The sequence below is a fragment of the Anopheles marshallii genome, chromosome 3 (genome assembly GCF_943734725.1).
Source record: "Anopheles marshallii chromosome 3, idAnoMarsDA_429_01, whole genome shotgun sequence".
Taxonomy (NCBI): Eukaryota; Metazoa; Arthropoda; class Insecta; order Diptera; family Culicidae; genus Anopheles; species Anopheles marshallii.
Window position 1 is genome coordinate 13802238 of NC_071327.1, and position 133647 is coordinate 13935884.

The window sequence follows — 133647 nt, forward strand, 5'->3', positions numbered from 1 at the left end:
TTACTAATTTTGTTAAATGAATTGTCTATAAAGCAATCAAAAAATTAACAATGCTTTTTTATCTTAAAAAAAGTAATGCAATCGTCTATAAATAAACAAGAACGGTAGTGTTTTAATAACACGCCTTAACTGATAGCACTCACCTTACATCACCCTTCACCTGACAGCAAAACCGACAGCATTCCGACCCAGCACCGTCCGCATCTGACGTTTAAAGTTTCGGTTTCTTCTATTACCCTACCCATCCCGAAACTTCCCGTCCTATCCGCCCGGGGGAGGGAAAAATTCTTTCACAACCATCCAAAAACTCCCTTTTTCCCGCTAATAATACCCTTACCGGGACCGGGATTTGTTTCGAGCATTTGGTGAAGGACCCCCTCCACATCACGTCGCTAAATTCGTTCTCGAGCTCGTCTCGTAACGCCCGCTAGCTGTGTGCGAACGGTTAAGATCGCTCCCCCCTTTCCCGTTTCCCGTATTTTCGCATTTTTCCTCGGAAGTGTAAACGAGCCGCATGGATGCCGGCGTCTTAAACAAGCATTAAATCTCTCGGACCCGAGTCCGCTTCCGCCAGGGCTATAATCAACGCTCGAACGCCACCAGTTCGTGACTGGTGAACGGCAGCACAAGTTGGTAAACGAAAGTGTAACACGTGCTACCCGCGACGGACGCACCGCTGCTTCACTGTGGGTCTTCTTCGGGAGGGGGGAGGGGTTCGGTTTCCTTGGCGGTTTAACATACTGAAGTGATATTTAAATCTCATCCCCAGCGAACATCGATCCACATCGCACCAGATTATTACATCCACTTGCCTACATCCACTTGCCGGATGTCCCTGAGCGGGTTTCTTCGTACCGTGCTTGAGTTGGGGGGAAAAAATTCCTAAAATCCTGCTACCCTTGGGCGCTACGTTACTCAGCCCCGGCCAGCATCGCTGTTCCCTGAAAATCCTCGCATCGTGTGCTATATTACGTTTGAATTCCAACGAATTTCAAGCCTACCCCCGGCGGCGGCTAATTGTATTGCACGCCACGCAAACAGAAGGATGAACGCATTCCCCAGAACGCACAGACACATCGTTTAGACGGCCAATTGCCTGAAGCATCCCGACTAAGCCTGCCCTGGCTGGTTGCGTGCCGTGTGGTCGTACATTCTTCTGCTTTATTAGGTTAGTGTGTATGGAACCTGCACAAAAACGGATACGATTGAATCGCACCAGCAACCCATACCAACAGTCGAACTGCAGTAGCTCCTTTCACTTTTATCCAGATCACAATCATAATCAGCGATCTGCTAGAATTAGCGATAATGATCTTTCTTTCACAAACTCGCCAACTATCGCCACCGCTAATCAAGCCACCGACTCGAACACACCGGGCATGTCGGTAAATGGATACCCCAATCATAACCCAATCGACCGAAAAAGCATGGCGCGAAATTTGTCTAATACTTTAATACCATCTAATTCCCTTCCCGATGCTGATTCCAACCGCGGGCAGTACATTGTACGACGCACACACCCGTACAAAGTGTGTGCGTGTTCGGAGACTTGTGCGCGCACCCAGGCAACGAACGGAAGGTGAAAATAAATCGTGAAATCGATACCTGTAATAATAAATTATAAATAATCATTCAATTTAATGATATTATTTATGAATACGGTATTGCTTCGCGTTACACGGCCCCGCGCGCTTTCCTTCATCGGGCACCAAGACACATTGCTTGTCTAGGAATGACGGAGCCGGTTTATCCCCGGGTTGGCCGAGGGCCGATTTGGTACGAACACACAAATTGCTTTTATTATTTGCTACCAATTTCCTCTTCAGCACCCGATGCTGTGTACTGGATGGTAAGTGATACGGCCACAGTTGGGGAAGATAAAAAAGGGGCAACGCAGAAGCTGATTTTTTATCTTTATCGATATATTTTTTTTCCCCCATTCGTTGTTCAAGCTTAAAGCTAATCTTTAGGGTAATCGAACACGGCATGTGTGCCACTTGATACTGCAATAGAATAGGCTCATAAATTGTGCGCGTTTGCTTCTGAAACGGAGTTGATACATTGTCTTTTAAAACGGGGAAGATATTTCTGCCATGTACTACATATCTTACCGCTTAAAATATCGTCCCGTTAAAGCCCATGCTCCGTTCTACTTCTAACCTCCAGAGACTAATTGGTTTCCTAGCGTTTATTTTCCTCAAAGCTGAAATGGTGGGTTACGATTTAAATTAGACTTTATCGATGATCGATCGATCATCGCTCAGCGGGGACAAGATGCTCGATCGTTGCGGTCAGTAAATTTCCAACCCCTCCCCACCAACACGAAAGCGTGCCACAACGACGCACGTGCTCGTGAAGAATTGTCCCCAACTTTTGAACTGCGGGAGGAAACACAGCAAACGCACCGGACATTATTTCACTCAAGCGCATCGAGATTGACAACCGACTAATTATGGGCATTAAACGATCTTGTCCCCACTGACAATCCAAACCTCACATCGGTGATTTATAAGAGATGCGTTCACTCGATTCGACCGCTCGTGAGATGGGACGGAAGGTGGACACTTTCATCACATGGCAACCGCGCGTGCACTATACGTTTAATCGCAAAACGTTCAAATGTGTTTTACAACCTTCATGCGCTTTCGTGTGGGGTGTCCTTTTTTTATCTCCTTTGACCGGCTGCGTTACGCAAATGCATCCACCGTGGGTACGCATCAACGATTTCAATCAAAATGCAGAGCACCAAAGGGTGCCGCCAAATGGAAACGATCGGACGTTAAAGAGTTGAAGAGCACAGCACACGCAAAAAAATCGGCCACAACATGCTTAACTTCGCATCAGCCAACCAACCAACGCAGCGTGGAAAGTACACGAATAAGCGCATTCGGGTGCATATTACTGCAATGCCACCGCCACTTAGGGACCTTCTTAAACACACTGCCATACGGTTGGACCACCACTATCGAACACCGACATTACCCACCTGCACCAACTAGCATCACTGGGGAAGTTTTCAGCAGCAATGGGAATAAAAGCTCCACAGTCATCTATCGCCAACGATGAAACTCCCGTGATTTCTGCACACTGCTCCGCGCAGGAAGATGCGCTTAATTCTTAACATACTCTCCACTCTTGGTGGTTGCCGTGGTTTTTTTTTTCCACTGCAATTTGCGAAAGTCTCCCACGAGCGTTCGCTGCTGCGAAGAACCGTCCGATCGGGTCGGATCGAATTCTTCGTTAAAACCTTCAAAGAGATCCGCTTCCGATAAAATCAATATTCAACCCATTCTCGGCGAATTAACAATGGCCGTACGGTCCGCGCTGGAAAGCCGGATGCTTCCGTTCCGCAAGGATTTTCCGCCCCCTCTTTTCTCCTGCTCACCCCCCCCTCGCAAAAAACCCTCCCCAACACCCGCGGGTACAATAATGCTCCACCCGCCGGCGCAACGGTTGGGCGGCATGGGTTTAAAAGCTTTTTTACGCTTCACATCCCCACCCGAAGATGCGTTTGATTGTGGGGCGGCCGGTCTTGCCACTTGCTTTTGCTTTGTCCCCGCTTTTTTTTTGTATCAGCCACAGCCACAAGTGCATCGCGCTAAAGGGGTGCATTGTTTGACAGTGGATGAGAGTGGATCGCGCTCCAAGCACCACCCAAAACCCAAACCCAGCGGGACCCAACCGTTCCCGATTCGCCCACTGGGAAGATTTTTCATTTTTTCAAACCGTTCTCGTATTATTTTCCAGAAATGTAGTCTTTAACACGGCTTTATTGCGTACTTATGTATAATTGTGGCGGTGTGTTTGTGTATTTTCGTTGTGTTATCCTTACTCGCTTTGTTTCTTACTGCCATTTAGGCTCCGATGCACGGTAGCATACCAGAAGTTGTTCGAGATTATTAACCTATCGTCGCAAAAACATTTGCTTATCGCACGCTCCCATTACCCCTGCCAGCGAGCCGCACAGGATTAAAGAGCAAACATTGCCGATTGCCGACCATTCGAGGTTGCCTTTTGGTAGGCTCAATGCTCTTTTAAGTACCGATACCATGTTTTACCCTACCCAATCGCTTTCCCGCTCGCTGTCCCGTATCGAATCCAGAACGAAAATCCCGACCAGTGAAGCGTATCATTTAGCTACATGTGATCGTATGGATTTGGTTGGCTTGTACAGCGGGGAAGAGCGTTAATATCGGTTTCGGTTGCAAAATTCATAACGAACGCCCTCGCAACTTGTGGCCCGGTCAAGACGTGCGCACGCGCACCGAACTAAACGAGCCTCATAACCACAACAGAACACACCGTCTGCCCCCTCTTGTTGGAGCTACCGCCCAACTTCGCCGTGGTGGTGCCTTTCAACATCCGCCCGCAGCGTGGGAATGTTTATTTATTTGCATTTATTTTATTTATGGTTCAATTTATTTGCCTCTCCGGTCCGGTTTGTTTGGTTGCGCTGGCTAATCCAAGATCCAAGGTGCACCTTCCTTACTCACTGCGCACTCCGCTTCCTTCGCTCCAACACACGGGGAAATGCATTTGATCGAAGCGTTTGCTACTGCGCTACCAAATCGCTGCAATCGCAGTGATCGCACCGAATGGTAATCGATCGAACCTTCCCGTATTAGTACAATCTGTGCGTTGTACGAGAAAAAGATACAAAAAGAAAACCCTCCAACGCTGGGATGTGATTTTTACGGGACATAACATTTTAACATTAAGCGCACGAAATTCGCGCAACACTGATTTCTAGTGCGCTTGCGATCTAATTTTCCCCATCTGTGTTCCCCCTTTCGTCCGATTAGCGCAACACACGCACGGACAGCACGAACCAATTCGGGATATTAATCGACGGCGACGGAAAAACGGGGTATGCAGCATTTGTTAGTATTAAGTTGCTAATTACCCAAACGCCTGGCGGCAGAATCGATTAACTGGATGCCGATGTCGGGGAAAACATGGCAAGCAACTAAACGATTATGATGTTTTGCTGAAGTTGGCAGGGTGGAGTTTGCGAGCGGAAGGGCAACTAGCGGCGGCTAAATGTTATTTCATCGCGGCCTTTTTTCCCCCCTCGCTACGATAGGCATCTGCGGCTGGTCGATTTAACAATCCAACGAAGTCAATTGATATTCACTCATTTACAAATACTGCTCGCGAGATTAGATTGCGAGATAGGTTGGAAAGGTATTCTGCACCCGGGAACTCGACTCGTCTGCCCCGGGAGTGAATTTATTCGCTAGATAATGGAATAATCATACTCAAACGCTACCGTGCCGCATCGTCATCTTCCATCCACATATCCTTGCCTGGCCTGGAAACCTCCACCCTAAACGCGTGATCCATCCAATCCGTCAGGGGTACGATCGAGTGATGAGCATCACTTCCTACAGCACACGACACGCTGCCACAAAAAAAATACCCCGTTAGGAACCAATCGCCTTCCTGATTTATCGCAACAAAACGAAGAAATGGAAAGACAACCACAACAACAACAAAAAACAGAATACTTCGATTGCGGACAGTCGGAGTTGCCCTTTTTTCCGCATCATTAACCGATGTTAAATACGCTCCATTTGTTCATTGATGATTTAGGTTCCGTTTCTCGGAGGGTTTTTTTTTCGTTCTTAACTTATAACCTGCCCTGTTTCGTTGGGAGTAACTTTTTGGTTTCGCGCATCAATCGCATTACGGTGTTTGCTAGTGCCCTGTGCATGCAATGCAAGAAGCTGTTTCCACCGTGACCGATCGATTAACCTGTAACACACCGGTTCGAACCGTTTGTTTTTCTTCCGTTCGTTGCTTATCACTGTTGAAGTCTTTCGTTTTTGCTTCAACCTAGAATCTTTCTGCTACGTGACAGAGTAGTGCAAACGCATACCTCCGCAATAATATTATTTTTCCATCATTTCCTATAAGCATTCTGCTTCTTGACAGGGTAATATAAACAAGTGTCTTCACAACGTACTAAGGAATTACTCCTTTACTTAATTACTTAATTTACTACCAAGAGGAATTACTAAAAAAAAATCTGACAATGGTCGTCATACTCTTGGAGTAAAATACTTTTATCATAAAAATGAACATGCAAGCATGAATTTCAAAAAGCCTCGAATTTAGCGAAAACTTTATCCTGACGAATATCCTGCCTTTTCTAAGATGTCGATATACCGTATTCTCGCGTGTAAAACAATCCCCCGTGTACAACGAACGATTAAATTATTAAATGTTTTTGAAAAGTTTTTTCATTTCTAATTTAATCCATTATTAAAAATTTATCATAACAATTAATAATTAACTCTAAAATTTACTAAAATTGTTCCATTTCCTCTCCAGTGTTTTCAAGCATATTAATTATGATGCAATCGTCAATGTTGTCATCTTCGTCATAACCAACTGTATCATTTTTTTTTTTTCATCATTTTTGACGAAGAGCCACAACGAATGTGCCAAAGAGTTACATGAGGCTCGCTACCTATTCACTGTACTAGGATATCCCCACTATTTACTGGGTTTGAATTTAATTATACTAAAGATCGTAACAACTGCTCTTTACTACCAAGAAGTCAACCCCATTAAAAGAAGATTGTTAATATTTACTGACTTTTTTCGGCTAAATGATTGATATATTTTGTTTGAATATTTTATTTCATAAATATATAATTAGTTTTATTCATTTTAAATGGAAATAAACTTCTAGAGCAACAAAATTACCCAATAACTAAGGTAACAAGAATGGTTATTCCGCCTTGATGCCGTAGTTCTTCTTCCACTAACTGTACTGTAAGTTTCTTACCTTATCGAAATCTTTCCTCCGGTGGTTGAATCTGCTTAATCTTAATTTTACACAATGCTCAACCGCTTTCAACCAACATGAAAATGAGAAACAAATAAAATAAGTTGCTATTTTGCAAAACACATGCAGGGTAACAAGCTTCCCAAGAACATAAAAACTTTATTTCCAATCTTTGCCTCATGCCATATTAGGAAATCATCAGTGAGACTCGCAGTTACATCCTTCAAAATAATAAAAAGACACACAAACACTCCCAACACATGCAGCATCATGTGTCATAAAACGTTCTAAAGCAATTCCTGCCAACACGTTACTGCGGAAGCTTCAAACGCGAGCCCAAAATTTTGTCTGCCGCCAACAATTCTGTCCAGCGCAATCAAACATTACCAGCGCTACCTGTAAAAAGGAACGGGGGCCGCATCAGCGCGCCACAAAAATGAGTTCAAACGCACCAAAACGCATCATTAGATGGTAACAGCAACGGCAGCAAAACGACAAAATATCATCAAACTGCATTTTCAAACATTTATGGCAAACCCTTTCAGACACCATTAAACGAAGCTTAAAGGAAACTTTAAAAAAAAACGAACGTCCCACAAACACACTCGCGTTATTGCGTACTGCGTTGGGACGGTCCAACATTTTTAACCGCTTTTTTGTCGCCCCAAATTAGCGTCCTTTGCGGTGTTTTGGCACACGGCTGCATCCCATCTTCCCTTGTACACGTTGATAAGGGCAACTCTCTAGCCGTCATCGCCGGGGTGGAATGGTCCCCGAAAAGCCCCCAAAGCGCACAAAGATGTGTTGCAATCCGCATTGAATGGCGCATGAGCTAAAGAAAACCCATCGTGCATGTCCCGCCAAGTAATAAAGTAAACGTTACGTCCGTCGCAATCATCCCAAAATGTGTGGTTGCACCCTCGTACGCCGCGAGACTATGTAAATTATGTGTCTAATTTTTATTTTTATCGCTTGCTGTACCAACCAAAGGGTGGATGCGCGGTTCTTCCCTTACCACTCGATCAGTTTACGAGCAGTTCAACTCTGTCTGGATTGTACTATCCCGATCGTACCGCCGCATGTGTCCCGGTTGATTAAATTGTTTCGAAAGACTTGTTGCGAACAAAAAAAGCAAGCGACGAACCCGAACCCGGTAATGCAGTGAGCGGATCGCACACTACTAGCGCCGCAAGATTTATTGTGATATTTGTCAATTTACAATCAACCACTAAATTTTACTATCATTTTCGCCTTCACAACTTCAGCGCGGTGCCTTCAGGTGCACACACTGAATGACGTCCGCTGCAGGGTGGAAGACTTAATCCAAATCTCTAGCCTGCAACCACCTGCCATCCCTCGCCAAATGATCGGCGAAGCCACGAATAGACGAATTGAAGTCGCCCCGTCCTTGTCCTCAAACGATGGTGAAATTACGGATATGTGCGAGATTTATGTTGCCCCATGCAGGCACACAAACACACACACACACACAAGGGCCCCAATAGGGGTTGCTTTCATCCACCGGCATTGTAGCGCAGCGGACAAACAACCGCCGAGTGTCCGCGCGCTTCGTTTTTCCACCCCGAAAGTGCAAAGGCAAACCGCCAATCTTGGGGGACCGCTTAGAGCACTCGCAGGCAAATCGGCGGCGTCATCCGCGGCATACCGAGGCGGCATCGAGTGTAAAAGTATTATTATACAACACACTTCCAAGATTTATTGCCCCATTTCTGGACATTATTTACCTCGGCACAGCCACCACAGCCGGCGGTTCGGTGCATTCAAGTCAAACGCTAACCGTTCCCGGTCCCGGCATTCGCCAATTCTGTGATTTTCATACGCCTTCTTCAGCCTTCTACCATCCCGCTCCTGCCCCATGGCACTCCATTTTCCAATGCTCCACTTGAGTGATCATCCGAAAATCGTTGCCTCCCGTCCCGCTGGTTGGTTTCGCAAACTCCGCCACAATCCCTTTCGAATGCATGCAATGTTTTCCGGGCCGAGTTTTCCCGTCGATTCAAACCGGCGCACCACGATCCCTTTCGCCACTCATCGGCACCCGCGTCGGCACGGACGCGCGCACGTTTGTTTATTGAATTTATGATGATCAATATATTTGAGGTTATGTTATTATTACCCTTGTGTGGGACCCTCTTTTCGTATGTGTGCGCGCGAGCGCCGGACAAGGATGCACTATCAGGTGCGATCACCATCATGCGGATGCCGGAATCGTACGAACGAATAGATTCAAATGCGGCGAAGGAAGCGAACGTTACGGGTTCGACATTTTGCGAAAGTTGCCCGCATGCATGCGACCAGAACCGCAACTGCACACGAGCAGCGTTACATGCCCTGGCGCGATGTAAACGCTTATCGAATCTATAAATTTTCATAAATTTCCCCGCACGACCGTAATGTCTTCATTAGAATCTATTTATCTACAATTTACTTAAATTGTCGCGATTTGCCTCGTCCGGCCAAGCAACAATTCGCAACCAGGATACCGCCATTTACCAAAATGGCAATGTGTGTAATAGCCGGGATGGTTGTAAATGTCCGTACGCTATCAGTAGGGTACAGCTTTACGACAACAAGCCGACAACGAGCTCTTAGCGGGCGAGAATAACACACCCTTCTTCCGCCGGTAATGTCCTCGAACCGTCGGTCGATCGATGCTTTTTGGAAAAGAGAGATATCAACGACCCGTTGAACGAACGGTAGAATCGTTCAGAGGTCAAACAAGATCATAGTGGGAAGGTGCAAGAGCAGCGAACGGGGGATAGGCATGAATGGGGGAGGGGGTTGTTGTAAAAGGGTAGGACTAAAGAGCCAATTTGTACCGCGGCTTATGTACGACACGATCGTGACCTAAAGGTGAACCTGGAGTCAAGTATGTCGATGATGTATCGAGATGCGATTTATGCGACTGTTCACACACGTACCGTGCTGTGGCTGTGGGCAATGGGAAACGTAATTATTGAGTGAAGATGAATAAATTATTTAAATGGTTACACACACACACACACATTAAAAAGATCGGAAAATGAATCAGTTTAGATGGAAACGCACGCGGTGGAGGTAATGAGAATGTGTTGACATTTTATATGACAGCCCAATTGTGCAATTTGTTAGCTCACAGCCGTGTAATTGGAAATGAAAAATCAATAACTGGAAAGTTAATCCTCATGCAGGGTGGACTCTAAATATGAACCATTTGAAAGGTACAGGGTGTTTGGGATAAATTTGATATTTTTCCTTTGATTTGCGTTTACCTTTCGGGATTAGTGGTATCAACGTTGCCGCCTTTCCCAGGGAAACTAGAACATCGGTTCTGCTAATATTAAATAGTTATTGAAACTATTGGTGGTTATTTGGAGTAAAATTTTGTTCATATTTCTATAATTCACTCTACATTGTTTTGTCTTTTTTTACAAAGCATGAAGTTTAGTAAGTGCAAATAATATTTCCATTTTCCTTGCGGAATTGTCCAATATACTATGTACACCTTGTAATTTTGTTAATTAATAAAGTGACGTTTTCAAACTACACATTTAGAGAACCACACATTTAAATTACCTCCTTTTTAAATCAATTAAACTATCAATAAATATTATTAAATTTTTCGATCTATGGTGCAATGGAATAAACAAAATATTAAAGCAAAAATTAACAACAACAAAATCAACCAAGCTTCTTCCGAATAAATATTCATTCTTAGCGAGACTACCACCGAATTCTTCACATATCATTCTCAGGCTCCACTAGTCTGGTGCCTCCCTACCCAGCTGATCAACAGTTTATAAATCAATTTCTCACGCCATTGCGAGTTTGTGAAATATTTTCCAACACCGTAGGAGAAATGTTCGAATTAATGAAACCCATCAGTCAGCACCGCAAGCACTCCGCTGCACCGCCCGAAACACCCGCAACGAACACGGCAAATCCTTTCCTTTGCACGGTGATCGAATATCGTTTTTCGTTTCTTATAAATACTCCCCTTGTGTCTGGGTATCCAGCGTTTCGTAATTCCCAACTCTGCCACAGTATTTTCCAATCCATTCTTCCGATGCCGTTGCAAGAAGCCGGTTTGGTCGAGCCAATTACATGACAGCCGAACGATTGAATGCTCAGAAACTACCGAAATGCCTACCGTCCGGCGAATGTTCTTCGTTCGCCGGCGCGTTCGATTCGATTCTCCTTTCGTCCTCCAAAGTCCCTCAGCGATTAAGAACGGACCGAAAACCATCCCAAACTATAGAAAGGGAGCACCGAGAACCGTTGAGCGCCAGCATCGTGGTGCCGCGCAAAATTGAAACACCCCTCAGCACGGGACAGAATGAACTCATTTACATTCGAAACCGTTTAGCTCGAAACGAAAGTCGCTACTGTGTGTTCGATAATTTATCAGTTTCAAATTTAAATGGTATTCTCTGTCTTTATTCTCGGCTCTTTATTCTGCTCGATAGTTTGCCCCCTTGAAACGTTGTTTTGATACCATGCGCACAAGTTACTTAATATCTCCTGTCAATATTGTTCGAATCGAGGATCGTTTTTACTGTTTTATGTGCTCAGTTTACGATGTAACTTACAGTTCATTATTGTATAGAAAATGCAATTCAAAAATTTATAATTCAATCTTATTAAACTCGTCCTCGTGTATTTTGTAATTCTTGTGATCTCCTGTGATTGAAGTCTCGTGAGTCCTCTCCTTCCCGATCTCCACGTGCACAGCAGCACCGAACGCTCATGTTTACTCATATTTATCCAAATCCATCCAAAACTTGAGCTCAATCTGTCTGCGTGCACAACAAACCCGAAATACCGATCGAACTAGCCCGATTATCGGCAACGGTGGCATATTCAAAGCATTCAAATCACCACCGACAGCCCGTTAGCTACTTAATGTTTCGTGTGACTTGGCGCTTTTTTTCCTTGCTCCAGCGCCGGGTCTGTAGTGTCCAGGGGCGAGTGCATACATTTCTCTAATCAAAACCCCCTCGGTACTAATTTGCATTCAATCAAATGGGATTTCTTCGACTCCCTGTATGCGCCAAGAAAGGCTTTTCGGTACCATGTTGAAACCGAGCGCCCGCCAACGGCCCCGACCTAAGCCCTTTCGGTTTCGATCGGTGCGCCGATTAGGGAGCACCACCGAACGCGTTGCGCTAGGCTAGAACCCACCCCATCCCCCCGTCGTCGTTCGCCTTTTGATATATTTCGATAAAATATGCTCACCACCACTATCGAGCCGATCGATCAATTCGATCGACGGCCGAAAAATGCCGAACAAGTTTTCAGGTGCCGTTTTCGGGGTGCCGGCCACCATTTACGAACCCCGTAACGTCTGACAGCCGATCATGATCGGTGGCTAATCGCCGTGAGGAGGCTGAGCCGAACGAAGAAAAAAAACGGAATAAATTGTAACAAAAATGAACACCCGAACTGTTCGAAAGAGTCCACTCGTTTGCTTGCCCGGGGTTTGATTTATGCAGATCAATCACGATCCTCCCCCTCTTCCACCCAGTTTCCTCCTATCGCCCGTACCTAGCAGACGTTGAGTGCGACACGATGCAAGAAGCAAGTCTGTCGTCTACCACCGCCTGCCTAATAGCATGCGTAACTTGGAAGCTTTGTGGTTGATTTTAGGTTGTCCCCACTTTTTTTTCCCTTGCATCGCTCTTCTACTCCACATTCCAAAACGTCCCGAACTAGAAACGATCCTAAGACGGTCACAGACACGGGAGCCCTGTTCCGTTCCCGCCAGTATGGCCGGGAGGCGATATTTCAGCACCGCACCTAATAAATATTTAAATTTGCTTCAATCAATCGCAAAACGCCTTCAAGGTCTTTGATTGATTTTCTAATTTCACGATAACCGCTACCGAAAGCTGACGGCAGGGTAATGCCAGGCATGGAACTGCAGCGTTCTCGTAGCTCGAGACTAAATAACAGCTCCGTCTGTCGAGCTTTTATAAAGCCGGGGAGAATATTAAATGAAAACCGTTCGACGCACAGTCGTAATTATTGCTGGCCGTTTAATGTCGGTTCTTTGTGTTGCAGATATGGGTTCCAGTTGATTTTTTTTCATTTACAGGGTATCATTCAATATTGGTACGATGCAAGTTTTCGAAACCATAACCCTTAGTTATTTGGTGGAGTTTCGTGTAGAGTCTTGCTGATTAAACGAACTATGTTCCAATTTATGATAATTGTATAGTTTTGTACTACAAAACTTGATCTCATCCTGCAGTCTTTAGTAGCAGGCACTGAAACGTTCAAAACTGATCTTAAGTAGTGACTCTATGATCATCTTTAGTCTGTGGTGAGATTAGGATTTTTAACTTTAGATTTTAACATTTACTTACTTATCAGGAGCTACATTTACTTAAATACGAATGAGGACGACTAAAAGGACTTTACGGAATGGGTAGTCCGGTGTCATTCTCTTCGCATGACCAGCCCTCTGGAGCGAGTTCAATTCGTTGTACGTCAGTGATGTCACCGTACTTTTCGGTCGAATTTCTTCTGTTTCAGAGGAGTATGTGGTAAAACTTCGAAGGTGCGATCACCTATCTGAACCGCACGCCTGAGTAAGTTAGGATTTGTTAGCTGGGGTGTTGATGATTGTTCCTTCAATTAGGATTTTCCCTCGTTAATTTCCAACCCAAAGTTTCCGCGGCCGGTTCTGGTGACTATTGTTTCTGGTGACTGTTGGTTATAACTATTGTTGATTTTAATTAATCTTTTGAAAAGAGTCATTCATATGAATTTTAAGTGACGAGTTATCCAAATCAAAAATCGACTATGGAAGAATCTATGAATTCTCAGATACTCATGAATCCTCATTTTCAAAATTTTTTTTTTTCAAAGAATCCTCAAAGATTCATGAATTTCTCTGGAAACATGATTTTAGGATTATTTTTATTCTTTCAGCATTCGATTGCGAAAATCGTTCGAGTTTACCAAGCTATAGATATATAATTGGACCTATGAAACACAGTCTAAGGCGTTCCTGCGCACCACACAGATTTTTGGTTTTGTTTTGAACAGCTTTGCCGAATAATATGTCCCTTCTTTCAGCGTTGGAATACAGTTTCAGATTCATTGATTCAATTCAAAGATTCTTTCAGATTCATTCAACACTAAAACAGCAACTTAACCGGTAGTCAGGAAAATACCTAACTCTGCCGAAAACAAACAACAAGCCCTTCAATGTACACATTTCATTCATCTACACCGGTCAAACTCATTCAAAAATAAGCCATTTCTGCCGCCGAGCACGTTTTCGGTGCGTTTTAAATTATATTACAATTATAATTAAAATACCTCCTACCTTCCTTCAGCGGCGTAACGAACAGTTGACGATGATTTCCGACCTCACGAGTACTTCGAGCGTCAGTCCGTCCGTAAGTAGCTGTCGGGGATTTTGTTTTTGTTCCAGTAAAGAAAGTACTCAAAGACCCAACCAGTACGGCCAGTTTCATCAATGAATTTCATATCGTCCCAGAAGCCCACCGCATCCAGCGGTATGAGCGGAACAGGGGAGCTCATTTTTTTTCCGCCCTGACCTCTGCGCGGCCGCTGCTCAATCATTGGTTATTATCGTGACTCGGGCAACCTCATTCACGGGGCCCGCGGATTCGGTGCCGTGACCGTACTGACACGCAGCGCTCGTTCTGGTGGAAAATGCGCCGAAACCGAAACAGGACGCACGTTCGGTAGCACGTTTGTAAAATTGGCTCAATGAAATGAGCTTACCCACGAACAATCGACGATATGATCGGTAAGAATACGGTTTTCGCTTCACCACAACCGGCAAATCGATCCGCGCAGGACGAGCCAAACCTTCTGCTGACAAGGAACGCCAACCAACGCAAGAAAACACGGCACGGAAGAAGCAACCAGAAGGCAAGGATTCTTCACTCCACACGCCCCGAATTGAGTGCAGCACGCAAACGAACACGCATTCCAACCCCGAGCAGACAGATTTCCGCAGCAAAAGGCCCCTGAGAGAAACGGGCAGGCAGGAAAGCATAATTTCACGTAAAAACGCAAACCGCAATAAAAAGAGCTGTCCGCCAAGAACTGTGCAATTACTCGAGCGAGCTGCTGCTGCCCCAAGCAGCCCTTCTGCTAACCTCCTCCTCCGCGCCCTCCCCAAAAACCAGAAGGGTTGAAACGGGCGTCAGGATAACGTTTCGTACGGATTCATTTTTAGCCGGTTTGTTGAGCCGTAGGGTGCTTCCGAATTGCTGCCCTTTTGGGGGGTTTTTTGTTTTTTGTTTTCCACCGTCCCGGCTTCTTGTTTTGTTTTTAATTTGAAGTCCTATTTTTTTTTTGGTTGGTCGAAGCCCAACAGCGATATGCCTTTGCCAAGTCCACCGATACGCGGGTAACGATTTCCGGCTGCCTGACTTTAGGCCTGACGGTTTCTTTTTGGGAAATAAAATCCATAATTGTACGCGCGCACACACACAACGATAAAAAAAAACACACAGAGCCAAAATAAGAAAATAAATATGACCACACCTTCTGGTAGCCACCAGTGGCACCGGTTTAAGACGCTGGCAAGAGGAAGAAGGGTTACAAAAAGGTAATCCGGCTAAATTAAAACACGAAAGCCTCCCGGATTCGTGAAAAAGGGAGGTAACGCCAGCTAACGAGAAAATCACAACTGCGAAAGATGCACACGCTGGACCGCGGCGCAATGGTTTCGCAAACGGCGTTTATGAATAATTTAAACGTTTCCCGTGGTCATTCAAATTCCGTGAAAATTGGACCCCAAACGAATTCGGACCGTAGCCCGGGGGTGGGGGGGGGCTCGCTCATAAATTCTGCCCGTCCGGCACCAGGTCCTTTTTTGGGGGCCGAAGCGTTCCCTGCGCGAATGTCCTTGAAGCTCTTTTCGGTTGTTTCGAATGGTATGGAGTTAATTCCCTGGCTACTCCGCCCATACTTCCGGTTGCGTCGTACAGAAGTCGTTAAAAATGGTCCAAAATAATTAGTTTTCGAACTGCATCTGGAACAACTTACCAACAGTGCAGATATGCATTGATGGGCTGCTGCAGAATGGTTTTGTAAAATTTAACTTCCAATAATTGTAGGACATAAAATATTAAAATAGGGACACTAATAAAATATTCATTATTGCCCCCCAAAAAAATTAAAGTTCAACTGTTTTTCTCCAATTTACTCAGTTAAGGTACTAAATGGTGCCAGGTGTGGTGGTCCACTTTCTCTACGGTCTCTCAAGACGAGAGACGCGCCACTGTTAGACACACCAACTACAAGCCGCACCGGTTCGACCATATCCTTTCATGCCGCGCAAAACCGTTCGAAGCTTCCATTCATGTTACGTCTTCTGACCGGTCAGCAACGAGTTGGCATCCGTACACGCCTGGAACGCCTTGGGTGCAATTTTGCCTTTAAAACAAACTAATAATACAGTAAACGGCCAAATGACGTTTGTAAATATGACTCTCGCTCTCGCTCTTTCTCGCTCTCTTTCTCGTTCTCTCTCTCGCGTTGAAATCTGCAAACCCGAACCTAATGCCTTCTGGCACTCAGCTCAGTTTCACGTTGGCTTCTACAGCACACTGCACCAAGCTGACTTCAACGCTGCAAATGGCTAGGTAAATGCGTGCGGAAAAGCGCAACTACCACCCGGTGAAGACACCGTCCGTTAGCTACGACCATAAACACTTGCTACCCGATTTGTGGATCGAGCTGCTTTAATCACGAACAGGAAATGAGACGCTGCACCGTTCAGCTTTACGACCGAAGATCACTGCCCTCGGGATAAGGTTTCTGCCTTCCACTGCATCAACCCATCCCTCGCTTTACTCATCTTCAGCACACAAACACAGCCGTAAACAAGTGCGAGAACTTTAATTTGCATGTGGAACGAAACGGAGCAGCTGAAAACTTGCCAACTAAACTGTAACCGAAAGCACCGTCAGCAAACCGAACCACGCACGGCAACTGGACGTACCGCACTTGGCAACGCAACTCCGCTAGCGCCATGTATCCGTGGATATGCGGTCGTAATTAAAAAAAATACATAAACAGGCGCTCGCTTAAAAATTGAATCATAAAACCCACCGCCCCTAGCGGCCAAAATAGTTATCCCATTTCCGGTCGAAGATTCCCGTACGCGCGAAACCGTACATCCAATCGTTCGCTTGCTACAAAATTGCAACACCCCAGCCGGTCCCCCAACAATCCCCCGATCCACACTGGCTTAACGTGGGCTAGCAGTAGACAGGGAGGGCGATGTGTAATTCCACCCCAGCCGCATGACGCATAACACATCACGCAAAGCAACAACGCAACACGCGACACTTTGCGTTAAGGCTGATAATCGATCTGATAGCGTGATAAAATATATCTGCAATTCTCGTTTGAATTAATCTTCCCACCCCATGTCCGTTCGATTTGTGGCATAAATGGTGCTCCACTTTTTTTGGTTTTTGATTCACGCACGCACGTTTCACCCCATTTTGGGGTTGTGTGACATTAAGGATTAATAATTATCGGTGATCATGTTCCTATTGGAGCAGGTTTTGCCTCCACTCGCTGTTTATTCGTTTCGGTTCTGTTTCAGCGCACTGCCTTTCGGGGATGATTAGTTTTGACAATCTGGCGGTTCGTTGCTTACCGTGGCGTTGAAGTCTTTCTATTTCGTTGTTTATTATTGCTGTGTTTTACAGTCGATTGGCGCTTAACGTTGTCTCTGGCACATGAACTTTGTCTCGATGTTACCAACTTTAGGCAGTTTACATCAATTGTTGTCGTTATGGCATTAATTTTTAACAATGTGCAACAGTTTTTGTCTCTATTACATGAACATTTTACGTTATTTTGACATTTTTTGACAGGGATCAATTTTTGGTTGTTTAATTTTGTTCAATCGTATTAATTTTAAATCCAACAATTAATATTTTAGACCTAACAAGAAAATTAAATTTTATGACTTAGAGACCAAAATTTATATACTTTTTCTAACATTGATGGCTTCGAGATAAAATTAAACGGTATCAATCTTATCTGTTTTTTTTTTCTTCTTCTAGCAACAAAAAAGTAATTATACTTTCAGACAAAAATAAAAAGAACTCACATCTCGTGCTATCTGAACATGATCATACAATCGAGAACTGAACGAACGATCTTATTCTCTCGAGCTCGCCACCACTTTACGTCCATTTGAAGCATGTCGATACAATTTGTCATCTAAACTGTCATATATTTATTATTTACCTTTGCCCATTTTTCCTCCACCTTGCTTTGCAACGGTGCGTGACTTTTTTTCCCTGCAGTGGTATAGTTCACCCCTTTCAGCAAACCTATAACTAAACTCCGCTGGCTGGAGTGTATCTCTCCAGCAGCAGCAGTAAATGCCCTCGGGGATTTTGTTTTTATGTCGACTCTCTTTACCATCTCGGCTTTTCCTGCCCTTTTTTTTTTTTGCTTTTCTCTGCCCGCTTCTCCTTCTACCCATCGCGATGAACTTTAAACGCTTCCAGCGAAGTTACGGGATAACTCCCAGCCCAGTTTACCACGCACAACAGGATGCGAACGGCAACGACTTACCCGTGTCCCGAGGACATTTGCGGGACGAAATAAAATAATTAAACGTATGTTCGGTCCCGGCTACTGCACTGTTGTTTCCGATGCAATTGCGACGACATGTTGCTGCGGTCATGATATATGTCGCCTCGTTCGCATACGTAGCGAACCAAACCGCAGTTGCGCTGGTGCTTTAATGTATCGATCCTGGTAGAACCATGGGAAAATGTTTCCACCGTAAAACGCATCGACGATCGTTAACTCTTTGTAGCATTAAAAAAAAGACACACAACTTCACCGCACACACACACACGCGCAGAACCAGACACTCGGAACAGAATTGATCCCGATCGCATAATTACAGCTCTATACAAATGGTTTTTACTCCCTTCGTACGCCTGCTCGCCGCCTCGCTGGAGGAGGCCATTTGAGGCGCGATAATGCCGATCGACAGATCGTTTCATTTCGTTAGTACTGTAAGCAAACTCCCGAACCGCATTAGAAACAATATCGGAACGTTCGAAAACAAAGCATTAATCAGAGAGAGAGAAAGAGAGAGAAACACCCCAGATAGTTCCCGATATTAAATCTCTAATAAATCCCAGGCGTCATCCTTCTTCGGGTGGGCTGCATGCACCGCCTGCGCGAAGGATCCAGTTAAGTCATAACCATTTTCATCAAGTCACCATTCCCATTAGGCAGGGCTCGTTTTTGGCGTTCTGAGGTTTGCGTTAGGGTGCCGTCCAAACTAGAAAGTCATTGTGCGGTCGACACCAGTGACAGCGACGGTAGGTAGCGCAAAGTCATCCGTTTCGGCCCGATCGACCACCCTCCCCCCATCGGGGTGAAGCTGCCCATAAAAAAAGCCAATCTCCCCGACTCACCCCCATCCTCCATCGGACGAATCTAAACAAAACGCAACCCCTCCAGCCTTTAGACGTTCGATGTCTGATGGCGGCGCTATCACTCCCATATATCTCCTCCGGCACGAATCAGCTCCGGTACACCGGTCGCAACATTATTCGATGCGGTCTAAATCCTCTTAGTTGTTTTGTTTTTTTTGGAAGCCAAAGGTGGCTTACTTCACTCTGCTCTGCAACATGCCAACATGGACGTATCGTGGGCATCGGATCGGTCACTCCAAAATTGGAATGCCCAGACGCTGGACTGCCGCCCCTCGGGCAGTGTTGGTATGCTTTTTACGGCTGCCGAAATTGCTTAGCGTTGCCACTGCCGTCGACATGGCGAAAAACAAATGATCAAATGATGACCGAGCCGGGTACGTATGGACGGATTACAGATCGTTCCGCTTCGCCTTAGGGTTAAGCGATTATGAGTATACGTGTATACGTTGGGTGTAAGTTTTACGCGATCACGAGTTGAGAGTTGCTGCTTAAAGATGCCTATTTCAGTTCTATTTCAATGTTTATTACTTCGAGTTCAAGCATCCAAAGACTACCTTGCTTGAAGATGTTTATTGCTTTATATTCAAGCTTTCAAACAATTTTAGTTAAAAGCGACAATCAACCAATGTAACAAAACCATCGTATGAAGCATTATCTGGAACTATTTAAATATCTACTGTTGTTCCGTTTGCTTCTCAACAACTCCAACCATTATTATCATGCATAATCATCGAATTATCTACAGACATGAACTCCACACATGCCATTCAAACAAAACCATAACGAAAAGATTGACAAGATACAGCAACATCGTTTCTCTCCAATAGTTCATTCAATAATTTCTTTTCAAACCACACCATCAGACCCATTTCCCTAGATCCATACAGCTCGGCCATACATCAATCTCAACACCTCGGGCGAGCAAATAATTATGTTTCTTCCCCCTATTCCAACGCGACCAACTCAACGTACAAACCCCCTGGTGGTAGGACGCTTCATAAATCACTGTTTTAACTATCAAATCCGGCTGATCTTTTCCTTCGCTCGTTCAAACCGTGGCCGAGTACAGACCAAACTCACCTCACAAAAAAAAAGGCTCCCAACCACATCTCGGACCTGCTCTGCACGGGATGGCACCCACCGAAAAGACACGCACGCACAGCCGAATGCCATGCACGGGGTGTAACTAAATCGTCCCTAATTACGATAATTTCATTTCCGGTCGCAACATCACGACAGTGCGGGACCAACACGAGGGAAAGAAAAGAAGTACCAACCGCATAGGACGCACGACGTTTGGGGTCAAGTTGTACGCACACGTACACAAAAATAATAAACAACATGATTACCCTGAGGATGAAAAAAATAACTATCAACCCAACACATTACGCACGAACACGCGGAGTGAAATCTACAACTCGAACGAAAACACACACCGATCATGCGGCTCATGTTTAGCACTTCTAATAAATGGTTCAACACAGTGTCATACTGGTCCGGTTTGAAATTCATAGCACAGCAAAGGAACTCGGGACAGGAAGCTCACTAGTAAATGTATTGACATGATTAGGATGATGATGATGGTGATTGTTGGCTTAACATCCCATTACTACGTTGTGGTATGTTGCCATAGTGTCACGATTGACAGAGTTGAAATTAGATCGCCTTAACCTCTACAGTTCTTTGAAGTGAACGAAGGAGCTCAGTTCGTCAAATACGGTTGTTGCAGATCTCGATGAGTCCCCATTTTGAACTATCTATTCAGACAGGTTGATCGAATTGTGTTTTCAATGTAAAAGTAATTTAGTGAACGGTAAAGCTGATACGATGTAAAGATGAACGCACAATGAACTGCCCGTAAGGCTAGTTGAACTAACTTTGACGCATGTAGAACGGATTGTAACGCAGATTGAACGGAATGTAACATAGTTGGAACGAACTAGTGAACTACTTGGAACAACACTACGAAATGGAACTACGAAAGAACTATATGAACGAGAAAAATTAAGTTAGGCGAATGGAGATTTTTTTATGAAATACAAATGAACGTTCAGTTTAGTGCTGTAAAATGAACGCACCCGTTCGCTCAAGTTCTTTAAATACTAATGATTTTCCCAACACTAGCCAAGATCATTCTAACAGGAAATTCTCGTTAGACCAGTACGTCCTTTAACGAAAGATTGCGTGTTACGTCCTGTTTTTAGTGATATCAAATTTTCCATTTGTTTCCCAATAATAAGAAGTTGAAATCGTTATTAAGTTAAGCATCTGTTAACCGACCCTCAAGCAGGAAGAAATAACGATCGCTTGCATAGCACAAAGATGCATTTTTTCTCAACCTCATCAATGATTCGTTAAACGGTTAACCATCTTTTTCTTGTCTTGTTTTGCCCCCATGCCATATAAGCCTTCGTACAGTTTTAATAACCCAAACCCGTCGCCCAACGCTATTGCTGCTCTCCACTGAAACTCCAACACGATCATCCACGATTTAAATGATGAGGGTAATCGAAAATCTTGTTAAAGACATCAATTTCTATAATGAAATTTTATTTTGATTGTTTTGATTCGATTTTTATGGCTGCCGCTTCCAAAATTTGTTGTTCCATCTGGACTTCCACTGAATGATGTGGCGGGGGGAAATCTTTGGGTCTCGTTCTAGGTTCGTCGCTTAAATCTTTAGTTCGGTTTTTGTGTTCTTTTTTTTGTTTTTTCTCGCTTAACATGCCCGCACCAACCCGAACAGTAACGGATCAACGGTCCATTCATTCGTTTTGTGTCGGGAGCTTTTTCCCATATCTAAGCCACAAGTCATGAATGGAACACGTAAGCAAGACCTGGGGGGAGGGTTGGCATGAAACTACACACGAAACAACGCGCCTCCAGTAGAAACAACTTTGATGATCGCGTTTTTTTTCTGTTGCTGTTGTTGTTGAGTGTGTATGTTTCGTTGTCATTCGCTAGCCTCACGACACGAACCGGAGGGATCTTCTCCACTCGAGCGGCTCTAGCCGCGCGCCCGACAGCAGCTACGGTATGCTGGAATTATAATGATGTTATAATTTATGGTCATCGCTTTTTGTCTTCGGCCCGTTCGGAGCTTAAATTCTGCTGCAAAAATAGAGAGCTTGCTGAGCAGCTCGAAACCATGTCGCATGATGATGAATGATAGAGCTAGCGTTCCCGTCACCAGGACGCCTCGCAGACTAGTTGTACCAGCGCTGCTCTGCTGGGTGAATGCTATCTTTGTACGGTCTGCGCTCTATTCTCTTATCGTTCCTCACGTACACATCCTTCGCTGCACACACACCATACTGGAGCGATTTGACACGAACTGTGTTCGATGGGCGCGAGTCGTGAGTCGCCACCGGTAAACTGGTAGTATCAAGCAAACCCAAACGCTGAACGCGACTGAAAGCGACAGAAAATAATGGCTTTGACTATTAAATTTTTGCCATTTAAAAAACGCTCCCGAGAGTTGGGTCCGCACGCCCTGCAGAAGATTCTCGCGGAGGTGTACGCAATAAGCTGAGGCGCTGAAGCTGCTGCGAAGCAAACCGGGACGCAAAACCGAACCTGATTAATGTTTTGTTTATGCTCCCTGGTTTTAGTTGTGTCTCTCCCCACGTCCACGGAAGTGTGTGCTGCGTGCTGAAATGCCCATTTTGTTGTCCTACAATGGCGGTGCCACCTTTAATTTTTTTGTTTTCGCCCATCGTCAGTGCCCGCAGGGCAAATTGATGGAACAGTCCAACAACCGACCGAACCGCAGCAGCAGGGCAACAACAACAGCATACAAAACACCCGGGTGCGTGCGCTGACCAAACCAATGGCCCATTTTAGACAAGAGACTTTGGTTAATTATTAGATATTGAAGGGGAGATAGCGTAGTGTGCCCCCTTTGATCCCGGGCGAGTGCAAAAACTGATTCGAAAATTAATTACAACCCCGTCCCGGCACTGAGGCTCACCTATTACCCAACCCCACCGGGTTGACGTAGGTTGTTCTTGGTTTGACCCGAGATAGTAGTACACGCCTCCCGTAAGTTCTGAACTCGGTGTTGTGGCTTCTGGTGTCTCGCGGCTTAAATCAAACTATCAACACATCGGGCACGCAGGTCGCTAACGCTAACGGCCACCGAAATCAGGGGGAACAGATTGAAGTTGAACAAACCAATCGCCCTCTTTAATCCATCCCCGGCTCTTGATCATTAATAATCTGTTATGAGCTATCACTAAACCGGACCACTGATGCACTTCGATGCTGAAATCCGTTCGTTAATGATCCTCTTGCATGTGTTGGAAAATTGACTCACAAATAACTTTGGCTAAATATAATCGATTTGGGGCACAAGATACACTGTCGAGAAAAGGACACGAAGCGTACAGGTACACTGCTATAAGCACCCGCTATTTATAACCTGTTGCTGAGGATCTTCCCGAATGTCCGAACAACCCACCAACACGAACCAAAGCCATACATTACCTTTAGGTGACGATTTCTCCTCGTAACGTCTTCTTCTTAAATTATGTTTCTCATAAGTTACACAAGTACCGTCTTGTGTCTTGCCTTTAAAAACTCAAATTGTCCAACTCTCTGAACCCCGATGACCCTGAGATCCCATCGTCTTACTTAAATAAATGTGCTCCCTTGTTAGTTCTCTCTCTTCTAAAGTTCTACAGTTTACTACGTCACTCTTCCCGTTATTATCTCCTACTTATCCTCCCATCAACATGGCGTCATCCCCAAACACGCAACTTCCTCCAACCTTAAGTGTCTAATGTGTATTTGCCTTTGCGAATATGGTTTTTCCACAGTTACCCACTTGACCTTCTGGTGGCCAAATCGTAAGCGCTTGATATCGGAGGTCAGCTACTGACTTGGTTCGCCGATATATCTCCTTTGCCGATCGTATAGAATTAATGTGTTGTTCTGTATCTCCGCTTTCTCTGTAGGCTCCTTAGAGGATCCTCAAGGAAGTGTTCTCAGCTCGCTCTCTCGCAGCACTGTTTCCTTAATATCTCCTCCGTTTGCTGTCCAATGGCCTTGTATTATGTTCTGATAATTCTTGTGGGATTTGGTTTGGGAAATCTGATAAGGTTTTGTACAACTACACCCTTCATGATATTCTCATAAGTCGGGTAACTTCCGTTGAAGATTCGGAGCTGTTGGATGAAACACTCTCTATAAACGCATATGTTAACAATGCAATATTTAAGCTTAACAAATCCTTGGATCTGATTGTTAGACTTGCCTCTAAATTGTGGTCGATGCCTCCAGGCTCACCTACGGAACTGTTCCTAACTAACTTCCTACTGTGCTTCTCACCTCCCATAGACACAAGACACACATGCGGCAGACCAAAACATCTTGACAAAAACAAATTAAACCTCGTATAGTCGAGAATAAATATGAATTCCGCCTCGTTAAATATTTACAATTTTTCTTAACCCACTTTAAAATAAATTAATAGAACTATGGCATTTTTTGGATAAATTTATCAGCAGCACATTGTTGCTGTATTTAATTGGATGCTTGGAAATCAACAAACTCGACGTCATGTAATAAATCCCAATAACCAATTGCAACCACAAATTCCACACTCACGAAAAGCCCTTACATGTTCTCTCCCATCAACATGCACATCACCTTCTATCCAGCAACTACAGTCCTCTTAATTGGTGCGCCACAATAAAACCAACAACCCTCTATTTGTCTAATACGGTTTGATTAGATGCAACGTTTAATTCCGCCCGCCAGCCGAACCACTAATCTCCCCCCCCCTCAGGACCAGATCCGTGATCTCATCCCATCTCGCAATCGAATCCGGATGCGGCGGCAGATGTTCTGATCAATCTCGGACAACGCCGCGAGTGCGTGACTGCATAGCGTATCGAAACTCGCGCTGAACGATTTGCCCAGCAGCAACGCGATAAAGCAATGCGTAACACAGTATCGCAGTAACCGGTCGTTTCGTGGGCTCGATAGGGGATGAGCTGCTAATTACAAGCCGTGATCTACACGCAATTGTGCCCCGTCCGTCGCAGCGAACCGTACGTGCCGCTTTGATCCGAAACCGGGAGCCCAACCGAAACCGAAGCCAATGAGACACATTGCGCTGCCTATTGTTTGCGTTTGCGCTTCAGTTTATCGATGCCCACGTGTATGCGAACTCCCTCCCAAATCGCGTGTGCACGATGCGTGTACAGGATGCGCCGCCCTGCACGGGATGCACTTGCATACTTACAATTGGACGATATCAGTTGTGATTCGATCGTTTGTATCAAGAATCAAGCGCTGGCGCTGAAAACCATAATTCAATTGTTTTTTTGTTTACAACCCACCGATAAACGCTATCGGGCGCCGAGTTTACATGCTTAAATCCACGCTTATCGTGCGCCGTGATTTGACCGATTTGAACTACAACCTGCCATTTTATCAAATCAACCACCACAGGTTCTTGGTCAACCAATGCCTCCCGGGTCGGACACTCTGCCATTGCTGCGGACAACATCTTTAAATAGAAAGACATCGTTAACAAAAAAACAGCAATTCAATAAATGCAAAACCATTAAATGTCCATTTTGGTGCGCTGGTGTGTAACGGCGACATCAGTAGCAGCTTGTTAAGTGTGTGTCACCCACCGGTTGGGTGACGAAAAAAAAACACACACAGCGCGAACCGTACCGTTCCGGTCGGTACCCGTTAAGTACCGTGCCTTGTTACCCGGTGTCGCGGTGTCGGCACCGGTGAAAAAATGGAGATCAATCGAGCATTTCCAATCGTTTCGATCGTTTCGGCGCGTCCGCAAATCCCAAACAAACGCACTGCAGTTTGAACGCGGCACGTCGTCGTACGCATCGGGTTCGTCGCTTCGGCCACCACGATTACCATCGGGCCGGGTGCTCCAAACACCCAAACATGGGTAGGGAAACCGACCCCGACCGTACGCAGCTGCGGGGAACTGCCGGTGTGGTGTGAATGCAAAAAAAAAAACGTGTCGCCTTGTGCGAGAGGTGTAAATTGTCGCACTTTATTCTTTTCGGAACCATTCACAGACGGCCAAAGGTGGTTCGGTTGTTCAGTCCGATTGTCCGCAAGCTTTCCCCCAACGCACCTGTATATGGTACCTCAATGGCAGTGCCGTGATCGAAACCGGGTCGATTATGTGAATTTTCGTTTCGTTTCTTGTTTTGTTGATGGCGAAATGGTTTCACGCATGAGGAACTTTTTTTTTTTTGTTCTCACCTGCACTTACCAGCTGATTATGGATTCAGAGCATTTCGCTGGAAAAACAGAGCGCACAGTGCACGGTACAAGCACTTATTTCCGCGTACCGTACAAGTGCCTCGCGAAAGTGGTGAAAATATCCAATCAAAATTATATCTCCACTACCTGCATCGGGACCGTTTTAAGGTTTTTTTTTATTTTCATCATTGATTCGCTCCAAGGATGATGTTTGTACATGAGCTACTAATTACTCTTTCACTTATCAACTCACTTTATTGCCATTAAAAAGCAACCGAAATGATAATTGCCCTATAATGCAGCACAATTAGCTGTATTAAATGTCATCCCCGTTGCCCCTTCACGAACGAAAGAAAAAAAGAAACCAAACGGAAACATATCTTTAACCCCACAGCCAAACAGAAACGCCACCAACCCCCCCACAAAGCCACCAACCCTCCCCCGGGACCGTGCCTGACGCAGCGCGTGACGAAACAATAACAGCGTTACCACCTCCAAAAAACAATTGGCCGGTGCCGATGCAAAACCCAATCCAACCCGCAGCGAGCAAACGCAAACGACAAAAATAAACGACACCAACCAATCGGAACCCACGGCCAGCACCAACTATTTAACGACCGTTGCACAAATCATAGCGATCGGCCGTGATCACGCTAACGACGGCGCCGATTGGAGCGTTCGCCTGCGACGCGACACACGCAAAACAAGGGCTCAATTCACTCGTTATGCTCGCAGCGGATAAACAAAAGTGCCCTTCGATGTCGAGCGGTATGGTACGCAATCGATTGTGTGGGTTTTTTTTGTTTGGGCACCCGCAAGAAAAAGCGCTCCTCTCAACACACAGCTGAACAGCGATGCGTTCGAGCAGTTTCGAAGGTTCGTCGCTTAAGTCTTTTGTTTTGTTGCTTCGCTTCGCAGTGCTTCATGTGGCTAAGGGGATTTTTTTGTTGTTTTGTTTTGCGTTTGTTGTTTGTCTCCGTGTCCAAACCAACCCGTCCGATCTCGAACCTGTCCGCTTCGCATCTTGCGCCCATTTATTTGCTTCTTTTCCATCCCCAAAAGCTTGGCCACGATTCGAGGCGGAGCAGAGACGACGAACCTTCTCCCGCCGGTCCAGGTTTCGGCACGTAAAAGCTCCGATCGGTTTTGCGCTGCACACAGGTAAAGCGAGTTCGTTTCTGGTTCGGATGGGGCCGCTGGAAAAGCCACACGCACACAGGCGCACGTGTGAGCTTTCGCGGGCTTGGTGATCGCCGTGGTTCATTGCTACCGTGCTCAGGTGATCGGTTTCCGATGCTGCGCTACCGATCTGCTACGTCGCGTATGTGGGGTGGTTTGGGGAGAGAAAACAAGGGGAAGACGAAGGGGAGGGGGGGACTTTATTTTTCCTCCCATGCTCTACGGTGAAGATCGGAAGGTCACGGCTGGAACGCGAGCATCTCGCGTGCCCAGTATCGATGCGAACGCTGAAACAAGTGGGTCCCCGCGGACAGGTATTGACTAGCATAGAGCGATCGGAAATCGGTGTGTTTGGCGATGTGTTTTTGGGTACGTTCCGAGCCGGACGATATTTAGCGTGTGAAGTTTTCGTTACATTTTCGTGTGAAAAAAAAATGTGACCAGTGTAAATGTCAATATGATTTGCCGATGTGTCAAAAAAAAGTGTTGTTCTTATCGCGATCGTTCGTCGTCTGCAATGAACGTCTAAATACTAAACTGAAGAATGTGAATTTGTGAGTGTTATCCTTTGGATGATTGTGTGCGTGTTTAAAGAAATTAATAGTTTTTGGTAATTAAAACCAAACCAAACGCGTTTTGTTTTTTCTGGCACAGCCCTACATAAACATATAGCACACAAGGAGGAGCAAAACGAAAAAAACATACACAAGGGTGAAATATAAAACGACACGAAAAAAAAAAGCAAGCAACTTCACCGGACAGGCCGGATCGAGCTACATAAAAACAAAACAAAAAACACTCAACGCGCGTATCAACGTGCCACAGCTGCCACTGTTTTGTAGTTCGTACGTCAAGGATCGTGATTGATAACCGGTTAATTAAGCGCGGGATACCGTAGCGAAGGGCAGGTGCGGGAGCGGCGAGGTGTCCCCCTCCTGGACGCGTAGTGTTCGTGTCACCCGGTGGACACGATGGAGACGTGTGTTTTGATACCGCAGGAATTTGCCCTCGCCGTGACAGGTGTCGGCGCTCGTCACTCGCCGGAACAGACGGCCACCGTTTGGTCCAGCGTGCCGATTCCCCAGGGACGCCTGTGCTACCCATTCCAGGGCACGGTACGGATCGACAAGCTGGCCATCTATACCGCCCTGTCCGAGGATGATGTAAGTAGCAGCTGGTCCTTCACAGTGTGCTCACTGAATGTACTGCACTGTCTACCGTAAATGCAGCGCTCCCGAACGCCAGATTTACTCCATGTTTTTTTTTCGCCCCCCATTCGCTCTATTTTGTGACGCGTTGCTGCACACTATTTTAGCTCGAAATGGTGATGTTTTCTGCTTGCTGCCTTAAGACTTCTTCTGCGCGTAGGGGAGTAGGGGTGGGCCCGCGTTTTGATTCGCTGACCAGCGTGTGAGCAGCGATTGTGCGCAGCCGGGCGTAAAAGAAAAGAAACCCTACACATGACGGTGGGGTGACCACCCTCCCATGACGGTGGGAAAAAAAACTTCTTAAAGACGCTTCCTCCCTCCCCCCTACACTCGGGTGCCAGCAGGCAAGTTCATTTTCAAGAACAATCGCACACCAAAACAGGGATCGGGTCGAGTTTTGTTCGCGACAATTAGAACTGTTGCCGGTTGCTTCTGTACGAAGAAACTTCTTTTCAACCCCTCAGCAGCGTCTTGTGCTGAGTTGCAGCTAGAATTATAATTATGATCGAATTAAAATGCAAGAATTATGAGGGTGGTCTAGGTGGTGGTTGAGTTGATTCGTGTTTTAGTTTTGTGGTCAAACTCACACAGATAAAAAAATGCTCCCCAACGCTACGCAAGTGTTTTCAACCCCTATTTTCATTCCACCACCACCATGGTCAAGGCGGAACTGGCTGCTTTGGATAAATATTCCCACACTTCCTTCTGGAGAATGTTACGTTGCGTTCTGAATGAATCACTTGTGGAGTTTGTTTTGTTAAAGAAAAACAAACGAAAGACGCCTATTGATGGGCTTTTTTGTTGTTGTTTAAAAGCGACAAGCAACTATTAACATTGGCAACAAACAGGAACTTCATTTACTTTACTATTGGGAGAGCATAATCGCTGCCTGCGTTTACTTCACCGTAACGCAATTTGATCGAATGATCACTTTGTAAGTGTGATCTAATTTGAGGAGAAAGAAAAAAATGGCGTTTCTCCTATCCCCTGCCCGATAGCGCACATAACGATCGGCTGCGCTCTATTAGGGCCCGTCCATCTCACTTTAATTAGACCGATAATGTCCCATTTCATCCCTCGGCCTTCCTTATTGAGAGTCCAGCCAGCCTCCCCAGGCCGGCCAAAACCAGTTCCACAATTAATCAACGTAACGATCAGCAGTTCATTTACACTTTTTCTCCACCCGGGTGCAAGTTGCAAGCGCGGAGAAAGGAGCGAACGAAACTAAAAAAAAAAAAGACAACCCAACAGTGTACTCACAAATCAATTAAAATGCAACGTTCCATATGCAACTTGTCGTCGCGCACCCCGCGGCCTGCTGCTGCACTCGATGCACTTTCAATTTCAACCCGAACCCATATGCTTCCCCCCACCCCTCTCTCCCTCTGTAACCCAACAACCACCGGACTAGTTTTCCACACAAACAAACGAAAGCAATTAAATCATCTGAAGACGCAACGGCAAACAACTCACGCAAGTGAGTGCCAGATCACGTCCACCGCTGGTAGAAACAACCTGTCCACCAGATGCTGCCAATGACCCGGTTGTAATGACGGCAAAACCACCCCTTTGGATGCTACAGTTTTTCCCGCTTTGGAAGTAAAAAAAAAAACCGATCCATTTCTCTTTCTGTTACGGTTGTGCGCGTACCGCTTTATGAGAAACCGGCGTACCGCGAGGAGAATGAATGATGCTGTGCAATTGAATAATAGAGCAAAAATTCCACACGATCCCCACAGAAATAGAAATGACTGCATCAATTAGCCGGCGAACAAAACCGTGCGGCCGCGGTAGACAAGTTCATGGGCTCGTGCTGGTCTCGGGCTAGGGTGGCAAGCCCTCTTTATCGCAAAACCCCATCGCAAACCGGGTGCCAATAACCTCTGTGTGAATCGGTAGCACGATCCACAACTTGCACAATTTCCATAATCAAAGCACAGCATGATAAGCGGCCGATGAACCAGCGCTTGTTAGTGGCGTTGGTTGCTGTTATTTCGGGTGCATTACTTTCACTGATGCATCGAATTGCACATGCACCGAAGGGAGGCTGTCGAAGGGATGACGATTTTGCATAATTTATTTGCGAAGCAGCGATGGGGTGAACTACCCCGGGCAGGGGTTGTAAAACACACCCGAGCGTCACATAATGAAGCGTAATTAAGTCAGATTGCGTCGTCGAGTGTCAGTGAATGACCTAAGCCGGTGGCAACAGTGGCATTAGCGAAACGACGGGAAATTGTCTCACAAACTTGAACTTGAAACCCATCGGTCCGACTTTGTGACACGAGGCGCACCATAAAACGGAACGATGCGAAGCGGCGTTGAACGGCATGAAATGGGAGACGGGCCAGTTCGAGATAGATGGCGCCGATAATGACGATTTGGGACAGAAGTGCAGTGGAAGAGCGAGCGAAAACGAAAACAAAAAGGTTCCGCCCGGTGATCGATCGGAAAAAGAGGCCAAACGAATCCCAACCCAACCGTAACAAAAGCGAAGGTAGGCTCAGGACGCCTGGACGTAAAAAAGGATCGTTAAGAACGGTGTTTTGCAGGTGCAGGTGCAGCATCGGATTTGATAGCGCTCCTATTTCCTGCGAACGATCGCTAATTGATGACCTTTCGATGCGCTTTGGAAACGCTTCGGGTCGTTGCATCAACTCGAAGTCGATCGATGCCCGAGTTTGAGTTTTGGGATGGAAGGCGTGTGAAAGATTTCGGCTGCAGGGACAAGAATGTGAGTGCCGCATTTATGGCTTACCGGTTTGGGTCGTAAATTCGTCGGCAGCCAAGAAAGAAATGATCGCTTCGATGGATTGACTCGGCACTCGGGCGAGCGAAGTAAGCGGAAAGCCTTGCAATTTGATCGCGCGTTTGGTCGTACGAATTCCCACAGTCGAGTTCGGGTCGGTGGACAGGGTCGCTTTTCGCTGTGACAACCTAATCAATGACAACTCGACACCTGGACAACGTGCTCGATATGCCTACACCTTGCTCTTGAGACACCGCGGCACGGCGTTGAAGGCGTACGGGCGAACAATCCACTTCCCAGTGCGTCGTTCTACTAAAACCCTGAGCCCGAGTGTCGCCAACTCCGACCAAGAAGGAGTTCCGAGTTGTACTTCGAGCTGCTTGGTCGAATATGCATGCATTAAAGTACGTGTTGGGACGCGTGGACACCTCTCCATAAAGGGGCTCGAGCGAACTGCAGACAGTCGCAATGATAATAAATATCTTCTCCGCTTTGGCGAGCTGAAGTCGCCTTGAAAAGTATCGCCAGTGGTTGTGATGTGATCGTGGGATAGAGCTTAGGACTCGATCGCCCAAGACGAAGTACGCATCAAGCCGCCTGTCCAGACCGCAATGTGTGAATGTATTAATCAAACCACACCATAATGGCGTATGGCTATTTAGAAAGTCCTACCGAGCGACCGAAAACAAAGACCACCGAGCCTTGGTTGATTGATTTTTAATTATTTCGCCCAGATCGGGCCGTTTGGACTTTCTTTGCCTCACAGCTACTGGTCGGAGGTTGATAGACGGTTTGGAAGACACCTGATGCTGCTTCATCGATCATCGGAGAAACTGGCATCGCATGACATCGATCGACTCTGGATCGGGCGAAAGTCTTAACCTCACTTTCTGGATTATGTTTCCGTAATCGAATCCTTTTCCTTTCCCGCTGGATCGATGGAATGAAGGAATATCCCTCATGGATGTCTTGCATCATGGTCACTGTTATTGATACTGGTCGTTTGTTCTTGTGGGTCGTGGTCAGGTGCCGTACCGATACCCTTTCCTTGAGAAGGTCGCACGGTGGATGGTCCATAAATTCTGTACTTAAGATCAGTGTCCTGAGAACCCGAACCAGCTCCTCGGGCCAGTGCATTGAGCGTGAGAACGTCGATGCGTCGATCCTCGGACGTCTGTCAGCTGTCGTCCGTGGCAAAGAACGTACGATCGAAGGGAAATGGTGGAAAATCAAGGGCAAACACAGAAGTCAGTGCCAGTTGCATGTCAAAGTGTCCACTTCGCAATCATAATCGTTCTCATCCGGTTTGCAGATGCAGCACACGCAACGTCCGAGCGTACCGCAAAGAGCCGCCGACCTGCGACTCCGTTTGATCTGGTCCCTCCATTCTCATTCACTCGATCATCTGACAGTTATGGTTATTGAATTGGCAACCCATCGCGAATTGTAAGCCGACCCCGCCGCACGCACACAAATACACTCGGGATCTTTATGATAATTGTGCAAATAAAGATTGGACTTTAGCGTCCGCTAGCTTGGCTGGCCGGGGTCGGGTTCTCCGGTGTTCGGCCCGCGATGCAAATGAGTCGCGTGAATCACGGCGAACGACTGGGCGGATTGAGTTGTTGCGGAACAGCGGGACTTTCTCCGCATGCATTCCGCTGCATGCGACAATGCACCAGAAGCAAACACGTTTCGAGTTTTGTAATTAAACAATTACTTAATTATGCATAATGCGCGGAGATACTGCTCCCAGCTGGGGCAATAGAGGGGCCCGTCAGCGAAAACCAGAAACCATAGAGCCAAGCCTCGTTCGGGGCAACGATATCGTACATCTCTCCAAGCGTCGTTCAGTAGCTTCTGAGCATCGGTTTAGTTGTTCGCGTTGTGTTTGGGTCGTGGATCTTCGGCTCGGCTACCGTTCGAACAACTCAATCGCTAATAAAGACATCAGCGCACTGATCGAAGCGTTGGTCCCAAACTTTGGTTCGACGGCGCTCTTACAACGGTTTAATTGAGTTTCGTCTCTCACACCTTCCCATCGTTGGTCGTCTCGCGATGCAGAAGCCGAGCCTCGCTGGCTTGAGGACCGACTGGAAGCCGTGACATTAGGATCCAAATTCAGTTGTTCTTGTAGCGAGCTCCTCACCCGGTGATCCCGAGATAAAACGGCCGACCGTTCATTTGTATAAAGTCAGTGGGCTTCTTCGTGGTCCGAGTACATCACGACCAGCCAGACAGCCGCTCTTAATCCTTCTGAAAGCCTTTCCTCGTACCTGGAAGCTGATCCCTGCGGGTCGAGACATCGAGTCTCGAGAGGCACCTCCGGAATCTGGTTGTGTAGAGTAAATTAATTGAAACGGAGGAATCCATGTTCGCGAGGAAGCGTATGGGATTGTTGTTATGTTTGGAGCGTTGAATTGGCGGTTGCGATCGTCGCGACGAGATTTACGAGGGTCACAGAAGCTTAAGCTCCCAGCCATGAGGTGCGCTCGCATGTGAGGAAGCTCTAAATTAGTGTCATTTGTCGGGTTGGGAGGCTGTTGTTCTTCCGCGTCGTAGCCACTAGCAGTTGGGTGATCGTTTTAGAGCTAATAAATATTAATTTGGAAGATAAATTGATCACGACTTTGGCCGGTGGTCGATGGAGGGCCGCCACAACAAAACCGAAAGCTCATTCCGTCTAATCAGACCCATGCCGACCGGACCGACCTGACCAACCACTGGCCGGAAGAGCTAACTGGCAAGAATATCCGATAATGTTCTCGGTTGCGTTCATTACCGAAAATGAGTCAGGGCTTTTGTGGTGGAGTTATGCTTCTTTTGTTCTGGATCAAATCGGTAATTCCCATGTTGGAGCTCATCTTTCCGAAGAGTGTCCGGCGTTCGTTCCTTTGTGCGTTTGTTCACGTGAACGGGACGCGTGCCAAGGAGCTCGTTCTAAGCAAATAATGAAAGAAGCTCTAACTCGAGATGTGGTTAGCATCAGGGGAAGGAAATTGGAAAATCGTGATCATGTTGCAATTGTAAAGCGGCCCCAAGACAGACTTTGTTTCGGTTGCTCATTCCATCTCGCTCGCTTATTCTCATTCGATTATCGGAGGGAGTCGTCTAATATGGGAATGTTTGTTTGAAATTAGACGAAGTTGGGACTATTGTACAACATTCTCTAACCAAGCGCTTGACGGTAAGCTTCGGAATGAAGAATCGCCCACAAAATGAGCGTTTGAAACAAGAGTAGAAGATATTTGTACATTCGCTGCAGAACAAATGGCTCAATTCGGATGATGAACGTCGTTGCGCTTGTTGAGCGAGCCCCCGATACAGTAGTACGTCTTGGATCGTATTTCAGCTAGATGCTAGAGTCTGATTGCGATCCCAGCGTGGGTCCAGTTTGAAGCATTTGACCGACGTGTTGAGGTTGTTTGGGAAGATGAAATCCACCCGTGGAATGGCGTCTCCCATGGCTCCGGAACAAATTGAAGTTTATGTGCGTTAAAATCTATCTCCTGCTGACCTCGAGACACTCCGAAACCCTGCCTGAAATAAACGGTAAGAAGAAACCACGACATAAACGAACGTCCCGTGCGCTGGCGAACGAGATCGACGAGCGATGCCGTGCTTTATTGGAGTCATTTTTATGGCAATCCGTTATTTTACTGCCGAAAGTCGATGGACCGAATATGTCTATCTCCGGCTCGTATCTTCCCCTGCGCGCTGATCCACCTGAAGTATCTCATTTAATGATGATCGTTCGCCCAGGATGCTATCGATCTTTATGGTTATTCTGGATAATCGGAAGGATCTGAGATGGGTGGATCAGCCGGCATGGGAGTAGTTTGTTTCGGAAATTAATAGGAGCCCGGTTCGGCCGTTTCCTATTCCACCGAAAATCTGATAATAAACGAATAAATCAATAAACCATCGTTTCGTACGAGCCAACGGCCGCAGAACGCAGGAAGCGAAACTAGTTTCTAGCGTAGAAGAACTCTTTCCCACATCATCGCGGCTACGGACAGTCTTCATGAGTTGAGCAGCTTCCAACGCAACACGCGGGCTGCAAAGCATCGGACAGTCTCATATTCATAAATCAAATGCGATAATTGTGCATAAATTGTCAAACACACAATTTGTTTTGCACTACCAGCTCGAGCTCGGTGTCTCGTATCGGGAATTGGGCGAGGCATCGCGATCGGTGCTGTTGGGTTGTTGTCTGAGCTAGAATAAATCACCCACGGCTTGGAATGCAGACGAGTGGGAGCTATGGACTGATAAATCAGAGGACAGTCAGCAGTGACAATTCTTCCACTCAACAGCAGCACAATTCGCGATGGTTGAGAAATGGCCCTAGGACATCTCTTCAATTGTGTTTTATGTGTTGTGAAGTGTTGCAAGTTGTCTTTTGAGATGACAGAATGTGATGAGCACTAATGGATTGCCTCGGTAACGATCTGTTATGTGGAGAAGATCAGTTTGAATTGTAGCTGTTGTGAGAAAGGAGTAAAATGTCTTGCATATTTTCCCAAGGGCGAGATATTTTGGGATCTTTAAAATCTATTTTATTTGGAAACCTTTCATCAAAGATCGCTATTTGGTACGAATATCCATTCTTCGAATATCTGACTGCTCGAATACATCTTTTTACAGCCCAGAGTCGCATGCATCAAAGACTTTTATAACCTCGTCCTCTTATACCTTGCCAACAATGAAGGGATCAGTAATCAACTCCAACATTTTCGTTCCAATGATGGCATTTATTCAAGGTTTCGTGGGGACACAGTTTGATCCAACCGAAAAAGAGCTCCGAGAAAGGGCCGTCGTCTGATGGAATTCATCTGCCCGTTGGAAGGGTTTGTTGACTTCCCAGGAATCGGTAATGTCTTTCGATGCCCCGAAACGCCACTTCCCATGCGAAACCCCGTGTACGGTCAGCTACAGCGAAATTGCAAATTATGATCATCATTTTGGTATCATTTTGCGATCTTTTCCTTCCTGTCCCCGAGTGGCGATCACGGTCTGGATACGACTGGGTCCGCGATCCGACGCAGCCTCCGCGACAACAAGTAGCGCGAAGCGGAAATTTATTTTATCTCCTCATATATATTCATAAACATCTCCGCAATCTTTGGCCGGGCAGTAATGGCGATTGGAACGATCGATCGACGGACGAGCACCGGGGCCACGACTCCCTGGCAGGTGGCCATCGAAATATATTATCCAACATTTGTAATTTCGATCTGTATCGATCGGATCATGAATGGTGCGGGCCTTTCTCGTTCATTCCGATGTCCACTTAGATATGTATCGCCTAGGGGCGTACGGAGGCGATGGGACGGCTCTTCGACAGGGTTCGACGGATGTTTACACTCGTTAAGCGTCGTCCTCTTCGTTGTCCAGGCGCTGGTGCGTGCTTGGGGAAGATTGGGGCTTGGGGCGTGGAATCGTAAAGTGACAATAGTTTAACGCTTCGGAACGGAGCGATGCAGGAAGGAGGAAGGGCAATTCGGTCTAGCCACCCTCTGTGCTGAATGGTCGGTTTACGTGTCGGTGGTTACATGGTTGAGTAATTTTTCATAAATCACCAGGAGGGGAACATTACCCGGGGCGTTTGAAGCGGATAGTTCACCAGAGTGGAACGAGGCGTATCCGAAGGTAGGGGAGCGAACAAATAGGGGGCGTTAAAGAGTCATTCATTAAGACATTACGAGCTGTCATTGACGATGCATGTCGTCAACGTGTCATGGGGTAAATCACACGTGCTCAGTGAAAGCGGACGATTTAGCACAGGAAATAGCTATTTGCCGTCGTGTTGTCTCCTCCCAGCTTGTTAGTACAGCACAATAACCGTTCGTTTGCACTCCTCCCCTCCCGTTACAGATTCGACACCGGTTCGGACTGTACGACGAGATCACCAGTGTCAATGGACGAACGGTACGACACTGCAACTGGATCCGGTTCCTGCGAGTGTCGGAAACGTACGGCCCACAGGTGAACGTGGTCTGCGCCAAGGTGAAAGGTGAGCCGATCTACGAGATCGTGAAGGCGATCCCGTCGCATCAGGAGCTGGTCGTCTACTATCTGCCCGAGGGTCCCGAGGAGCTGTTCTTCATCCGGATGCGTAGCCAGCTGTATCGCCAGACGATGGACTCGATTCTCGAAGGTAAGCAGCGCCCTCTGTGCGGCGTCCGAATACCATTTAAGGCGAGTCGCCGTAGAAACAAAAGCCCTCGTCCGAGATCATCTCGAGACTATCTGCGATAGCATTCATTTCTCCCAGCACACGCACACACGCTCGCTTCGTACGGGGGGAGAACGATTTCGCGCAATAAATAAAATAGTGATTTTATCAATAATAGCCGGCTCTCGTTTGTGTAATCGGGATCGCGGGTTTCGGAGGTCGTGAGTTGTGGCTCCCGCACGGTCCCAAGTGCGGTCGCTCCCCGAAAGAGAGCTTAAATTAATACACACAAATGAGTGTTGCGTTTCTTAACAAGAAAATAATTGAAATAATTCGGTAGATTACCCTTCGAGATTATTGGGTCGCGGGACGTTGGCATTCCCGTACCGGTGCTCAGGTCCGGGAGAATTTCGCAGTCTGATGGCCATTTCCTTTGTGCAGTTGCAGCTGCATTTATTGCACCTTTCCCGCTCGGTTTCGAGTCCCAAGTCCGTTAACTCAAAGGCATTTATAATGATCTCCTTTCTGGAGTCGGGGAGTCGTTTCTTCCGGGAGTGTCAGCCGTGGCAAGGGACCCGCAAGAATCGGGAGTAATTAAGCCCGAAACTGATTTCCATAACACTTTGGCATCGCACGGACCCGGGTGGGAATTAATTTGCTGTCACCGGGCTTACGGCCGGGAAGCTTACCGGTTGCAGCCGAGTGTTTGTGTGCGAAATGATAAAACTCCCGACTGCACAATTAATGAAGCGGTGTGAAATGAATGCGCTAGATTAGCGCTAATGATCGTCGATTAATAAACGAGGCATTAAGTGTAGCAGCTTGAGGACCCGAGGACTCGAGAGCTCGAGACCCACAGTGTTTGTGTGTCGTGAACAAATACGCATGTTGCGATCAGCGTTGTGCGATCACTTATCGGACGTTTGTTTTTCCTTCCCAACGCCAATCCACTGCAGACTCGCCGCTGGACCTTTCGACGTCGCTCCTGTCGCGGGTGATGCTACCGATCTCACCGTCATCGGGCGCCGAGGATGAACACAAGTCGGTGTCGGGCGACGACTCATCGATCTCGATCTCGTCCGGTGCGAGCACCGGTGGGGATCGGTGTGACGGCGCGCTGGATCTCGACCTGGCGGCGATCTCCACCGGACCCGGGTCCCGCGCCTCGCCCAAGGCGCGTCCTACGGCCCGTTCCGAGCGGGCCATGTTACCGTGCGAGGTGTGCGGCAAGGCGTTCGATCGTCCTAGTCTGCTGAAGCGTCACATGCGCACGCACACCGGCGAAAAGCCGCACGTGTGCGGTGTGTGCGGCAAGGGCTTCAGCACGTCCAGCTCGCTCAACACACACGTCCGGATACATTCGGGCGAAAAGCCCCACCAGTGTCAGGTGTGCGGCAAACGGTTCACCGCCAGCTCCAACCTCTACTACCACCGGATGACGCACATCAAGGTAAGGCAGCGAAATACCACATTTTTGTTTTTCCTCCGTCCAGCAAAAGTTAGTCCAGCGGAAGAAATGGTCCACCGAGCGTCCAAGTAATTAAAACATTTATCCCTCCTTATCGATTTTTATGAGTCGTCTTCAGATTCGCCACATTCCCTTTTTTGCCATTTGTCCCAAATCTCCAATACCGTGTGTGTCAAGATCCTCCCGTTTTTTTTTCTCGAAACACCACAACAGTTCGTGTTTTTTATGATTATTAGCCACGTTAATTACCACCCGGCAAGCTGGCCCGGGCGGACCCGGACAGTTGCAACCGTCCGGTAGGGATATAAACCGAATGCACTCCAAAAGGCCCCATTGGCCCGAGATACGGTTTCGCCATACGGTCCCATCATTTGCAATCAATGAAAATTTCTCAATTTTCGCAATTTAAGACGCTACACGGACGGTAGAATGCGGTCGGGCGACGGTTCTGAATGATTCGCACCGGGCGAAACCCATAAAACCCGTTTATATCTCTGGCAAACGGTCACTTTCATCTACCGAACCGGTGTCCCCAACTGCGTCTGTGTGTGTTTGCCAGCAAGTCTTTTGGAACTTAATTAAAAAGAATTTATTAAAAAGATAATTAGACTGGTTTCTTGGAGGGGTCGGGGAGAGAACCCGTACTGCCGTGCCATACGAGTCGACTCGCAGTGCGATACGATGGGAATGCAATGCGCAGATCGGTCCATTCCCGGTCGAACCGTTCGAATCTTGCGTTCGAATCCCATCAATCAAAGTCAGCTTCAATGTTGTCACCCTGATGGGTTGTTCTACCTCCCGGCACACCGCGCTACGATACCCATCCCATGATCGATTGAGTTGTACTGGATCCGGTGTCCACGCTTAGATCTCCCCGTCATCTTCCGAGATCAAGCCCGAGATACAGCTCGAAGTTTGGTAAAATATCAAGCGGGAGGGGAGGGGTTTTTTTCGGGAGGCTGTTCATACACCTTCAACACCGTTTCGGGACACTGAGTTCCGAAACCCGCTAAAGGTCACCCCGAACGGGGGAAGTTTTTGTCACAATGGGAAACATGAAACCTCGGCGACTCGATAAGATATCATATCCAGACAGGGCAAGCTTCGAGTCGTCCACAACGAAAACACCCGGACCATACCCGATTCGGCGATAAGGGCCGGGGGATTATTTGTTTGCTTAATTGTGTTTTGTTTTTACGATGGTCGATAAAGCTGATTAGGTTCGACTTTTGCTGGTGGACTTATATGATATGATAAAATATATTCTGTCTTTAACGCCACCTCCCTACATGAAAGTGCCGTTTTGTTAATGTTTCAATAATAAAAATTATAAAAAGGAAAAACAGATACACTGAGCAGAAGTTTGTCGTGGCCTACTAGATGCAAAACATCTCGCGACGTACGGTTCGAAAACAAAATGAAACTAATTTCCAATACAAACATTCATATTTTCCTGATAAACACGAGAAAGAAAAAAAAACCCCTCGATGAAGCCATTCCGTTTCGGTAATGGACCGGTTTTTTTTTAAATTGCACAATCAGGAGCAGTACGAGCAGGGAGAGAGAGAGTTCATTAAGGAAGCAAAACAGAGATGGTAGCCGTTGGTGGTGTTTCGTACAATTTAACTTCCACCCTTAACCGCATCCTTGGCTTCTGGATGTTTGGAAGGTGCACGAAACGAAACCAACAGCAACGGCACCAAGACTATCCCAAAGCAAAGAAGGCACACAGTCGTAAAAGTGCCGCATTGCCACAGACCCAACGCGGGAGCCAGTGACACAAAGTCAACAAGAACCGAGAGCGAGACCTCGGCGATAATGCACCATTTACGTTATGACCCCGTAGCATTTTCGGTGTGTATCGATATACTTTTCGCGACAGTTTGCACGTACGGATGTACCAGGAGGGAGTGTTTTTTTTTGTTCCTCCGCCGGCACGCACCCGGAACGAATCTCGAACATCCTTCCTTATCCTGCCCGGTTTACCTTTACCAGGCGGTGGATGAAAAGAAACGAACCCTCACTGCCGTCCGAAACCCAACTACCCCAGCGCCCTTCGGCCGTACCTGTTTGATATTATTGCTCACTCACCGAGCTGCTGGCCATCCAGTTGCGCCGGTGGCATTATTTGTTCGGTGTGCGTACGACTTCCCCGTGTCGGCTTCCGGGGAGTAATCTCACCAGAAGCTGCGGTACAGCTTGTAGCGAAAGCACATAATCGAAAGTGATGCCACTGCCCCATCGGCAGCCGGCAGCATGCGCGGTATGAAAGCCGAGGCACGATTAAGAACGTCGTGAGTTACGAGCTGCTATTAGTGAGATATGCTTTGATGTGATGCCGACCAAATATGTGGCAGTTTGGTTGTTTTTTTTCTCTCTCGCGGAGAGTTAGCAAACTGTTGCAAAAATAAATGGCCACAAGTGGAGTGAACAATTTTGGAGCACCTTTTAGACCCTTGGTTTCGGGATTGAGGATTCCAGAAGCTCCGGAGCTACATGGTAAAATAAGTCTAGTAAGCCAGAAATGGCAGGCATGACCTGGTAGGTCGTTACGTCCAGAGAGAGAACTCTCTCTCCGGACTCCGGAGAGCTCATGCAATTCTCTTCAGGATTTTCTTTATGGTTGGTGACTTAGCTTTAGATGTGATGTTTGAGTTTTTTAAGGTGCGTTTGAGGCTGTTCAAGGCTAAACAAACTGGACTCCATACAGATCTTGAAGCCATTCCGCTTGATACCTCCAAGGTATTCCAAGGTGCCATATGATCTGCTACTGTTTTAGGATTCATTCATCTTTTGAGAGTCAATTCCTGGTTTGAATAACTCCTCGCCAAAGGTTCATATGAAAGACTCAAACGATTCATTAAGCACAACAATACACTAAAACTACAAAGTTTATTAAACGCTGATCACAGGTGTTTAGGTACCTTGGCAGCTTTTTAAGGGTATCACTGCTGTTTAAAAGCTGAATAGCAGCTGCCGTTCAATAATTAGCGATTATCTCTTATTTTCCATGTATTAAAAATCTGTTTTGAGTCAAAATTCGTACAACAAGCCAATAACGTGGATGTTTCACCTTTTTATAGTTGCTCTTGCCATTAACATCGGCTGTAAAAAATAAAAGCGCTGTATAGAAGTTGTTCTCAAGAACCAGTTGAAACAACATATCACCGCATTCGTACAGCTGATGTTAATGCACTTAAGCAGGATTATCGGATCGTTTCCCGACAAAAAACAGCAACATTTGTTAGACGCAAGAAAGCACCCCTTCTCAACCCTTCTCACAAACACTCACACACACACATAAAAAAATACATCCGTTCCCGACCGGTCGACAGGTTGATTGCCGGTAATCATAAACCAATAAAAACTGAAACAATCCTTCCATAATCAAACCGGGCAGATCCCATGGCACGGAATGCATTTGAATCGGGCCGAAAAGGACATAACAAAAATCGAGCTGGGAAGATTTTTATCCGAAATTCCTGTCCAGACAACAACACCTGCCGTAAAATAAAAATGCTCGCACTGCATCCGTTTCGGGACGGTCGTTTCTTTCCTTTCTACGATACCGAATGCAACAAAGCGAAAACCTTTTTAAGAATCGATTTTTATCACTTTGCTTTACGGTACTGTTTAAATAGGAGCGATTTCAGTGCACCCCGGAAGGGAAACTACAACAATCTCCCCTAGATGAAGCAGTTGATTCTAATGGCCCTTGTGTTCTTCCTATCTTTACCTTCACCACCACAGGATAAACCGCACAAATGCAGCCTTTGCTCCAAATCCTTCCCGACGCCAGGCGATCTGAAATCGCACACCTACGTCCACAACGGTTCCTGGCCGTTCAAGTGTCACATCTGTTCGCGCGGTTTCTCCAAGCAGACCAATCTCAAGAATCATCTCTTCCTGCATACCGGTAAGTACAGTGAGTGTCGAAACGTATACCCAACCGGCTAGTACGGTACTACGCTACCAGCAGCAGTTCCCTTTGTCCTATCGAGCAATCGTTCCCCACGTTTCACTTTTAAACGATAAAGAAGACAGCGAATGGTTCACTCACCTGTTCGTTAGTGAAAACATTAACAAAAGCCTCCAGGGACCAACGGAGGAACTTGGAACTCCGTACCAACACAAGAGCGCGTGTGTGTGTGTGCACTCTTCCGTTTTCGCAGCGCTTGAAGGACATGCACATGGCGTTGGCCGATTGTTATTGTAGGGCCACATTTCGTTCCGTCCGTTGCACGTTTTGCGTGTACGGCGGAAACATTTGGCTTTCGACATGCTTGATTTAGGGTCCGGATCTTCGCAAGGAACCACCAAACGCCAATTTATTGAGGGCATTTCGGGTCCTGCTGGTCGATGCGGACCAGCCATATGCAGTCGGGTTGCTGTGGTGAGTGTGGTTCCAAACAAAAAACAAGACAGAAAAAAGCCCCTCCAGGGCTGAAGGTGAAACGTTCAAAAGAAAAAAGGATAGAACTGGAAGGAAAATGGAACACAAAAAAAAACACCAGAGTGCGGAAGAGTCAAGTGGTTCATTTGTTGGCGTGATCGAAGATCATCACCACCACCAGCAAGGGTGCACGTTGCAGGTACACGCAATGGGTGTATATAAAAAAAAACGCGGAATAAAACGTACCGGACGGACAAGGACCGTCCCAACACATGTGTGTGAACCGAGCAGAGCAGCCCGCACATCCTTGTTCGGGTTTGTCTTTAACGGCCATCCGCTTCCTGACTTCCTGACAGTGCTACAGTGCCATGCTGGTCCGTTTGCAATCGATTGTCGTTGTGAGCCCATTTCGTGACTCTACTCAAACCCCATCTTCACGCAAGATAATATTTTTATAATCCACGGTATAAATGCAGTGCCGGAATTCCGACGTGGGTGAAGGGTGTTGATACGGGGCCTTTCTCTGTCTTGGGTTTTTTTTAAATGAATCCTATTTCCTCCGCTGTGAAGTTCCCACCAGTGCAGGTTAATTGAGGAAATGGGTAACGTGAGATAAAGCGAAACGTAACGAAGTGCGCTAGCCAGGATAAGCCCCCCGGGCCAAAAAGGACCCCGTACCTGTCCATCATAGTCCAATGCGAGAAACACCGCTTTCACGCCATTGTTTTGATTGATGGCGGCCATTTCTAGCGTGGCAGCAGGCAGGATCCCGCCGACGGTTGCTTCCCGGCCGAACAGTTTTGAAGGATTAAGATTAATTTCCAGATAGCCTTGCGGATAGCACTAGCCGTCCGATCGAGACTGGATCTTGATCGTATTCCAGCGAGAGAGCTCGCACGCTATGATAGCTCTATTAGAACGCCCGCTAGGATGGTATTAATCCGGCACGGCACGAAAGGATCACTTTTCTCACGGTCACGACTGACAGCGCGGATCACCAAGAATGACGTAGAACAATCGAATAATGCACGATAATCACCACGCAACGTGGAGAAGGTGATCTGCTACCAAACACCAGAAGTCTGATTTCAGTCTGATATACCCTGATCATGCGCTTCTTAACTACTACAACGAATTCTTAGCAAACGACACTGTACACGCGTGATGCAAAAAAGAGCTTTGAGTTCTCTATAAATCATCATCTTCATTCGGCCCAAAAACAGTAGCCCAACTAGGACAGCTATGAAGAGGTTTACGAATATTTATGTTACGGTTCCGATGCTTCACGATCGGTTGGGTTGGATAATTTTCCCTCCATTAATTACCATAAGCCATAATTAATCAGCCAACGAATGGCGCGTTTCTTGGTGCGGGAGAGTTGTGTTTACCTCCAACATCCCATGGCCACGGCACGAGACGATGTGCTCTCTCCAGCTCGGGAGGGAAAGTCGAGTGTATTAGCTAACCCGTTCCCCGCGGTGGGAGATATTAATTGCCACCGTATCGTATCGTGTACCCGGTGTGGCCGATCAGATTCTAGAACGGATAAAAGACAATCCGTAAGGCAATCTTCTCGCTCGGTTGGCGCCGTACAGTGGAGTGATTAGACGAGAAGAGGTCGTGGAGTTTATCTTAGAGTGAGTTTTATTTGTTTTTTGGCTCATTATTAGGCATAACATTAAGTTGCTGTTTATGCAAAGAAAGATATTTGTACAATAATGAAACGCAACAAGCAACTCAGAGTATACAACGTGATGTGAATCCCACCAAACAAACGAATGACACACCACATTCTATTTTGATTGTTTTTCCTTTTTTTAATGGCAAATTCTGCTATCAGATATAGAAATTTTCTATAAAGCAAAGCCTCGCATGAAGAGAATGTTGTTAATCAAACTCATAATATTCCACGTGATGTTAATCCCACCAAACAATCGATTACACTGTATCACACAGTATTTGCTGATTTTTCATAAAAAGTATGTTAAATATTTTGTACAATTGGGCGCAACAACCACTTCGAAGTCTTGGCCTGTTGCAGGAGTTCTCCAAACCATTCACGGTCGAGCGGACGTATCAACGCCATCACTCCATCTCAAAGAGGACTTTTGGGCTGGGTCGTCCGGTGTCATTATCATTACGTGACCAGCCCACCGAAGCCTAACGAGTCTAATCCGTTGTACTGCAGTAACTTCGCCTTAGAGCTCTTAGAGCTCGTCATTGTCCTTCCACACATAGGAGGCCAAAAATCTTTCTTGGCATCTTCCTCTCAAAGGCGGCCAAGAGGATTTCGTTTTGGACAAAGTACATGTCTCAGAGGCATATTAAAGTACTGGAAATTTGTAAGTTCTATATAGTTCCAGCTTCGTTCGTCGTCATTTCTGCGTCTTTTTACCTTCATTCACCAGTAGATGTTTAGTCAGTCAAGCGTAAGAGATAAGGCATATAATAATCATTCCAATTCACAAAAACCAGGAATTTCCATGTATCATCAACGAATTCTTACAAACCTTGCAACAAACCTAACGTTTGCAACCAAAGTTCATACCCTTCCCGTGGCATCATAACGTGGCAACCATAGTAGGCGGGATCCGTCAAAGATTCACGATCTGCCACCAACACCACCACGGGCACGAGATTGATCGCCGGCTGGAGAACGGTGTGCGAGAATACGATTAATATAAATTATAACGAAAACACAATAATTTAATACGCGCCACCACACACGCAGCAAATGCGCGCTTCGGCAGTAAGGCAAGGTACGACGGGCCGGCAGGAACCAGTTACTGCACAGCCGACGAAGTCGTGCCCGACGGTTCTGTTGTTTTAAGTAAAGCTCTCACCGGTGATGGCGTATAAAAAAAAAAACCCCATCGGCTCGAAGGATGGTGTTGGGGCATTGGTAAGGAAGCTGACCGAGGAAGAAATTAAAACTAAATTGGTTTTCTCTATACCAGCGCCATTTGCACCTCTTTGCCCTGCGATGTACGGTTCCATTTCCATAGATCAACCGTCCTGACCTCTCCACCACCTGTTTCGCCGGTGCATACACGGGTCCCATATAGGTCAATCGGTGGAGCGAACGCAGAAGGCAGAAGTCCTCTTTAGTGCCGCTGGGGTGATTCGAATGTTCGGACCGTCGTGCGTCTTCACCGTGCGCTGGATGTCGTGATTTATCTGTCTGGCCTTCCCGTTCGCCCCAACGATTGTGACGGGCAGCGCTGCCGGCGAACGCCCTACACTCCTTCCCCCCCCCCTCCCCTTCCGCGGGCGGCACCACAACCACAATTCAATCTCATTCGCGATGGTTGGTAGCAGCAATCACGCGGTAACCGATGGATCCGTACGGGCGCAAAAGAGGCACGCCGTTCGGCGGTGATGAGGATGCTTGATGATGATCATGCGCTGACGATGATGCTGCCGTTTCGGGTGCCCACCCGGCGCCGCCGCCGTCTCGGCACGGGGTTTGCCGAAAACTAAATCAAACTCACGGCACGACGATCACCGCAGGGCGAGCAAGAAACTGCAGGGAGTACATCCCAAGGGGCGTTCCGTGTTTGGATCGTGGTGCAAGAAAGGTGCACGGTGGAGATCATTGAATATTGTGCGGCAGACAAAAAAAAAAGGCTGTGCCTTACTTTTTGTGCCTCCTTTTCGCACCGGTGGACACGATAGGAGGCCTTTTTAAATGGGAATAAAGTAAGCGCATGCATCGCCAAGGTGACAATCAGGCACGGTCCCATGTCCATCGTCCCAAACAGGCCCCATGAGATGATTCATGGCAGTTTTTTTTATTCCTCATTCATGCCGCAAAGATAGCTCACCGCAACATTATGCATCCGCAAAACCACAAACGTCCCCACCAACATCGAAAGAGACCCAAAACGTTCGATGACTAGCGTGAATACTTCACGTCCGTACATTGGATTCAATCTTCATGCATCTTCACCACGGCCCAACACTGCAAACCCCCGACGGATGGTGCGGGAATAAAAATTAACTTCGATCCTCCCTTTTCCATCGAGATCTGCCCCATTGCACCCTGCTCCGCTAAGTTTGGTTCGGAGCAAAGCGAAGTAGCTAAAACGATTAACGGAGAAATATTTCCACACGGGACGGCAGGATCGGCCAACAACGGGCTGCGGATTGATAAAGTTCGGTAGCAGCCTTTAGCGTTCTGTTTTCGCATTCTTTTTTTTATAAATTAGTTGATCGTTGCATCGGACGCGAAAATGGGTGTTACGGTTCTTAAATTGCCACACTTGTTGAAGAATTCGTGCTGATGTTGAGTTATATCGTACTAAACCGAATATTTATTTTCTTTCAAATAAAAATAAATGCTTAACTGGAGTATTACTAACTTCAAACTTCCTCTCTTTCTCCGCCGCAGGTGATAAGCCACACGTTTGCGATGTGTGCAAAAAGTCCTTCGCGCTTGCATGCAACTTGAAAGCCCACATGAAAACCCACGAAGGTACGTTAACCTGCTTCGAAACCCAAATTCCAAACTTTACGCACAGCAACTCTAACGCTGTTTCAATACCATCTTCAATCACATCAGAAAACCCATCACCCGAATCGGAGATCGACGTGGACAGTGATCTGCGCAGCGATGGGGAGGAGATTGGGCCACTGTTTGGCTATGAAAAACCCGACGAACGGCTGCCCCGATATCACTGGAGACACTCGAAAGCGGAACCAATTACGAGGAGTCGCTAAACCTTGTCCACAGCGAACAAACGGGGTCCCCAACGCGTCCCGTTAATCAAGAATTGTAAAGGCTGTACAACATTAGCTAGGTTATGGTCTGTACCCGTAACGTTTAAAGCATTGACTGACTCGCACGAAATATGTTTTGATATTTCATTGCAAATACCCACAAACCGAAACGTCCTTTATTTCATTTCATATTTAATTTCATGCGTTGCCAGCGGTAGAATGTGTGGAAGTGATGTAAATAATATTTATTTAATAGAAATAGGAAAGGCTTCTAATATAATCGTTGATGTAACACACTACACAAAACTATTGTAAAACTGCGTAACAAAAATGCAGTACGACGTTTCTATGATTCGATAAAGAAGAAAACAAAAAACAAACACAAAACACCCCAGCGTGGACCACATTAATGCCAACCCACACCGGGTACGGTGTTTAGCAAGTGTGAAAATAACTTATTACAACTTGATAGTCCATTAAAGTAAGCTCCACTAATTACATAAATCAAACTGAACCGATCCGAAATGTAACAGACAAGTCCACCGGGGTCGGTGGATGGAGCAGCAGGAGGGAGACTCTGCAGTACGCGAGACTAAAAAAAAACCTCAGGTGACAAATTGGTCGATATCTATAAATCTCTCGGCTGTGTACGTGTGTGTGCGTCAAGTGCCCACGGGTCTTTGGTGCATGCGTGGGGATAAGTATGCATTTCAAGCGCATATTAATCCACTCGCACAGCGATCGATCGGCAGCCCTTTGCAAGCGGTTGCAGTTCCACTGTTACCCTTCTTCCATTTCTACCCGTCAAGTGCAACTGAACCGGAATTTTCACACAAAACTATCAACCGATCAAACTTGCATCCACCGAAAGCTGTCGATCGGCCGCTCGTTTCCGTACGACATATCGATAGACAGTGTCCAGTGGGGGTTTTTGGTGGGATAATTAGAAGCAAATGTATGCACACACCAATCACGCTTATGGATGGAAACGTGCCACATAGCCGGTGCCTTTCTTACGCCGAGCACTTTCGTCTAATTCTAATGAGCTACAATCCATCGACATCTGATGTCTACGATGTGTGTTCTTTTCCGTACCGCGTACTTGAGTGTTTTGAGGCCCTGTCATTGAAGGGACCACCGTGAAGTGTACTCTCGATCCCGCTCCCGATATGGTAATTGGTATGGAAAACGCGATCGAATAAAATAACCTTTGCGGGGCTAATGAGTGAAGCAAGATAATATCACATCCAAGCGTTGTTCGATTTTTAGGTTTAATTATTTTACAGGACAGTACAGGATCGCTACAATTATACGAAGAAAATGTTTTAAAACATAATCAATGGGTAAGAGCAACGTGGTCCTATCCAAGATACTAGTTCTTCTCTTTGGTCCGCTCACAGTTGAGAGCACGTCGTGCTGATATGGTCAGATCACCGATCCGTCCGTTTCCAGGAAACACGGTCCAGGGCTGCGCCACTCCACCCTCGGTTGTATTCGAGCACAATCCTAGTAGAATATGAGTCCAGCATTCTCATCACGTGCCCAAGCCAACGAATCCCTCTGACCTTGGCTACCGTCAGAATGTCTGCTCCACACGCCATGCTCACAAATCCTGCTGGTTGTCCTGCCGCTCGAAAATACCGAGAGTGTTGGGATCCTCTGCCTGAATCGTCCATGACTTATTACGGCCATAAAGGCCTAAAGGGTGTATCAGAGTGCGATGTATGCTGCATTTAGTGTCTTGATTGAGTCCTTTGGATCGTAGGATTTTACGGAGCCTGCAGTAATCACGATTCTTCATCAAAATGGGCCACCGGATTTCATAGCTTAACTTGCTGTTCCAAGTTAAAATCGTACGAATGTAGCAGCAACTCCTCTACCACCTTGACATCGCCTTCGTCATCTAATACTATGCTCCTCAGACGGGCCTTATCACAGTAAGAGCCTCCTGGAAGTGGATACTTTGTCGTCGTCGCATTAATCATCAATCGTACCCTTAAGGCCACGAATTTCAGGTGGATGTATGCTTCGCAAATCGTGCCCCGGATATCGCCCGCGTCACATGACACCTATTCAGCTATGTTGAATACCAAACAGGAGAACCCGTCCCGACGTTACTATACACTTAGCTTATCATGATTGATTTCGTGCTGCCAAATAGTTGTGGTGCTTTGTGAACAGTTCAGCAACACGTACATCTTTCAATCCTGCCAAACAGGCGACATTATCCATTCGATCTAACGTTGAGGGATAGTGCACCTCCAGGAACAGTATATCCTTTGCTGTAGTTTCCGCAATCCGATTGAAACCTTGAAAGTCCAAACCATCGACAGCATGTGAATCGATCTGTTTTCCTTCAAACATCTCCTGTACCAGTACAATGTACGATGCATGGTAAAACTGCGGACCTTTCACGTATATCACTGCAATAAAAGGGAAATAGAAATTATTACTCATCCGAATTTTGCGCAGCAGTTCTGTAATGATGTACCGAAATCTCCACCGAATTTGATTCCACTCTTAATGACCCAATTCTTCGACTTCAGATACAAATACGCACAGTAGCACGCTAGGAAGTTTTTCTTTATTTTACGAAACTTTTCAAAGGCCTCTAGTGGCCTTATAGTATTATCGAATAAGTCTTTTAAATGCAAAATGCCTAGCGTGTGCATCAAAAAGAATGCTTCCTCCAAGAATAAGCAAAGAGGCTCATTCTCAAGCGTTTGGCTAGAATTAGGCTCTACGCCTGCTGATGTTGTCGTGTTTCGTTTGCGCTTGCGAACCTGCTGCCGTGAATTTGTAATACAGGCCGGAAATGCCCGAGACTGCATTCCCTGGCCAAAGCCTCCGTTTAAGCATAACACACGAATCGAATCGGAATGCGTTACATCGATTGAGAAACCCGTAAAAATGGCTTCTATCTGCAACGATTCGGCTGCAGCTTTATCGTGCACCGGCAAAGGCAGAGTTTGTGCTAGTTCGGGCGGGATTTTCTTTTTTGCTCTCAGATTTGACGCAAATAAACTTCCTTTGGTAGCCATCGGTAATGGGTTATGGTTTTATACAGCCAATAATTCACAGTTTTTCAATAAAACGACACATTGCACGAAATTGCTACTTCTGTGGCCTGAATTGTTTACAATTTTATCATTGTTTACATTAGAAGCGTTTCTTGCTGCCGCTTCGATTGAAGCGTTGCCGTCAAACTGCAAGAGGTGAAATCATTTATTTTCAATGACAATCTCGACACCAACTGACAGCTGCGGGATCGGTTTGTTCAATGTTAAAAATGTATTTTTATGGACTTTACAATAATATATTTTGCACAGTACTTTAAACTGTAATACAAATAAGTATTTTAATAGATTCAGCAATCCCCACAATCCTTAAAACGGGACACAGCAACTGCGTTCTTCAATGTTGAAATGTCAAGCCTATGTTATTTCAAACGTGATTTGTCAAGTAATGGAACATAGCCTGACCTGAGCTAAATCCACTTCAGGTCATATGATCACAAATATTTTTCTCGTACTTTTCACTTGTACGGAAAAGTAAAGTGTTTCACGGTCTCTGTTCCGAAGTCGTTCTAGTTCGAGGATCTGCTGCCTGTCCGACTTGTTCTACTAGCAAGATGACCGACGTTCAGGACATTATGTCGTCCCTTCCGGACGACAAAATTGGTAAGTAGCAAGTAGGGGCACTATTGTTTTGCAAAATCCTGCTACGTACATAAGCTACCATCCCCACCCCCCGGGGCCGTGGTCGTGCTCTAATCAATACTCGATGTTGTATCCTTTGATACGCATAAGTTTATATGTTTAAAGTCGAACATTTCCAAAACATTTCAATATATCAACTCTGTTTGAGGAAAATCGTATTTTCCCGGTCATCCGGAGGCCGATTCTCCACTTATTACCTAAGTCGATTCAATTTCCATCACGTGATGGTGGTTCTTTTTCTTTAGATATGATTGCTGCGACCAGCGTCTTGCAGCAGCAGGCTGGGGACATCCGGCAAACCAAGCCGAACTGGTACTCCTACATGCAGTAAGGACTCGCACCTGGAAATTCCAAAACGAACAATCGATCGCCTCACTAATAATGATGTATCTTTGTTATGTTTCTGGCGCAGGTCGCAGATGATTTCGCAGGAAGATTATGCTTGCGTCAGCTCGCTGGACAAGGATAAGAAGGCACAGGCCCAATACCTACAGGAGAATGCATCGCAGTGTGCGAAAACACTGCTAAACATGCTGTCGCACGTGTCGAAGGATCAAACGATCCAGTACATACTGGTGCTGATTGACGATCTGTTGCAGGAGGACCGTACGCGTGTACAAATCTTCCACGATTATGCCAACAAGAAGAAGGAGAGCGTGTGGGCACCGTTCCTGAATCTGCTCAACCGCCAGGATGGCTTTATCGTCAACATGGCATCGCGGGTCGTTGGTAAGCTTGCCTGCTGGGGCCAGGAGCAGATGCCCAAGTCCGATCTGCACTTCTATCTGCAATGGCTAAAGGATCAGCTGACCGTTGCTGTAAGTATCTGTACGAATGTGCGGCATATAGTGTTTACCGTTCTTCCGTTTGGCATGAGCTACTAGACATACTTACTAACAGATATTGATCGGTGTATGAAATATTGCGCGTGTACGAGTGAAGTATATTCTAATCCTGTTGCTCTACTAAAACATAGACCGGTTGACTGGCGCTTGTACTGGCACGCTTCGATAAGTACGAAGGTGTTAACTGTTTGTTCCCACACTAACCATATGCGCCTTCCAAGTCGGGTGTTTGACTTGCGTTTTTGCTCTCTAACCAGCCCTGGCGGCAGCAGCTTGTGATTGTGATTGGTCAAAATAGACGTGTTTCGTGTTCGTGTGGTTGCTTGGTTGAATTTGAAAACAAAAAAAAACACCGTTGTATAGAAGGTCCAGATATTGATGCTATTATTTTACAATCTATTGAAACTGTAATCCACGTCCGGTTGGAAACACGAAAATGATGAAGGCTCAAAAATTGTTGCATGAAATGGAGGAGGCGGAAAAGAAACGACTGGCGGAGGCGGCCGCCTCGCACCATGGTCACCATGGACATGGGCACCAGTCGCATCATGGCGAGGCACATCACCCGAACAGCCACCATCATCAGATCGCGGAGCGGTACCGTGAAATATCGAGTGCGATCGACGATCCTCAGAGAGGTTCCTCGAAGGAAGATCTACACGTGACCCTTACGGTAGTCGATACGATGAAACATGCACCGTCCTCATGACTCCACCCAAACTCGTAATTCCTGTATTGGCGTAGCGTCGAAACAGAACACATTCACTAGTACCTAGGCACAATATTAACGTTTAAATCTCTGGAAACTCATGCCTTACTAAACCCCTTATTCGCCACTGTGTACGTCGTCATATGTGTGTACCATCTCTCTCAGCTCATCCATGTCGCAATAGACCCGTCTTACGCATTCGCTATTCTAATGGATCTTTTTCGATTTGTTTCAAGAACAACGAATACATCCAATCGGTGGGTCGCTGTCTGCAGATGATGCTGCGCGTCGATGAGTATCGTTTTGCTTTCGTCACTGTCGATGGTATCAGTACGCTCATCAGTATCCTATCATCCAGGGTGAACTTCCAGGTAATTCCGCCTACTTTTGGTAGCGAAATCCTGCCCTAATATCGCCATTTTTGCATCTTTACGCTCTAGGTTCAGTACCAGCTGGTGTTCTGTCTATGGGTGTTGACGTTCAATCCACTCCTGGCCGAAAAGATGAACAAGTTTAACGTGATCCCCATTCTGGCCGATATTCTGAGCGACTGCGCGAAGGAAAAGGTGACCCGCATCATACTGGCCGTGTTCCGCAACCTGATCGAGAAGCCGGAAGATTCGCAGGTAGCGAAGGAGCATTGCATTGCCATGGTGCAGTGTAAGGTGATGAAGCAGCTGACCATTCTGGAACAGCGCCGTTTCGATGACGAAGACATCACCGGCGATGTTGAGTTCCTGACCGAAAAGTTGCAGAACTCGGTGCAGGATCTGAGTTCGTTCGATGAGTACGCAACGGAGGTGAAGAGTGCCCGCCTGGAATGGTCGCCAGTGCACAAGTCGGCCAAATTCTGGCGTGAAAACGCTCAGCGTTTGAACGAGAAGCAGTACGAGCTGTTGCGCATTCTTGTCCATCTGCTGGAAACTTCGAAGGATCCGTTGGTGCTGTCGGTGGCTAGCTACGACATCGGCGAGTATGTGCGTCACTACCCAAGAGGCAAACAGTAAGTGTATCATTGCTAGTCGGACTGTGACTAAACTCAGTAAATAATGTCCGCGACCTTTTCACTCCAACAGCGTTATTGAGCAGCTGGGAGGCAAACAACTGGTAATGCAACTGCTCGCCCACGAAGACCCGAACGTTCGTTACGAAGCGTTGCTGGCCGTCCAGAAGTTAATGGTGCACAACTGGTAAGTTTTAGAAGGTTTTGTGCTCGATGCACAGCACTAAAGATTCAACTTTTCGATCTTTTCTGCAGGGAGTACCTCGGCAAGCAACTGGAGAAGGAGAATGAGAAGGCTCCCCAGGGCAGTGCACCGATCAGTGGAAAAGCTTAAATACCTTTTGACATGATCAATCGAACAAACTTCGGATCATCACTTACGACCCCGATCAGGCACTGCAGGCAGAAAATAAGAAAAAAAGCATTCCATACCATGGACAAAATTCTAGAAAGTTTAGAAAATGCGAAATGAAAAGAAGGATGTATTGCAGAGCATGGCAATCGTGCTCCCCCACAGTTCCATGCTGTGACCATGTGTTTGTGTACATAAAAAATCTCCCTTCTGGTGCGAGTACAGAGTCCCCTTAAAGCGCTAAATGGGCCAAAATGCGAAGTTGTTAGTTTTGTGTACCCATCATTTTCAAGCGCCAAACATCGCCACCCGCTTAATGTATTACTAATGAAAAATGTTATGTTTCTTTGTTTCTCCCGGTGAAGATAACATCAAACGCTTCACTGGTGGTTTTATTAGCTGTAAGAAGATCGTTATCATTTCAAGTGCAACATACATAGAGAGATATATGAGAGTGCAAATGCCGCACGGAACGCGCTAAAGATAGTTTGTATGCGTAATCGAAAGTACCGAACATAAATAAAGCACACATTTAAATCAATACTTAAGGCATTACTTCATTCCTTCTACTCCGTTACTGTGTGATTCTCCGGTCAGGAAAAGAACAACGTTTGAAAATAATTTTTTCTGGCATTTATTCAATTGTTCATAAATAACATTCACATTTTCCTCGAGCAAAAATAGAAAACATAGGGTATAATATAAAGTAAACTAACCAATATACCACACTGCTTCGTCTTCAACGAGTATAATAACTAATTCGCCTTTGCTTGCTTGCTTGCTTGCGTGTTTTATTAATATATCCTTCGCCAGTAATGTGCGGGGAGGGTGAGAATTTTCACTGTCAATTCGTTTTTTTCCCGGCCACCAATTGTTTTGATCGCTCCTTCCCCTGCTTAGATCCCATAATATCATCACTTCACCTTAGGTCTAAGACCGGCTAATATGGGTGCAGTGTTACTGATCCGATCGTAGCATCGTCGACGCATAACACCTGAAGATCGAGTTTTTCCCCAAGACACCACCCGTCATAGTGCACAATAGTATGCTTGTTTCGAGATAATTTCCTACGCATATTGCTTCCAGTTAATTTAAATTCTGCACATATACGAACAATACCTATTACTAAACATCGGTCTATAGTGAACCGACCCTGACAGCATCTTTCGTAGCGCTTGTTTGCTGTTTTGCAGTATTAATAATACCAAGAGTAATGTAAACGCTATATATATATATGTATATATGCACTCTACGCTTTCTTCTTCGCACAACAACATTGCTACAAGCCTCCCCTCCTGTCTGCATTCGAAAAAGGTACAGAATGTAGTACTTATTTAAGCCGTGTTATGTGTTTTTCTCTTTTTTTTTTGTTTTGCACAACAACAATCAATATGCTCGAATGCCTCTGTGAAGTAATTATGGGCATTGCGTATATCCTGTGTAATTTTCCAATTATTGTTCTCGTACAGATTGCACCAGTGGATCATTCGCAATCATAACCCCAATATGGTAAGGTTCACCCGCACCTACTGTTGATCTAGGACGGTTATTTCGATCGGAGGAATAAACCGCCACACGTGTGATGCGCTGTCCGGACCCGGTGTCGTTAGGAGCGGCATCCCACCGGACTCGTCCGGCCGTTGTAGCGGCGCAGTTTGCAATGTCGAGCTAAGGGACCTGCATTGAATATCCGCCTTGAAGCGACCGGGAGTGAAGAATAGTACCGAGCACTTGTGGAACGCTTTCTCGTCTTTGTTAAGAGATGGAATGAGTATGCTGGAAAGGCGAATTATTGAAATCAGAAACATATTCGAAAAAGAAAACCCTCCACGGTTACACTCACTGGTTAGGACCGGACATTGTGACGCGCGTTTCTAGCCGATAGTTTTGAACACCGTTTTGATAATCTTGATAAAACTGCACCGACAGCTGCACCTGGTGCAGTACCGATGCCGACAGATTGCAGATGCTAATGCTAAAGCTAAGAAATTGCCCAGTAACGCACGATACCTCGGACTGTGGTGCCACCACCTGGTCGTCAACTTTGACCTCTGCGGGGAAGGATATTCAGAGAAAAAAAAACAAAACAATGTTGATAAGTGAAGCCGATATTTTTTAGGAGACTGCACCCCACTTACCCCACTCGAGCGGAGGGACGGTCACCAAATCGAGCATCGTTGGCGAGAGGGTAATACCACGCAACGACGCCGTACCGTGACAATCGATGGCAGGTAGGGACCATTTCAGATTCACGTTTTCCGATATATGCTCGGAACAGACGCGCTCGGTCAGATCGGAACTATCGCTCGAGCTCGTACCGGCTACACCACTCAGAATGCTAGGCATATTGTGATGGTCCGCCGAACCGCTACCGAGCGAGTGAATCTGATGATGGTGCGGGTGGTGATGGTGATGATGGTGCAGATTGTGGTTGTGATGTTGGTGCTGCTGATGTTCGGCCACAGCCGCAAAAATGCGCTCCAGCGGGCATCGTTGCACCGGCACCGGTACACGACAGCTTTCCTTAGCCTCGATGAGTATTGTTTTGTTGGAGGTATAGTTGAGTGACATTTCCTGCGCCGTTAGATTCACCACGTCCAGCACCAGATAAAACTGGGACGGTCTGTAGAAGGGAAAAGCAAAGCATAGCGGTATTATTCCACTGCATATTCCGAGCGGCAAGCTTTACTTACATTTCCGCCGACAAAACATCCCAGTTGGTAATTTGTGCGCTTGGAAGCAGCTCTACATTGAACGAGATTGCACACTGTCGACAGAAGCCTTCCTGTAAGCCTTCTCCACCGGAGTATTTGAACCGGAGCTGTGCATCCAGTTGGCGCGGCATGTGCCCGGTCGATATGCCAACGCTAAGCGTGGCCAGCGACGAGTGTCCCGAATGGGACGAACGAAAACTCGACGTCAGCAACTCATTCCGTCGATGCGTGTTCGTCGGTGAGCTTATTCGGCTCGGTATGCTCGGATTGCCACTACCACCGCCCGAAAGCAACCCCCCACCCTGTAACGGTCCTGCGCCTCCTCCATGTGAAACGGTTAAACTTTGTGGACCAGCACTGTTCATCCCATCCGGGTGGTTCGAAAGCGCATAACCCGCTATCTGACCTGGTCCGGCAGTGAGCGCACCAAGGAAATCAGCCTCCCCGAAAATTACCAGCTTAAAGTCGATACTTTCGTTCGGTTGGATTGGCAACTTCCGATGCAGCTCGTCCGTCGCTAGCTGAAATATCCGATTCTGCAACGAAGCCTCCAACGTCGAATGGAACGTAGCGTCCACGTACTCGATCGGAATGTTGCTCGTGTTCTTCAGCGTGATCGTACATTCGCCCCGTTCGCCATTGTACAGCGTGATGCTGGCCGAGGTAGTGACATAGTCTGCGTTTGGCATTCCGCTGAACGTGGCCGTCTGCGGTAGGCTCGTTTTCGTCTCCAACTTCGGTAGCGCCGGAATTACCTTCACCTTGTAGCACGGTGGCAAATGGCGTTCCTTTCGATGGAGCATATGCTTCAGACGGCAGTTCGATTTCACACCCAGCGTGTGTGTGCTGTAGCCTTGGATTTCCAGCTCTCCGCACTCGATCGATGTGCCGTGTAGCGATACGTTCGTTGACACGTTGGGCTGCAGGGTGACGGTTTGTGGGAAGGCTTCAAACACAACGCCCGTCGTTAGCAGCCGCATATCCGTCACCTGCAGCTCGAACGGTAGTGGATTCATCAGGCTCAAGCTTACCTCGCAAACATCGTGCTGCACCCAGTTGAACGTGATTTTGCTATCATCCTTCTCGACGCCGCGCCGGTCAAGCGAACTGAAGTGTATTGGCGTAAAGAGAAACGGTCCACTGTCCACCTTGTTAACGACGATTTTGACCGGTTTCAGATGGGGTGCTAGATCCTTCACCTGCAGCTGACCGCAATGGGGCAGATCGGTCAGATTAGCCGGCGGTATTACAATACCGTTCTCCAGCACCAACGGAACCGGTGCTCCCTCGCACTGGGCGCTCAGATTTTGCAGCTGCAGTGCCATTTCGCGCTGTTCCTGGGCGGATAAGTTTTTCCACATCGTTTGCAGCAGAAAAGTCATGTGACGCGTTGCCAGTGCCGATTGGCCTAATCGCCGAGCGGTTCCAACTAGCTGCTGCAGCAGATCAATCTGCAGCACCGGCCAACCCATATTATTCTCGAGCACCTCGTTCGGTTCCAGCGACAGTTTGTGGCCGGAGAAGCTTTCCAACATCAACCGATAGCTCTGGCCCCAGTCGGGATTGCTGTTGCTTTGGGCGACATGACGCCAGGCTGCCAACCGCTGACAGAATGCCGCCTTGCGATTGTAACCGATCTTTTGGTACAGATCCGTCAGTACCTCAAACCGCCGTACCCGCTGCTGCTCGGTCATGTTCAGATTGATGTAAAGCACGTTCTGTAAAAACATGGCCACATCCAGATTCTTACCCTGCTCAATACAAATGCGAGCCGCCTTCAACGCTGCCTCGGTTTCGATGATGCCGGCATTCCGGTACTTGCTGTAGTTTATGATGGCATCCCGATAGCGCACCGTAATTTCGTCCGGTTGCAAGATATTGCTGGGAAATTTCGGTGCGACACCGGTCCCCGTCTTGTTCACTAACGTCCCTGAGTCGGATGAGGAGCCACTGCCGCTGGCCGTACCGCTGCCCGCCGAACCGGACGATAAGCTCGAGCTGATCGACGATGCCGAAGAGTTGGACGAGGCGGACGTTTTGTCCGCGTTCAGAATCGTGGTCGTGTCGGAGGCGCTTAGGTTAATGACCATGTCGGATTTTTTGTGCTTCAGCGTGGAGCTATCGCCATTGTAGCTGCCGGTGTACAGTTGGTTGCGGGCAAGATTGAACTTCTGGGGAGAGGAAGAGTTCTCCTGCAGACTAGAGTTTCTTTGTATAGACATGGTGTAGCGAAAGTTCGGGTAGAGCAGTATAGCGGATGCCGCACAGAGCCCTTCGTTGGCTGCGCCCAACCACAGCGAGTCACTTATGGCACGTAGAGTTTCGCTGGCGGCGTGAAAGAAATTTAGCGACTCGGCGACCAGACCCGCCTGGAGCGTCAGATCGCCGAGGTGCTTCGTCATGCGCCCGATGCAGCGCTTCTTGTTGTTTCTACTCTCCAGGTCTAGCCCGACGAAATCTTTCTTTTCAAACGGCGCCAGCAACAGCGGTGCCTTCTCCAGCTTCTCGCTCGTCTTTTCCATTCGCTTGTGCTCCAGTATGTAGTAGATGGAGGTAATGAACTCCGAAATCTTTGTTTCCAAATTGCTGCACGGGTCGTTTTCGGGGTAAAAGAAGGCGCGGCTCTTGAAGTTGCTCGGCGTCTGGAAGCACTTTTCGATCGTGGGTTTGCCACCGTCCGTCCCGCTAACACCGCCATTCAGCTTCTGCAGCTCATCCGTGCCCGGGCCGAACAGCAAACAGCGGGAATCGAACAGCGTGTGCGTGTACTTCACCTTCAGCGATTCGTGCACCCGACACAGCTCGTTCAGCTCACTCTGGGCCTCGAACTTGCCCACCGTGATCAGGCCCAGCAGCCGGCGATGGGTTTGAAAGTCACCCCAATCATTGTTCTCTACCGGATGGTCACGAATGTAGCGCACCCAGATATCCCTCGCAATGCCTTTCGAATCGGCTGAAAGTAGACGCAACGTCGGTTCAGTTGAATTTCGAAAAGAGTCTGTTGCAGAGTTCCTGTATGTCCTTACCAGGTATTTTCACATTGTTCACCCGCTGCACTCGTTCGAAGATGCGCTGCAAAGACCGTGGCTTGGAGGAGCCGATTCCTCGCACCAGAATTAACAAACAACCATGGTGGTAATGGTGCTGCTCATAGTCTGGATGCGCCATAATCGGATCTCCAGCTGCTTGCGATAACATGTAACTTACTGAGGATCTCATTTAATCCTCATTTACTCGTCCTACCTTTTGTTTGATCCTTTTTTCGTTTTCAATGCTGTTTACACCCTTTTGTTCGCTAGACAGATAAAAAGCAATACTCCCCCCAAATGCCAACCGCTCTGGATGCCACAGTAGTGGATGCACTTGCGATTTCCCTTCCTAGCATTTGGGACACATCATCTTGCCACCGATAACTACAGCCACCCTGGTCGCAACTGTCTGGGTACAGCTAGCCATGATCACACACTCTACACGGACCGCTCTGCCGACCCAAAGCGGAAGTCCATCGTTTTCGATTGCCAGCACGGATTTCACCTATAATTATACACGCATCCAATTAATTTAATCGGAGAAGTTGGAAAGTGACGAGATGTTTTGATAACGTTAACACAGTTTGTTGACAGCTGACGTTGACAGTGCCAGCTGAGTCGACATAGTCGATATTTGGATCCAGTTTCTCCGTTCGGGATTAGGTAAAGGACCTTATCTTTATCATACTGTAGCTACCATGCACAAAGCTAATTGGGAAATTCTATTTCGAGTCTTTTTCTACCTTTCCTGAACTGATCTGAGCGGCAAGTAAAATACAATTAAAAAGAAGTCAAAGAATTCAACCGCCCCGTCTAAACAACTTTCGAAACGGAGGGAAAAGACCGAGACAAGCACAGCAACACTACGAACACCGCGAGAAGAAGTGTTTGCCGCACAGTACAGAAAACACAACAAGTTTCGCATTTTTTAAAAAGCCAGAAACAGCTGCTCTTTAGTTGTTTCAGTTCAACAGTGAAATAATTTAAGCATACGACAGGTTAAACATTTCATTTAGCATGCCTTTACCGTATTAGCTTATCTAAAATGTATAGTTTTTGATGGTTTATTGGCACCGCTTCAACGACTAATGTAAAATGAAGATTTTCCAACCGAGCTGGGTCCATCACGATGGTTCGTATTGATGTAGATGATGCTTCCGCAGATTGTCGCTCTATCGATTGTTTCTTTCCTCAGAGAAATCCATTTTCTCGATCGATATTCATCCCAGCGGCGAAAGATTTGCCACCGGTGGTCAAGGATGCGATTCCGGGCGTGTAGTCATCTGGAACATGGCTCCGGTGCTGAATGAACAGGCCGAGGCGAACAAAAGTGTTCCGCGCATACTGTGCCAGATGGACAACCATCTGGCCTGTGTAAACTGTGTGCGGTGGTCCGGAAACGGTCTAATGTTAGCTTCCGGTGGCGACGATAAGCTCGTAATGATATGGAAAAAGACGATCAGTGGCAGCGGCGGTATTGGCGCATTTGGCGGTGGTGGTAAGTCCGTCGAACATTGGCGTTGTATTTCCACACTCCGCGGGCACGCGGGCGATGTGCTCGACTTGGCCTGGTCACCGCAAGACCGATGGATGGCTAGTTGCAGTGTCGATAACACCATCATCATTTGGGATGCGCAACAATTCCCAAAAATTGTCCACGTGCTCAAGGGCCATACCGGTTTGGTGAAAGGCGTCACGTGGGATCCAGTGGGGAAGTTTATCGCTTCTCAGAGCGATGATCGGTCGCTCAAGGTGTGGAAAACCACCGACTGGAGCTGTTTCAAGACGATCACGGAACCGTTTGAAGAGTGTGGCGGTACGACGCACATTCTTCGGCTGTCGTGGTCACCGGACGGCCAGTATCTAGTGTCGGCACACGCCATGAACGGCGGTGGACCGACAGCTCAGATAATCGAGCGAGATGGTTGGAAGTGTGACAAAGACTTTGTCGGTCATCGGAAAGCGGTTACGTGCGTCCGGTTCCACAACTCTATTCTCAAGCGATCCGCACCTAAGACAAACAAGCTGCAACAATACTGTTGCCTAGCAGTTGGAGCACGCGATAGAAGTTTATCCATCTGGTTGACGGCTTTGCAAAGACCGCTGGTGGTTATACATGACCTGTTCCAGGATTCGATACTCGACCTTTCGTGGAGTTGCGATGGGTACACGTTGCTTGCGTGTAGCGGCGACGGCCACATTGCCTGTCTGCAGTTTACCGCCCAAGAGCTTGGCACGCCACTCTCCGAGGAAGACAAAAACATTCTGTACCAGCGTATGTACGGCAAAAATGCTAACATCGATCTAACAGCGCAGGCCGAAAAGGAAATGATTGTGGAAAATTCAGACTTTCTGAACGTGTTGAAAAGTAACCCAGTTCCACCCACCTTAATCCCGCAGCAGCAACCGCAGCTGGGTGCGAAAAAGGATGATCCGTCACACGCTGTCGCTCAAATGCCCATGGTCATCCAATCTTCTTCTAGTCTTACGACCCCCACACCTATTCTCAAACAAATCGAAACGAAAACAGCGGACGGCAAGCGTAGAATCACGCCAATGTTTATTCCCTTGAACGATGATAATGGAATTGCGTCAAATGCCACCAACAACATACCGGCGCCTATCGAATTTGGCAGCAAGTCGAGCGAAACTATGACACCTGTTGAGACGAAACAACTCGCAAGCGAAGAGCCAAATATTCCTCTCACTGCCGAACCAACGTCCAAGCTGGATAATCGACTGAAACGAATTGCCACGGTCCCACCGCAGAAAGCCGAACCATTGGCGGCAACAGAACAGATTGCTGGGTCAAGTTCAAAGCAGCCGGCATCGAACCAAAAGCTGGTTGAACGAACGAGACAACCCACGTACTCGACCGGTAAAGCGACCGTTATCCAAGGTAACTCCTTCAAAGCCTTTGGGGAAGTGAGAGTCCAGGTACAGAACAATAGCATTAAAACGGCATACGGAACGCTGGGCCGAGTGGTTGGCCTTGTTGTGAACGCTCAACGGATGGAGAGAAAGATCTGGGAAACGGTCGTTGGATCGCCGGTAGTTTGCTTTGCGGTTGGAGCGAAATGTGCGATCGTTTGCAGCCAGGACCACTCCATAAGAATGGTGGACATTAAGACGGGTACTCCCGTCTTCCCGGTACTCAGTCTTACAAGCCCGGCCGTACAGAGTGTCTTCGTAAGCATGTGAAGAGACATGGATTTTTTATGAGCAAATTTTGTATTATGATTTTCTTTTTTAGAGCTCGAACTCAAAGCTGGCCGCTGTAGTTACCGAAAGTGGCATACTTCGCATCTGGAATGTGGTCGAAAAATCCGTGTTACTGTCGACCAACTGTGCCGAAGTCATGAGTGGAAGTATGTATGATGACGACTAAGTCCAGCCCTTTAGCGTAGTAACGTCTGTTTGTTTTGTCAGGTTTTGTCACAATACTTCATGTGTCCGATCAGGGGATGCCTTTCATAGTGCTCTCGAATGGATCGTCTTACTCGTACTGCCGGAAGCTCGACAGCTGGATGCTAATCAATTCGTCCGATCCAGTCATACGCCACGGGTTGATTGGCAACAAAGCTAACGCACCTGTGAGAAACATTAAAGCGTACCCACTGTCCACGATACAATCGTACGGCAATTTTTCCGGCCCGAAAACAAACAGCTTTGCCGAAATGTACGCGTTTGCCGTAACAATTGGCACTTCCACGAATGCTTGCGTAAATGTGATGGATAATTTTTTTTCCTTCTATTTTAGACACTCCGCATCCTGGCAAACGTCTGCGGCGATAGCGTTTATCGAAAATCAAATAAAGATCTGCGAAATGATTACATCTCCAGCCGAGCTCAAGTACTGGTACTCGATGTTAGGCTTCCAATTAGCACTGAATGGAAGCGAGGAGAAGATTCGTCAAGTGCTGGACGATCTGCTTGGCGCATCGCACAGCTTAGACACGCGGATGGGCGACGATAACGATCCGTCCGTGCTGGGCATCTCGAAGCATGTGTTCATGGAGGACGTGTTGAACCACCTGAAAATGCAAACCAAATGGCAGCGCATCTACACGGAGTATCTGGACCAGTTGAAATTCCTCAAGGAGCGAGAGGCGCGAGACAAACAACTGATGGAGTAGAGAGCAATAAAACCTGCCACCGAAGCTTCGCTGGTAAAGCTTGTCGCACCAAGCATGTATGTATTGCACAGCTATATACCACTTAAGGATTGTACTAGACAGAGAGAGTGTGTGTTTGCCGAAATAAGACGCGGGCTCGGATAAGATAGCTTCTCGCTGGGCTTCCAGTTGGTAGATAACGCGCACACAATTCACCAGTGCAGTTAAGTTATTGGATATTTTGTGCGCCTTTTTTGAGTCTTACGCACTCAACATAGCACGCGACACGGTGGACGCTATTTGTTGTTAAGAAAGGTGGGCGAGAAGGCGTGTGGCAGCAGTTTAAATAGCGACGTAATCATGACCCTCGCTGGCGAAGGCTTAACAAGATAGATGGGTATATCTTTTGCACTGAATTCCGACAGTGTTTGGCGACAGGTGCCGCAAGGTGCCGTGTATTCCGCCTCCTGATAAGCCGCCACAGCCACCGCGGTGAACTGCAAACAAACATTAAAAAAAAAAATCACAATCCTGTTCGACAAGCACTGAGTTCGTGGTAACTGTTTTCGATATCATCGCTACCTCACGATATCCCTCGCTAATTGCTTTGCAAACGGCCGTTCGCTCCGCGCAGACGGACGGTCCAAACGTGCCATTTTCCACGTTGCATCCGGTTACGATTTCACCCGTAGCCGTTCTTAACGCTGCTCCCACGGGAAAGTTGCTGTACGGGCAGTAGGCGTTGTTCCTTACCTGTATAGCTGCCTGGATCAGTTCCTTCACGGAATTATCTACGGAAGGTTTACAAGCATGAATTACTGCACCGTTGAGTGGAGGATGATCTCACCTAACGTAGAATATTCAACCACATTCTGTCCATCGACCTGCCCATTGATGTTGTTATTCATTATGAAAGTCCTTTTATGTCCTTTTAAACCGAGACGTTCAATTTTCTATTTTTGCACGTACTACAAACACTGTCCGCGAATAGACAAACAACAAACAATACCACTGACGTTTAGGACTCCGCGTTAGGTTCTCAAATAAGCGCACTCTAGTCGGGGGGCGAGCTTTTATTTAAAAACCACTCATGAATCAGCTGTTCGTCATGGCGCGCGAGAGATTACGAGCAATGTTTATTTGAAAATCAACCGCATGTTTGTATGCAGCCAGTGGGGCGCGAGAAGCTTAATAACCGTAAATATAATGCGATAATATGCTACGACCACATTGAGACGTGATAACGAGTGCGTGTTCTCTGCTGAGATCGGAAATTCCAACCATTTCATTCTTTTCTAAACAGACTCCTTCATTCGAGCTCTTCTGACTCAAGTTCGTCATCCATCGACGTATCAGTTAAGCCTTGCGTTTCTATGTACTGTGATTTGAAGTCGCTTGGTTTGCGGTTCATCAGCTTGCACATTGATTCGAATATCTCCCGCTTCGATACTTCATTATTCGCCCGGGCGCCCCAGCTTAGGAACACGCTTTCTTCGTTCATTCCCTCCATCGTCTGCTTAAAGCGTAGCACATACACCTGCTTAACGAACAATTCCAGCAGCTTCTTCGGTTCCCCAAAATAGGAATGCTCCTGCTCCTCATCGATACCGATCGTCTGTAGAAACTCCCACAACATCCTTTCAGGTATGGTACCGTTTTTCATAAAAATGTAGCCCAATATCACAAACAGAAATGTGTACTTTCGGCGATAGTTGTCATTGAGTTCGGCCATCGAGCTTGTTCCGATAGTGGAGCACAGGATCATCGTTTTTTGCCCTTTGCTCTCCACTTCTACCAGTCGATAGCCGTATATCTGCAAAATGGATAAAAGCTTGTTTAAACGGTCAACAATTTCCCAATCATTCTAGCGTATTACCTCGCCCAGTATCTCTTGCACTTCGGGTATTAGTCTGTTGTAAAGTCGGCCATCTCCTTTCAGAGCGTTGCTGCAGATTTCGGATCTTTTAATTGCCGATTTGTTTATAGACAGATTGAGTATCGTTTTCACCATGTTCCTGACCAGATGGCTTTCATCCATGGGTTGCGTGGAAATGTTCCTATCCACTTGCGAGCGTTGGCTTTGAGATTGCGATTGCCGTGGCATTTTGTTGAATATGACTCTGTGCTTATAAACTACGACAAAACTGGCTATTTTACCAATAGCACCTATCGGTATCGAAACAAATGTTGGCAGATTTTGGCGCAATCAGCATCGGTTGATTTTCCTTGGCTTTTTTTTTTCTTTCGTCCCATCTTTTTGACAGCAGCTGTCATCACTGTCAAAGCTACCTTTTATGCCGTCAATTTTTCTCCCAAATCGCAAGCACGTACTTTCAGGTTCGCAGTAAATAATTGCGTTTATTTTCCACTTTTCGACAATATCGTAACGACTTCCTGCTTCCACTTTGTAGATTACACATAATGGCTTCGTTGGCAAATAAGGGATCGTCGCTTGTTTCGAGTAAGTATCGGTGAAGCACGGCATCGCCATTCCTTAATCTCCATTGAACGAACACCCGTAGTGACAAAAAAAAGTTACATAATTATTCCATAATCACTTCTACCGGTCGTCTGATTGTTTTGCTTGCTTTCGGCAGCGCTGATGACCCAGGCTCGTCCGAAGCTGAATGTATTCATGAAGTACGCCAAGGTGGAGCTGACCCCACCGAGCCCCGGAGACATTCCTGCCATCCGTGACGGTATTGCCCGCATCATCTCGGGTGCTCGCACCGGAGCCTGGAAAAATCTTACTGTCCGTGAAGCCTGGCTCAACACGCTGGTCACGATGGAAGTGTGCTTCTGGTTCTATGCCGGCGAGTGCATTGGCAAGCGTCACCTGGTTGGCTACAACGTCTAAACGGACGGTCGCCGTGTTGTGTTATGCTTTACAGGGGTTACAGTGCAGTAGAACCTTTCCGGATAGCAGAGGAACGAACATCTTATCCTAAATAATGAAACCACAGTAATACTTAATCCCGAACAAGTCTAAGCATTTTATTTAATGGTCAACACCGGTGAGGCTGTGCATTTGCTGAAAGCTGTGTAAATAGGAATTCCAGTCCGCAATAGTTTGCTCCTGATCGAGCAACGACCAGTTCGGTGACGGTTTGTCCGTCGAAAGCCAGTTGAAGTCATCCAGTATGTTCCAGTTGTTGCAGGATAGGTCGAGACCCGACTGCTTGAAGTCTTCCTCGATATTCTCGTACTGATGGTTGTAACATGCCACTCGTATCCCTTTGCAATCCTCGATGATTGCCCGCGAAGTGACGTACAAATACATATCGCATGCTCGAGAACGGTGACAACGAAGCTGCTGGCATGCCACAACAAATTTACAATTGGTACAATCGTCTAGAAATATGGATCTCGCGGTCGGGCCACACACCACCACACAGTTATCCAGTTGCGCAAATTGCAACGATCCCGGATGGCCTTCGATGCGTATTAGACAGTTTTTCAGCTTCGAGGCCGTTATGGTCTGATCATTCACTACACTCCCGGAAAGTTCAATTAACTGTCCTACCCGTTCAGAGAACGTCCATTTGATGTGATTTTCGCCAGACGAACCGGTCGCTTCGGAGCTTTGCTTAAGGTCTTGGTCTTTGGCGTCCTTCTCGTTGATCATTTTCACAATTTTTTTGCTCTTGAAGCCAAACTTTTTCTTCGGCAACAGTTCGTTTCGCAGCGTGTCGAGCAGTTTGCTAAGTTCGTTGATCGTATTCTGGCAAACTTTAATGCGATACTCGTTTAGAAAAAATGTCGAAGAGGACAGGTATCGCTGAAGGTCGTAGATCTCGTTCTGGCTTTCGGCAAACACCTGTGCCTTCTGGTCACTGGTGGTAACATTATCGAGCATATTACGTATCTGCTTTACTTTGTCCTCAAAAGAAATCTCAAAATATTGCAGCGCTTCTGTGCTCTCTGCATCCTTTTGTCTTTCAAGCTTGGCCGCCTGAATGTGCAGTTCTCGCTCCTTGTGCCGTCGGTTCAGTATTTCAGTTATCTTCTCCTTTCCGTTCAATGCTCCACTTTCGATTATTTCCTCCATTGCGCACGGTGCTATTATTCGTTCTTTTTCTTCAGATAGATCGGTTGTTCGTAACTGGCTTGCTGGAGCTTCTTCATAAACAGTGCCTTTTTGGTCTTTTCTTCACTTTCCAAACTTGAGTAGCGCAGTTGTTTTAGCTTATCCTCGCTCGGTTTGGTCAGCTCCAGCAGACTGTATCCGATTCCGCCGAAGACCGCTAGGTAAACTACTGATTTAATCCAAACATACATCGCTCAAGACGGCACGGTTCTACTTTTCTGCCTGCTGCTCTTGCTGCCAAATGTTTTCGTCGAACGCGCGTATCGATTTGTCCCCACCAAACGTTTCACCCAGCTGATAGTAGGCTTCCAAAATGCTGGGATAGTTTTCCTTCACGTAGTATCGAAACTCTGTTACACCGGGATGGAGGGAAGATTTGCCGTTTTAATATCAACACAGCAGGCAATCCATCAGCAGCCCACCTACCTCGATTCGTGTTCAGTCGGTGCCAGCCCCCATACGAGACAGCGAACAGAATTGCTTCGACAACAATCAACGTTTTGGCGGACGTTTTGATAAATTTCACGAACCCTGGTCGGGCTTTCTTGTGTAGCATATTAGGTAATGCACAGCAAAATTGTGAAAGTTTTTACCAGATGTTTATTTCACAAAATCGGACACAACGAATGATGATTCACGTCATTTTGACCAAAGTGCTTAAAGTACAGGTGGGTTCCTATTTTTTGCGCGACGAACATGTGCGGACCCAACCGTCATTTTTCACCCGTGCTGTGCACAATGGTCGATCCTTGGTCTCGTAAACATGACCAAAACAGTGAAGGAACGCTGAGATGTGAAAACTTTGTTCTCACTTTTGTTTCTCACTACTCACTGTGTAAAGTCATTTTTGCTAGTGTTTCCTGTGCTTTCCAAAGAGGACCTTACTTCAGTGATATTTCTACGTACAACTTGCGCAATTTGTCTCAAAGCGCCTCAAACCATTGTTGGTGAAGGAAAAGAAAGGTGTACAAACCAAGTGAATGTTGTTCCTGTTCCGGTGCATCTTCCATTTCTATAGTACGTTGATAAACAAACTACAATAGAGGTCGCGAAACAAAGCAAATGGACATACTACCCGTATCGATACAGTATTTTACCTTCCCACCTAGAAGATAACTGAGAAAGCCCGCCAGAAGAGTAAGAACATTCACGATTAGCTTTGCCTTTCCATTTTATTGATCATGATTATATTGCAACATTGAAAATGAATTATTTGTTGAACTTCTGTCGAGCAAAAGTCGCACAATTAGAAGCTATAGAACGCGCAAATGACGAAAATAATGCAATATACAATGAACGACAAGCGATTCAGCACCAGCCCGAATTTACTCCACTCGTGATCGACGCTGCTCTCGATGGTCACGTTACCCTTGTCGCTAAAGCTAAAGTGCTTCTTTCCTACGCCCACGAACGGTCCGACACATCCGGCCAAGCGTTTCAGCACATTCGGCAGACTTCGCTGGTGCTTCCCCTTCGCAACGTTCAGCACAATCACGCTGATGATCGTGCTGAACGCGGTTAACAGTAGCGTGTTGCTGAAGAAGATTACAATCAGTGGCGTGTGGCCCGAAATGGCCGGTAGCTGTTGGGCGAAGTAAACCAGGTAGATCGTAATCATCAGCGCAATGATGCCGTTGGTGATGATCCGTTCGCCCGATTCCAACGGTAGCCAAAACACAGAGAGCGCCAGTATGATGATAACTAGCGCCGGTATGATCACGATGGCACGATGCGTATCGGATTGACGCTGCAGCGTGAAGTTGTACGTAATGTCGACGTACGGTTCCGTACAGCATGGGTAGTATTTGGTGTTTCTTTCCACGCCTACCTTGACAATTTTCCACTCAGAGTTACTGACCAGTGTCTCGATCTGGAAACGGAATACCATGCAAGAATCCAAAGAAGGGAGTAAGAGTGAGTGTGCTTCCCAATTTCCATTCTTCACCTCATTACCTCCGGTTCACTACCAATGGTCAGATTCAGCATGTACCCATCGAAAGTCCAGGATCCGACCTTAACGAAACATTTCTGATAATCGAAGGGCCACAGGCGCATGTTTAGCTCACAGAACGCATGGTACTCGGTCGGGGGAACCCACAGCACTTTTCCCTCACTGTACACCAGCGCATTGGTGTCGCCGTAATGATGCTGATCCGATCCACCCGCATTGTTGTACAGCACCACGTCCGGTCTCCACACGATCGTAGGATCCCAACGGACCACGTTCAGATTCCCGTAGTTGGCGGGATTCCACGTCAGCTTCGGATCATTCCAGTTCTAAAACAGAGTTACAAAATGGGCGATTGGTTTGGTTAGCTCTGCCCAATGGGAACCCGAAACGGGGCGGCTTGACAGAATGATGGTACTACTACTTCGCTGTAAGTACTCGTTTATTTTACTTCATTGTGTACAGGACGCTTTAAAAATAGAGGATCAACATGAGGGAAAATATTATAACGTATAAGAGAAACGCAATCCGTTCCAGCAGCGTAGCGAACATCAGCCAGTCCTGCTGGGCTTCAGTCTCATTCGGTCTATTACATTGAATTTCGTCCAGATTGCCTTCCTGATCGTCCTCTAACGTTTCACACATCTCGTCGTTGTCTTTCTGCAATTGTAATAACCAGCAATGCGAATTAATATTCGTACATACTCAGTAACGTAGTACTCACCTTGTGGTTGTTAGTAAATGAGATCAATCCCGCGATCAGCTCGAGTGTGATAAGTTTCTTCAGTGCTGGATGCAACGGTTTCTTTGAGCCAGATTTTACCATACCGTCTAGCAAAACGGTCAACAGCAAACATAGCCCTGCTAGATACAAACTTGTGCTGTAAAATAACACTGTTCGTGGAGGAAGGAAAAGAATTAGTTGTTGCCAAAAGCGGACAGTGTAAGGCGGACAGTGCTCACCAATCGACGGTGTACTGCTGGTGTAGATGGAAAGGTGTTCGTTAAAGTGTATCAGAAACATGCCCGCGATCAGCACGTTGATCGCATTGAGGACGAGCTTTTCCGCACAGTTCGGTGGTAGCCAAAAGTTGACCAGATTCATCAACACCAGCAAAATGGCCGGTGCCGTGAGGGTGCTCCTATAGATGGCACTGTTTCGCCTCAGCTCGAACCTAATGTGCGTACCACGGTGTTCCGGACTGTCGCTCACATTAAATGTTTCGTGTGTTTCCAGCGTAATGTTCATCACACTCCACAACGTACCAGGCAGCACTTCATTCTGTGGCAGTCGCAAAAAGAGATGAGTGGCAGAGTGTAGCACATAACGAACCGGATCTGTGAGGAATTTTGGAGGTAAGTAAAGTGTATCTCACCTTGAGCATTTTCACGATTATTTCCATATCATATATTTCGGCCCAAGGAAACATAAACATGCTGCAGCGTTGCGTATCGAATGGCCACTTCTGCCACTGGATAGTACACTTGGACTTATGATGCAATGCATTCGTGAACTCCAGTATACCGTTGCTGGTAACCGCCACCAACGGTCCACTGTTGTCTATGGTCGGATTCCAGATGGAGGATTGATTGAGGAACAGTTTCGTTCCGTTACTGTACAGTTGCGGTTCCCAAGCCAACCGGCCGTCCATCCATTTCTGGAAGAAGAATAGCACATATTACACAAAGCTTTAGACTAGAATCCGGTTGCCACATTAACGGTTTAAGCTCTTCCAATCCAAAATTCACATACTCATGCTTCCAAGCGCTCAATCTCATGCCTCTTGCAAGTGTGCAGATACATGCGTATGTATTCAAAAGGAAACTTACATATTTTTGTAGCAATTTTTTAATTCTTTTCTGAATTCTTTCAAACTAGAAACTTAGCGCCTTCCACGCCAACCTGCTTATCGGTGGACATTATGGATGCTGCACTGTCGGAGTTAGACCAAAATAAAAAGGGCCTCTGATTTTCAATAAATTTCCTGTCGATGGCCTCCCGTTGGAGCGACCTGGTAGTGTATTTGGTAGCGTTGCCGATATTCACACGACAGAATTGGGTCAAATTCATATCTGGTCCAAAACTACCGTTCGCAGGACTGCCTATCCAGCTGCGCGGTAAAATAAGTCTAGTAAGCCAGTAATGGCAGGCCTTAGCCTTCTTGAGGTTGTTGTGCCGGTAAAGAAGAATACACGGCTACGTACGATGCCAGCAAAAAATGTGCTGCAGTAGAATATCGATTATCCGGGGCTTGATTATCCGGCGGGCTGATTATTCTTGAGCTAACAAATGACAGCTAGTAGAATAGTTTTGGCTTTTTTAACCGTTTAACCGGTTGGCCCGAGGGAAACTTGAAGGGTTTCTTTAAAGAGTTTATCATCATAATCGACGTTTTATTGTAATTTGATAAATGTAATCTAAAATCATTGTTACAATGTCAACCAATGTTCTACACATGGTTAATCGTGGATAATCGGTTTGAAGTTTTGAGTCCCTTTGGACACTACCTCGCTTTCCTGCCGGAAATATTGGAACTCTGGAGATTCTCCTCAACTTCTGGTATATTTTACGATACAGTAGACACTGCAAAGAATTTTACACCCAAAAAAAAAGATACTTACAAACTTCATCCATCCGTACACAGACAGCATTGATTTGATTTCATTTATCTCCACGTGCGTGATAGTGATGCTGTAAAGAAGAAAGGCAGCTGGGTTAATATCGCAACCAATCGAACTCCTCCCCCCGGTACGGTTGCGCCTTTGGCAACAGTTCAAACGAACCTCGTCTCGACGGTCGTTACATTGTAGTGTTGCGATGGCCGTATCGATGGATCGTATCCCTTCAGCAGATCCTTTTTGAGCGTATCCGCCCACGTGGGTGCCCACCCGGCAGCTCGCTCTGGAACGAAGCCGTTTTGCGGAGGAAATGTGAAACTTATTAACGCCGTCAGTGCCGCGCATGACCTTCAATCCGATTCGACCACTCATGGTCAAACCCGTGTGCATACTGTCGCGTAGCGGGAACAGCGCATGAAACCAGCAACGACAATGAATGTCCCTATTGAAGCATCACAATTGGGTCGGGATTAATCGACCGCAACCGAGGAACACTAATCCAGCCTGTCTCCTATATTGCCTATATCCAGATTGAATGGGTGTGTATGCGTGTGTGTGTACACGTTTATGTCTCTCGCAAACGATGACTTATGATTTGGGGTCCAATTTTGTCCACTTAAAGTGCGGTGCTATTATCCGCCTGCTCTTTTCTTTGCGATAACAATAAGATCGTTCTCATAGCGCGATCATCCCAAACCGGGGCCCGAAAAAGAATTTTGGGTGCTGGTAATTGAGTTACGTTTGGTGGTTATTCTTAGCGAACTGTTGGGACCCCGGTGCTGGGTAAATCTGATTCATATGCATTAATTCTGATTCAGATTCCAGAGTCTGAATGGATATTTGAACTGAATAGATGAATCTGAATCTCAAAGTAAAAAATTCATGAACCATCCAAGATTTATGAACCTTCCTTCTCCCCAGGTCATCCAGGATGCCAAAAATCGGCCAAACTACACCATTCCGCTTTAGGTCTCTAAGGGGCATGATCTGCTCTGCAGATTCATGATTCTTTTGAGAGTCGTTTCCTGATATTTGAATGACTCACATCACTCAACGTAGCACAACACTAGCTGGGACGTTAGTTCAACAATTTTTCTAGAATTCCTTTTAAAAACTTCAAGAATTTGGCTAAAAAAGGACTCAACGAAAATCTTTTATTATGAGCTGAGGCAACTCCTTCAGTATATCTCACCCACTGGTAATGTATGTTACAGATCTTCCGCTCTTCCGCTATTACTTACCACTTTGATCTTCCACCTGTCCGGAAGCAAACGACACCAGCACAAACAACGCGACGCAGATGCACTTTTTCACACTTGGCACCATCGTTTCCTTGTTTTTTTTATCCAACACTCTGTCCAACACTCAAGACCACAAAACGGGGTCCCCCCAACACGAGGGCGCTACTTGGTTGCAGGATTTTGCTTATCGCCAAGCACTATTAATAGCAGCTATCACAGCGCAGTCTTGCACAAACGTTCACCACCACCACACCGCCACTTGGGTCGCTGCCTTTGGATGATGCCACACGCTAACACGGACCGGACACTGGGAAGCAACTGAGCTTCGGTCACGGTCGGACGGATGTTTTTATGCCATCCGCGCGAGTGGCACCACCAGCACCCTGAGCAGCATTAAAATCACATAATACACAATTCCACCAACCGAGGGGCACCCTGGTATATTTGTGTGGTGACGAGTTGATAAAAGTGCCGCGCATTGACCATGCAGCATATCGCTCGGGGGTAAACCGTTACCATTTCATCCATTTGTGTTCTGGCTCGGGTTCGGGCTGCGCTTTGGGGGATGGTGCAACGGTTTGAGACGTTGCCCGGTTACGACAATCGGAAAACCTTAGAAATGTGCTGTTTAGCAGCAATTAGATGCCTGATGTGCCGTTCGTGGCTGCCGTGGGATTTCTGCAATTGGGCGAAGGTATGCGGAGACATTCGCATTCCGGCCGGTACGAAGTAATTGATTTACGGGCCTCTTGAAATATTGGTGGACCGGGCGTACTCTCCACCCGGTTAACAAAAGGGTCTGGATTTGGAAAGTGACGCTAACAAACAATCGTCCAAAGGGAGAATGTGCTTCGTCGTGTGGGACACGCACGATCGCCGTCGATCACAAACATCCGCGGTTGCCGCGCGGCCTAACCGTAATGGTGGTGGTGTGACCTTTATCACTTCGATCAGGGAGGAAAAACAACAGATGGATCGAAGGACCTGGGGGATGATGGGGGTGCCATTTAGGGCCATTTAGCCGCGTGCTATATCCTCGTGTGGAACGTGTGGACTGGAACTGGATTTGATTAGCACGCCCGTCACAACACGCCTGCTTTGATGTATTTTCGGTAAAAAAAAGGGGTTGCTCGTGCACCGGAGGGTTGTTGTTTTTATTCGCTTTGTTTTGCAAAACTCACTGCCCGGAAGATGTTAATAGCACTTGCACAGTGGACGCAGACTGTGATAAACATATTTTTTTTTAGATATCGATATTTGAAGTATTGTTGTCTTAAAGTGGATACTTATACACTAAAAAAGGGCAAAAAATGAGGTGTTGAAGCGCCGTACTTTTGGAGAAATAAATAAAAAAATGTTTCTAAGTCAAATTTTTTATCAAATTAATGTAACAAGTTTAAATGATAATATTTAAAGTACTGCTTTGATTGCCACGACTAGCACTGTTTTAGAAAGGATGATTAATACACTTTACCACTTTACACTAAACCCACTCCTTGATTTGCAAATTGGTAAATGTTTAAGAGAAATATGACAATCAATATGAAAGTTGTATAAAAAAATTCGACCATTTTCCTATCTTTGACGTGCGGAAAACAATAGAATTTACTACATTTGTATGGTGTATTGTAATGCAGGTTGTGGAATATAATATTATAAAGCTTGTTTCCAAAAATCAAGTTGCACTATTTGCAGTTATAGCATTTTTTTTTTGTAGATAATGTTTGTCCTAAGCATAACAAATCGCGCGTGTCAAACCAAAACCCATTATTATTGTAAGCATATTCAGAAAAGATAAAGAAGGGAAAATGTTCGGTTTAAACTTATTAAATAAGTGTAAACATCAGAATATCGTTAAAAATAATATACAGTACAATAATAACAGTACAGCAAAGAAAAACCAACCAAAATTTCATGGCATCCTATTTCATTCCAGCATTTGTATATGCTGCGTCCACTGTGCACTGGCTGGGCCGAGTACCAAAACACCGCAGTACTTTCGGAATTGCGTTTAGTTGAGAAAAATAGGGAACTGGCGAGGCTTATTCTCACGTAATGACGCTAAAAAACGTATATTTTCTGTAAACAAACCAAAAAAAAAACACACATTCTTGTGTTTAGAAACATGTCTTTACATTTACATTACAATGCTAATCGTATTATCGTTAATATCATCGTATAGCTTCTATGAGGACGCTTAACCTTGTGAGCTAGATCTGACGCACCGTTACTGGCGAAGATGCGAGGACACCGCATCGGCGAAGCTGATCGTATCGGGCGTGCTGGACGCGGACGGTCGAACGGTGGCAGGAATTGCAATCGCGTTCGATTGCACCGCACTGGATGCGCCGGTTGAGGGTGGTGAGGTAGTAGCAGCGGTAGTGGTAGGGTAGGTGGTGGGAACGAGCAGATTAGAGTACGGCGCACTGTAAGGCAACCAGCTGTTCGACAGTGTTGTGCTGCTGGTGGTGCTTTTCGTTGCCGTCGGTGTGCTGACGGTGGCCGCATGACAGACCGTGCCGTACTGGGGTTGCGGCGGGCTGGAATTGGTGGGCGATTTCATCGAGGACGACGTGGTGGACGTTGCCGGACTGGATCCGTACGAGCCGCAACCGGCAAGTATGTTCGCACCATTCGTGCCGGCATCGGTAAGCTGTGCCTGCGCTTGACATGCTGCCATCAGACCGTGAAAATCGAACTTGTACGTATACCGCTTTCCCTGCACTTTTGTCATTATATTCTTATCGTAGTAATATCTGCAAGGTGTTAAACAAACACATAAGCGCTTTGTTAGAATGGCAATTAAGGAACATAAGCCCATGCGCCGGAGTGAGTTCCAATAACTTAAGGGGGATTGCTACACTATGGCGCCCTAAATAAGTGTTTTTGTTGTGGATTTTTTATAAACTATAAATGTATGACAAAATAGAACGGATATGTTTTTTTTCTAAATTGTGCAACACTTGTTGGACGATATCACATTTCATTTAAAAAGAAATGACAAATTTCACCAATGTTCCTACGAGTACCTTGCCACCTAGAGGAAAAACCATCACTGTTTTGATTTTTGTAGCTATTCCACTATGTACAGCACAAAATTTGACATCGTTATCATTTAATTTGCAATGGCCACTACCGAAACGGTAAGGTAATTGCTACTCAAGGCTTTGTTCAAACTGCTAATCTCTCACCAAACCGAAGAAGTTTTACAAACATCGCCCGTCATGGCCAATCTGACTTCTCTTATGTCTTCTCCTATCTTAATAGAGGACAGTGTCTCAAGTAGAAGTCTTACCACTGCACAGAACTCTCAATAGCAAACATAACCGTGTAGTGCAGTAGCAGCTAAGGATGAAGATCGAAAACACACTGATTCCTGCAAACCCACGCATGTTGACGCAAACAATGTCCAAACAGACTTTATTTTGTGAAACTGTTTGCCAAGACCAATCACATCTGTACATCAGACTCTCCCAGAACTATAAAAAATTACTTCTTACATGGTTTATTATAACGTTTTTTATGAAGGCCACCATACCCCCCCCCCCCCCCCCCCCCCCCCCCTAATGGCACTCGGAACGCTGTGGGCAGATTTGTTTTGTAATGGACAAATCTGAACGCAAAGTAGCGAATACAATTACTTGAGGCCCACACGAACATTTGATAATCAATTTCGCGAAAGAGCTAAAATAAAAGCTAACATTTTTATTTTAAATGGCGTTTAGCTATCGTTCTGGCCAGTTGGCGCCTGATAAGGCGTTGTAGCATTTTTCCATAATGATTAATAAACGTAGTATTGAAGCGAACTTTGTTCCCTTCAATTCTCTGCAACAGTTGTTTCGATGAACGATCAACTTTTAAAATTTATCGTATTTAATGCATAAACATTATGCATTATAGAGACTGCAACGTTAAATTTAGATCTTGATTATTATATTTTTTGTTTAAACTTTAATAAATATTAAATCATCGAACGAGGTTTTAATTTTAATTAATTAATTAACAAGTAAGGAGGGTTTATTAAGGTGGAAAAATGAAAACCTGGTTTTCGAAATGGACTTTAATAATTTGCACCGAATTTTCTGGCGCTGATAGGACAAATTAAACATTATTCCAAAATTTTACCCAAATTTGAATTAAAAGACTCGTTTTTTAAGTTATAATGTAATTTTGAGTTACGAGAAAATCATGCTTGGAATTTTAATACCCTTCGACACTGCTTCGGCTTTTCGGTCTATAATTATGGAACTATGAAGAAATGGAACTTTTGAAAATGTTTCACGAACTTCCGGTAAGCAAAGTGTACAACCCCCTTTACCAACAAGTACGGATCAATGAATTTATTCCCACGCCGACCACGCGATACGAGCTCATTTTTGCGCGATGATTCACGCCATCCCCCGGAGGATGATGGCACATTCCTGAGATGCCAACCCGCCGGCTTCCTGTTATGGCACGCGGGCATAAAAGAGCTCGCTAAACTGCGGGCACAAAAGAGAATTGGCGCGACTTTTCCCAATGCCCACCCAAACAGAGTGGTCAACTTTCCTTACCTTAACGCTCTGCTTAGCTTATCGTAGTTCATGTTTGGCTTCGCCTTACGTTCGCCCCACCGGCGGGCAACTTCATCCGGGTCGGATAATTTAAATTCGCCTGCAAAAGGAAAGCATTTGCCTTTTGATGCCTGTTGATGCCAAAGTTGAGCAAATTGTTATGTCATTACCATTGGTTCCTTCCCAGGAGATGCACGGCACATTCGTTGAGTCGGCCAACAGTTCCAAAAGAAACTGCCACAGCTGTATTTGGCCACCTTAATCACACACGGAAAAATGCAGATTAGTTTACAAAACTGGAAGTGGAGTTATTAATTTTAGAATCGGTTTATTTTTGTTCCACTCCGTTCCCACAGTGCAAGCGTTTTGCGCTTTTTTTTAGTCGAAGCGTTTCTACAAAGTGGGTGGAGCTTGTATTGTTTTTTGAACTGTTGAATAGGAAATTTCCGGAAAGGGAAGCTTCCCTTGCAAGGGAAGGGAAAACGCTTGCATTATGAATACCGAACGGACAGAATTGTTGTTTCGTATACAAAATGTTAGCACCTTTATACAAGCTTTTTAAATAAGGGATAAATAATAATGGACATTTTATAAATTTCATAATTTTTGAAATAATCACAAAGGCTTACTATACTCTTTTCAATTAATATAACTTCACAAATAATATTACAGAATAAAAAACTATTGTGCTTTCACAAACAAGTTGCAATTATTACGTTAAAAGGAGCTTTAAATATTGCAATATAAAATTGAAAAACAGAGATAATATTCTTTGAATTATTATTTTTCAGTTAGGTTATGTTTTAACAAGTTGTTCGTTTATTTAGTTTAGTTCTTTATAGTGTTGTGCTTAATGCATCTTTTCAGAAGAATCATTTTAATGAATCCTTAGTGCGGAGGTCACTAAAATCAGGAATGATGCAAAGATGCATGAATCCCCAGATCAGTGGCGGACAGTGCCCACGAGGGACCTTAAGCGGAATGGACTCTTACAGAATTAATAAATCTTTCAAATAAAGATTCAGATTCAGATTAACAAATCTGAATCAGATTCACCTAACACTAGTTCTTTTTGTAAACTTATTTCATAATTTTCCACTTTTAACCTTTGTTTAGTGACAATTTGTTTATTATCTACTATTTTATAATGAATTACTTCATTGGAAATTTATGTTAAATAAAAAAATCTATTCTATTCTTATATATTTGTAATTGCCATTTATTTAAGTTCATCAAATCGTAAGTGTTTAAGTAATCTCAAATAACGTTTTTTATTGTTTTATGCAATGTCCAACTTGTAAAACATAGCCGATCAACCAGTTACAAGCCGATAGTATATTCATCGTGAAGTTTGCCAAATAATTGGCTAAGCATAATTAGTAAATCTCTAAGCAATAGTGCATGGGCGTTCTTCTTGAATTAAAACAAAATACTAAAGCTCCTTCATAATAACAGAAAACATTGTTTTAAACAATCATAGCTCCATTCCGTCCATTAAGTTATCAAGCAAAATAATGAAAAAAAGCCTTTTTGTAAATTCATAAATTTTTCCACATTACAAAACATAAATACTCTCACTACACTACATGTTTATCAAAGACAAAACTGTTACACTACCTTGAGATACTAGTCTGTGAGATGCTGCATTAAGCAACTGATATGGTTCTGTAAAGAGAAGTTGGAAAAAAGCACACAAATTGAAATTAGAATCCCTCACTTACACGTTACTTCCCACGCAGGATGAAGAAGTGGGACTGTTTTCTTAAATCCATGTCTGTTAATGTCAAACGGAAAAGCACTACATTCCACAGCACAGTTTGTACGGTCACAAAGCGTCTAGAAGACATTCACACACAATACGCAATCGAAGCGCGAACGATTGTTGGTGGTCGTTTGTGAATAATTCCTCAACCTTCAGTCGCTTCATGGCGGTTGTCCAAACTCACTATCCAAACTTTGGCGCCAATAAAAAAAACAACAACAACACGTCACCAATATAACAAGTGGCGGCCAAAAGCATAAAGCACATTTAAATCCACTGCACAGTGCCGGCCTGCTGTTCGCGTCGGTGCGAAATGATTCACAACATCATCTGGTGGAATGACTACGGCGGGTGTCTTTGACAGTGAGTGACTCAGTTACCGCCGCAAAGTAGTGGCAACGTGCGATGCGTGTGGTTGGCTGCTGCCGACTGCAGACCGTGATGGTGTACGGCAGGATGGCGCGGATGATGCCCATAGTACTGGCCGGCCGCATGCGGATACATTCGCACCGCCGACGGAAAGCTGCCGGAAAAGCGCCACATTGCTGCACGGTCGAACCCAACGGTAACATGCTCCACGCTAGCCATCAGCAGCGCCAGAAGTTTGCTGCCTTCCGCGACAATTGTTTACGCGACACTGAATGCGGGAAAAACGGCAAGTCCTGCGAGCGTTTCCTGGCTGACCCGGGTTGGGTCGTTTTGTTTGTTTGTTCGGTATATACCAATCGCAACGGCGCCTTGATCCTTGAGTCAACAAAGGAGAAGATCCGGAAAGGATTTCGACCGGTTCACCCCTTGTTCTAACCTTGCCCACCCCTGCTATTAGCGAACCGAACGCAGGGCAAGAAGAGGTTAGGTTGTGAAGATTGTGAGGTTATGGTGGGTAAAAGGGGACTTGGACTTGGGCCCGAGCAATCGAGATCGTATCTCTTTCGCACGGGTTGCGTGCGGTGAAAGTGGGAAAAAGAAAGTGCAGAAAGTCGTCCTCGAGTGTGTGGTGGTTTGGTGTTGGGCACAAACACACCGAGCGGGCGAGAGTTCACATTTATAAAAATTCAATAACTTTAGACTTCCTGCGGTTTGTTCTATGGGTAATTTATTCAGTGGGATTTAAAATTGTCGACGGTTTCCGTCGCGCTGCGGTTTCTCCACTTTCTTGGCTGCTGCCGGTGCGCGCGCCCAACGAAAGACCCGGAAGAAAGCGACGGTTCCTTACATGCATGCCCGAAGTAAACACTTCCTTCCTGAATACGGTTGCGTGGGCCATCCTGGCTTAGGAGGACCACCCCACCACCCCGGCACGGAATGATGTCCTGCTGCGTTCGGTCTCGATCGAAATTGATATAAATGTCGCCGGAGGCTTAAGAGGTTACTTTATTGTTTAAATTAACATAATGCAGCATCAATCTTGAGTGCGAGACACTGGCTGGAAAGACACGGACGGTCCGGGCGAAGTTATGAATTACTGGCTAGGTAAGTTCGCCCAAACTTCGCCGGAACCGAATGGGTGAGCGAGCGGTGTTTGTGCAGGGAATTCGATTAACCGAACGGAACCTCATATGAGTACGCTTAATTACATACAAAACTTAAGATAAAGTCCCGAGCGTCCAGAGAAGTATTGTTCTTCGTCCTTAGCCTTCTGCAGCGGTGGGCAAAAGAAACATCGTTCGAGGTTTTCCTCGCTCGCACCCTACCATCAGATAAGACTTGAGTGAAACTTAAGGAAAATTGTATCACGATGCGAGTGGACGCGACCGTGTGTGGGTTGGGTCATTTATCAAGATTAGATGATAGGAAAAAAGTCCCCCAAAAGTCCGCAACCGGGCCACACACTACCACACCAAATACACCGGCAGAAGGGTGTTGAAAAAAGAAAGTGGTAATAGTTAATAGATTATGTCCTCTCGATATCGGCCACCGGGCGGGGTGTTATCGTACTATTTTCCACCTACCTGGATCAACGTCGGTTGCTAGCCTCCGTCCAGCATTCCCGTCCCCCGTGCCGGTGTGGATGAGATGTGCGAAATGTTTGGCCAGCGTATTGCCACCGGCAGCACTACCGGCACACACCCAAAAGTCCGCCACCGTAAACTGGGCAATTTCTTCACCGGTCGGTGGAAACCGTGCCGGTTCGAGCGGTGGATAAATGTCGAAATTTTTCGATACCCACAAAATCCACGCGGACACGTGTTCTGCATTCCACTGGTGCGGATTGTTCGGCACATACGTCTGTCCGCCATCCTCCCCATCGTCACTGTCCGGTGATGAATCACGCACTTGGACACGTTCTGCGGTGAGGTCGTCCTCATCTCGATGCATTTTTCTTTGCCACACACTTTACATTCCATCTGCTTTTGGGCGATTTGCACAACACCTTCCGGCACGGTTTGGGGTGGAACATTTAAGGCGATGCACTTGCAATGAACTTTCACACAAATTTATACCCCGGTACGGTCGAGGGGCACAATCCGACACGATCACCGAACTAAACGATGTTGATCAGCGAACGATCGAAACGAGAGTGACGGTGCGGTTAAGATTTTTCTGTTTGGCGCCTACACCACTGGTTACCGGTGTGGCGTCCCGAAGACGCGCTAACCATCGCATCGTAGTACGCGGTTTCATTCATAAATTCGTGATTCATACGCGCGCCCGGAGAAGCACGTGCTTTGCGCACACGGTGAGCGTCGAGCGCATGCGAGTAAACGAGACGCACAGATGGTGGAAGCTGTGTGCACGCAAGACAAAATCAGCTCGCAGATCCGAAGTGCGGTTCGCGGAATCGGCGTATGACGTGTAGCGCAGTTGGTTTCTGTGTGCAGCAGTATGGAAAATTTTGCTCACAGAAGCAAGCACCGTGAGGTAAACTAAAACCACCTAAAACTTCTGCCCGAAGGTTGAATTATTATTTTGACTTGGTCAACTTATAAAGTTGCTACGCTCTGCGCATATTAATCAAGCAAAGCGGGGAAGTGTTGTTCATCGATTGATTGGGTTTTCCCAGGCTGGAAACAGGTAACGCGCATGTAATGCAAGGTGCAATGAAACCCGGATACGGTCCGGGAGTTGTAGTGTATGGAGACAAAGATCAAGTTAGATGTTTTTGTAAGATCGTGTAAAACACTTGTATCATACTAAACAAATTTTTAAGCAATACAATTGATCTCATTCAATTATGCAAACGCGCAAACCGGATTTGATTTTTGAAGTGCTCGTAATTCTAGAAACGAAGTGAATATAATAAACATGTTCCTCTTCTAGGGCTATTTGCGTTCCTTTGATTTTTGGTTGCCGTGTGGTTTTCTGTTTTATTTTAGTTAGAAAAATCCATATTGGTCGCAAATGTAGCACCAGCGCTGCATCGATTTGAAAATCGATTTACGATTTATTCATTGAAAGCGCGATAAATAGCAAATTCGAAACCAAAAGTTCATGTTCGTATTTTTTTTTAAATACCCCATTCCAAAAGCGAATGTCAAAAGGAATGTTCTTCGACTGTCCCGGTGTGATGTACCCGTCAATTGAGTTCTTGTTTTGGTATTTTGCTAGTTAGCAAATCATCTAATCAATTTTTACAATAATCAATGAAATTGGTGAAATTATACAGTGAACAGTATTTTCGATGATCCGGTTTTAATATTGAAGAATTTTGCACCATCCTACACAGGCCCAGAAGGGCCCGTAAACGGGGAAAAATTCGTTTCGTGCTAGCCCGTCAAGAAGAAGAAGGAGATAAATCTGCAAATGCAAAACAAGTAAAATTAAAGAACCACGTACTGCATAACAACAGATTTATCACATCCCAGAACGTTTGCCACAGCAGAACCAGCTGGGGAGAGTGTTGTGCAGCATCGCGCCTAGCCTAGCATCAATATCGCGATAGTTGATGTGGGGTGCGAAATATCTCACGAGTCAGCCATGTTTTGCATAATATGATAAAGATGTCATCAGCTGCTTTCGTGGAACGGTGTTGAGATCGAAATTAAGAACAACCAATTAAAACAAAATACAAGCGTAACAGACACACAAGGATGCATTGGATCGTGAACCTCGAAGGTGGACCGAGACGCGTTAACCATGCTTCCGTGGCGGTGGGTGAATTTATCTATTCCTTCGGCGGGTACTGCACGGGAGAGGATTATCACTCGAACAGCGCAATAGATGTACACGTTCTCAACACGCACAACATGCGCTGGGCACCGATCCCGGCGGTCGAAGACGAAAACGGTGTGCCGTGCAAGTATCCGGAGGTGCCGTTTCAACGGTACGGTCACACGGCGGTTGCGTTCGGGCGCAAAGTGTACCTATGGGGTGGACGGAACGATGAGATCGTTTGCGACATACTCTTCTGCTTCGATACGAAAACACGCAAGTGGACCCGACCTTCGGTAACGGGCACGGTTCCCGGTGCTCGCGATGGCCATTCGGCGTGTATCTACGATGAGCGCATGTACATTTTTGGCGGCTTTGAGGAGAGCATAGACAAATTCTCCTGTGACGTCTACTACCTCGATCTGCGCACGATGCACTGGACGTACGTAAATACGCTTGGAGAACCACCGTCTTACCGGGATTTTCATTCCGCCACCGTACTCAACCATCGGATGTACGTGTTTGGCGGGAGAAGCGACGCTGTAGCACCATATCACTCGCAGGAGGAAATCTATTGTCCAAATATAAAGTATCTGGACCTGCGGGCGGATCGATGGTACACACCGAAAACCACTGGCGAAATTCCAGTGGGTCGAAGAAGTCATTCTGCATGTAAGTGTTCGGCCTGCCCATAACTGTTAGGATGGCGAAGGAGATCCTCATTTTTTTCTTTGTACATTGCAGTTACCTACAATAACAAAATTTACATCTTTGCGGGATACAATGGCAATATAGACAAACATTTCAATGATCTCTACTGTTTCGATCCCGAACGAAACGTTTGGCGGCAGGTGACTCCACAAGGTCAAGCACCGCGGGCCAGACGGCGCCAATCATGCTTGGTGATTGGCAAACGAATGTATCTATTTGGTGGCACCTGGTACGTGCGTTGCACTGTTGCTCTTTAAAGAGACTCAGCCGATCCTCTATTATCCTCTACTTCTTTCATTTTAGTCCCACAAACAATGGCGATCCATCATCATTTGATTATAGCGATACGCACGTGCTTGATTTTGAACCAAGCTTGTGCACTTTGGCCATCATAAAAGTTCTGGAATACAGACTCGATGTTACAAGTTTACCTCAGGACATCAGGTATTGCAGTGAGGAAAGATATTTCCTGAATGAGCCATACTAACACTACGCATGTTTTTTTTCTTTCAGAATCGAAATACGAAACATGTCTACACCAAACAAAATCGGACGATCTCTAAACAAAGGTTGAACGAAGGATGCAAACACAAAAAGACGAAGATAACGAACTGCCAGCAAAACACTATAGGAAATATTACATTTGGTTCGTTCCGTATTGAAAATACCATCAAGTCATTAATGAATTTGGCGCAAGTAAAATACACGTGTGTAAATTAAGTGAATTTATTTCTGGTCAAATAAATTTGTTGAAATTATAACAGTTTGCCATCGGTTTTTTTTTGTTTGAACACATATGAATGGCTTTGAATTTTGCAAATAATACACACTTTCCTGTGGAAGAATATGTGTCCACGATCTTACAACGGCTACCGAGCTGAGCTGACTTTCACGAGTCCCTTTCTTGCTTATGTTCACGTGTCCCTCCGAATTCCCTTTAAAATTGTTACAATAATTGTGCACAAAATATGTTGCATCAGCGCAGTAACAGTGATAAAATCCTTCTGATTATTGTGCATACCGGAAATAACATTTTGAAATCACAATCAGCAATAATTAGGTGTATTGAAAAGTCGGTTGTTTCAAGATGTATATAGGTAAACAAAAGGGGTGGCGCGTATGGTGGGACCGGACGACGTTGGCTGTCAAAATGCTTTGTGCGTAATGAAGTCATCGCTTGACAGCCAGTTTTCGATTTACCATTGTTCGGGCTTGGAAAGTGTTTCGGGAGCAAAGAGGTAAAATGCGTAATTTTCACGAGAATCAAAAGCTTTCGAGCGGTAGAAGTGGTAAAATATAGTAAATGGCATGCTTCTGTAGCAGTGTCGATTGAATTCAGCACTCGGGGTGCGTTATTCAAGCGCGTAAAGCTACGATTTGTGGTGCGTGGATCGACCCGAAGAAAAAGTCATTTGGAAAAGAATGGAACGGAAGAAAGGAAGAAGGCAACAGTGGAAATACACGATTCGTCGAAAAAATGTGCAATAAATGGAGCCTTTCATTTTGGAATATTTGCCGCTCATGAAAAGAGGGGGTTCGAATAAAACGCTGATTTTGTGGTTTTGCGTTTGAGGGATGTGCATGTGCGCTGCAAATGCAGTACATTTCTCAGTTGTTTTCGCTGTCGTCAGCAGTTTTTTTTGTTGGTACAATTAGCGTAATATGCATGTGTGTACAAAAATATACTTTTTGCCCAAGAAGCACCGTTTTTGCTGCATCGGTGAAAAACGATGATCGAAATGCGTTTACCCGTTAGGAAATTCTCCAAAGTGGAGAAGTGAAGTAAAAACAAGGACTGCGAGGAAGAAAAGTGTCTCTTGCCATCGTGATGGCATGTGGTGTAGTGGAAAATTTTCTACGTGATTTTTTTTTTTTTGAATAATACCCTAGAGTATGGAACCCCTAGAACGTAGTAAGCCAGACTAGTGACTTGACGACGGCGGATGCCGCGTGGACAAACCTCTCACTTATTAGATTTGCTTGTAACAAATCGAGTGTGTGTATTTATCGTCCATTTCCTTTTCCCTACCTATTTCGTTTCAGGGGAGGAGGGCAAGCAGCAAACAATTCCGTCGTTTATATTTTTGTTTTTGTTCAGCTTACACCGGACGTTGTGTTTCGTTTTTTTTTTCTCCTTCACTTATCTGTCCAGTACGCGTTCGAAGGAGGTGTAAACGTGAAACATTGGAGTCCGTAGGAAATTGCGTTACCATTATTAGTACCACAACGCACACACACCGCCCGTGTGTGTACTTTCGAAACGTGCAGCAAGCTTTCCGTTTTTCGTAACTCGCCAAGAAGAAGGTGGAAAATCAATAGCCGCCACTGCGCGCTACCCCAGCATTGGCGAAGTTTTCTGGGCACACGGTTCAGTGCGTTCGATAGTTGGTAGCATCAGTCCACAGGTGGCGGTTTCACGTGCTCTTGTGATCGCACGATCGCTCTCGCACCGCAAACATGTCGCAGATGGGCCGCGCCGTAAAGAACTTGGAACCGCCACGTCCACTGAAGTCAACGCTGAAGCAATCGCACGTCCATCTGCCGGTTTATGAAGTTCAATCAAGTAAGGTTCGCGACCGTAACCGGACTTTTTGGTATAGGACATTAACGTTTTTATCATTCATTCACAGTCGAGGAACTCATAACGCTGACGGAGAATGTGGCCGCTAGCCTGGCAAACGGCTGCAACAATGCGGATGGTGTAAACGCACTGCTGGCGAATCTGCGGCTACACGGGCCACAACTGGAGAATGTATCGAAAGATACGCTGGACCGTGCGTTGGTCATCTTCCGCAACGCGTCACAGGACGAACGGCTGAACATAATGACGCGATTGAATCTGTTGCAATTAATCGAGCTGCGCGCCAAATCCTGGCAGGTTTCTGATGGTGCAAACACCTACTACAAACACAAGGCAACAAATGTGGAGGTACGGTTGACGGCCACGGCGTAAAAAGGCGATCGGTTTTCTTTTATAACATTAAGGATTTCTACTTTCAGCCTGACATTTTGGCCGACCCGAACCTGCTGGGATCCTCCCCGCCGATGGGCCAAGCTGTGCCCGCGCTGGCACCGGGTGAGCTGATACGGACCTCTGGCAAATTCCCGAAGCCTACGAAGATACCCGGTAAAACGTACTGCAAGGACGAGATCGTGATTCGCAACGCTGATTCGGGAAAAGGTAAGAACAATTTCCTCCTATGGCGCCGGCACTCGCGTACTCCGCGAAATATGTCACAGGTTGTCCTTAGTTGAACTGGCCACTTGACGATTTTTGTATCTACATTTACTCCTCCGCCGTACGGACACACTTCCATCTCATCTGGTCCGTAAGTGATGGGAATCAAGGGACGTAGAGTTCATATGATTGAAGAACTGTCGGAAACTGTAATTTCGTTCCAAAGAGGTAAACGCTCCTTATCCGTTAGCCAATAACCAATCTCACACATGGCACTGGCGCGCCAGCCCAACACTAGCCCAGCACATGCGTGCGCGCGCGTCTTGTATTTTAATCGCCAATGCACCAACATGCTAAAATCACATTTCACCAAACCTCCTTCAAACGCCAATTTCGTGTGTACATTACATTGTGTGTATGTGTGTTTGTGATCATTTAACTACATTGCTAGCTCCTAGTGGTTTGGTGTGCGGTGGCAGCAGCACCATGTTTTACCGGTTCCGTTTTATACCATTGACGGAATGTGAAGAAATGCATCAATTAACAAACCAACGACAAAATGTCCACTGTCATATAACCCTCCTCTGCTCGATGGATCTAGCACCATTCGTGTAATGAAAAACACATTGTAAAGGCACGCTCCAGCTTTTTCTGTCTTTAATATTGCTTTATCTTTTCCTGTGTGTGTGTGTGCGTGTTCGTAACATCCGTTGTCCAGGATACGGCATTAATGATTCGTTGAGTGTATTTTTTCAGTGGCTACCGGGGCAAAAGAACGGCTGGTTCAAATCACAGGTCCCAACGAGGAAAAAATCAAGTAAGTGTGTGTGGTCGAGGTGTGCGATGATTGATGATTAAAATATGTTCTTTCGTCTTGTTATGTGTTGGCAGTTATGCGAAACAGCTAATCGAAGACACAATTCGTCGTAACGCGTCCCCGGTACGTTTGGACAATTCCCAGGATGGATCCTGCAGTTCTCTAGCGTCATCCGGTTCGGATGAAACGGTCCCGAGAAAGGAGGCAGGATCGAACGCAAGCGCAAGAAGTGCCTTAGTTGGGGCCATGGCAGAAATGGCAGCTAGCAATGGTACGAACGGTATGGGGGGCTTCATACCCAACCAACAGTCAGGACCGGGCACGGTAACCGGGGCCCTCGGTCTGAATCTCAGTGGCTACTCACAGACGCCACCATCCTACACGCATCCGAAGCTGTCGCGCAACGGGTCGCAGAACAATGCGCAGCGCAACAGCGTCGGCAATGGTGGTTTGCTGCTGCACAGCTTCTCCACGAACGATGCGTCACTCGGCGAATACAAGTACACGGTGAACGTGGGTCAACATAACCTGAAAATAACTGGCGACTGTTTGGAGCTTGTGAAGGTGGGTCACCGCGAAAGAATCAACTCATGGGACAGACCCATACAAACAGCTCATCGCTAATTGGCTATTGTTGGTGTCTTGCAGGTGGCCAAACTAGTGCTCGATGATTATTTCAGCAGCAACGAATTTCTGGCCTCGGTAGACATGTGCTCAAGTTTCGATCTACCGAACACTCTCTCCTCGCCGGTGGGAACGATGCCTGGCCAGCATTCGCTCATCACCGGCACACCATTCGTCGACAGCGGTGTCGGTTTGAACAACATTGGCACCGCGGTCGGTGAGGTGGGCAACAGCATCGAGCTGGACGATGATGTGTTCATCGTCGAAGCGGGTGCGGCCGGCTATAAGCCGAACGAAGTGCAAACCAGCAGCAGCAATACTACGATTTCAGCCAGCAACAATGGCCTGAGCCGGTCTCGTCGGAGCCATTTTTCGCGCAAGGATAGTGCGGGTGATGGGCTGAAGGAGACTACAGCGGCGGCAACCAAATTGGATACGAACGCAGGTACGCAGATAAAGGGTGTTTGCAACGTGCTTTTTCCTCTGGTGTTGGACGAATGAGACAGTTTTTTTACGTTGTTTCTCACACTTTTTTCCTCCATTTTTGTTGTGCTAGTGAAACGTATCGAATATGAACGGCTGATTTACTACGCGAAGTCACCGTATTCGTGGGATTTGCCTGCTGACTGGAAGCGTATATGTGAAACTCTTCCTTATTTGGTAAAAAATAAGGTAAGAAGAGCGGCCACTACTACCGGGGAAGGTGTTGGTGCGGCCGAGGTGAAGGGAAAGCCCCACGTTACTAAAACCAATTCGCTCGAATGTTCCGCGCTTCACACTACTAACAACAAGGGTGCAAACGGTCAACAGTGTTGCGATGGCAACAACAACGTTTGCGGTAAAACTAATCGAAAACCATCATACTACCTCAACAAACACTTCCTGCAACGAAATTCCACCATGAGTGTAAGCAGCTTCGATATGGTGCCGGGTGGTTCCCTGCTTGGCAGCTACAAACCACCGGCCCATGCGTTCGTGACCAAACTGACTAACAACAACCATCTGCTGCACCAGCGGTACTCCTCATCGACTAATCTAACCGCATGCTCATCGACCGTTATTAACAGACCAATCGCTTCTGGGCGACTTTTGATACGATATAAGTCAACCAGTGACTAAAGTAAAAAGGAGCTATTCCGTCCGTTACCTTGATTAACAGTGATCTGAACTAGGCCTTATGCGAAACACTTGTATTACCAAAACTACATTACCTAAACGTTGATACAATCAGCACTAAGGATGTGATTAAAATTGGGTAGGAACTGGTGTAGTAATATTGATATCGAAAAACGAGCTTCCAGTCCGTTCGTGAGAAACATTAATGAACTGAACAATAACCTGGAATAGGGACAACACTGTACACATCATCACAAAACATAACCTTTTACTTCTTTTCCATTCACGTAAAGATACGATGTTGTGACTAACCTTAAGGCTTACGGTGAATGTTTATTAATTTACTGCATTGTGTTTGTTTTGTAAGGGCTTATCAATAGTATTGCTAATTGTTTCTACTTTTGTTTTAAAGGATATCGAAGATCAAAAGAATCGTTTTAACGGTGACCAATTTCTGGAAATGAAAAAGCAAGCAGCAAAGGACAGTAGTGTGCAGGGCAGCAATCAGCTCCCGGATGCAGGCGAAGCCGCTGGCGAACAACAACAACCGAACAGTGATGGAGCAACCGGCACCGGAGATAACGGGGCCGTTGCCGATGCAACACAGATGGAAAAGGCCAGTGCATAGACATGGAGTAAATCCGTGGCATGCGAAACATAGACTTTGCTTCCCAGTGCAATTGAGTAACGTATTATTAACAGCAACACGGGGAAGAACAGTTCACAATCGGTCCGTTGTCGGCACATCGAACCAAGGACGACGAATTCGAATACTCTACGAAACGTTTTAGGTCCTCATCATATCGCGCGGTATTCGCTCTTTCTTTTTTTTTACGTCCTATCAACAATATCATTTAGCTGCTAGCTTTTTACATTAAGCATTAACTAATCCTCTACTAACATGAACGAGATTAATAACTTTTTTTTACCTTATTTCACACAATATGATAAAAAGCCCCGTTTTGAAGGGCGCGCATCGATCGAGATTATTTTCCCGTTCTCTCTCTTGTGAACTTGTCAGTGAAGACATTCGATCGTTCGGTCGGTTTATTTTTTTGTTTTTTGTTAGCTGAACGTTATGCGTCTAGAGCAATATATAAAGTGTACACGAATTTACGGGAGCTAATCACCCTAATAATACAGGTGTACCAAACACTTTACGAACTGGAAGAGCGTTCCGTGTTCAATCGAGCTTTTTTTTTGCTTCGCAATCTTAAGCTAACCACCGAGAAGGATGATAGTACGGTGTTGGGGAGGTTTTTTTTTCCTTTGTGCTAAAGAAATGGACCCCAGCGCGCGGTACTATTCAGTGATATTTTCAAAATGTGGTTTTATATGCCAAATATTAATAAAAAAAGGAAAGGCAGAAGGCAAGTAGAAACACAACAATACAGAGGCGCAGAAAACCCGTGATAAAATAGATCGCAGAGACGACGAGAATACGTGTACTGACACCCATTAATATTTACCCTTTATTTATCAATTCTTTCATGCAAGCAAGCAAGAACCCTGCTGATCCGATTAGCAGATTAGCAGTAATAACAAACAAAAAAAAAATCATTATGTGTATTAATAACTTTCTAGTCTCAGCGAAAGAGGGAAGAACAAAAACAGCGCATCGTGTTCCGACTCTCAATGCAATCAAAACTATTCGTTCGCATCTCATAATAATAACCCACGACGACGATGATGAACTAAAAAACCGATAGGAATACGGTTTTGTGTTCTCATGTTCGCGCGCACGACGTGTCGTGCCCCTCTCATTAGATATGGATATTGATTTTTTGTTCTTTTAAATATTGTTGCTTTTTTTGTTTGCATTGTGTTATCTCGAACCGTGTATAAAACAATGTGTTTTTGTTTGTTTCTTTCCGCTTCGCGGCGTGATTCACAGAGTCGTGTCATTTTCAAGTTTTCCCTTTATTTATTGATTATTTATACAGTAATATTTGATAAAGCAATATGTTGTTTGTTTTCCGTTTTGTTTTGTTTGCTGTACTTTGGAAAATACATTTTCTTCCTACCATTCATCATGCATGCAGAAAACACGCATTATTACTGTTTTTTTTTTTTGTTTTTTGACGACTGTGCTATTATAAAGGAAGAGAATGCATTCGCCGGGGAAGGAAATAGTTTTTAAACCAATGGACTAACGAAAACAGTGTAACTTGGGTTTCATACAACACCACATACAGATTAGATGTTGGTTTTTGCTTTGGCGAAGGGAAGCAAACAGACGAATATGAATTTCATGAGAAGTTAGCTATATCATTTAACTTATCACTACACCGATGTATTCTAACGGAAAACCATGGATAATAAAAACACACATTTATCTAGTACTTAAATCTAGGTTCTTTTTGTGTCTTTTGTTGTTTCTTACAAGCACTAGCCAGAAAAGGGTTCGGTGTGCGGGAAAGAAACGGAAATACAAACAAGATAACACGTTACAGATAAGTTGAGTGGGTGTGTTTCTTTTTCTTTCATTCGGTATAAGAATCAGGGTATAGTTATGCACCTTGTGACCTACATTAATTCTCCCGGGGGCGCTATTTATTCGATTGTTATACAACGGGTAAGCATAAAACCGGTATTTTATGCGTACAGCGTACTCTGTGAAGCACGGAACATAAGGAACGCGCGCGGTTTGCGAAATGCGATAATTTACTGAGGAGTCGGAACCTAATATGTACTTCCAAATGATAACCATCAGCGTAAACGGAAGGAACCAAACGATGCAAATGGTTATTGATTTGGTTGTGCTTCTCTTATGCCCAAGCACAAATCCCATCAACCGTGAAAAGAAACTTAGAACTGCGGCTGAATGTTGCTAATACTCAATCCCATATTTTTCGCCACGCTCAGTTGCGCAAGGGCCGCATCCTTCAGCGAGTACAGATGAACTAGCGTCATTTCGGTCCGGGCCAGGTCGATCGCACGGTCGAACAGTTTCACCGCTTCGGTCAGATTGCCCCGCTGTACCTCGATCGTGCCGAGCGTTTCGTATGCCAGCTCACACTTGCTGTCCATCTCGATTGCTTTCTTGATCAGCTTGACACCCTCCTCATACTCACCCTTCCACTGCAGCTGCAGCACAGCCCGGTGTACATATATCTGGGCCTGGTTCGGGTCGACCTTCAACGCACGGGCAAAGCAACTGTCCGCTTCGGCGAAATTTTGCTGCTCGGTAAGCACCTGTGCAAGGATGCTGTAACACTCGACACAGTCCGCGTACTCCTCCAGCAGCTCGTTGAACCGCTTCTTCATTCGTTCCACCCCGCTCTCATCTTTGTTCTGGATCGCCTGGCAGTACTGGGCGTAGCACAGGTGCGTCGCAATAATGCCGGACGTTGGACACAGATCGTACGCCCGTTTGAAGTCCGCAATCGCATCGTTCATCCGTTCCGACAGAATGTACACCTGACCCCGATGGTGATAGATGTCCCCGTTCATGCTGTCGATGGTTTCAGCCCGTTCAAAATACTCGAAACACGCACCGGGCGTTTCCGGCTGCGTTTGCATCGCCAGTGAGGCACGCTTGATGAGCGCGTTCGAGCGCAACCGTTTGTCGGCCGTCTCCAGCTCAATGACCGCATCCAGATCCTGTTTCGCCTCATCGTAGCAGGCGATCAGATTGTACATGGTGCCTCTTAGAACTAGTGCCTCCAGCTTGTACTCCGATTCCGATTCGCTCGATTCGATCTCTTCCGTACAGGCCGCTACGATGGCTTCGTAGTCGCCCTTGTCGAACAGCATCTTTGCCTTGATGAAACCCTTCGGTTCCGAGCTCGCCACGACCAGCTTCCGTACGGGATCGTTGGTGAACGAGCTGAAGTAACTATCGATAAACTGCTTCGAGGGGTAAATTTCTTTCTTGTTCTTCATCGCTTCCTTTCCGTGCTGCTGGCCAAGCTCCCGCAACATACGGTCCGCCAACGTTAGCGTCGTTGTGCTTTTGAAATTATCCACTATGCAGGCGGCCGTTATATCTTCCAGTGCTTTGGTAAGATCTTGCTGCTGCTCGTACGCTTTGGCGCGCCGTACAAGCGCTTTGACATACGACGGGTTGCACTCGATTGCGTTCGTACAGTCCTTTATAACGGCGGCCCAGTTCTGCAGCTGCTCGTACGCCGCGGCCCGGTTCTGGTAGTACGTGGAACGATCGTTCGCCTCGTACGTCGGACAGTGTTCGATGGCGGCATCGTACTCGCTGATCGCCAGATCATACTTTCCGGCGCGGAAGTGTGCATTACCATTGTTTTTGTGTTTCAGGGCCAGTTCGCGACCGGTCAACGGTTTCGCATCTTGCTGCTGTTTGGCCACCTCCGACGAATCACCATCGAGCGAAATGGTTTTGTCCTTGATGTCTGCTAACCGTTTCTTCGTCAGTTTATCGCTACCTTCGCCCTGACCGCTCGAATTGCGCCAGTACAGGTAGCCGAGGCCGATGGCCACCGGCGCCCCGATCAGTAGTGCCAGCTGCCATCGGGGGAATGTTGATCCCGTGCTACCCGTCGTCATCGCCTTGTGCAACGCTTGTTCTACAAAGATAAGCGAAAAAGGGAGAAACATTTACTTCTCTTGCTGTGTTATCACTTAGCGGTTGTGTGTGAACGCTTTGAATCGATTACGAAACCCCATATGCAACACCGATTCTTAGCGAAACAAATAACACAAGCTGTGCTATCGACTGTGTTTTGCAGCCTTCGACCAACTATCAACACCTAGCAGCTGCAGTCCGTGCCCGCGTGATAAATGTGCAAAAGAGTCGTTTTATCGATTATTGGGCACAGTTGCTACTTTTTTACCTTACAATTCTTAACTCAACATGAACGAAAGAATCAAGGCAGGTTCGGCAATACAACGACGTATCACCTGCCGGGGCACAGCGTTTCGTGCTTGTTCCACTCGACGCAAACAGTTCCTCGGTTCCGGCCGCCTTTTAAGCGATTATATAATTTTGCTCGCCGCTGCACAGAACAACCATTTCCACAATCGCACGCACTCTCTGGAAACAGAAGATACCTTTGGGGTTTTTTTTCTTTTATCAGCAAGCGGCGAAACGTGCTCATGACGTTTTGTTTTGACGGTATTTTTTCGCCCCTGTTCGCCTGCCATGAAATACAATTTCAGCTACCCAAGTAACCGAATGGCTATCGACTGTGAAAAATGTGCAAGCAACAAAACCTAGTTTTGTAGTACGAAAAAACCAGAAATTACGTAACGTTTTACGAGGTTGAATTTTTAACTCTTGCACCTGAACTCCATCCTAGCACTGAGTATCCCAAAAATGTAGAGAAATGTGCAATATGCTCGGAATAACAGCACTTCGTATATCCATACACCTTGACTCAGACTGTCAAATCGTTGCAGATGACAGAGCCTCTCGCCTACACACTTCGACTGTGTGCATTTTCAGTGTCGTTGCCATTCACTCGCGAGAAGAGGAAAGTGCGTTCATGGCCTGCGATCTGTGTCTAAAAATCTAGTGAAAATGTGGAAATTTTTACAACCTTGCACCGTTTTATATTGGGCAACAGTGGTATAGTGTAGAAAATCAGCAAAGATGACAATTTCATGCATAGGGAATCGTTGAATTGAAGCGCGTTTGCGAATGTGTGGGAGCGTGTGTGTGTATGTTTGTGTAAGTGCATTATGTCTTGTTATTCAATTTCTATCTGCTACAGTAGATAGTGAGTGCGTGTGCAGTGGACCTAAAGAAAGGTGCATTTCCGTCTAGCTATGTAACGTAGGGAAACAATTTGGTGCTTTCATAAGAAGTGTTGCCTAACAACCTTAAGCTTAAAAAAAAACACTATTCTAGTCCTCGCCTGGAACACGGGCAATTAATCCGATTCCTTCCCGTCGGAATACCGTGTACCGACATCTTCACTGCAAATAGAGTTAATTGCGACACTACGGATCCGTCGAAGATGGAATCTTCATCCGATATTGTACCTGTTTTATGCAGAATTCAACGACATAGTGAGAAAAAAAGTGTAGTAAGCGCGACATTGCTGACGTCCCGAGGTTGTCGCAGAAGAGAAACCTAAATTACACAACATTTATCTATGGGGGCAGGTTGGACGATTCTTTAGTTTTATCGTCGTTTAGATAAATGAAATACATTTCCAACTGTTTTGTCATGTTCGCAACAGCTAAACATGGTACTCGCGATTCTTTCTGCATTGCGAAATTTGTGTATTGTCCATTTTTTCCACCGTGGAACGCTGGAAGGGTTGTTTTTTATGTTTCCATTTTACTCTCGTGTCTTCTGTTTCACAGCTGTCTTTATGCATTGACGACGTGTGCGCTAGTTAGTTGGAGAGCAGAAGAAATTGAGCAATAGCCGCGTTTTGTGAAACAACAATTTTCTCAGCTTCTCTCCGTACTGTGCTCCAAGCCGAACGAGAGAAAAAATGTACACTGTGCGGGTCAAAAACTACGCGAAGAAAATAAGTCCAAAGGCATTTTTGATGTAAGCTGGCACTGCCGCTGCTATCTTTGAAGGGAAAGGAAGAAAACATACGTTGGAAGATATTTTGTGTTGTGAAAGAAAGGGTATTTCTACAGATTTTCAACATTCGCTTCACAAAACAGCCAATAAATATGCAGCAAGTGTGCTTTGCTTTCGACATTCGACACAATTTTAATGGTGCGTATTGCTTTTCCTTTTTTTGCGTTTGATGTGCTAGTCTGGAATCTAGTGAACAGTGAATCAAGTGATTGTGAAACTAGGAATACGAAAACATAGGCAAAAAAATATTTGAAGAATTTAGCGTATCGCGATAGCAACGGAGTGTCGTCAAGCAAAGTGTGTGTAAGTTGGTGAATAATTCCTGCAAGCAATCGAAGCAACCCGGCCAAATCTAAGCATTTTCGTAAACACATTCGGCGGTGGCACAAAGGAGAGCAAAATAAAAAGCAACTTCAGCGTACGAAGAGACAGCGCGAGCCAGAATCAAATATGGCCGTTCGTTCGTCAGCATCCCCAGTTCCATCATCGTTGTCGCTGCCTGTTCCATCGCTGGGGACAGTCAGGTCATCGATGCAGTAAAAGTTTCCCGGCGGACGGAACCGGAACAGTCCCCAGGGAGAAGGACGGCAAAGGAGAGGCCGTACGTTATTCAGGTAACTAGAAGAACTGGCATGGAACCGTTTTCTTTCTCTCTTCGGCTTCGTGCGATTTGACAGCACGTCGATCGGCTGCGTGACATAACAACGTCAATTGTGTACGCCACAACGCGAAACGGCAATCGATGGAAATGCTACTAATGCTAAACAATCCAATACCGTGAACGGTAGCAAAATTCGCAATGTTACTCGTAACCAATGACCGTAACGAACCCCAGAGGATGGTAGCTTACGGAGGAACGGATGTTTCATGGATTATTTGATTTGTTTTTAAATTGTGGCATGGTTTGTAATCGGAAATGTACGGATAGGGACACGGATTTACTCAAGAAATTTGCTTTTCCATTTTAGAACTACTCGGAAGAATGCATTACCGCCGTAGAGCCATCGTTGTAGCGCACCGAAGTAATAGTTGGTTGCCCTCCGAAAGCGTTCCGGCGAGGTCACGTGGCCAAGCGAGCTACTTTTAGAACTCCCCCCGCTGCTCACCGTGCCCGGATCAATTGCCGCGGATGGCAATGGGCGATGTGGAGGGCTGCCTTGTTCAAACAAACTCGGTAACTGTAATGCGATAGCACAGGGGGTACCTTTTTTCTGTCGCCACAGCTAAAAGCCCTCCATATCGCGGCCTGACCATCAATGCGTCGACGAAGTTCTGCTTTTTGTAGGCCAACGAAGAACTTGCGCTTGGGAAGGTTTTAACGTGAGTTACGTGTGTGTGTGTTTGGATTTATTTCCCTTTCACGGCGGTCATGGTTGGAAAACCTAGACCATTTGTAGACCTGGGCCACTTCTACACTAATGGTAGAAAAAGACATGCGTTATCATTATGACGGCGTACCCGATTGCAGTTTCTCTAATACAAGTAATATATCTTCAATAGAATTGATGGCTTAGTTAAAATCATCAACTATTGGGAGGGAAAAATACAACGGCCTAGAATATTATCTTCAATCGCTATCTCGTTATTTGGGCGCAGATGATCATTTCACGCATAATGTAATATTCCTTAAATTTGGTAAAAAGCGCATGAAACTGGTCGGAAGTTTCACATAATATCAATGCATTGTTCCGGTCTAGCTAGGAATAAACAAAAACAACCCACCTCTTATCACGCTTGCGGCGCTGCTACGATTGATCTCGCGATATCTCATGAATTTGATTTTGATTTCTACTGCCGCGAGCGCGAACACGTATCACTATCACCGTTTTTGTTATAAAACGAATCACCGATGACGTCGTAAACTGAATGGTGGGAAAAACGATAACCAAACGGTTGGGTAACACGCTGGTTTGAGTTGTTTTCTGTTTCTGTAAGGTTCTCATTAAAAGTGCAGTTTGGATGAAAGTTGGAAAAAATAAATTTAATCGACTAAAATATTTGTTACCTCGATGTCTACTAAAGAGATTTCACAAATTGGACCAACAGACTTTGCGGGTCGTTGACGGGCTTGGTTGACGTTGCGCAATATTCAGTTACTTCGATAATATCAAATATCGTTTATTGGTGGAAGTTTGAACAATATCTCATAGATCATTCAAATCAATAGATTGACAAAATACGCAGTTGTAGATCTATTCTTGAGCCGTGTTTTTCGTAAAACAACGTTTTGTAACTCTTAGAGTTTCATTCAAGTTTTCATCAGCATTACACAACTCGATAGTTGTCCTTTTAGTACATAACAAAATAAGAGCTTCAGATTTTAGGCACCTCAACTTAATGACGACACAGACAAGATTTCATTGCCAGGTTCTTTCTTTGCTTGATTCAACTAAAAACGGTCAATGCTTAAAACACTTTAAACCTATTTGAATCCAAAAGTATTTTAGCACGTAACGAAGCGTAAAGTATTTCTCCATCTTATTCTCAGTCACCGACGAGCTGGCTCTAGACGAAAATAGCACAACTTGCGTTTGCTTTCGTGTAACCCCTTGACGGGTTGGATTCTTACTGGGTTCGGCTTATTAACCGGAGAGAATATTCCAGTGCAATGCGTTGAGTTTTGTCGCTCTTTTATGGCCAACCTTATTGCAACCCAGCTAACAGTTACCTGAGATTCTGAGGACTTCAAACTCAATAGCAAGCCTAATGACGTCTTTTTCATGAAACTTGAAAAACAACACCACCAATGTCCGGCAACTGGTTGGAAATTGATAAACCAGCTGAAGGCGAGTTCCAGATGGTGCCAACAACTGATAAGCGCTGGCTATATATGGTGCATGCTTCAAACTCCCGGATCCGAACCGTAACAAGAAACATCCGCCAAGACACGCATGATGGACTATCTCCCGTTCGACCTGCAATATTGAAGCAACACACAGCCTAGCGCGCGCATGTAAGCATACGCTTTGCCAATTTCTTCCGCATACACGGCGAAGCGCTTCCCGTTGGTGTGTTGGTGGTACATTCCACGTTGCGCCGGGTGACACGCTCGTTGACCTGCGTACGCAGTAAATAATCCGACCCAGCAGTTGTGCGGTGTGTTTTGGTTTGCAGAGATGAGATGCGAACGGCGACATAGTCGTGCAATTATAGCACGAGTAAACGATGTTAGTGTTCGCTCTAGAAGCAAAAGATTTCGCAACAAACGACCGTTTGGTGGCAAATAGAAGGTTAAATGCAATCGAAATTGAAAACTACTTCCTTCTGTTGATAGCTCGCAATGATGCTCAAGCATATGAGTTACTTTTAAACCAAAACACAAGAGACACGAGTAAGAAATTTGAGCGCTTTGAGTTGAGTACTTATACGATAAACAATACTGTAAAATAAATGCACAGCTTAAATGCTAAAGAATACCCAATTAACCTGTAAAATCTCCAAGTTCCAAGTTCTAACCAAATTTTCAATAACTCATCGCAGATTGTCCCATACTGCATGTTGTTGATATCTATGTTTTTTTGTTTTATTTCCCAATTATTGATCTCGATTGATTATTGATTTATTTGTAGGTTAAACCATTTTATGCAACCGGAATGCGTGCGAACTGGGCTGTTCCCTCCACAACTGTCTGTCTGCTACAGTATGATAATCGAAAAGGACAAACACTTAGCATGTGATCTCTGGGGATAAGCAGAGGAATTTGTCGTCAACAGTCGCATGGGTGATAATTGAAGAAATTTGTAACCACTTCCTCACCCGCTAATGTGCTTTGTTTGCATTGGCCGTACCAGAACCATATGGAGTGTGCGTTTGTGGGTGTATGTTTAGCAAGTAAAAATGTATCAATGATCTTTTCAAAAGCCCTCTTCGGACACTTGTCACTAAGTGGGAGTGGAAACACTTGTTCAATTACACCACTGGAGTGGGGGGGGGTTTTGAACGCGGAAAACCATTCCGGCTCGTAACGCGTTCCTATCACTTTAATGCAGAACATTGTCCGAAGGGGTGTACAGTGTAGCGTGTCTAGCTGTTACTGTGTGCCAAATTTAATTAGCTTCAAGGACGCGTTGGTGTTTTGCTCCCGCTCTCAGAACTTAGTGTAACAACAAACAATACTAATTCGTGTAAGATTTTACTTCCCAATGCCTTACCCCAATGTTCGACGGTTTAGACTTCGTAAGCTTAATTTGCATTTCTGGCGGTGCGGTGTGTGTTTGACGTGCGTCAACTATTTTGGGGTTTTTTTGCGTGGAAATTGAAAGCAACGAGTAGAAGGTTCGTTGCGAGGGAAGGTTCATTCATGCGGCATGTTACGCATTTTACCAAAAAAAAACACAAATCGTTAATCCGTCATTGGTTCAGCAGTTCAATCGATAGTGTTGGTATTATGGCTACTGTAATTAATGAGCTTGCTGACGTCAGATAGTTTACGTGACGACTTTAGTGGGCTAATTTTGGGCGAAAATTGATGGATGATATAGCTTTAGGGCTGTTTTTTTTAAATTGCTTGGTGAAGAATTGTTATTCTATTTTCTGTAACAGAACTTATAGGAAGGGAGATAAACTAGAGTGCAGCAACTGCAGGGGTATTGTGGTGTTGAATACCGCTGACAAAATATTCTTCCTTATACTACAAGACTGTCTTGTCCCATTCGTCGTAAAGGTAGTTGGAAACTATCAGAGGGGATTCCGAAACGGAAAATCAACCACTGATCAGATCTTCACCATATGCTGCAGATCTAGGAGAAGATAGCTAGACTCCTTCCATCTATTCATCGACTTTACAGTCGCATACGACGGCATAGCCACCTTACGACGTAATGAGCTCTTTTGGAATCCCGGCCTAACTTACCAGACTAGTACGAATGATAATAACCAACGTCACATATCAGGTGATCTCTCAGTGCTCTTTGCTACCATCAAATGTCTGCGCCAAGGAGATGAACTGGTTTGTCTACTCTTCAATCTAGCGCTAAAGGGGGCTATCCGCGGCTCGGAGGTGGAAACTTCGGGGACCATCTTCTATAAGCCAATCCAGACGTGCCCTCGACGAAGCCTCTCCACTAAAACAGGTTCCGGTGGGCTGGTCACGTCATGAGAATGACACCGGACGACCCAGCCTGTAAAGTCCTATTATGTCGTCCACATGGACAAGAAGAGCCAAAGGTCCAAATAGAGATGGAGTGATGGCATTGATACGTCCACCAGAAAGCCCGGAATAATGGTTTGGATGACGATGGCGCTCGACCGTGAGTGGTTTGGAGAACTCCTGCAGCAGGTCAAGACCGCTAAGTGGTTGTAGCACCAGATAAATAAGTAAGTCTCTCGTGTTCGTGTACCTGTGAAAGTCAACTACACGCTCAATGACGACATCATAAACAGAGCGACAGAGTAAAGATGAAGTTTGCAATCTAGGCGCGTTATACTCGACTCGAAACTTTTTTTCGTACAACAGCACGAAACCATTACTTCACGAGCAAACAGAATACTAGGCATGATATTTAACATCACGAGAGACTTTGACGACTCGCATTAAAGCTATGTACTCTTTTTTGTCGCAGGACTTGTGAGAGGAATCGTTACGGCTCCAAACAAATTAGGCAAGCTATCAATATGCATACACAGATGGGCTTCCAGGACACCACCATTTCTATGGCTAGAATTTAAAACACGCGATACGGTTCGCTTGATCCTGTAGAAGCTATGCCAAGAGAACTTAATAATGTATACAACATCTTTGACTGTAACGAACCGGTGTCGCCCTTTAGGGAGCGATTACGACACCGTTGTGGAGGCCCAATGTGATGTTAATACATAAACATACTCCACTTGCTAAGCCAATGTCTGGCGGGCAAGTTGACTCATTAATTAAATATATAAATTATTATCAGAATTTAGGTGTTTTTCAAGACTTTTTACACTTTTCTGGATTTCTATTTACAATTAAATTGAAATTTTGCACACTTAGCTTTTGATAGAGCTTTTGATGTAACAGACAAAATACCTGTTGTAATCAGACCTAATAACAGCATAATAATAACAGATTATTCATACACACCTGTGTTTCATCTCTTACCGTTTCATCTTTTTTGCTTTTCTTCGTAGCATAATAAAATTTATCGCCCTAGAAAGAATGCCATCAGAATGTCGATGTTCGGGCGGGGAACCGAATTTGCTATGCCTGTAGAAGAATTCCTTCAACTTTTCCGAACCACCAACCTAACAAAGCACTGTGGCATGTGATGGAGTAGAATACTTTCACGGCTGTACTTCCTGTCGAGTGTTTGTGCCTGGTTTGTCCTACTCTCCCGCTCTCCCTCTGGGTAACAGTAGCGGAAAATGCTCGTTATGTAAGGTTGGCTTTCTTTCGGGTTCGGGCAGCACCAGATGCTGTGGTCATATGCCGGTTTGAAGTGAATATTTTCAAGGCCGTTTGCCGGCGCATGTTCACTGATTGTTACGCTTTTATCTGACGTAGTGAAGCTTATCATTAAGACACAGTAGAAGTTTAATTTCTTACAGTTAAAAACGGCAAAAATATGATCTTTTATAGTAAAAATTTTACTAAAAACTTGATGATTTTGTTGTCCAACATTAACAATTTGATAAAATAAAAATAACAAGTATTTTAGGTCAAGAAGAAAAAAGGTACTCAAGTTGTCTTCAGGAATTCTTTGAACTTGAAAGAAGCTTAATAATCTTTAAGAAATAAATTAAATTAAAACAATAGCAACATCTTTTTAGGAACCATTTATGGTAACTGTTTGGATTCATCTGTTAAACCTCAAGAATTTCCAGTTAATGATTTACCCACTAATGCTCGCCATTCCGTGCGTGTCGCTTGTCTTATCATTAATCTAAAACCAAATCAGACCCAGTTAAACGCTATCAACGCAAAGCAAACAACCCAAACCCGACCGAAATGTTTTCACTTTCCCCTTCAGGGTTAACGGTGGGAGGGCACACAACGCCGACTCCGGTGGCATCTTCACTTCATTAATCACGGGTCTGCTGCAGTGTGCTTGTATGAAACGAAACAAGCGAAACATCTACGCCCTTCGGTCTTTATGTTGTCTAAACCACGGCAACAAAGCAAACTACTACAGTGGGACTTTTATATGGGACCGGTGCCGGAAGTCGCCGTGTGTCGGGAAATGCAAACGGCAATGGCCGATCTGTCGGTGATATTATCAATGGCGAGCGTGATTGCTGCCGTGTGCATTATTGTGTTGGGGAAACGCAACGCTTCAATGGCGTTGTTTGTCCTGAGCACTTGAACGACATTCGAGACGCGTATGCTCGAGCACGGCACGAGCGGTTTTGGTATTCGAAAATGGTCGATTTTGGATCGAATTCAACGATCTGACGAGTTCATCTCTTGGAAGTGTCGTGGATTTATTGGAACTCTTAGATGGTTGTTGCAGCAATTCTACTAACTGTTCTGTGAGCATTTGGAACATTCAGTGTTCCTTTCGATTTTCGAAAGCGAAAACAAACCGGCCGGTTCTATGCCCTTTTTTTTTTTTGGGGGGGGGGGGGGGGGGGTTTGGTCGACATGATGCAGTGGAAAACGTCATAATTTTTTTTCTCAGGTGGACCAATAAAAATAAATATTATACCCGCGTGAGAAGCGCACGCTGGTCTGAGCGTGTTTGTGGGCACCTTTCAACATGCTACCGACGAAACTCCCTCCTGCGATGGGGTTGTTGTTGTTTATTTTGGGTGGTTTGTTTATTTGCCCTTTCTAACACTCCCAACTTTACATCTTTCGCTCCGCGCTGGCGCGAGGTGTGGAATGTCACCCGCAGAGCCGTACTTGTATCGACTCATGCCGCAATCATAATGAAAGCGGCACAAGCACGTACCGAGCGGTAGATCATGTGTCGTGCTGGTGGCCAACTGATGCGCTGTTCGGGCGCAAAGTGCGTGTTACCGTTGCGTTACGTGCCATTTTAATTGCGCTCCTGGCGTCGCGTTAAACCGGTGGCGCAGTTTGAGCGAGTTTATGAAGTCTAGTCGCTGCGGTCCATTGTTACAAGTTTGATGCTGATGTGTGTCCCGATGCGAGTAGTTTGCAAAAAATAGGTAAACTGCTTAATAAAGATAGCTCCGCTTTATTCTTCTTCTACTAAAGGAAATTCGCTGAAAAAAAAAGATTCTAGTCAATTGCTCGGTGAAATTGGGAACGCTCATTTATAATCATGAAGATGATGATGATGATGATGAGGCCATTGGCGTTAGGTTAAATTATGCCCCGGGGAGGGGGAATGTTATCACAATTGCTTCTTGCTTCTCTAATTGTGGAGGTTGATGAAGGCTGTGTAAATGTAAATGTAGGACGCCACACATTACGTGGTGGCCTTGCACAAAAATGATGGAGCGAGACATTATTTATGATATCTCTACGCAAGAATGATAAGTGCCGATAAAATAATGTCTTCCAGCGTCTTCTAGCTAGAACTCAGTTAAACCTGGACATTTTTTTAGAAACTATTTTCAAGTATGCTTTTTTCATTTGAGTAATATTTGTTATTCGCCTTTTACTGATAACGTAATGATAAAATCACCATCCACTCTAAAGACCCTCCGTTTCTTGATGACGAGGTACGGCACTAAAATCTGAAGACGTGACTGTGAATACTTGGACGACGGGTGTGGGACCATTTTGCTAAGATGCGTCACCTGATTCGGAATGGTTCGAGAAATTTAAGCTTACGGCGTAAACAGCTGTCCTCTCTGATTTCATAACTTTGCACTGGATCCATCTCCGAACACGGCTCCGGTCCGGTTCTTGAAAGGTGTCATTTTTATCATGCTGATAAATGTTGGTGGAGTTTTGTACTCCCTTTTTTGGAGTTTTGAAGCGATTGGACGCATTGCAGCATTCAAAGTGTGACGGTGTGTGTGAAAAATAGAATGATTTTTGTTACGAAATCGAATGGCCTTTTGATCAATATTGTTGAAAACCGTTGAGATAAATTACTGCCCCGGCTCTTTTATATAAATAATGTACGACAAGAAAGTGTTACTGGTTTTCTAGCATTGCTCCGCAACACTTTTAAAAGCTATTAAATGCTGGGTTATTTTGAATGCTAATAAAAAAAGAAGATGTTGCGCCGGCCATTTGCTCACGGAAAAGGTAGCGAATGAGTCTATTTTCAGCCATCCCCAACGGCAGTAGAAGCTTTCGCGTCAATGTTGCTTTTGTTTCCCCGTTTTACGGGTCCCTGATGTTGCAAATGAAACGTGACATGTTCGTATGGCCGGAAACGGGAAAGGGCATTCTCACAGTTCTAGTTCAGGCTTCAAAAGGCTTCTGTACATTTTAGGGCAATGGAGTTGCAAAACTGTTACAAATATAAATACAAATCTTAGTGTTGCGTATAAAGAAACTGTTTATATATGGCATTAAAATGGTTTGAAGAGCCATTCGAATCATGAGTCGACTCTCTAATGATTCATGAGTCTTCAGAGATTCTTCAATGATTTATCATTCTTGAATGAATTCTTCGATCTCTAGAGATTGTTGAGTCATATCTCGAATGAAGTTGATGAGTCGATTGAGTCGAATCTTGCTGCATAGAGCTCCAAAATTCCTGGATAAAACATAAAATTACCAGTTAATTAAATATTAATACCCTATAAAGTGTTGAAAACTTCCTTGTTTCACTATTTTTAATTCGGAAATATTGCTAAAGTATAACATTTCTGCCGATTTCCCTAAGCTAGTGAAGGTTAGCAGGGCTTTTTTTGTAGATATTCATTAATAGATAATCAATAAATAATTTTAAGGATTTATTCCGATGAAGTGAAAAGTGAATCCAAATAAATATGTATCCAGCGCTAACAAAAACGAATTCACTTAATTAAAAACAAAACATGTCCAAAAGCATTTACGTCTTGATTGTTCTGGTTGTATTGGTGAATGTCGTTAACAATTGAACAATGAAGATTATCTTCCTACACCTTTATCCAAATCAATTCCCGTGATATTCGTACAGCGTTTGAATGGTTCTACGTGGACAGGAGAGTGGACACAATGGTTCTACGGAATGTTTACACGCTAGCATACATGTTTTCATATCGTTGCATAACATCAGCATCTACATAAACGCTAATTAACACTGACACGTTGTTGATTGCTATGGACCATCACTGATAACCATCATCATCAATTAGTAACAGAAATTAGAACCAACGCAATTGTGTTTTGGATAATAAAGTCAATGTTTGGAGGTAATGTCGGTTGGATTACATTATTTAAAACGTAATATTAACTTCGTGCTTTGTGTTGTGATCATGTAGCTCAGTTTCCTTTAATCTTTATCGTTTTTTTTCTTGTCATTTGATTGATGATACGTCAATCATCAATATGTTTATATTTTCATGTGTAACCCAGCGAAGCAGAAAAAATAAAATGGTGTATTTCTATTACATTCCATTCGTTTATTAGCTATAAAACCTGTTGAGAATGGAAGGGAAAAACTCCGGTGGGCGAAAAAACTGATAATCAAACGTTGTGTGAACAATTTCCTGCCGCTGCTATTGAATGCGATGCGCTTTCCGTTCCGTTCGTTTTCATGGCCCACTAGTACGGTGTGACTGTGTGAAACGCTTGCTGCACAAGCTGTGGTTGCTACCCGTAGCGAAAAGATTTCATCCTGTTCCGCTATTGCACTTGCCTCCAGTGCACATTGCTGCATCGTTACAACAGTGGTGTTTCTTTTTTTTCGCCTTTACTGTACTACACGTGTGCGAAAGCGGACGGCGGGGAAAAAAAAGCTCTCCCACGATGGAACCTGCATTCGATTGTGTTTGGTGGTGGCTTGCAGCTGGTACACTGCACCGCCAACACGGCGAACCGTACCGGGGCACGCTTTAAACACCCACGCGTCCGGTACCGGGCCCTGGTTTGGGGGAGGACGGCCAAACAGAATCATGCGCACTATCGAATTATGGAGGCGCCTGGTCGCTTACGATAAAGAAAGGAACGATAGCTTTCCTTGCACGGGGGCGCTCTGGAGCGTACCCCACTAGGGTGTGTGTGTGTGTGACCACGCCATGCACGTTACGCTGGCACATTCTTCCAGATCAATCTAAACATCTTTCCGTTGCAAAAAAAAAAAAGGAATTGGAAGGGGAAAAAAAAGTGATACTTGTTTGCGCCGACCACGGTGCGGAGGAGTGTCACTGGCGGCTTTTGTCGTTTTAAAGGGTCATGGTTAAGTGTATTCCCGGTGCTGGTGCTCCCACCGGATTTCAGGAACATTCCACACCAAGCGAATCATAAAAGGAGAGCAAAAAAGTATGCTTTTTCATGGTCATGTTTTCGTTTACATCTTCTGATTGGCCCACCCAGTAGAGGGCCAGTTTTGTTATTTCTGCTCTTACCTAGCAAACAATTACTATTTCATGTTACTTCGGGGTGTTCTTCGTTGGCTATTTTTAAGGCACAACGCGTTGCGTTTCCGCTAGAGCGCGTATTTTGTTTTATGCTTCCGGTTAATCAATCATTCCGTCAATGAAACTCCTGTTGAACAGTGCGCTGATACCGGGCGGAGGGATGTAACGCATTCGCTTCCCGAAACCCGATAGCAAAGCATAATCTCGGCTAATGAAACCCAGCTAATGGTGTTAGCAAATATTCGCATCTTATTATTTGATTAGATTATCCGTCCACTTAGGTTGATGATGAGCGGAAAGTATCTGCGTTTTATGTTTCGCCGAGCGGAATAAGAATAGCGCCTACAGCTATATGGGTGTATATATTACAAAACAGTACCATACAGGACAGAGTAGCCTCCAGTACCTTCCGATAGAGCATTGTGGTTAGAGTTGTTATAGCTCTGGTTATCAGCTAATGCTAGCGTGCAATACATTAGGAATAGCCTAAAATGCTTAATTTGTTTGAAATAAAATTAAATAACAAACACTATACAATTGAATAGAGAATATCTGGTGGATTTATCAAGTCAATCAGTTCTTGGTTATCTCTCCAAGAAATGTTAGGTACCCATTTGATAAGCGTTGTCATGAGAAAAAGGTGTTTAAACAGTTAAAATTGATGTATTTTTGTCTTTTCTATGCAATAATTCCTTCAGCTGTAACTTTGATATTTACCGATTTGACTCTTTAATGAAAAACTTGAAACAAGTCTTCCACACCAGAGATGTTTAATTATTATTGTACTCAAAAAGGATCGCATAATACGCAAGTTTGTTAATTTTTTTGTTTCAAACCGTTTCGAGTATCGCGGAACAATCGGAAGATTTCTCTTTAACTAAGCGTCACTTGCAGCTGAGTTTAAGGTGATCAAAAAATGAGTAAGAAAAAAGCACAGATTTGACTCCTGGGCGAAAGTTAAAAAATACTAAATTTAATTAAAAACTATCAGGTCTCATAATCAATACGGCCATTCAGGTCCGGAAACCAGCCGGACGAGATTCTTTCCAGACCGCTAGCCATTATCCAGAGGAAACCTGCAAGAGGTTGTCGTTTCCTCTCTTCAACTGGTCGTTCTGGGCGTTCTGATATAAAAATCGGCAACACATTTTCCTCCTCGGGATATTGTGCAAGTTCTTACGCGGAAGTTATTCTATTGCCGTTTCGCATCCAGCTGATTGTGTTACGTGACTCGACGCTCGCCATGCAACCCGACCTCTATGGGGACGCCTGGTGTCTCTGGTGCACGCATTCGCAGGAAAGTATCCGCGCCATGCCATCTATCGAATGATTTCCGTTCATTATTCTCGATACCTTGCTCGTTCCGGTTGCCGGTAATTGAAACGGTGGTGCACTGGGAAATATTTGTTTTAATTGAATTTTTTTTTTGCGATGCAATTAATTACCCACCCATGGCCGGTTTAATGCACTAGCCAAGAACATAAGTTAGAAAATTCTTCCATTCGTGTAGTCCTTCGTTTTTCCGAATAATTAAGCGAGCGGCGCAACAGTTTTGGTTAAAAGAGACAGCTAAAGGACCATGTACACGTAGTTCCAGAACGAAGTAGAAATCTTTTGCTTTATTCTCGTGGGTTTTTCTTTCTCTTTGGGGTTGTATATTGGTTCAAATTGTGTCACTATTGGTTCTTCTATCAGTCCTTGTCCTTTAAGCGACATTTAAATGAACCAACCCATCAAAAACAATATGAAATAAGAGCACGCACGAGTGCAAAGTTCTTAACTTCGTATTGTTCTTTATGATGGTTTGTGTTATTCCGATGTTCTCGATCGTTATTAACAATAATTGAGGAGATTTCGAGCGTATACCACGCCGGTCTAAGGCTATTACTATAAATTACATAATATTGTACCAGATTACGACGTTATGATTCTCTTTGTTACGTGCTTATTGACATGATGGCTTTATTGATTACAAAATGTGAACGTAACACCATGAAGCTTCCATGCAAATGCTAGTTGGTTTTGTAGATACTAAGCTGTGACATGTAGCTCAACTTAAAATATTAAATCTTAATACTTGTTGTTCGATAAATGTATCGAATTGATGAAACAAAACACTTGAAATTAAAGTGTTCAAATTTTGTATGTGCACAATGATTCAGAATGGCTGAATGATTGAAACCATTCTAGGGAGTGAGTTAATTCAAATCTCCAAGTAGATTGATGTTTATATCTCATTCACAACGGATTAAATCATTCAAAACAGCTAAGATTTAACTCTTCACGGCGAATTTCACGATTTAAATCGTGAGCTGAAGGTCGCTATGAAAAGCTTAATCCCGAGTTAACTCACACAAGAGTTGATTCACGATTAAAATCATGAGTTGAAGGTCATAGCACCTACTCCTACCTTTCCTCTCTCTTTCCCTCTTCTTACTTACTTATCAGGTAGTAGAGTAGTAGTAGTAGTAGTAAAGAAGTGACCCCCTCTTCCCACCCGACTGACTTTCAATTGTTGAAATCTTTATGGGTGAGTTAAGAGGAGTTAAATCTCTTGAATAATATTGATCATTGATGTGTACTATTGATCAATATTAATAATATCAATATTATATTTATATTATGGTTATTTTATCGTAATCCTATGTACACATTGATATCGATCGCACATTGATAAAGATATTGATACGCTACTCAGTACGTTAAAACCATACGAAGTTGAAATGGTAGTGTTTGTCATGAGCTAAGGCCACACATTAACATCTGTTTTTCTGCATTAATTTCAATCAATACCTGTCTAATATAATCCTTGCTTCCTTCATTATGCTCTTAATAGCTAATGTTAGTACAAAATTGAATGAAACATCCGTAATGATCCAATAATTTATGGCAAAAGACCAATAATAGGATGTGGAATACAAACCTCTGCCACAACTCACAAACGTTTCCGTTTGTCTGCGACTATTCAGGCGCAAGTTTCAGTGACGTGTGATTAAGAAAAAAAAAGAGTCCAGAACATTCCCGCGATAAATCGTATTCAATGAATTGTTTATTACGTTGAGACGGACGAAATGTTTACAAATCCACCGCCCCGTTACCGTATCCGATGCGAATGGATGGTGCGTAATGCGTTGGAATTATCAATATGGAATGTCTGTCGGAAATAGAAAACACAATATTGCAAGGAAAAATAAATCATCAAACGGCGCACGGAATTCGGAAGGCATTTCCATGTGGTGATTTGTCTCGGTTTCAATATTTATAATTCACACACCCCGTTGGCATTAATTTATTTATTGCTCCACGCCAGAACTCATATTATTCGGGGCTGTTCAACGCTAGGAGCAACACTCTGGGCTGATGCGCTCCCCGGAATTGCTAAATGACAAATCGAATTCTACTGAAATCAAATTAATACACATACGCTGCCTGCCCACAACCATTAATGATCCCATCGTGTGCGTGTTCATTCGATTTGGGTGATTGTTTTGCTCTCTCGCTTCCGCTCGTTTCAACCTGGTGCTACCATTTTCCGGCTCCCTCGCTTTCTGTGTCCAACCGCAGTAACAAATAAGGTGTCTGCTACGTGTCACAGTGGCTATTGGTCTCGAAACGAACCGCAAAGTGTGATAACTTCACACCGAGCGCGCACCATTCGTCGTGTGATCGTTTTCACCTTCGCTTGACTTTGTCCTGCGGCAAAGTAGGCATGCCAAAAATCGATCGATCTCCTGTTCTGCCTGTCGCATACGGATCCGGTCCGTTGAACCCTGAGCACGGCCCACCTCCATATGCACACACATTTGCGCGATGTCCTCAGTGGGGCTTGGGAGTGGTTGGAGAAAAAACGCCACATAAAGATGCTAACGAAGTGGAACCCGAACTCGGTGTCTTTCCTGCAACGCGAAAGGACTCCGGAACAAATCCACCCCGGAAGGCCCCGGAACGGCACTGCCAGCTGTATCCCATTACCATCTGTTTCGCTCTGTTTCGTTCGCTCCACCAGCCGTGAGAATCGAATGGTTTTTTTTTTTGCGAAACAGTCTCCGGTTTGTGTGGGTAAATTGAAATTCATTGCTTTCGCGGCCACTGTTGCCGCCGGGCGTACTGCCCGTCGTTCGCATTGTTGTTGACAATTTAAATGTCTCGAGCGCCGGGTGAGACGGCCGATTCACGGGTGGACGCGACGAGACTTTGGTGCGAGTTGGCTCCGGACGGTGGCTGGGCATGTCGTTCGGGAGCTGGAATTTTGTTCACCACGATCGGGGCGATGTGACAGATGAACCAATTATATGCCAGCCATAAAATTGACACTAACCGGGCGTGATAAGAATGGTATTTTATTTGATTTTGGTTCTACCAGCGGGTGTCCGGAACGATTGCAGCTACAATGTTGACACAATTGGACACCATTTGCGGGAGGGGAATTTCGGAAGTATATTAATCCAAATATTGAAGTATTGTGGTGGTAGATAAATACACTTTACTTGCTATTCTTCTCCGAACTTCTGGTTACAAGTTGCGGCAAACTAAACTTGATGTATATTTTGTGACACGGTTGATAATTTGAAAAAATAAACAAATGGTTGAGGTGAGGCTAGTGCTTAACTACTACCGCAGCAATTACTAATGTCTGACCAACAGCAAAATGGCTCCAAAGCTTTCTTAATCGTTTACCATCCTTAATCGTTTAATTCTACATATCTTACAGCACCGTGGCGTTTTGTGAAAGCTTGAGGCTACTAAACTTTCCCAACATATCCTTCTATATCTACAAGAATGCTTATGCAAAGTTGGAGAAGGTTATACCCAACCGCCACCTTACCCAACACGATGTGAAGCAAAACCGTAAAACTCTAAAACGCTTCTAAAAATGCTTCTCCGCCTTTCGAGTCGAGCGGAAGGATCTGTGTGTGCGAGGCTGGAATACTAATGTGTTGAGTCTTTTTCCGGCACGATTGCCGTGGGTGTGGGCAGTTCTATTTGTTGTGGCAAACCAAACCTTTCGTGCGTGTGTCGGGAAAAAAAAAACAAATCCATTTTGTTATGTCTCACGGTGCATGGGACGAAAGTTGTGCTTTGTTTAGACGTTTGGGACGTTGCGTGCGTGCGTTGTATTTCGGAATGTCGGTAATATTTTGTGAGTTTTGGGATGATCGTAGCGTATATCTAACATTTGTACGATCTCACTTCGCCGCACTGAATGTTTTAAGGCATTTAAAAAAATATAAGTCGGCTGAAAATTATTCCTTACACGGTTTGGATTGACATCTAATAATCTAACGCTTCGGTTTCCTACATTGTTTTTCTTTGCAGGCAGAGTTTAAAAGATGCCTCAGTGGTTTCTGGTAGTTCAATGGAATCAACGACTTTCGAGTAATCATCTGCACGACAGCGATTCCTACTGCAAATTATTGCCACCACAGTCAAGATGCATCTGCATACGCAAGTCGTCTTGATATTAACCCAGCTGTTCCTCATTGTACGCGTGACGGATCAGACAAAATGTGCCCTAACGTCCTCGTACGGTACCGTCTCGGTGAGCTATTTCGCGACGCTACCGTCCGCGCTGGAAACGGACGCGGAAGACATAGACGTCGATGCCGACGTTGGTCGCCACCGGATCGATCTGACACCGCTGGTACCGACGGCGGACACGCCGCCTCAATCCGACTACCCAACCTACAATGATGACACCGAAGATGTAAATAGCTTTCTGAAGGTGCTGAGCTGCTCCGATACGAGCTTGCGGGCGGTGAACGAGGAGTATCTCCGGCCGGTCGACTCGTACAAGGGCATCCTGCTGGAACGGGTCCCGGTCCAGAACGGGGCCGCGGACCATTTGGCGCTGAAGAACGAAAACTATCTGGAGATAGTGCGCTGGCGCAACAGCAACGTGACCGAGCAGCAGGTGGCCTTGACATTTGCCCGGGACGAGCGGAAGTTCAGCAACCTGCTGATACTAGACCTAAGCGCAAACTTACTTAGCACGATAAGGAGAGACCATTTTAGCAGACTGGAGCGGCTGAAGCTGCTGCAGCTATCCGCGAATCAATTACACAATCTTCCGAGTGATATTTTCAATGATCTGTCCAGCCTGGTCGAGCTGGACCTGCACGGCAATCGGCTGGGTGAGCTGCCGCTGCACCTGTTCCGGCCGCTCGGCAAGCTGCGGGTGCTGAATCTCGCGAACAACACGATCCATGATCTTCCGCGGAACAGTTTCGCCGGGCTGGGCAACCTGACCGAGCTGCATCTCGCGCACAACCGGCTGTACGTGGTACCGTTCCAGGTGTTCAAAGAGCTGCGTTCGCTCGAAGTGCTCGACCTGTCGAGCAACATGCTCGTCTCGTTTCTGGACAACTTTTTCCTGCTCAACAAGCAGCTGCGTGTGCTGCGGCTGAACGGTAACATTATCGAAAAGATCTCCAAGAACGCGCTGTACGGGTTGCGGCGGCTGCAGTCGCTCGATCTAGCCGGCAACAAGCTGGTGTTTATCGATCGGAACGCGTTCGATACGCTGGACGAGCTGCGCTACCTAAATGTTAATCAAAACCAAATCTACATCCTGCCGTCGACCGTGTTCTCGGCGCTCCGGTCACTCCGCTCGCTGGATCTGAGCAACAACCTGATGCGTTCGCTGCCGAACTCGATCTTCGCAAACCAGCGCGGCCTGGTCCGGTTGCACCTGGACGCGACCAACCTGGAGTCGCTCAGCAACTGGGTGTCGCGCAACAATCACACGGTGAACAAGGACATTCTGCGGAACCTCCGCTATTTATCCATACGTAACAACACCCGACTGAAGGAGATCGAACCGTGCGTGTTCCGCAACGTGCCGCACCTGGAAACGCTGCTCCTGTCGAACAATAGACTGACAAGCCTGCCGAAGGAAATTGGCGAGCTGCGAAGGCTGCGCTACCTGGACGTCGGCAGCAACGACATCATGTACATCCCGGAGCAAATACGCACACTGCACGAGCTGCAGTACGCAAACTTCCTCGACAACGATTACGGTTGTGATTGCCACATGTACTGGATACTGAGCTGGATCGATGAGCTGCAGGCGGAGAACAACACGCAGAAAATCTACGACCTGTTGCGCCTGTCCGAGCTGAAGTGCCGCAACGGGTATCCGGGTGATATTGTGCGCGTTCTGCAGCACATCAGCTGCTTCAAGCCGGAGCTGCTGCAAGCGTCCGAAAGCAGAATGCACCTGCTAAAGTCGGACGCCGTGCTGGAGTGTGTGTTTACCGGTAATCCACCGCCGGACATAATCTGGATAACGCCCAAGAACGAGATATTGCGCCACAGCCAGGAGCAGGATCAAAAATCGCTGCTGTTTGAGTCGGACGACGATGCCGGCCATGGTGGTGGCAATCGGAAGTACCAGCAAGCGGTCGAATTTCAGATGCTTCCGATGGACAACGTGACGGGCGATGGGCTGCACGAAGGGATCACGCTGCTGGAGAATGGCTTCCTGCGGATTCACAACATTTCCAGGCGCGATAGTGGGCTGTACACGTGCTATGCTATTAATATCATGGGCAATGCCACGGCCGATATCCGGTAAGTCATTTGTTTATTGTTCTGTAATGTGTGGCCGATGCTTGGGCCTGTTTATTTGTTTGTTGTTTGTTGTCTGTTTATTATTTGCTTATTGTTTTATTCTATTGAATTGCGGGCTGTTTTTGCAAGTAATAATCTGTAAGTTAAAGTAAAGTATTTTCTTATAACAAAGCACTAAGAATCTTTGTTTTCCGATAAGTATTTCACAAAATTCTCCAATATATTTCCTAGAACATCTTATTTATGAAATTTCATGAAATCTGAATGAATCTTTAGCCTAAATGAACGAATCTTAATCTTTATTCCAAAGATTTATGGATCCTTGAGAGTCATAAATCCTCAAATATTCATAAATCCCCATAGATTAATTAAGCTCTCCGGAAGCACGACTTAAGAATTTTCGTACACTAAAATAAGTTGTAAAACTTTCATTAAACTGAACTGAACTGAAATTCTCATCTTGATGATACATTAATCTTTGAGCGCTTCATGAATCTATTGAGAATCGAATCTTGATTTCAAAGACTCCTCACTTAAAATGCATATGAATAATTCTTCCCAAACGATTCATTAAGCACAACACTACACGAAACATTGAATTTCTAAAACTACTTTGCCGTATCCGAAGTCCTTTCACATCATATCCAAATTCACTTTTCCAAGGCCCCATCAGCGGATGGAAATCGATTATGGCTTTGCAGTTTTTCTTCACTTTCTCTGCTCTTCCACTTGCCCGCTGCGGGTTCGTACTTCAGATATGTGGGACGTTTGCAAGAATTTTATCGATATGGGTCTGCACTCCCAATTTGACTTTGATTTTTGCAATCGTGAAAATGAATAATTTATATCTACTACCGCGCACAGGGGCGAATGAGAAGGAGTTCGGATCCATTTATATGCCATCGTGTTCGCATACCGGGTAAACATGTTAGCGTTTGGGTCTCGAAGAAGCTTAAGAAGGATGGTGATTTGTGGCCTTGGCATGGTATTTTTGTGTGTGTGTTCGATAAATGTAATAACTCGCCTTTTTTTTCTCTCTCTCTCTCTCTCTCTCTCTCTCTCTCTCTCTCTGTCTTCCACATGTAAACATCGATGTCACTCTATACGCTGGATGCTATTTTTAGCCTCTACATCGATCCAATCGTGTTCTATCGTGTCAAGATAGGTAGCATCATTACCGGTGCAATCTCGGCGGCCGCCTTCCTTGCGCTGACGCTGATCTTCCAAGGCATTCGGCGCATTTTCATACGCTTCCGCATCATCGATCTTATCTGTCAGAATTGCTGCAGTTACTGTTACAAAAACGACAAAACATCCTCGAAGGCGCGCCAGATCTACGCCATGCTCGATAACATCGAACACTACAAGAGCCAGCAGCTGGAGCGCTTACGCGATAACTACACGCAACAGGTCCGTACAGGCTACAAAGGGGATACGAACGGAATCTTTCGTTATTTATCGCTTATTTTGACGCGTACCGTTTTGCAGGTTCATCGCATTAAGGACAACTGTGCGCAGCAGGTTGACTGGATACAGGGCAGCTACTCAACGCAAGCGAAACATCTGCGAGAAATTCGCGACATTGGAACACACCATCTGACTACATTGCGCGATCAGTACTACGATCAGGTATGTGGGCTATTTGTTGCAAATTGTTGCTTGGAAAACGAGAGAGAGAGAGACTGGCCGCATCCATCTTCTTGCCAGGGCTAGCAACTGCATCATTAGTTTCACCCTTTTCACGCTCATTACGTATTCCGCACACAGGTACGCCGTGTACGTGACTATTCCACCGGTCAGCTGACCTGGGTACGGGAAAACTACGTGTTCCAGCGTAACAAGATCCGAAAGTTCAGCGCCCACCAGGCGCTTCGATTGCGCGAAGGTTACAAGTACCAGCAGCAAACGCTCAACAAGGTGCTGGAAAATTTGCCCAGCTTCTACTTCGAGAACTGCCGGGGTCGCAACGAAGAGGATGAAGATTTCGATGGTAAGTGTTTAGCGCGACGGTACAATATACCGTCCACCACAGAGCTGTTTGTAACCAAAGTTCTGGTACGGTGGTATCTCTTACTCGAAAAAGAGCAGAAGCTAGAATTTAAAGGTTATTACGTTGTTTTGGTAGCTAGGTACTTTTTAATAACCGCTTTTTTTTTACTTGCCTCGTAGCTAGCGCACAACACACAGTGCCTCGTAGATAGAATTTGTTAGTAACATTATTGTGCCCATTTATTAACCTTTACCCATTCCGACACGCTTGCCATGCCCCATTCGCGATGAATGGAATGGTTTTTCTTTGTTTTTTTTTTCGTTTTCGTTTCTTTCTTTTTCTTTTTAACAAACTGTGTGCGTACATCCTCTCGGCTCAATAATTGGTTGATTACTGGTGGTCGTATGGTAACCATGTTGTAATGCCCGGTTGGACTGCTGCTGTTACTGCTTTATATTCGATGTTTTGGACGAAAACATACTAAAGCATCACAATACGAACTGGGAAGAAATCAACAAATCACCAAGTTCTAGAATTACTTCCTTACTCAATATTTTTAGCTTGGTGTAATTGTGTTATCAAAACACCCAAGAAGAGACTACGCAGAGTTGCAAAAATGCTTTTGTTGTTTGATTAAGTGATCAATCAATAATACAGTAAACACTAGAAAACACACGCCAGGAACAAATTTTACAATGAAACGTGACCACCCGAGCGAGGGGGCCGTAGTTTTGTTTGCGACTACACCCGCGAACAGGCAAAACCCGACCGATAGCGCAGCAGCACAACCCAAATACGACCCACAGCATGAACGCGCGAACAATACTTCCCACGAACCATCGTATCGGATCCGTCCACACCCACGTTCTAAATAAGTCTGCTGTTTGCTGGCTTATGGATTATTATAAAGCAAAGCCTCTCCCCTCCGTTTGGCAGATGTTTCATGGTAAAGTACGACGAAATATATTTTTTTTCTCTTACAATGCATTTCTAAACTATCATGTTGCATCTTTATATTTTTCGGGTCTTCAATTGCTCTGGATGTGTTTAAACACTGTCTATCGTCGCTGGAGATGTTTGAAAATGTTTTGCTGAGTGTGTGTGTGTCCAGTGGCCAAACCGTATTGTGTATAATTATCAAAGCATCTAACAAACACGCCGGTGATGTGCTTTTGTCACTTTGGGTGGTCCAGGTCGAAGCGCATGATGGGGAATAGGAACTGTAAGATATATCAGTATCGCTTAAAACCTCTGATGCGTCACAAATAGTCTATAATCGCCATGTTTTAGATGTTCATACGCAAAATCGACCTGCTACGTTGCTCAATTACTTGTGCTGTATGAATCATGTATCGTGAATCATGCTTTTCTAACCAATGCTTTCATCTTTCAATCAATCGTTGCTAACATCCCTACCGCCGGGTTCGTATTTCAATGTGGTTCGCACAATACATTCGACGCATTCCAAAAAGGGCAGCCGAGGGGCAGCTGTGAAATGTGTTTCGCTTTTGCTTCATTCATGCCATACCATATTCCCAGGTATTACGATATAGTACGGTTACACCAATCGCAGGAAAAACGACATACGGTTGTGACGGGCCATTAGTTTTTGTTTTGATAGCAGTTGAATGTATGTCCTTTTCGTGCGTTGTACCAACTGTACCAAGCACCATAACGGAGAGGAAGCTTTTTCCCGCAGGTAGCCGTACCGTACGCTAGTACACCCTTTATAAGCACATGTCCCATAGCTTGTATGAAAAGTTTTCTCGAGCCATTTTCTCCCTCGTGCCGCCGTGTTCTGTCGCATTTTTCGACGGGCACTTGAAAGGCGCAATAAACAGCTCGATTACGAAAACAGAAACCATTAACCTTGACCTCCCCTCGTTCCTGTCTCACAAACTGTGCAGCAACAATGGTGGTCGTGAACGTCAAGCAACGTTCCAGTACGTCCTGTCTCTGCCCGCTGTTGCCCAACTACCCATTTCATGTTGCCGCAAGGATAATAAAGAAAATTCATTAATTCGGGTTAAAGCTTACCAGCCCGTTGCAACTGCTGTGGGGGGTGGGTGGTATTTGTCCGCCCGCCCCCGCACCTCCATTTCCCGTTGGCAATCAATATAGCGCTCTGCACAACCTGGTTGCTGGTTGCGTTACACTTCAATGCTCACTGGCTAGCACACTCAGCAAGGATGGGAAAATCCTTGAACTGCTCACCGTCACTGACACAACCACCATAACCAGCTGATCTATCACCTGAAGGCTAGTCGTTCCCGGGCAGAACTCCGGGAGCCTTGTTTTTTTTTATCCTCTTCCTTTCTTTGAGCATGAGTTATTCAGTGCGCATAACGTATTGTTCAATTAGTGTACATATTTTCTTTAGTTGCATTCGTTACGTAGTTTGAGATTTATTTTTATTTCTGTAATATTTTGATTAGAACCGTAACTTTGATTTCTCTGTTGGTCAGGGTTATGTATAAAACAATCCAAAGGTTTGTAGCAACATTGTTAACTTATTTTCTCTTGCATTGACTTCCTTTGGTCCTAGATGGTCATTGCCACGTAAGCCGGATAGTCAGTCCTTGCTACGGGAGGTTGGTCCGTGTGGGATTTTGGACCAATAAACCACCGGCTGCTCCTTTTATTGGCTACATAGTTCTCAATTTGGCTTTTGAATTGTGTGTAAAGTTGCTCTCCGATAGCAATATTGATATGGGACACCTTTTATTCCCTATTCCTTATCTTCTTAAGAAGGTTAAAAATATCCACAAACATAAAATTGTATAATGAATATTTTTATATCAAACAAAACAGTGTTAACAAACAAAAAATATTAGTGAGCACGCCAATAACCGATTTCCTTGCTAGTTGCATGCGGAATCAATTAACTCCATTGAGCATGTTTGCTTGCCATTGTAATATATAAATCAAAATAAGATAAACCCAATCTTGGCTAGAGTAGCTGACATAAAAAAATACTACATCGTAAGAAATTGGTTTGGTTTAAAAAGGGCGGGAGAAGTGTTCTGTAATGGTGTTAGCAAACATGTAAATTAAATCATTTCATTAGCCTCCTATTCTCCATAGCCCGGTCGCTGCGGAAGAGTGTTCGGTGCAAGTAATCCAACGGCTTACATACGATGATATTGTGGTGTAGTGCATAATTAAGTCCAGACGCTAATAGTATCTGTTGTTATCTTCTCGCTCTTGTCTGTCTCTTTTTGTAACACGCAGGATTCGAGGTGTATCTGAAGGCAAAGATCGAGAAGCTGTCGCAGATGGAAGGCAACGAAAATCCACCAACGAAGGTGTTAAGTTCCGATTACGCGCTGAAGTATCTGGAAAACTTCTCTACCAAGAGCGTCGACGAGAGCAAAGCGTCGGTGTACTTCACGCCGAACGATGATGATCATGCCAGCCCAGAACCGCAGATTTCTCCCATCCACATCAATTACTTGAACGGGCGGGCCGCACTGGAGGATGGTGACGATGACGAGGAGGGCATGACGGCCAGCAAGCTGCACTTCGGTGCGGCATTGATGGCCGCCGGAGATACACCGAAATCGTTCAAATCCATCATCGGTGGTAGTGGCTCGATCGGTGGAGCCGACATTCCGTTGAAATCGATCATCAAACCAACCACAAGGTTTATGTACGATAAGCATCTCGGTAAATATCGCCTCTGCCATCAGCAACCGAACCGTTTGAGTGGTGGTTATGCGAACGATGACGATCTGCCCGTACCCGACCTTGGTGGCGGAATACTCGGCAGCCCTCTGCTGATGGATGTCGGTGCGGTGAATGGTGCCGGGTACGATGGTGCTACGTCACTGCACTACAACGACGGGCTGGACGGAGATTCAGCGGATGACGATCATCACAACTACAGCCTTAAGAACAACCGGAAACATCGACGCAAGAGGAAAATCTTGCTCGGTTGTAAGGCTGCCCCGCTGAACGGCAACAACGGTCACGGGGGCGGTTCGGGTAGTGGTGGATCCGGTTCAGCGAGTGCCTGCGAGTATGAGACGCTGCTTATGAAAAACTTAAGCCACGATCCGCGCGAATCGCACTACAAAATCATTCACATCAACAAGCTGAACAATGGTGTGAGCAATAGTAACTACTTCGGCGGTATGCTGAGTTCGGCCCCGTCGTGTGGTAGCGGCTGGATGGCAGGACGTGCCGTTAGCCGCAGACACCATCACCGCCCGACGGCAGCCATGTCGGCGGCGGCAGCAGCAGCTGTTACCACGTCGTCACTCGCCGGAGACAACGATTACCACTATTCGCTGGAGGACATGATACAGGACAGCAATCAGAAGATACGCCAGTTGATCTACGACTCGAAGATTGACATTATGAATGAGGTGATCAATACGGGAGCTGCCGTTGGTGGAGAAACGAGACGGGCGTCGGGTGGACGCGGACGGAACAGTGCCAGCGGTGGGAACAATAGCAAGAGCATCAACAATATCGATGGTGCGGGTAGTACTAGTGTGGGAGTCGCAAATGGAGGCGGTGGTCCGGTAGGAGCACAGAGCATGGTGGGTTTACCACACGGTGGCAACATTCCGATGAACGATGAGTACGATCTGTGCTGTAGCAGTAGCAGCAGCAGTCGTAACAACAGTTGCAGCACCAGCACCAATGCTAGCCGCGACAGCTACAAGAAGCCGCATCGTACCGCTGACACGATGGTAACGCTTGGACGATCGGTAGGCTCATCGTCCGGATCGCCACCGACCGGTGCACCGACCACCGTTTCTCTTGCAATGGCACAGAGCGGATGTGGTGGGGCTGGAGGTAGTGCAGGATCTAGCCACCACCATCCGGTGAAGAAGATCCACAAGCTGCACTTCGACTCCAGCACCAATCGTATCCAGCAGAGTACTAGCCTGCCGGAGATCTACTTCGATACGTTACCGCCGCGCACAGTCTTGCCGGTTTCGTCGGGCCGGATGAACGGGACGACCTCGATGGCGGAACCGGCCCCGGGGACGATTTCACCCAACCAGACCGGTTCAACCATTTCGTCCACATTTTCCAGCGCGTCCGGTTCGGTCGGTGGCGGAAGACTGGAGGAACCCCCGTTGGCGGGCGGTCCACTGGTACAGCAGCAGCCAGCAAAAGTGCACGGTGGCAAACATGTGATTTTAGCAGTAGAAAACAAGGAAAGTGCCACCGGTGGTAGTTGCGTTGGGGCGCCGCTACCGAACAAAAGCTGGCAGTCGTCGACCGAACCGAATGGCGGTGGTGGTTGTGGCAACTCGTCAAAGTCTTCGTCTCCATCACCGGCATCATCGTCCGTGTCCCCATCACCACCAGCGTCGCCTATCGAGTCAAATATCAATATTAATGATAATAGTAGTATTTGTAGCAGTGCGAAATGCAAGCATTAGTGGTAGGGAATGATTGTTGGAGCGCACACAGGAGCGGGCAGAGCATTAGTTCGAAGTGTGTGGAAGTGTGTTTGTATGCACGCGCATCACAACGCACACACTATTTCATATCGCATCCAAGCAAGCTACGGAAATGGGGATCGTAACAGCGCAACGCATTTCAGATGGAAGAATTGAATTTTGCAATCGAAAACAAACATTCTCCCAAACCGTACCAAACAATGAGGGTCGCTTAAAACGAGGGACCGGCCTTAAGAGGACCTCATTTGGCAACCGAAATTGAAAGGGTACGAATGTACACAGGAGAAACACCCAATCTCCCAGACCGATTCAGAATATCATACGGAAGAAGAAGGATCAGTTTGCTTGGATGGACTTTGCGAAAAAAAAAATAGTTGAACCTAGCGCTCAATCCCCTTCGATGAGATTACACATTTTTGCTTTGTAGCAAATGGGGATTGTGCTTGTTTGGTGTATTCGTTCCGTGGTGTGCATGTGTGTGTTAGTGAGAAAAAAAAAACAAAACAAAAGAGAGCGCTTTTATAAACAAACGGTTCACATATTTTCAAGATGGCGCGCACCACTCAAAAAAAAGAACAGAATTTAAATGCAGATATATCCAGACAACAACAAAACATGGGAAGAAACAATGCTTCCTTCTCACGAAAAAAAAACCAAGAATGTATTGTTGTGCTCCTAACCTCCTTCCCACTTAATGCCCACACAGCTACATGCAAATGCGACTGCGTGAAAGTGAAAGATAATACTATCATTATTACTATGATTATGATTCTATGCATATACATACCTATATATACACACATAAAGATAAATATACATCTATATCTCTGTTTATAATAAACTAGGAAAAGAAGGGTTAAAAATGGCACACGACGGGGGGCAGCGTGCTGAAAGTGATAGAATTTCAAATGGGATCTGGGCTTAACAAAATAGTAGACTACAAATTACACATCTTTCTTGTGGGGACGAGATGGGAACGTTACACTGGGTAAGGTGGATATGAAAAAGAAAACAGGGAACGCGGGAGGGTAAGAATCCTATGCGCGCGGGGAAAGGTGGAAAAGTGCGTAAGGAAAAAAAAAAGTCACAAGGATTAAGACAAGGCAGAAGAGCAGATATGTATTAGATCTTTTCATATTAATTAGAACTCATTTTAGCACTCAGCGGGTGGACGCATGGACAGATAAAAGGAAAACAAAACAATGGTGAAGAGATGAAGGAAATTACTATACAAACAACCCACACACCAACACATATAAATTGAAATTCACATTCACAATCCTATCGGGAATGATGATGCGCTCGCGTGTATACTTTAAATATTTAACTATTCCTTTGCTTCACAAAGTAATGGAAAACCTTTGAAAAGATGGAAGACAGATGAAAGAAGGACACAAATGTGCAGGAAAATTAAAATGAAAATTTAACCATTCTTATCGAATATAATTTTACAAACGGATGCTATGAACAGAATCCCCTTAAACACACACCTTTTCGGCACCAAGGCCAAGGTTGGAAATTTTTTAAACAAAGCAAAACGGAAAGAAAACATTTGTTACAACAAGGAGATGTTTTAGAAGTGGACAAGAAATTAATGTTGCTAAATAGTTCATTAATATGTAATAACAGTGCACACAGAGAACACAGGTAAAAAAGGACGCGAAAAAAAAACAAACAAACAAAAGAGATAGCAAAAACACACATCAAGTGATGGTAAATTGTTACATTATGGAAAACAGATACATACGGATAAAATTAAACGAGAAATCAACACTAAAGGAGGGGATGTTAAGGAACACACGAATCAGAATTGGCACTGTTAATGAGACTAGCATATGACCGTTACTAACTACCATTACTACTACTACTACCACTACTACTTCACTGACTGTGTGAAAATATGTTGGAATATTATCATTACTGCTACTGATTTGATGAACGCGCCAGGACATTCTTAATTCCTGGCTGGATAAAACGAAGCAAGCGCGGGTGAAAGGAAAAACAAAACAAAATGGTGGACAATGAAATGAATCGTAAATTACGACGGAATCAAAATGCTGAAGCATTTGAAACACGTGTAAAAGTAAACATTCATCTTATACACACAAACATAGACCGGAGAAAAAATCGCAATAAACTACAAAACAGAAAAACCAGATGAATAAATAAAAGCTACAATTATGAAACGGATGTAAATGCTGACATTGGACATGTACAGCAGAGGCAAAGAAAAATATGATTGCATATATCACAACATTCGAATAAACGACAATCAAGTTGTTTGTCTTTTTTCGTTCGTTCATTTAGAACCCAGTTTATTTTCAAGGAATTGGAAAGTCTTATAAAAAGATGAAAAGTGTTTTAATAACAAAAAAAAATCGTCTCCTGAATGACAACAACATGGCGCTCAAGGGAATTTTCCCAAATCGACCATGTTACTGCTCTCTAGACGAAATAGTGTGCCTTGCGCACAGTGATGCCGTAATCATTCAATGCCGGTTGCAAATCTTCCATCGTGAGCGTGTACTTCCGATCCTTGGACGATTTCTGGTTCTGGTTCTTGGACGATCCGTGCCCGGAGCTGGGTGCACTGTTCGTGCGAGTCTTGCAATGCTGCAGCGCATCGTTCGCGACGTCCGATACAAACTTCTGGGCCGCGATCGAAATGAGACGTACACTGAAATGGATAAAGCAGAATTGATAATCAAGTTCTTGCTACACGCCGAATGCACTGTTTAGACATACATCCGTGGATCTGCTCCCTCGAAACCGGCCGAATTGAGATAGTAAGAAGTGACTGCATCGGGAATCTATAGGGGGTGAAAAAGGGAGGAACAAGCGGAGGTGAGTACTGCTAATAGGTTTGAGCACATCCGCCTCCAAGGCGGTGTACCTGAAGCTGTTGTTTCACCGTGCAGCTGCCATCATCTTACCGTCGGCGTGTAATCTTCCAGCTGCATCATAAAATCGCTCAAAATCTGCCCCTGTGTGCGATCTTCCACCATATCGGCAGTCTTCTTGTTCGGGCCACGATGTATACCGAAATTATCACCCATTTTGGTTGGATTGGTTCAGGTTTACTGTTAAAATTCGACCGAAAGTTTGTTAACGCGTAGATAACTTGCTCCGTGCAAACAGTTTTTATAAGCAAGTAAATAGAGCTGCTGTCAGTTGACCAAACGATTTGCCAAATGACAGTTGGCTGCAGGGCAGTGTTGTCAAATATGCAACAAATGGAAAAAAAGTTAGTTTTTTTGTGGCGTAAAACGATTTGCTTTGTTGAACTGTAGTTTCATAGTATCGAAAGCATTTAGTTTTAATTAAACTTAATTCGTTGAAAAAGACGGTTTGTTCGAGCAGTTGTAAAATAGTCGAGCAATGGAAAATTCGAGCTCCATTTTTGCACAGTGGGAAACTTCCATGAATTTATTGAATAATTTATTTAAATTACTCAAACGATGATTTGAAATGTACAAATAAATAAATAATACAAGATTATCAGTATCAGATTATCATCCATGCTAATTCAATTCAAGTGGTCATAGCCATACGTACAGAATATAATGAAATATAAAAAAATGTCACGTTCAGCACGGAGCTCAAGCCAATATGCTAAAGCATTTCAGAGGTATTTGTTCAATTTAACTTATTTTAAACATATTTAACAAAGATCGAGTAAAGTGGAAGCCCATCGTTAGTTTCCAATTGAGCATTAATACCCAATAGTAGCGTCCTATTCATTCAATCCTTATCAATCTCGTATGTTTTCCTCATCTCATCATCCCGGGGTCGGGTGTTCCCCGTGAATCTCTCGCAACATTTATTGGTTATCAGTAAACCACAATTACGGTCATCCTTCATCGCGAATCGAACGGCGTTTGGTTGGTGTAAAATAGTCTCTTCGTGAAAGTTTCACAATTACGCACGTTAAAAAGGTGGAAGGCAAAGCTTTGTGAAAATGCGTTACTTTAAACGAAACGAACGCACATCGCAATGGACGCTACACATTTTGCTGGCGCTAGTTGGTCTACTGATGGTGGCGAGTGTACCCGTGCAGTCGCAACAAGCGGGTCGAGGAAGACCCCCGGCACGTAAATGCACCCTGCCCGAAGAGGAGCTTGGATCGTTGACTACCCTGCTGGATGATATCGAACGAAATCCCCAATATATCGCGTCAGAAGAAGATCCGGAAGGAACACAGGAAGAGTCAGAAGAAGCGGTGGAGAGGGGGTCGCCACAACTCGATCCTCAGTGTACCCGGGAGCTTAAGCGGCTTCGTTTCACCGTCGGTCATCTGCAGCGTAGCTATCTTGAGCTCAAGCAGAGCACGACCACGATCGATGAAAGAGAGTACAACAGAATGGATAATCGTTATAAACAAAGCAAGCAGCGACTTACCGCTCAACTGGATGAACTGACGAAACAAATCAAACCGCAGCATCAGACCCAACTGAACGAATTACGGGGCAAGATCACCGCGGTTCAACAGCAGCTGAGCGAAACCGTCTCCCACTTGGCCGAACAGCGGCAACAGAATGTGAACCATTTAATCCAGCTGGTAGCGAACAAAATTCGCGATCGTCGCACCAGTGTGGCCATCACGAACTTTAACACGCTCGCAACGTACAGCAGCGATCCGTACGGTGCCATCGTTCAGAAGGTGTTCCAAACGGGCAACGTACAAACAACGGCCAACGTGTTGACGTTCCTGCAAAAGGTTGACTTCAAGCATCGGCCAGTGCTCGGGTATGATGCGCTGGTAGACACACTGATCGCTCGTTCGGCCCTCAAAGGCAAGGATGCGATCGACCTTTTGAAGCACATCCAATGCATAATACTTGCGCGTGACGGCAACCAACATGCTGAGGCGCTTGCACTGATGAAAAAGTTCAAATCAAACGCGCATTAAAGCTGGCAGGAGAATAATTTCGGACACGATCATCGTGAAATCATTACGGAAAAACAAAACATCGAACTATTTGTTAGATCACATCTCTCTTTGAATGCAAAGTTTCTCTTTTCTGGTTCGCGCGTCCCACATGTCTCTGGTTGTCTTATAATAAACAAAAAAAAACGAACACTCCTTGCAGGACGCATACGCATACATTATTTTAACGACAGAACCAGCACAAAATTTCCTTTCGAAACTAGGGACTGTTTTAAACGGTTCTGTTTTTTTTTCTTTATCGGAACGCACAATTTTATAGTCGTTACACACCATCATCATGCTGCTGTTTGTTCTATTCACTTTCGTGTTTTACAATATTTTTTTTGCGTTCCTTTCGGTTGTGTTGCAAATGTGCTACACTCATGTTTAACCAAATGGAAATAATAAAAATGACTCGTATTATTGGAAAGAGAAAAAGGGGAAACAAACCGAAAACGTAAAACTTTCAATCATTTCATACTATGAGCAGGGGGGAAAGAAAATGGAAGGACCTCCGATTTCAGCTGCAAAACTGCACACAGTTTGGAAGGTTGATAGTTGACAAACAATGCTCATTAATCTTATCGATATCTTCACCCACCGCACCGTTTAGGGGGGCCGGTTTGTTCTGCTCTTTTCTGCGATTTGCTATAATCTTTCCTTCCTTTACATTCATCTCCTGATCACATCTGCTGCTGCTGCTGCTGCTGCTGCTATCAATCAAATCTCATCCGATTGTATGTAACAACATCAACTCGTCCTAGATGATATGCCGTGATTGATACTGATTTTTATATCTCTCTTTGTTTTTACTCCCTTCCATTTGTTTATGTTACTATTAGTTGGTCTTTTGTTTAATAATGTCATAATGTCCATCTATCTCCTCTCCTCGCAAGGAATGCACTAGCCCTTCGTCATCTTCGGCCTCCCTGTTCCTACGTGATTTTGGACCGGGGAGTTTTGTATTTTTTTTATTGCATTCCATGGTTTATATTCATTACGACGTCACATAATATTGCATCTGAGAAACGGAAATCTGACGGTTGGCAACTGAACTAATAGCGGTATGTAGATAACACCTGTGTGCGATAGGTTAAAGCGCCGCAAAAAAGCGATACTAAATATGCAAAACAAAAAGGTGAATTATAATAGTTAATGCAAATATGCAATGTACGTTGCGTAGGTAGTCCGGTATTGGCTGAGAATTTTCTTAGAGGGAATGTATCATCATGGATATACTAAGCTTTCCCGAACTGAATCCGGGCTATTTTTAAGTTCAACTACATATGGTAAAGCAGCACCAGCATTTGCATGTGTGTGTGTGTGTGTTTTTTTAACATTTAATACTGAAAATATGAAGCTTTTCCTGTGTCCTACGAGGCATTCCTGTCACTGCAAAACGGTAAGCACAGCTATCTTAAAAAAAAAAGGAGCGTGTAAAGAGCCATCCGGGCATTGTTCGGTTCTTAAAACATAGACAAAGAATAGTAACATGCATGCCAGTGCCATGCAAAATCCCCTCACGCCAAGACGTACACACAAGTAGTGAAGCATATAAGGGTATTTTGAAATTGTGTTTATAAAAAAAACATCTTACACATTAATAAATTGCACACCATCACCCTGAAGAAGAATTAGACGTAGGCTTAATCAAAATAAAAGCAAATAGTAGGTTTTTTGTTTGGAGGGCTTGAGAACAAAACAGTGTGAAATGGAAGCAGTACAAGCGGTCACTAACCTGACCTGACAAGCCAATCACTTTCCCTTTGCTTGGAAACGCTTCCAGACGATTAACGCAAAATAAAACACTAACCCTAAAGCACAAACCATATAAAAAGCGAGTGAGCGCGAGTGAACCGCTACGTTAAAATGATACTGCACATTTCATGTCGATTGCACGCCGAACCGTGTACGGGTATACGGGTACACCCTTATTAACAATAGCACATTGATGTTTCACGATCGTTTCCGTACTAACCCTGCTTAACGTTAGGACTGTTTTTTTTTCTACCGATCAACCGCACGGATCGATTCCGGGTTTGCTCTTTTGCGAATAGTGCGCCGATTGCGGTTGTTCCTGGTGTAACATTACACGTATAACATAATATCGCATAAAATGCATTCGCATGAAACATTTGTGCTGCGTAACGTTTGTTTGCATTCGAAGTATAACGTAAAACACTCCCCCCTCCCATTAAAGAATTAAAACCGACGCGCGCGTTAACTCATTGATTGTTTTTTTTCTTCCCTAAGGTGTGAATGCTATGCGTTCTCGCTTCATTTTGCTATCCTGCCCCTTTATTTAGCCAGCAGCAGGTTTGTTCGGGATAGGGAACCATTTTTCTCTGTCCCTCTCTGGGCTTTGGGGGTTCACGTTTCACTTGCCCATATCAAATACAATATGGTAGAATCGATTGTGCGCCACTTTGTGTGCTGATTTTGTTTACTTTCGCTTTGATACTTGCACTTTCACACACAGACACACGTGTGTTGTTTCACGGAAAGTCTTGCTTAATATCTCCTTTTTACAAATTACTATACCTATATATCATTTTGTCACGCTTCATCATGACCGTACGTTCTCTTGCTCTCGTTTGTCTCTAGGTTTTGAATGTGAAAACATTCAGCTCTTACACACTAATGCTTTTACGCGTCTTGATCACGTTTGTTTGTTGCCATTTTCTGCTTTTTACGTTAGCAAGACCGGGTTCTATGATCATTCTCCTTTTTCTCCTGTTTTGTTATTGTTTACAAATTATTCTTCACACGTTCTCTCTGCAGTTTACTACAAATAAATGATATCTTTTCCCCGCTCGATAGCGATGTGTTTTCTATTTCTTTTTCGTTTTATGTCACTACTTTAGTTTTATGTCCTGCTTCTATTCGCCTTTTCAATTTCACTTTGTTTGCTTCTTTTAATGATTTATGTACATTGATTGATACTTTCTTTACTTACACAGCTGCACGCGTGATCGTTTAATGAAGAAGCGGTTGCGTTTCCGAAGCAGCAGTCAAACAATTCCACATGCAGTTTCTGCATTTTTTTTTTCTCTCTCTTGTAAGTGTTTTTTTTTATGCAACGAAAGAGAAAACACTTATTACACTATCGATTATCGACATCATTCTGTTTGCATTGGAATATCGTTACCGGATAAACATTCACTCTATGTTTTTGTTTTTTTTTTAGTTTTCTAAATGCAAATGGTCCAACTTTTCGGGTTTTGTTCCAGATTTTCACGTGTTATTTGTTTTTTTAAAGTTAACATAAAAACAAAAATAAAAACGTACAAATTGTTGTCGGACATTACACAATTTTCAACGGACAACTGAGAAACAAACGAACAAATTTTAATCGGTCTATTCCAAAATCTGATCAATGGAAACTTCTGTGTGATTTTTGTTTGCATCATACATTATGGTCTAATCTAATCTTTCAGACAATGATTCGAGACCACATTCCCTGTTCCAATATCAACTGATATGTTTTGTTATGGAGGGCGTATAGCTTTTTGCGAAGAATAATACACAGTCAACATACTCTAGGGAACTAAATTGTTTAACTATTATTTAATCAACATTTGAAAGCCTTAAAAAACGTGTCTCGTGAGTTTTGACAAACGTGAACCGACAGTAATAGTTGATTTTGACGTCCACACGTTATAAAAAAAAAGGATGTGCTTCTTCAGGAACATCACGTAATATGGCTCGAAGATACACTTATACATCCTAACCGAGAGTTAAAAAAATGTTGAGAAAAATGAACAAAATATTTGTTTTTTTTTTTGCGAAATAGGTGTTAAGGTCTAAATAACTCATAACTCGGCCCGGTTGTGGAAGAAACAACAACACGCTGAACAAACAGTTATTGTGACAAACTAATAACAATTGGACCATTAAAAACCAGTGCCGTACGTCGTCCACGAACTAAATGTTTTATGTTGGGGATAGGGGATAAAATTATGCTACTATTATTATGGAATTCTGATAGAAGCATATCCGTGAGGGAGAGCTCATTAGCGCGCGATTCCACAAATATTCGCGCCGCATAGCGATGAGCTCGATCGGAGCCTATTTGCTAGGGAGCGATATGCTACTCCCGGATCATTCTCTGACGACTTCCTCTGTCTAGTGTACCCGTGTTGCATCGGGGACACCGATACGAATGGCAAGACGAGTTCGTGT

The 133647-nt window shown here is 45.3% G+C and overlaps 19 protein-coding genes across 20 annotated transcripts; 7 read left to right on the forward strand and 12 right to left on the reverse strand.

Moving 5' to 3' along the window:
• Positions 1-28661: 28661 nt before the first annotated feature.
• LOC128713461 (zinc finger protein 391-like) lies at positions 28662-48405 on the forward strand. Its single transcript, XM_053808321.1, has 6 exons — positions 28662-28853; positions 37525-37807; positions 38782-39275; positions 43044-43209; positions 48077-48160; positions 48248-48405. The coding sequence occupies exons 1-6, from the start codon at positions 28662-28664 to the stop codon at positions 48403-48405; spliced, it is 1377 nt and encodes a 458-aa protein (XP_053664296.1).
• A 2133-nt stretch (positions 48406-50538) lies between these two features.
• On the reverse strand, positions 50539-51446 carry LOC128714279 (tRNA-splicing endonuclease subunit Sen2). The gene is made up of 2 exons (XM_053809154.1): positions 50897-51446; positions 50539-50828 (listed from the first exon to the last, which is right to left on the reverse strand). Exons 1-2 carry the CDS (start codon positions 51444-51446, stop codon positions 50539-50541), a joined length of 840 nt encoding a protein of 279 aa, XP_053665129.1.
• A 590-nt stretch (positions 51447-52036) lies between these two features.
• LOC128715052 (V-type proton ATPase subunit H) lies at positions 52037-55015 on the forward strand. 2 transcript variants are annotated; one of them, XM_053809934.1, is made up of 8 exons: positions 52037-52085; positions 52370-52451; positions 52537-52942; positions 53415-53642; positions 53915-54049; positions 54119-54681; positions 54755-54868; positions 54937-55015. In XM_053809934.1, the coding sequence occupies exons 1-8, from the start codon at positions 52037-52039 to the stop codon at positions 55013-55015; spliced, it is 1656 nt and encodes a 551-aa protein (XP_053665909.1). The 2 variants fall into 2 exon arrangements, with proteins under 2 accessions (XP_053665909.1, XP_053665910.1); XM_053809935.1 differs by lacking the exon at positions 53415-53642.
• Positions 55016-56559: 1544 nt separating this feature from the next.
• LOC128711798 (protein brunelleschi) lies at positions 56560-60966 on the reverse strand. The gene is made up of 5 exons (XM_053806685.1): positions 60774-60966; positions 57727-60700; positions 57172-57656; positions 56877-57084; positions 56560-56809 (listed from the first exon to the last, which is right to left on the reverse strand). Exons 1-5 carry the CDS (start codon positions 60964-60966, stop codon positions 56560-56562), a joined length of 4110 nt encoding a protein of 1369 aa, XP_053662660.1.
• Positions 60967-61871: 905 nt separating this feature from the next.
• On the forward strand, positions 61872-64912 carry LOC128711485 (protein HIRA homolog). Its single transcript, XM_053806362.1, has 5 exons — positions 61872-61908; positions 61972-63965; positions 64030-64144; positions 64206-64455; positions 64537-64912. Exons 1-5 carry the CDS (start codon positions 61872-61874, stop codon positions 64910-64912), a joined length of 2772 nt encoding a protein of 923 aa, XP_053662337.1.
• A 275-nt stretch (positions 64913-65187) lies between these two features.
• Positions 65188-65809, reverse strand: LOC128711714 (cytidine deaminase-like). The gene is made up of 3 exons (XM_053806595.1): positions 65739-65809; positions 65474-65682; positions 65188-65388 (listed from the first exon to the last, which is right to left on the reverse strand). Exons 1-3 carry the CDS (start codon positions 65797-65799, stop codon positions 65188-65190), a joined length of 471 nt encoding a protein of 156 aa, XP_053662570.1. The 5' UTR covers positions 65800-65809.
• A 391-nt stretch (positions 65810-66200) lies between these two features.
• Positions 66201-66995, reverse strand: LOC128715256 (non-structural maintenance of chromosomes element 3 homolog). The gene is made up of 2 exons (XM_053810136.1): positions 66768-66995; positions 66201-66704 (listed from the first exon to the last, which is right to left on the reverse strand). The coding sequence occupies exons 1-2, from the start codon at positions 66993-66995 to the stop codon at positions 66201-66203; spliced, it is 732 nt and encodes a 243-aa protein (XP_053666111.1).
• Positions 66996-67302: 307 nt separating this feature from the next.
• LOC128710984 (ATP synthase subunit g, mitochondrial) lies at positions 67303-67748 on the forward strand. The gene is made up of 2 exons (XM_053805850.1): positions 67303-67352; positions 67489-67748. Exons 1-2 carry the CDS (start codon positions 67313-67315, stop codon positions 67746-67748), a joined length of 300 nt encoding a protein of 99 aa, XP_053661825.1. The 5' UTR covers positions 67303-67312.
• Positions 67749-67889: 141 nt separating this feature from the next.
• On the reverse strand, positions 67890-68939 carry LOC128712207 (tubulin-specific chaperone C). Its single transcript, XM_053807103.1, has one exon. It carries the CDS (start codon positions 68937-68939, stop codon positions 67890-67892), a length of 1050 nt encoding a protein of 349 aa, XP_053663078.1.
• A 14-nt stretch (positions 68940-68953) lies between these two features.
• LOC128712209 (uncharacterized) lies at positions 68954-69169 on the reverse strand. The gene has a single exon (XM_053807104.1). It carries the CDS (start codon positions 69167-69169, stop codon positions 68954-68956), a length of 216 nt encoding a protein of 71 aa, XP_053663079.1.
• Positions 69170-69188: 19 nt separating this feature from the next.
• Positions 69189-69534, reverse strand: LOC128714891 (uncharacterized). Its single transcript, XM_053809773.1, has 2 exons — positions 69405-69534; positions 69189-69328 (listed from the first exon to the last, which is right to left on the reverse strand). The coding sequence occupies exons 1-2, from the start codon at positions 69532-69534 to the stop codon at positions 69189-69191; spliced, it is 270 nt and encodes an 89-aa protein (XP_053665748.1).
• A 690-nt stretch (positions 69535-70224) lies between these two features.
• LOC128710992 (acetylcholine receptor subunit alpha-like 1) lies at positions 70225-71382 on the reverse strand. Its single transcript, XM_053805858.1, has 4 exons — positions 71378-71382; positions 71301-71325; positions 70932-71255; positions 70225-70848 (listed from the first exon to the last, which is right to left on the reverse strand). The coding sequence occupies exons 1-4, from the start codon at positions 71380-71382 to the stop codon at positions 70225-70227; spliced, it is 978 nt and encodes a 325-aa protein (XP_053661833.1).
• Positions 71383-71397: 15 nt separating this feature from the next.
• On the reverse strand, positions 71398-74871 carry LOC128711825 (5-hydroxytryptamine receptor 3A-like). The gene is made up of 7 exons (XM_053806710.1): positions 74787-74871; positions 73711-73828; positions 73549-73618; positions 72303-72584; positions 71890-72208; positions 71651-71820; positions 71398-71586 (listed from the first exon to the last, which is right to left on the reverse strand). The coding sequence occupies exons 1-7, from the start codon at positions 74869-74871 to the stop codon at positions 71398-71400; spliced, it is 1233 nt and encodes a 410-aa protein (XP_053662685.1).
• A 2142-nt stretch (positions 74872-77013) lies between these two features.
• Positions 77014-83420, reverse strand: LOC128710998 (DNA-binding protein D-ETS-6-like). Its single transcript, XM_053805864.1, has 5 exons — positions 83054-83420; positions 80957-81004; positions 79510-79596; positions 79340-79439; positions 77014-77542 (listed from the first exon to the last, which is right to left on the reverse strand). Exons 1-5 carry the CDS (start codon positions 83418-83420, stop codon positions 77014-77016), a joined length of 1131 nt encoding a protein of 376 aa, XP_053661839.1.
• A 1712-nt stretch (positions 83421-85132) lies between these two features.
• On the forward strand, positions 85133-86489 carry LOC128713664 (kelch domain-containing protein 3). Its single transcript, XM_053808527.1, has 4 exons — positions 85133-85865; positions 85938-86133; positions 86208-86348; positions 86418-86489. Exons 1-4 carry the CDS (start codon positions 85133-85135, stop codon positions 86476-86478), a joined length of 1131 nt encoding a protein of 376 aa, XP_053664502.1. The 3' UTR covers positions 86479-86489.
• Positions 86490-88361: 1872 nt separating this feature from the next.
• On the forward strand, positions 88362-92267 carry LOC128716315 (eukaryotic translation initiation factor 4E-binding protein Mextli). Its single transcript, XM_053811235.1, has 9 exons — positions 88362-88467; positions 88535-88833; positions 88905-89085; positions 89239-89310; positions 89839-89899; positions 89974-90463; positions 90548-90968; positions 91080-91195; positions 92052-92267. The coding sequence occupies exons 1-9, from the start codon at positions 88362-88364 to the stop codon at positions 92265-92267; spliced, it is 1962 nt and encodes a 653-aa protein (XP_053667210.1).
• A 2180-nt stretch (positions 92268-94447) lies between these two features.
• LOC128714120 (mitochondrial import receptor subunit TOM70) lies at positions 94448-96160 on the reverse strand. Its single transcript, XM_053808996.1, has one exon. It carries the CDS (start codon positions 96158-96160, stop codon positions 94448-94450), a length of 1713 nt encoding a protein of 570 aa, XP_053664971.1.
• Positions 96161-114990: 18830 nt separating this feature from the next.
• On the forward strand, positions 114991-124517 carry LOC128716135 (uncharacterized). Its single transcript, XM_053811056.1, has 5 exons — positions 114991-117128; positions 118253-118538; positions 118617-118757; positions 118896-119118; positions 122350-124517. The coding sequence occupies exons 1-5, from the start codon at positions 114991-114993 to the stop codon at positions 124515-124517; spliced, it is 4956 nt and encodes a 1651-aa protein (XP_053667031.1).
• Positions 124518-126983: 2466 nt separating this feature from the next.
• On the reverse strand, positions 126984-127594 carry LOC128711669 (transcription initiation factor TFIID subunit 10-like). Its single transcript, XM_053806551.1, has 3 exons — positions 127472-127594; positions 127284-127348; positions 126984-127215 (listed from the first exon to the last, which is right to left on the reverse strand). The coding sequence occupies exons 1-3, from the start codon at positions 127592-127594 to the stop codon at positions 126984-126986; spliced, it is 420 nt and encodes a 139-aa protein (XP_053662526.1).
• Positions 127595-133647: the final 6053 nt, after the last annotated feature.

What these genes read in the sequence shown, in the direction of transcription:
- LOC128713461 (XM_053808321.1), top strand. Translation starts at nt 28,662, where the DNA reads ATGGAGACGTGTGTTTTGATACCGCAGGAATTTGCCCTCGCCGTGACA. An exon ending in GATGGACTCGATTCTCGAAG is followed by an intron (nt 37,808 to 38,781) that starts GTAAGCAGCGCC and finishes AATCCACTGCAG; the next exon opens with ACTCGCCGCTGGACCTTTCG. An exon ending in CCACATGAAAACCCACGAAG is followed by an intron (nt 48,161 to 48,247) that starts GTACGTTAACCT and finishes CAATCACATCAG; the next exon opens with AAAACCCATCACCCGAATCG.
- LOC128714279 (XM_053809154.1), bottom strand. Translation starts at nt 51,446, where the DNA reads ATGGCTACCAAAGGAAGTTTATTTGCGTCAAATCTGAGAGCAAAAAAG. An exon ending in CAAATTCGGTGGAGATTTCG is followed by an intron (nt 50,829 to 50,896) that starts GTACATCATTAC and finishes CTTTTATTGCAG; the next exon opens with TGATATACGTGAAAGGTCCG.
- LOC128715052 (XM_053809934.1), top strand. Translation starts at nt 52,037, where the DNA reads ATGACCGACGTTCAGGACATTATGTCGTCCCTTCCGGACGACAAAATT. An exon ending in ATCTACACGTGACCCTTACG is followed by an intron (nt 53,643 to 53,914) that starts GTAGTCGATACG and finishes ATTTGTTTCAAG; the next exon opens with AACAACGAATACATCCAATC. An exon ending in CATCCAGGGTGAACTTCCAG is followed by an intron (nt 54,050 to 54,118) that starts GTAATTCCGCCT and finishes TTTACGCTCTAG; the next exon opens with GTTCAGTACCAGCTGGTGTT.
- LOC128711798 (XM_053806685.1), bottom strand. Translation starts at nt 60,966, where the DNA reads ATGAGATCCTCAGTAAGTTACATGTTATCGCAAGCAGCTGGAGATCCG. An exon ending in CGTCCCTCCGCTCGAGTGGG is followed by an intron (nt 57,085 to 57,171) that starts GTAAGTGGGGTG and finishes CCTTCCCCGCAG; the next exon opens with AGGTCAAAGTTGACGACCAG. An exon ending in ACAATGTCCGGTCCTAACCA is followed by an intron (nt 56,810 to 56,876) that starts GTGAGTGTAACC and finishes TCGCCTTTCCAG; the next exon opens with CATACTCATTCCATCTCTTA.
- LOC128711485 (XM_053806362.1), top strand. Translation starts at nt 61,872, where the DNA reads ATGAAGATTTTCCAACCGAGCTGGGTCCATCACGATG. An exon ending in CGGCCGTACAGAGTGTCTTC is followed by an intron (nt 63,966 to 64,029) that starts GTAAGCATGTGA and finishes TTTCTTTTTTAG; the next exon opens with AGCTCGAACTCAAAGCTGGC. An exon ending in TGCCGAAGTCATGAGTGGAA is followed by an intron (nt 64,145 to 64,205) that starts GTATGTATGATG and finishes TTGTTTTGTCAG; the next exon opens with GTTTTGTCACAATACTTCAT.
- LOC128711714 (XM_053806595.1), bottom strand. Translation starts at nt 65,799, where the DNA reads ATGAATAACAACATCAATGGGCAGGTCGATGGACAGAATGTGGTTGAA. An exon ending in GGTTGAATATTCTACGTTAG is followed by an intron (nt 65,683 to 65,738) that starts GTGAGATCATCC and finishes AACCTTCCGTAG; the next exon opens with ATAATTCCGTGAAGGAACTG. An exon ending in TTAGCGAGGGATATCGTGAG is followed by an intron (nt 65,389 to 65,473) that starts GTAGCGATGATA and finishes GTTTGTTTGCAG; the next exon opens with TTCACCGCGGTGGCTGTGGC.
- LOC128715256 (XM_053810136.1), bottom strand. Translation starts at nt 66,995, where the DNA reads ATGCCACGGCAATCGCAATCTCAAAGCCAACGCTCGCAAGTGGATAGG. An exon ending in TGCAAGAGATACTGGGCGAG is followed by an intron (nt 66,705 to 66,767) that starts GTAATACGCTAG and finishes TCCATTTTGCAG; the next exon opens with ATATACGGCTATCGACTGGT.
- LOC128710984 (XM_053805850.1), top strand. Translation starts at nt 67,313, where the DNA reads ATGGCTTCGTTGGCAAATAAGGGATCGTCGCTTGTTTCGA. An exon ending in GGGATCGTCGCTTGTTTCGA is followed by an intron (nt 67,353 to 67,488) that starts GTAAGTATCGGT and finishes TGCTTTCGGCAG; the next exon opens with CGCTGATGACCCAGGCTCGT.
- LOC128712207 (XM_053807103.1), bottom strand. Translation starts at nt 68,939, where the DNA reads ATGGAGGAAATAATCGAAAGTGGAGCATTGAACGGAAAGGAGAAGATA.
- LOC128712209 (XM_053807104.1), bottom strand. Translation starts at nt 69,169, where the DNA reads ATGTATGTTTGGATTAAATCAGTAGTTTACCTAGCGGTCTTCGGCGGA.
- LOC128714891 (XM_053809773.1), bottom strand. Translation starts at nt 69,534, where the DNA reads ATGCTACACAAGAAAGCCCGACCAGGGTTCGTGAAATTTATCAAAACG. An exon ending in CCGACTGAACACGAATCGAG is followed by an intron (nt 69,329 to 69,404) that starts GTAGGTGGGCTG and finishes CCGGTGTAACAG; the next exon opens with AGTTTCGATACTACGTGAAG.
- LOC128710992 (XM_053805858.1), bottom strand. An exon ending in CCGTTTCGGGTTCCCATTGG is followed by an intron (nt 71,256 to 71,300) that starts GCAGAGCTAACC and finishes ACTCTGTTTTAG; the next exon opens with AACTGGAATGATCCGAAGCT. An exon ending in CCATTGGTAGTGAACCGGAG is followed by an intron (nt 70,849 to 70,931) that starts GTAATGAGGTGA and finishes TTCCGTTTCCAG; the next exon opens with ATCGAGACACTGGTCAGTAA.
- LOC128711825 (XM_053806710.1), bottom strand. Translation starts at nt 74,871, where the DNA reads ATGGTGCCAAGTGTGAAAAAGTGCATCTGCGTCGCGTTGTTTGTGCTG. An exon ending in TAATCGTGAAAATGCTCAAG is followed by an intron (nt 72,209 to 72,302) that starts GTGAGATACACT and finishes CGACTGCCACAG; the next exon opens with AATGAAGTGCTGCCTGGTAC. An exon ending in CAGCAGTACACCGTCGATTG is followed by an intron (nt 71,821 to 71,889) that starts GTGAGCACTGTC and finishes CTCCACGAACAG; the next exon opens with TGTTATTTTACAGCACAAGT.
- LOC128710998 (XM_053805864.1), bottom strand. Translation starts at nt 83,420, where the DNA reads ATGCATCGAGATGAGGACGACCTCACCGCAGAACGTGTCCAAGTGCGT. An exon ending in CTCCTGGGAAGGAACCAATG is followed by an intron (nt 79,440 to 79,509) that starts GTAATGACATAA and finishes TTCCTTTTGCAG; the next exon opens with GCGAATTTAAATTATCCGAC. An exon ending in AAGCTAAGCAGAGCGTTAAG is followed by an intron (nt 77,543 to 79,339) that starts GTAAGGAAAGTT and finishes AACACCTTGCAG; the next exon opens with ATATTACTACGATAAGAATA.
- LOC128713664 (XM_053808527.1), top strand. Translation starts at nt 85,133, where the DNA reads ATGCATTGGATCGTGAACCTCGAAGGTGGACCGAGACGCGTTAACCAT. An exon ending in TATCTATTTGGTGGCACCTG is followed by an intron (nt 86,134 to 86,207) that starts GTACGTGCGTTG and finishes CTTTCATTTTAG; the next exon opens with TCCCACAAACAATGGCGATC. An exon ending in AGTTTACCTCAGGACATCAG is followed by an intron (nt 86,349 to 86,417) that starts GTATTGCAGTGA and finishes TTTTTCTTTCAG; the next exon opens with AATCGAAATACGAAACATGT.
- LOC128716315 (XM_053811235.1), top strand. Translation starts at nt 88,362, where the DNA reads ATGTCGCAGATGGGCCGCGCCGTAAAGAACTTGGAACCGCCACGTCCA. An exon ending in CAACGCTGATTCGGGAAAAG is followed by an intron (nt 89,086 to 89,238) that starts GTAAGAACAATT and finishes CTGGTCCGTAAG; the next exon opens with TGATGGGAATCAAGGGACGT. An exon ending in CCCAACGAGGAAAAAATCAA is followed by an intron (nt 89,900 to 89,973) that starts GTAAGTGTGTGT and finishes ATGTGTTGGCAG; the next exon opens with TTATGCGAAACAGCTAATCG.
- LOC128714120 (XM_053808996.1), bottom strand. Translation starts at nt 96,160, where the DNA reads ATGACGACGGGTAGCACGGGATCAACATTCCCCCGATGGCAGCTGGCA.
- LOC128716135 (XM_053811056.1), top strand. Translation starts at nt 114,991, where the DNA reads ATGCATCTGCATACGCAAGTCGTCTTGATATTAACCCAGCTGTTCCTC. An exon ending in GCGATCAGTACTACGATCAG is followed by an intron (nt 118,758 to 118,895) that starts GTATGTGGGCTA and finishes TTCCGCACACAG; the next exon opens with GTACGCCGTGTACGTGACTA. An exon ending in AGAGGATGAAGATTTCGATG is followed by an intron (nt 119,119 to 122,349) that starts GTAAGTGTTTAG and finishes TGTAACACGCAG; the next exon opens with GATTCGAGGTGTATCTGAAG.
- LOC128711669 (XM_053806551.1), bottom strand. Translation starts at nt 127,594, where the DNA reads ATGGGTGATAATTTCGGTATACATCGTGGCCCGAACAAGAAGACTGCC. An exon ending in TGGAAGATTACACGCCGACG is followed by an intron (nt 127,349 to 127,471) that starts GTAAGATGATGG and finishes CACCCCCTATAG; the next exon opens with ATTCCCGATGCAGTCACTTC. An exon ending in GAGGGAGCAGATCCACGGAT is followed by an intron (nt 127,216 to 127,283) that starts GTATGTCTAAAC and finishes TATCCATTTCAG; the next exon opens with TGTACGTCTCATTTCGATCG.